Below are 144,179 nucleotides of genomic sequence, written 5' to 3'. Positions count from 1 at the left end.
TGAAGCACATTCCTCGTGTCCCTCCTCTCCTTTTGATCCCTAGTGTCACAGCTGGGACTGCTGCCTCGCATCTCATCTCTGCATTTAGTTGTCATGTCTCTTTAATCTACTCCTTTATGGAACAGTTCCTTGGTCTTTTGTTGACTTTTATGACCCTGTGGCTTTTGAAGATTTCAGGTCAGTTATTTTGTAGAATGTCCTTCAATTTGGGTTTTCTTGATGTTTCCTTGTGATTAGAGTCACATTGTACATCTTTGGCAGAAGTATCACAAAAGTAATGTGTTCTTCTCATTATACTGTATATCAGATGGTGACAATTTCAATTTGCCCCATTAAAGGTACCCCTGTAAAGGTACTCTCCTCTCCTTCATAATGAATAGCTATGGCAATATCCCATTCCTCTTTAAACTCTCTACTTACTCATTTACTTATTTACATCTGTATGGGCTCATGATTTCTATTTTATTAAATAGGTTATAATTTGCTACTGTTGCTATTTAATTTTATGTTCACATCCTGTCTGTATTGGCCAATGGGAGCGCCTCAAGCTCACCTTTGTGTCCTTTGACAGGTGCTCATCAGTCCATTGACAGGTGCTCATCATTGTTTGAGCACTTTCTTGGTGTCTGGCATAAGGTGTTTCAAGCTGCTCTTGTACTTCCTTAGTCCTAGCTCTAGACTCAGCCAATCCTCCAAGGAGCCCTCATTTCTTTTGGTGGAGAATAGTATTTAGAAGTCAATATTTGAGCAGTAAGTTTGTTCAGTAGGGGACAGAGCTAGGGAATATACAAAGACATACATTTACCTCAATATTTCTTTTTTGTTGACATATATATATGGAAAACCATACATTTTTACCTACACGAATTCCAGTCTAACACCACAGAATTTATTCTAGTTCTCTCCCTTTCCATAAAAACCTGATTCCTATGATCCTTATTATATTTTTAATTTGATCAATTGTGGAAACATAGTTAATCTCTCATTTCTTCCATCACCTTTTCCCCTACAAAGAAGCCTTCCTCTTCTGTTTGGGCTCTGACTCCCGATGCCAGAGGCTGCCCATCTGCATGGACACCCTCCTCTCCCCTCCTGGGCTTTGACATCCCATACCCTCCCCTTCACGTGGATGTCCCATGTCTCCATTGTGCTCCAGCTTTGCCTCCCCAAGCTGGGCCACCGTGGCTCCCTCTCCCCCTAGTCATGGAGGCCTACCGTGCTCCATCTACCTAAAAGGGAAGAAGAGGGGAATGGTGGGGAGGGACGGAAAGAAAAATACAGGAGAGGGGAAAGGAGGAGCAATGTGTAATGTTTTTGTTTCTAAAAAAAGACGAAGGTAAATATGGTGAAATGTTCAGATTTAATGAATCTTGGGTAATGAATAGGTATATGAGTGTTTTTTATAGTATCCTCTGTGGTTTGCTTTTCAAACTCTACACTGTTCTTTCTGGGACCCCTGTAAACAAGCTCCCTGTGGAAAAGGAGAGATAAGGACCAGATGTGATCACCACAGATGTGGCAAAGCTTTTTCTTTTTAAGTTTCCAGTCTATTACAGCCTAATACCTTTGTAAATACAAGAAAAATGAATATCTAGAACACACACACACAGATCTATAAAAGAGACCCTCTAATACAGGGGTCCTCAAACTTTTTAAACAGGGGGCCAGTTCACTGTCCCTCAGACCGTTGGAGGGCCGGACTATAGTTTAAAAAAAACTATGAACAAATTCCTATGCACAGTGCACATATCTTATTTTGAAGTAAAAAAACAAAATGGCAAAAACACCCGCATGTGGCCCGCGGGCCGTAGTTTGAGGACGCCTGCTCTAATATTTAAATCACATTCAACAGACACAGGTGGCCCTGTGAAACTGCTATCAAGGTGCCTACGTGCCTTCTACCCTCCTCTCCCGGTTGGCCAGAACAACATTGTGTGGACCAGCAGCTTCCTGGCCCGCAGTTGGAGTACCACTGCATTCTAGGCTTTTTCATGTTTGAACCGTGACATTAAAGAGTAAAATTGAAAAATAAAATGAAACCAAGAACCCCACTTCTACTGTGAAAAGTCACGGGTGTGCTCTCGCAAATGTCGGTGTGTAGCCCAGCAGGAGCGGCTCAGGTGGTTGGATGTGGCCCCTGCACCGAAAGGTTGCCGGTTGGATTGCCGGTCAGGGCACATACCTGGGATGTGGGTTCCAACCCTGATTGGAGAGTTTATAGAAGGCAACCAATCTCTCTCTCTCTCTCTCTCTCTCTCTCTCTCTCTCTCTCAGCATGTCCTTGGGTGAACATTTAAAAAATGTGGGTGTCTGGGTGAAGCCTCCAGATCACCTTTTGCAGGCCTTCATTCCACTGTCAAAATATCCTGCCAAAATAATGATGTCTGGAGACTGGCAGGGCTTCTGGGAATCTAGAGAGGGAAAGAGGGAAAGAGGAGTCCAGAGAATGAAATGGCAGCAGACAGAGCCACCAGAAAGCCTCTTAGAAAACAAGAGAACTTCTGTGAGGGGAGGAGGTGGGCAAGCCCTTGTGAAGAGATGACATGGGAGAAACTGCATCTGCGTTTCTGGAGCTTCCCTAGACAAGGCCCTATTCTTTCCAGTCTCCTTCCCAGTTCCCGAGCCTGAGTCACTTGGAGAGGCCTGGCGGCCACGCTGAAAACCCCGCCTTTGGCTCCGGGATCCGCAGACAGGCCAAATCCTTGGGCGTCTTGCCTTTTGTCATCTCTGTGGAGATCTGACAGACACTGTTGTTTCTGGGACCCCTGTAAACAAAATCCCTGTGGAAAAGGAGAGATAAGGAACAGATGTGATCACCACAATCTGAAAAACAAAACAAAGCAGAGCAGAAAGCCAAGGGCACTGCACCATTTTCTCCACCGGCCAGTAAGGACAGGGCTGAAGCCAAGTTCCTATAGAGTTTGACCTCTTGGCACGGGCGCTCTGAGTGGGCAGTGGGTGTCCCACAGCAGGAGGAACTGGGCTCTCGCCTGTGTTTCCTAGGAAGGTCTGTGTGTATAGGGAAGCCATTTTGATGTGAAAAATGTGTCAGGTTAGTGCCCTCTCCCCGGGGGCCTCAAAGATAGTTTCTGTAAGTGTCAATTTCCCAGCAAAATATTGACTAGATTTTTAAAAATATATATTTTTATTGATTTCAGAGAGGAAGGAAGAGGGAGAGAGAGATAGAAACATCAATGATGAGAGAGAATCATTGATCGGCTGCCTCCTCCAAGCCCCCCACTGGGGATCGAGCCCACAACCCGGGCATGTGCCCTTGACTGGAATCGAAGCTGGGACCCTTCAGTTCGCTGGCCGTCACTCCATCCACTGAGCCAAATTGGTTAGGGCTAGATTTTTTTTTTTTTTTAAGTACATTTAACCTGGAATTTTCCATAACAGTTGCAAGTGGTTGTTGTTGTTTTCAATGAACTCTTTAGCGCTGCCATGTGGAAAATAATTGTTTTTCATATTTCCTGTTTGAAGGCTTCAGATTGATTATCCTTCATGCTCATGGTGGCACTATCCATGGCTGACACCCTGAGAGGGGGCGCTGAGGACTTTCTAGACTCCAAGCATTCTGGGTCTGGCGTCCTTTCTCAACCCATTCCTCAGGGCATTGCTGCTTGTTCCACAGGATTGTTTTCCTTCCAGTGTATAAACTGGGGGTTTTGGCTGCATGTGCTCATTAAGAAAACCCTTGTCACTTGCCACAAGTGTAGAAAGAATGTTCCAAATGTTCCTGGAAAACTTTCAGCCGGTTTACATCCATGCTTAGGTTCTTCCTACAATTTTCTCTCTCCCCCCCCCCCTGCCCCCCCCTCAAGACTTCGGGCAGAGTTACTTATGAGGCAGAGCGATTGCACTCTTTCAGCCAGGCAGACTGGCTGGGCGTAGGTAACAGATGAAGTCATTGCTGTGGATGACTAACTGACATTGTAAAGTTCTTTGGGGATGGGCGAGGGGGGTTCCTGGGCTAGGCTCTGTGAGTGCGGCCAAGAAATAAGATTTATAACAACCCATCAAGGATTTAATACCCTTTTGCGGACATGCTCCCAAATGGAGGTTATTAAATACAGACAGGCTTATTCTAAAGCAAAGAAACTCACTGTGTGTAAAAGTAGAGCCTTTATTTCCAAACTTTTATTCAGGACAGGATATTTCCATTTACATGTAATTTTTCTGATGCTGGTTGAGCCTATTTATTCTAATTTCTAATTACAACAAAAAATATCCAACATTGAATTCCCTGGCTATGAATTCCCCGCAGTTGAGGACTTGAAATTGTTCCATGGTTTTTAAGATATTTTAATCTGTTTTTGTCTCTTCCTTCTACATTTATTTTGTGAAAGAAGCTAGCACAGGTACTAAAGTAATGGAACAGTGGAAAACTAACCCTAGTGGATCAAGGAGGATTAACTTGCATTCAAAATAATGACTCAAGAGAATGAAAAGACAAGCCACAGACTGGGAAAAATGCTTTGCAAAACACATATTTAATAAGGGACTTGTATCCAAAATATACAAAGAAATACTAAGACTCAGCAATAAAAAAGCAATCCAATAAAAAAAAATGGGCAAAAGATCTGAACAGACATGCATCTAAGAAGATAGGCAGATGGAATAAGCATATGAAAAGGTAATCAACAACTATGCCATTAGGGAATTGCAAAAGAAAACAATAATGAGATACCACTGTACACTCAGAATAGTGAAAATCCAAAACAACTGACAACATTGAATACTGACAAGGATGTAGAGTAAAAGGAACTCTCATTCATTGCTGGTGGGAATGCAAAATGGTACAGATACTTTGGGAGGTAGTTTGGCAGTTTCTTACAAAGCTAACCATAGTCATACAAAATGATCAGCAATCATGCTCCTGGGTATTTACCCAAATGGAACCTTATGGCCACCCAAATACCTGCACACAAATGTTTATAGCAGCTTTATTCATAATTATCCCAAACTGGAAACAGCCAAGATGTCTTTTGATAGGTGGATGTGATAAACTGTGGTATATCAGACAACAGACAAAAAAAATGAGCTATCAATTCATAAAAAGACATGGAGGAAATTTAATGTGTATTTCTAAGTTCAAGTCAGTCTATAAATTAGGCTACATACTTTATGATTTCAACTACATGACATTCTGGAAAAAGCAAAAGTATAGAGACAGTAAAAAGATCAGGTGTTGCCAGGCCTGGAGGTGGGGAAGGGAGAAAAGGACGAATAGGTGAAGCACAGAAGGTTTATAGGGTAGCAAAATTCTTTGATACTGTAATGGTGGATACACAATAGTGTGCATTTGTCAAAACTCATAGAGCTGTACAATAGAAAGAGTGAATCCTAACATAAATTATAACCATCCTATATAATAAAAGGCTAATATGCAAATTGTCCCCTTGACCAGGAGTTCAACCAGGGGGCGGAGCTGGCCAGCCAACTGCCCACGGCCCCTCCCTCCCACTGGCCCAGCCCAATCTGTCCTATTGGGGCAGGCAGGCCAGACCCCACCCATGCACAAATTCGTACACTGGGCCTCTAGTTGTTAATAATAACATGTCAAAACTAGTGGCCCAGTGCGTGAAATTCATGCACATTAAAAGGGAATTAATTAGAGGAAATATTTTAATATTGCTATTTGCCCTTTCTCTATAATATTGCTATTTGCCCTTTCTCTATAATAGAAGAATTGATTTGTCCCCATCTGACACTGGCCTCCCATTTAAAGTCAAGTCCTGGGTGAAGGTATCTGGCTCCTTCCTCCCTCCTGTCAGAGTCTGGGCTGGTGCAGCGTCAAGTCCCACTGGTGCTGTGAGACCCAGAGTCAAGTCCCCGCCCACCCTCACGTCTGTTGCGCATGCAGCCTCCTGGCGTAAGGGCATCACGACCACAGGCTTTTTATAATATAGGATTGGTTCATCAATTATAACAAATATACCACACTAATGCGAAATGTTAATGGCTAATGAAAGGGGAGGCTGTGTGTGTGTGTGTGTGTGTGTGTGTGTGTGTGTGTGAGAGAGAGAGAGAGAGAGAGAGAGAGAAGTGGGTACATAGGAACTTTTTATGCTATTTGCTCAGTTTTTCTGTAAACCTGAAAATATTTTAAAATATAAAGCCTATTAAGTAAAAATACCCAATATGGCCCTGGTCAGGTGGCTCAGTTGGTTAGAGTGTCGTCCCATACACCAAAAGGTTGTAGGCACATATCTAGATTGCAGGTTTGATCCCTGGTCAGGGCACATATGGGAGGCAACTGATCTCTCTCTCTCTCTCTCTCTCTCTCTCTCTCTCTCTCTCTCTCTCTCTCAAAAATCAATAAAAACATATCCTTGGGTGAGGATTTAAAAAACAAACAAACAACATGACTCAAAATGGTCACTTTTCATCATAAAGACAAACTCTGCCTTCTACAGCATCTCATTTCTGTGCTGGTTCCTTGAGGGCCCTTGTCTATCTTGTTCATTACCACATACCCATCACACGTAGTAGGTTCTCATAAAGACTACTGAATGAATATGCTCAAAAAGGTTTTACCATTAAAAGTCTGCCCTAATGTTAGTTGCACAGATAGACCTTGACCAAATGCAACCATTGTAATAGCAGTTAATACATATAGAATATTTAATGTGTGTCGGGCATTTTTCTAGACCCTTGACATGTAGTAATTAATCTCCTCCTCATAATAATCCTATGCAACAGGTGCTTATGCACAGATGAGGGAACTGGGCCATGGAGAGTTTAAGCACTTTGTCCAAGGTTATAGTACCAATAGCGATGCAGCCAGGATTTGAACCCAGAAAGTCTAGCTCCAGAGGCCACGCTCTTATGACAACTCTATGTTTAAATAGGATCGGAGAGAATAAAGAGATGTGTCAACAAATAATCTCCTCCCTTAAGGAGATTTTGAATTAGGACAGCTAGGCATGAAGACTACAAACAATAATAGAGGGCTGAGCTCTTTCCTTTGGAATGCTTGCTCAGGCCCAGCCCTAACTGACAGGTCAAGTTGGTGGTTTGTTTCTCTATGTGTCCTGGGCTGTTTTCCCACTACACACCTCACAGTCAACATTCAAGAGCTAGTAACATTACTTATTAATTGCTCCTCTGTCTCCCCACAATTAGACTCAAAATGTTTAAGGTCAGGGTTAACTTTTTATACTTCAGTCTACCAGCATGGTGGATGGTTAATAAGTATTTTTGGACTGGGTAACTGTTGGAAGGCTGACTGCTCAGTCAGAGGACAACTTTAAGTCAATATTTCAATAAAAATCAAGCTCAAAAGTTATGTGTTTGCTTTTATTAAAAAGTGTTTCGTGGCAAATTTTCACTTTATTTAGATTTTAAAAAATATATATTTTATTGATCTTTTTACAGAGAGGAAGGGAGAGGGATAGAGAGTTAGAAACATCGATGAGAAAGAAACATCAATCAGCCGCCTCCTGCACACGCCCTACTAGGGATGTGCTCACAACCAAGGTACATGCCCTTGACTGGAATCAAACCTGGAACCCTTCAGTCTGCAGGCTGACGCTCAATCCACTAAGCCAAATCTGTTAGGGCTATTTATATTTTTTAATATTTATTTTTAATTTATTTATTTGAGAGAGGAAGAGAAAGAGAGAAAAAGAGAAACATTGATTTTTTGTTCCACTAATTTATGCATTCATTGATTGAATGTGGCCTGACCAGGGATTGAACCCACAACCTTGGGGCATCGGGAAGATGTTCTATCCAACTGAGCTGCAGGGCCAGTCACTTTCTTTAGATTTGATTAACTGTGATAGTCATAGTGCTTGGTATTAGCCATATCTTTGATGGTTCATTAGAGGGCAAAGTACTTGAGTAAACAATTAACATACAGGTAGAGAAGAGCTGACCTTTGGATCCCAGAGTTCAGAGGTCAAGGGTCAGAAATCATCAGACCTAGAGAAAGTGGTCAATCTTTGGGAAATTGGAGATCTGCATTTAGCCTGATGCTGTCAGAGTCTGTGTGACTGAGACAGATCATTTAACTTCTCTGAGCCTCAGTTTTCCCATCTATTACATGAAGCTAATTCTACCTGCCCTGCCTCCTACCCAAGGTTTATGCATCAACTGAGACTTTGGTGAGTGAAAGGTTAGGATATTATAGAACTTAAAGAGAGAAGGTGGTGGGAAAGGATAGTGATGAAATACTCTGTGATTCATCCTATCTAATAAAGAGGGAATAAGCTAATTGACCCTCACACCATTGCAAAGATGGCAGTGTCCACAGCCAATAAGGAGGGAATACACTAATTGACAGTGGTGGCCATAGCCACAAGATGGCAGCACCCAATCCCCTCAGCCCCACTGGGGTGGCAGGCTTGTGGCAAGGCTGGGCCTGCCCCACGCCTGTCTCCGGAGTTCCCCAGTTCCCCAGCCCCCCAGCCACCCAGAACCGGCCCGAGGCACAGGCAAGCCTTGAATGTTGGCTGCCCAGCCGCCCAGGGCTACCCAAGGCTGAGGTAACCAGGGCTGGCCGAGGCTTGCATTGCCAGCAGTGGCAGCAGCAGAGGTGTGATGGGGCATCACCTTCCCCTGATTGCTGGGTTGCCTCCCACCCCTGAGGGCTCCTGTGCCGTGAGAGGGGCAGGCCGGCCTGAGGGACCTCCCCTCCAGTGCATGAATTTTCATGCACCGGGCCTCTAGTTTTCTTATATTCTGCACCAGAGGGTTATTGTTTCAAACAGGGCAGCATAAAACCACTCTGGTTTGCTGTTTTAGGAGATATAAGAACCTCTACAAGGGAGTTTTGATCATCTGGGTGAAGGACTGCAAAAGAATACCAAGTGAATGCCTTCTTTTCTGTAATAAATCTCTAAATAAATTTCCCTTTAATGGGTTTGAAATATTCATAATCATTCTACTGACGTGGAACTGAACCATCACAGTGAGAACTCAGTGCACGCTTGCTGCTAATGGCAGTGATTTTAATAGTAGGTCTCCTACTGGGGGAAGATGTTTAAACAAGGACTGGACCATTTTTCCACAACTCTCCTACCAGTTGATCAAATAAAGACCAACAGCTAATCAGTGCTGTCACCCATTCTGTTTCATACTTGCTGAGAGCCCTGAGAGCACTTCAGTCATTGGCAGGCAGCAGAAACAATGACCAGATCACCCAAAAAGAGGTTTTCCAAGGAAGCTCAAAGTATCTCTTACAGAATTTTAAAGGTACACTGTTGTGGCATCCTGACTGTGCTTATCTTTGGAGCCAGACATCAGCTTATAAGCGAAGGCTTTGAGAGCTAGAATTAGGATAAATTAGGAAGTGAGTGTGTGGTTGGAACAAGGATATAAACGCTGTGTCAACTCCCGTGGATGCTGCACTGGGTCCTGGCAGAGAGCCTGTCCACTGTCCAACCACCTCCATTCCTGCTTCCCATCCCCACGAGTAAGGAAGCAGCCTTGGCAGATGTGCCATAGGCGCAATCCACCAGCGTGTAGATCGCCGAGAACTGTCGGGCTCCGGGGAGACGTGACCAGCCACTTTCCCCACTGTCTCCTCAGCAAAGAGAGGTGGCACCAAAGGTCATCAGAGAAGAAAGCCTCGTTCTTAGAAACCATTTCTATGTTCAAATGTGCTCATTGTCATGAAATTCTCTGGAGCAGAAGCCCAGGTGGAGATTGAGCTTGTGTGTGTGTGTGTGTGTGTGTGTGTGTGTGTGTGTGTGTGTGTGTCCCGGCTAAGGAAACCATTTTCCAGTTTGGGGAGACAGTTTGGCCGTTAATTAAACATGAGAGTGTGGACTTAAAGCGAGATATAGGAGATAAAAGAATAAGAAGTGGGAAGAGCCTGGCCAGCTCAATGGTTAGCATTGACCTATGAACCAGGAGGCCAAGGTTTGATTCCCGATCATGGCACATGCCCGTGTTGTGGGCTCCATCTCCAGTGTGGGGCATTCAGGAGGCAGCTGATCAATGATTCTCTCTCATCATTGATGTTTCTATCTTTCTCTCCCTCTCCCTTCCTCTCTCTGAAATTAATAAAAAAATATTTTTAAAAAAAGTGGGAAGAAAATGTTTGGGGGCAAGGGTACGTCTCTGCAAGGTTTCAACTACCTGAACCCACACTGACATTGAGCTCCAGGATTGTGCCGCAGCCAGGACCAGACAGAGAGGAAACACTGTAGTGGGGACAGTGCCCAGGGTAGTAGCTGGAATAGAACCAAGGTTTGGGGTCCCTCGCTCCAAGATGCCATTATAGATTGAGAACCCATCTATTTTTGAGCCTTTGGTTAGTTTCTTCAAGGCATCCCAGATGCACCCGTGGACACTTACAGCCTCAGGAGACATTTAATGACAAGGGAAAGAGGGCTGGGAAGGGTGGAGGCTGTTTGAAACTAGTTTACCTAATCTTTCCAGGCCTCACTGTCATCATCTACAAAACAGGATAATAATAATAATTTCTACCTAATAATCTGTGGGGGGAAGGGTTAAATAAAAGAACATATCTAAAGCATCTAGCAGTGTCTCACATGTAGTAAGAGTTCCATCAATGACAGTTATTGTTTCACATGATACTTATCCTAGAATTGTTTGCAGATAGGAAGTCACTGCCATTTAGTTACAAGTAGCTTGGGAGCAGACCCTGAGTGCAGTCATCTTTGTCTGTTTTCAGGAACTGAGGGCTCCTTGAAGATAGAGACCTTTTCTTATTCTTCTAGACATTGTTCCTAGCAAAGAGCCTGGCTCCTTGGTAAACAATGTAGATGGTTACTATAGTAAATGGTAATCTATGTTTGCTGAATGAATGAGTGAGTGAGTGAGTGAATGAATGAATGAATGAATGAAAACCACACTAAAGTGAAGAGAATAGAAATCTAAGAAAGAAGAGCGATACATGTGCCTGATTTGGTGTTTTATTTTGTTTTGTTTTGCTTAAAATTAATTCTCAAATCTTCTCTGTTGGGATCTTGGCTGACATACACTTGCTGGGGTTGACTGGATTATTTAATTGCTATTTTCTGTCTCTAACTACTGTGATTATGACTCAAGTAGTGGATACATTTATGGTGCTATGTAAATAACAATTATTTTAATTACGGTTTGACCTGTACAGTATATTCTGACAACATAGCTGACTGAGCATTTGTGTATGTGCACTCTGGAGGGGGTAGGGGGGGGTCTATTATGAAGATACAAAGGAATCTCCCCTCTATGCACATGGCAATTTCAGAATTATAACATGGAGAAGTAAAATACCACTGTAATTACAGCAAGTTTGTGGAAAGAAATTGTTTTGAAGTAGTATATAATCTAAGGGCATTGTATTTAGATGATATAAAGTCTAATTCTGTTGACAATATATTGTTTTTGGTGCCAGGAAAAAATGGTAACGGCAAATTTTCAGGCTTCCTATAAGAGTATGAAAGTGCCTTGGAGATTTAAGTGTGATTAAAGCAACAACAATTAGTGTAACATGCACAGCCAAGTGCTTGGCATGTAGTAAATGCTCAGTAAGTATTAGGTATCATCACTTGGCAATAGCAAATGTCTAAGTAAGCATTCGACGTAAATGATGTGCTGTGTGCATTTAAAATGACCTCCACAAGGAACTCAAATTTAATTCTTATGGCATCTGGTAGACCCTTATGAATCACCGCAAATGTTATTATTATTATTATTTTTGCACTTTAAATGCACAAGGGATCATTTTAGACACTGGAGGGAGTGGAGAATAGACGGTTGGGGTCCATGGGTAGGACACAGAGATGAATACCATAGTGCCTGCTTTTACAATAAATAAAAGAGACAAGACACTTGTGGAATAAAAAGAGAACTCTTACTGAGCCGTACTTCATGCCAGGCTGTTCTAAGTGCTTACTCATACTAACTCATTTAATCTCCATACAGATAAGGAAAATGTAAGTAAGGTATCACAGCTAGCAAGCAGCAGACAAGATTCCAATGTAGGCTAATTGACCCAAGGGCCCACCTCCTGACCCCAACATTAAATTGCCCCCTGAAATGTGTGCAAATAGCAGTAATACAAGTATAGTCTTCAATGAGTGGTAAGAAAACCACCATGGGTACATTCCAGCCCAGGGATCGGGGAAGGCTTCTCCGAGTACTGACATTTGAGATGAGTTTGGAAAAACCAGGGGAAAGAAATGTCAAGCAAGAGAGAACAGATTCCTAGAGCCTTTGGCAGCCCCTCCCCGCCCCAATTCTGGGGTAAGCCCCTCCTCTGGACTTCTACATCAACCGCAGTCCCCTGTTGCACCCTTAGGACGTTTCCTGCCATTGTCTGTTTTGTTTTGTTTTTGTCTCTTCCCAGGTAAATATAAGCTCTTCGGGAACAGAGACCTGCCTGGACTTCTCTGTATCCTGAGCAACTGGATACTCAGTAGCCGTCAACAGGAGAGTGGGAAGTAAATTGTGGGGAATTCATACAATGGAATACTTCCCAGAAATGAGGATAAACAAACTACAACTTACAAGGGTTTACTGATATGATCTACCACCATGATTCTTTTTCTGAAATTAAATCTTTTACAAAACAAAATGACTACATTTAACTTAAAATACCATATGCCCTACAGAAATGTACATTTCTATAGTGCTAAGATATGTCGAACATGCAGCTCATTACTTGAAACATACTTTTGTGGCTAAATCAGTAGGACTATTGGGCCAAAGTAAACCTTTTAAATGCATATGCCATGGAGGATGAGTGCCTTTCAATTATCTGAGAAGTTAATATGGCATTTTAAATGAAAATGACAATAACTCCTGCTCTTGTTCTCATTTGAATATGCTGTATTTTTCTACTCTACTCACACACTGAGGATGCTTACTCTAGTCTGGAAGGAAATCTATAGCAGTGGTTGCTGGAGGGGTGCTATTTGAGGGCATAGACAACAGAGGGAAATCAGGTTACACAAGAGAGGCTGAACAAATTTAAGAAATTCACAAAATTCCCAACTTATAATAATAAATGGATTCCCCAAATTCTTGCCAGGAACACTGTTTTTCATGTTATCAAATTCTGTCCCTATTGTTATTGAAATGGTAAAATATTTGAAGCATTATTTTTTTATACAAATGTTACTGGCCTTAGGATCTGAGCCAGCTGATCCCTAATGCCTACACCACTCCCTAGGAATAACTTGAGCCCTTAGAAAAGGCCATTCCTTCTTAGAAGACTAATGTGCTTCCTGGAGATATGGAGGACTATTGGATTTTTTGAAAAGATTCATTCCTGGAGTACCCAAACCGCTCCCTCTAGGGACTAAGTCATTTCCCCCTTCTTCAGGATTAACCCTAACTCTGTCCTTTTTCAGTCAAGCTCTGCGCTGCTTGTCTAAGTGTTGCTAGTTCATCCCCCAGGCCCTCTCCATGTCCACTTCTGACCATGCTTATTCTTTTTTTTTTTTTTTAATTTTATTCCTTGATCCTTGAGAGAGGAAGGGAGAGAGAAACATCAGCTTATTGTTCTATCTTTCCATGCATTCATTGGTTGATTCCTGTATGTGCCCTGACCAGGGATCAAACCCACAACATTGGTGTATTGGGGCAATGCTGTAACCAACTGAACTAACCAGTTAGGGTCTGGTCATGTTTTTTCCATGCACCCAGGCAGAGATTCCTTCCTTCAGTGAATGTCAAAACTCCACTTTCAAAGATGATGTTAAACATTATTTTACTCATCATTTGAAATAGACTGGATTCATTCACTTTTTCCTTCAATACACATTTGATGATTACCTGGTATATGCCAAGCTCTATCTGCCAGGCACAGGACACAGAGTGGTTTATGAAGCAGACAGGCTCCCAGCCTGCAAGAACTTAACAGTCTAATAGGAGAGACGAAAAGAAGATGAAGAAGAAGACAAAGAAAACAATGAAGAAGGAGGAGGATGAGGAGAAGGAGGACAAGGACAAGAACTAGGAGAAGGAGGACAAAGAGGAGAAGTAACTTATCTCAGAACTGTGTGATTGTTTCTATGAAAGGAAGAATAGGAGGGAGCACTCACAAAGAACAAACTTTAAATCTGAGATATGAAGGGTAGGAAGGAAGGCTTGTGTAGGGGGTGGAGAGAGGATGGGATGGAGTGAAGTTTTCCATGTGAGGGAACTGTGTGCAGGTCCAGAGGTGGGAAAGACCTTGATAGGTTTTAAGAAGGAAAAGACCAGTGTAGAATGAGTGTAAGAAAAGAAAGTGATATGGGTGACATTGGAGGGGTATGCAAGGCCACATATAGGAGTTTGGGTTTTGTTTTAAATTAGATGAGAAGCCATTGAAGGATGTTAAGTAGGAAGTGACATTGGCCAGATTAATGAACAAGCATACTGACCATGAGAATGTCTGAAATGAAAAAGAAAGATAAACATCAAGAGTTGGCAAGGGCACAAAGCAAATGGAAGGCTCATACACTGCTAGTGAGAGCATAGATGGGTACAACTACTTGGAGTATGCACCCCCTACGACCCAGCAATTCCACTCCTAGCTATATTCCCAACAGAAATGCATGCATAGGCTCACCAAATGAGATTATGAATGTCAGGCATGAGAATGTTCACAACAGTATTATGCTTGATAGCTAAGAACTGGATACTCAGTAGCTATCAACAGTAGAGTGGGTAAGTAAATTGAGGGGAATTCATGCAATGGAATACTTCCCAGAAATGAGAATAAACAAACTACAACTTACAAGCAAGAACATGAATGAATTTCAATAACAAAGTGTTGAGTAAAAGGAGCCGGATACAGAAGCATGCACACTGTATGATTCTATTTCCAGAAAGCTTTAAAGCAGGCAAAACCAGTCTATGGTGTTGGACGTTAAGATAGTTGGGGCCCTTGCCAGTTTGGCTCAGTGGATAGAGCGTCGGCCTGTGGACTGAAGGGTCCCTGGCTCGATTCCAGTCAAGGGCACATGCCTGGGTTGTGGGCTCGATTCCCAGTAGGGGGCGTGCAATAGGCAGCCGATCAATGATTTTCTCTCATCATTGATGTTTCTATCTCTTTCTCCTTCTCCCTCTCTGAAATCAACTTGGTCATATAGTCATTGGGGGACCACAGTCAGATTTGCATTCTGGATGGATCCCTCTGGCGGTATTGTGAAGATTAGAGTGGGACAAGCAGTTAGGGGGCTGTGATCAGTCTGGAGGAGAGATGCTGAGGACTTCAAATAAGGCCCTGGAGGCAAGAGGGGAGGAAAGGAAAATATGGTGCAAAGAAAGATTTGGGAGATAAATCTTGAGGCCTTAGAGACTGAACAGATTCAGAGGGGGAGGAAAAAGAACGAGTCAAAGATAATGCTCCGCTTGGAGGGACCCTTGGGGTTGTGATAGCAACAATTGAGAGAATTTAGGGGAAGAAGCAAGTTTAGAGGAGTCATTTGAATTGGACCAGTTGAATCCTGACCTGGTCAGAGCCTAAATCCTGCTTCCAGGAAAATCCTCATTGTTCAAACTACATCCCTACCCTACAGGCAGGCACTTACTGTCTGATTTTGTTCTTATGCTAATGAGCTGTTTCTTAAAGACCAGATTGTAAACTTTTGGGAAATAGCTTTCTATTTCTTGTAACTTCTATGGTGTCCCTTCCTGGTCACCTAGCAAGCTCCCAGCCTTGCTCAGAAAGGTATTCCATAAGCTTTTGACTTTCGTGGCACTTATATGGTGTGAATCATAAGATTAGAAAAAGACACAGGAACAGGAAAACCTACCCTGCTCAGATTAAAGGAGGAAAAAAACATTTTACCTCCGAGCTTCTTGATTAGCAACTCTATTCTCATTCTGTTTACATGAATTATTTCTAACTGCAAACAGCATGAAGATGGCTGTGGGAGACCACTGCTGGAAGCCAAGAGGGCCCCCGTTCTTACCTTACCCGATAATGACAGCTTGGATGAGTCACCAACCTCTCCCCCTCAGTTTGCTTGGGCAAGTGGCCGAAATTGTGGCCCTTTCAGCCCTTGGCTGTGAGGGGCATTGAAGAAGCTAGCTATTCAGAAACTTTTGGAAAATGGCATGGGAATATGGGGTCATCTAAAATGAAGTGACCTGTACTTCCAGTAGTCCGTCTGGATTTTAAAGTATCAGGGTAATTGAAATATGTACATGCTGCTGGCATTTAAGCTCTGGAAGGTACTAGTATGTGCAATTATGATGTAAGGATGTGATTGTCACACAGCTTTAGAATGAAACTTGTAACACTCATGGAGAGGGCTGTGCATTTTCACCAGTCATCTTGGCAAGCCACTGTTTTAAGTAGCACCCATCAGACCCACTCTTCCTCTGTCATCCAGGTGGGGTGGGGGCAGGGAACTCTTGAGTGGCCAATTCCACTTTCTCAGGTTTTATGGGTGGCTTGAGGGAAAGCAAACAGTGCTCAGACAGGCAGATAAGATAACCACTATCTGAAGTGTGAGCCTGGAGTTTTCAGTTGTTTTTGATTAGAAATATATCTAGTCTCATTTACATGTCAGGCCAAAATTAAGTATTCAAGCACATAGCTATAGACAATTAATGTATTAAGTATGTAATGTGAATTTCTACCTGGAATAATAGACTAGTTAATACGTTAGGTATTATGTTAAACCCTATGAAGTGCTGATGTTTAGCTGGTTTTAGACTTAGAGAAACAGCAGCTACATATGCCAGAGTTGTCAAATGTCATACAGATTCTGTCACTGGGAAATTCAGGTGACCCACAGAAATCTTTGATAGAATTTAGTCACTCCTTACTTTTTGCATACATGATAGTTTGGTGTGTTTCTAATGATCCATGCCTTAGGGGTATTGAATAACATTTACATTCATGTATGTGTTTTACAGATAAAATCATGTCGTTGCACTTTACTTTGTAGAAGATGGGTTAGTGGTAGAGAATTAAATGCAAAGATTGGAAGTCATCACTGTCAAGCCTGAAATCAACCAGAATGGAAATAGGTATTGGATCTGAACAATCAAAATTCTTCTTAAAGGGGTATGCATGTATCCATCAAATGATATTTGTTTCTGTAGTAACATGACTTAACCATAAAAACATGTCTTTTAGTTGGATAAATCACTATGGTTCACTTGGCCTTAATGTTCCCAAGTAGACATAATGAGGATAACCTATAGTACTTATATCAGGTTTTTCATAGGGCCAATCTCCAATAATGCCTGCTGACTTAAGACAGCTTTTTCCATGGGGGAGCCTCAGAAAGCTAACTCTTTTAGCTCCACAATGCAGGACAGTCTGTCAACATATTGTTGTTGTTTTTTTTTTTTTTTGTGTGTGTGTGTGTGTGTGTGTGTGTGTAATAAGTGCAAATCTTACTACAACATTCTTTACCAGCAGCTAAGATTTTTGTTTAAATGTTTGAGAATTCCAGCAACCAATGCAGATTGAACATTATGAGGACTGAGTCAGGAGCCAATTTTGGACATTTTAATTTGAGTTGAACTTAAGTTCAGGTCCTGAGTTATCTCTTTGAAGTCCCTGCGGGCCTGTTGGATTTCAGATCTGCTCTGGAGTTGCATACAGACTGCCAGTCCCTGCCTCTCCTCTCCCCACTCTGGCCTCTGTGCCTTGGCTCAAGCTGTTCCCTCTAAAGGAAGACCTTTCTTCCATTTCATCCCTAGTTATTTCTACTTATTCTTCAAGTCTTGGTTTAGACACTGCTCTAGGAAGCCTTCCCCAACCTCTGAAGTGCGGTAAAGCACCCAATTCTGTGTGTTCACGGCTTTCTATTTGTACCTCTGTTATCACCAACCTTTTTATGTTGAAATTGCCTGTCGACCTAGCACAGAGCCTGGCATTTGGTAGGGGATGGAAACTGGCTTTAGTTTTCAATACATCAAATGCCCTCCTCCCCTCCCCCTTGCACTGAAACCCCCCTCCCAACCCCCCCACCCCCCCTCATTACACACACACCTTAGTGTTCTGAGATGACTCTGGAGAAGTGCAATTTCAGGCTTCTGGAACGGAACCAGTTTTTAGGGGTGACTGGGGAGTCTGAGGGAAGGGAGAGGCCCTGACCTGGTTCCTCTCCAGAACATTGGGGGAACACTTGGTGGCTTCCTTTCAGGTACTATTGTGGACTTTCCTAGAATGGACCTAGCTGGAACCTGAGCTGGCCTCGCACGCCCTCTAGTGGTTTTAAATCAGAGCCAGAACTCAACAGGTCTGGTTTTCTCCCAGGAGGAATCCGCATTAACTACTGAGACATCTACTAAGCAGTGAAGTCATTTTATAAACACACTTAGGGGACAATAAAATAATTAACTGAAGGCACACACAATATGAAATCCTTGAAGGTTCTTGGGTTCTTTATTTTGCAGTGCATACTCTACTAGTCTGTATGTACCCAGTGGATAATTGAAAATGTTGTTAATCAAAGGCAATCACTCTGTCATTGTCAACTTGTGAAACATTAGCTCAGGGAGTTGGGTGACAGCACGTGTTCCTCTTATCTCCCCAAGACAATGTCACCCCTGGATGACAAAGGAAGAGATTTGGGGATGTCTGGAGTCTCGGTTGCAATCAAATTTCAATCCCAGGGGAACCCAAAATGTCTCTTTTGAACAGGATAGTTTCTTAGTTGAGTGCATTCAATCATTTTGTAATTCAAGAATCAGAAAATTACAGTTCAGTTGGGACAATAAAAACTATCATTTCAAAACCAGGAGAGGACACTCTGAAACTATCCCAACCATATACGTCTTATGGGACCTAACCTTCTGAATCACTTAAAAACAACAGCAGAATAGAACTACTTTCCCCAGAATGGCTCACAGTTGTAAATATCACTTCCTTGGGGAATATTCCTTGAGGTATGGGACCAGCTCTGGCTTCCCACAGAGCCTCCCACAGCAGCAGATGACATCAGAGCACTTGTCACGCCTGCCATGTGATCAGGGCCCGGTTTGTTTTCCGTCTGTTTTCCCCACCAGAAGCTGAGCCCCACAGTGCAGAGTTCTTGTTTGTTTCTCTACCACAGCACCCCAGAGTCTAGCACAATGCCTGGCACCAGAGATGCTGAATAAACATTTGTCAGCTGCCTGATAAAACCCAGCAATCCAGCAGGTCACATGCTGAGGAGATAGGTAACGTGAGGTCACCAGGAGAGCTGATTTTGTTTCTTTAGGGGTATGAGGCACCCCTTCACTCAAAATGAGCAGAAAGAACATATGATTAAAGACTCAGTGGTAGCTGGGCGAGATGGTTGAGATTAGCACCCAGAGGACAATGTGCATCTGTAGCCACGTTAGCGCAGGGAAAAGAGAAACTCAGAGTTCTCTGCTTAAATTCCTGATTCCAGCCAAAATCATCGTCTCCATGCCTCCTGGGGCTGCATTTCTCTGCCAAGGGCCTGGTGGAAGTTGGCCTAGACTCTATGGACGGTTGACCTACCGATCATTTTATTACCTCAAAATGTGGGCACGCAGTTTACCTTTCTGAAGGCGTTTAAAAAAAACTTTTAATTGATTTTTTTAGAGAGAGAGATAAGAGGAGAGAGAGAGAGAGAGAGAGAGAGAGAGAGAGAGAGAGAGAGACATCAATGTGAGAAAAACATGGATTGACTGCCTTCTCCTGCACATTCCCCCAAACCGGGGCATGTGCCCTGACCCAGAATTGAGCCAGCCACCTCCTGGTGCACGGGACAACATCCAAACAACTGAGCCACTCTGGCCAGGGCTGATGGTATATTTTTAAAGCACTAAAAAAATCAAGTGAGAATGTAGATACATTGAAGAGCTGGAAGTGACAAAGAGAGAAGGCCCGAAGTGTATAGACAAAAAAATAGAATAATGGGTAAGAACAAGCATATGATGAAGGATGTAAACATGAGACCAGGAGAAGAGAACTACCATGTTCTTTTTTTTGTCTCCTTCAGATTTCTGTTTATGTCACTGACTATGCAGAGCCAGATCGAGTTGAACAAGCAGCATGTCTGAATAGAGTGTTGTAAACACACACACACTGAGAATCCCACAGGAACCCTGTAAATGTGAGCACGTCAGCAGGGAGACATCCAAGTTTTGGTAGGCTTAAGGGAGATATCACGCAGCTGTGTATGTGTTTTCAGCTCTTCTATCCCCAGACACTTCATTTTTGAGTGAGGGTGGTTGTGTTTGTAGTTAGAATGAGCAAACCCTTTCTAACTTTATTAGTTAAGATTGTCAACAAAAGAATGCCCAGCCTAAGAAAGTCTTTTTTAAAACACACACACACACACACACACACACACGCACACACACACACACACATATATATATTTAAAGAGAGAGAAAAAGATTTGTTGTTCTACTTATTTTTGCATTCATTGGTTATTTCTTGTATGTGTCCTGAACAGGGATCAAACCCGAAACCTTGGTGTATTGGTACGGTACGGTGCTCGAACCAATTGAGCTTTCCTGCCAGGGCAAGAAAAAGTCTTATAAGAGTTTATTTGAGCTAAAATGACAACAATTGCCAGGACACAAAATCTCAATGGATTGAAAAAATGCCCCGGAGAATGGCAGTTTTGCAGCTTATTTAAGGAGGGTTACACAAAATCCATTGGTGGTAAATGAAGGGGGCAGGAGAAAGCAAAGCAAGAAAATCTCGGTTCGATAAAAAGTAAAAGGGGAAGACACATTGGTGGGTACGGTGTAGTTAATAATTAACATGTAGAGCACATAGAGGTGGTATGCTGGCCACAAGATAACTGTAAGGGGTTCTTTGGTCTCGTGCTCTGTTGCAGTGGCTGTGCCCTGAGAGCCGCGAAGAGAATGTCATTTTGACATTTCAAAGGTATGTTATCTTAGATCCAAAAAGACAGTACACAGACTCAGATAAGGTAAAGGTTCATCTTTGTCAAGGAAGCTACAGGCCTAGGATACCACTACCTGTCATGGCCCACTTTCAGTTAGGAATTTTTCTGTCCAGACCATCCTATGTTATTTCTTTTGGCCTCTGAGCGTGTAGGGCCCACTGTGCAGGCCTCCCCTGAGCTTGTGAGGTTTAGTAGGTGGCCCCCTTTTGGTCCACAATCCCTCCTCTTGGTCATACATCAATAGGAAGAATGCATTGATGGCCAACCGCTTGGGAGAATAATGTGGTCCCATGGGGCTAGGAAGGCTCATTCCTAGGATGTCTTAGTATCAGTGTTCGTCTTGTGAAATGATGGACTGTTGGAGATGCAGTAAGACTCCAACCTTGGAGGCAAGTCAAGGCCACATTTTTTTTTCTCAAAAAGGAAAGGCAGATAAATGGGAGGCAGTCAGGTCTTATGGGCCTTCATTAAGAAAAAAAAAAAAATCTGGATTATTTCTAACCTGCAAGCTATCATGATCCAAGTTTTGCTGTCTGCTCACTTTTCTGTGTTTTGAATCTAGAATTGTCGTAGGTGGCGGGAACAGCACCAGGTGTTAGACTGGTGGGGTCAGACCGGACCTGTGTTCAGCAACCTCAGTACTTGAGTTGTGGCTAAGAAATAATTCAGAGCCAAGACTCAAACTGTAAGCATCCTCTATAATAAAGAGCTAGTATGCTAATTAGACCAGATGGGCAGTGGAACAACCTTCCGTAACTACTAGTGGGCGGGGCCGTGAGGCAGCTGGGGCTGCGAGGGCCGAGCCCCTTGCACAAATTTCATGCATCGGGCCTCTAGTTGGGAGTGCTTTGGGAGTGAGGAAGCTAATGGTAATGTGCCTGGGGTGGGGGGCGGGGGGGGGGGCGGGATGGGAAAGGCACTGCCATGCTCCTGGGAGGGAGAACACTCTGGGTTCCTCTGTCCTAAGGGTTTTAAGGGTAGAGATTTTAGGGGAGGTCCCAGGAGAACTTCTTAATAGAATATTCAGGGTTATGGTCTCATAACCCTGATTGATTGGCTGATGCCAGGGCAGGGGAGTCATTATTCAATGCAGCTAGTCCTGAGGGCAGCCTTGGTGTCACTTGTCTGGTTTTGTTGCTTTTCTAGGCCTGGAGCTAAAATACAACTGAGATCTAAATGTTATCACTAGGAAGGAAAGGTCAGGGGGTCCAAACCATGACCAGTGATATGCTAGGGGGGAAAGGTCACTCTGGGGGCAAGGTCCCACCCTACAATTGTCCTTTGGTAGGCACGGGGGCGGGGGGGGGGGGAGGGCGCTTTCCAACCTGGTGGCCTTCTACACCTGACCCATCGTCCTTGCTCTGCTCTTGTCCGTCTACCACAGTATAACATTTACTCACAGTTTGAGGCACCCCATATACTTCTTCAGTTTTCACAATGTAACCATGAGATGGGTTCCCATTTACTGGTGGTATTATTATTATTACTATCATCATCATCATCATCATTATTTTAATATGACTCATCTACTTCACATTGGAAACACTCAAGTACCATTTATTATTAATCTGATTCCTGCTAGTTGTGCAATTAGAAACTAACTTTAAGGTTTAATTGGGGCCAAGGCTGTGAGGATGCAATGGCACAAATTACAATTACCATCAAAAAATTTCCAGAGGTCAGAGGATAGTAAGGGTTTCATAAGTATATGGCCTGTGCCTCAGCAGCAGTTATAGAGGGCTGTTTTCTAAAATAGCCACTTCGGCTTCCATCTGAATGAACATAGTTAGTAGTTGTTGGGTTAAGGGGTAAACATGTTCCCATAATTGGGTTCTAGCACTTATATATAAAATTCCTTTCTCAAGATTCCTTTTCTACTAACCTTCTATAATGCCCCTTGTCCTTCTTAGTTTGTCTCTTTTTACTCATTCAGAAATAACCAACTTATTAGGATAAACTACTTCCTTTTAACTTCTCTCAAAAACACATTCCTCTCTTTCCCTTCTTCTGTAATAATAGTCCTTCTAAATTTCAAGAGAAACCATAAAGAGTATTATTATTAATATAAAAGTCATCTTATATACCTTTAGCAATTATTAATAGTTGGGCTATATAAGAACAAAGTTTGAGAAAAATCCAAAGAACAAGTATTATAATGACTAATATTATTAGTAGATGGGTAAAGACGATCAAACAAAGTTCAACATCAGTTTGTAGGTATACAGGCCTTCTTGAGGTCTTGGGATATCTGTCTACCTCTGATGTCGGTGGCTTCTTGTCTTCCAGGAGCATTTGATGTCCGCTGTAGGCAGAGGTGAGTGTCAGAGACAGGGGCAGATGTCCATTTGCAATGAGGCACCTTAAACATTTTTTTTAAATGAGAAACATAAATTCTTGAATTAACACCTTTAAGTTTAGCTGCACATGGATTAGTTAGTAATACCCTATAAGGTCCCTTTCAACAAGGTTGGAGAGAGTCTTTATTTATTTATTTTTAATATTTTTATTGATTTTAGAGAGAGGGAAAAGGAGAGGGAGAAAGAGAAACACTGATGTGAGAGACATCGATTGGTTGCCTCCAGTATGTACTCCAACCAGGGCTTGAACTTGCAACCTGGGTAAATGCCTTGACTGGGAATTGAACCAGTGACCTTTCGTAGCATGGGACAATGCTCAACCAACTGAACCACACTAGCTAGGGCTGGAGAGAATCTTTAATTGATGTATTTTCCAATGGACAATATTTCCTGGTTGTAAGTCATGGTCTTTGAAATCTTCATCTCTCAGGGCACATTGTGAAATGAATCAGTTACTAGTTTATCATTTTCTTTAAGCTGGTTAATAAGTCCTTGATAATAATTCAGGATGTCTCCTTTTAGTAAGGTTGGTTCATATGCCCCTTTATCCAGATGCATAAGGTGACAAGTGACTATTTAACAAGGAGAAAGACTGTGTTTACAAAAAGGAGTAGATCTCAGGTTGACAATCACTATAGGGAGAGCTTTTGGCCAAGAGAGATTAAAAGCTTTTAAAATTTTACCTGGTTGAGTTTTAATTGTACCATTTGTACATTCCACTAATCCAGAGGACTGGGGTAATGAATCCAATAAAAATGCTGTAGCATAGGCCAAATGTTACAGATGGATTGCATTATTTGCCCAGTGAAATGAATTCCTTGGTCACTATGTAACTCAGAGAAAACTCTGCAATTGGGAATTCCCCCCCCCCCCCCCCCAGTAAAAAATTACCTACCATTAAGGCTGTTGCTTTTCTGCAAGGTAATGCCTTAACCCAGTGAGAAGACATACAGATCATAACTAACAACTGTTTGTATCCTTGAGATGGTGGCATTTGAATAAAATCCAATTACCATACTTCAGATTAACCTAAAGGAAATAGGAAATGCTCTTGGGACCCATGGAGTGATTTTCTAGGGTTATATTTGGGACATAGAACATCTATTATACACTTTATAAGCTATAGTAGGAGTTTCCAGTAATACAGGGGTGGGCAAATTTAAGTTTACATTTGGACGATAAACAGAGTTTATCTTGTATTATTATTTATTAACTATTGTATTATTTCCCACCCTATATTGTTTACTCCATGAAATCATCTTCTAAGGGCCTCAATGTGTTAGCTCATGTACCTGTTGAAGTTTAGGTAATTGAGCCCCTATAGGTAAGATTGGTTTCCCGTTGGGTCCAAACCATATCTGCTTGTCTGGGCCAAAGTTCCCCCTTTGTTGCCATATCCTCCTTTCTTCTTCTGTAGCTATCAGTTGGAACTGTAAAAGAAAATCTTTTATGGATTTAGTAGGGAGCAAGGAGAATTCTCAGGTCTGGATAATTTGGCTGTTTAATGTTACCTGTCTAGCTGTAGCATCAGTTAAATGATTTCCTTTTGCTTCCATGATGGCAGCATTAGAATGTCCTGAAATGTTGGTAATTGCCAACTGTCTCAGTTGCTGTTTGGCATCTAACACTTTCGCAACCTGTTTTTCATTCTTTATGGGCTGCCCTGAGGATGTTAAGAAGCCTCACTGCTTCCATAACATTCCAAAGTTGTGAGCTACACCAAAGGCACAGGAAACCTGTAAGAGAACATTTACTTGTAAAATCACAGAGGTAGAAGGAGTAATTAGTAGAATTAATAAGTGATTAGTAATAAGTAATTAGTAATTAATAAGAATTCTTTCTTAGCCAGAATTCAAATTTAAATTCCAAATTTAACTATCAATGTAAATACTAGATTTTGTTCTTTGGCCAATTGACAAGTTCAAGTTACAGTTAGAGCAATTAATGTAGCCTGTTAGGCAGATCTTATTCAGGTAAAGAACAACCTTCAATGATGTCCATCGTGGAAGTTATTACATATCCAGCTGGGCAATGTTCCTGTTCATCTTTCAGATATGATCCATCTGTAAACCAAATTAAGCAGCATTATCCTATATAATAAAAACATAGTATGCAAATTGTTCCCTCGACCGGGAGTTCATCTGGGAGTTCGACCAGAGGGCGGGGCCGGCAGCAGGGTGAGAGGGAGGCCCTGGCTGGTGGTGGCGGTGGTGGCGGCACCAGGTGACCGGGGAAAGGGAGGGAGGTCCCAGCCGGCAGCTGGCCGCTGCTAGGAACCCTACCAGTGTATGAATTTCATGCACTGGGCCTCTAGTCAATAAGAGTTTTCTATAAATCATTCCTAGGAACAAGAAAGTGGTCAGTAAGCAAAACACACTTGTTGGATGTCTCCATCCTGCAAGGAAGGTAGCAAAGTTGCTGGGTTAAGATTGTTATATCCTTCTTCTTAGAGAAAACACCAAACGGCGGATGACTGCAGGAAGGCCTGAAGGCCCCAGGACCCTGGAATGAGATGCTACAGCGGCTTCCTTGGAGGATTTGGCAGTGGCATCCAGGAAAAGGTTGTGGCCGGGTCAGGTTAGGGCCAAGAATGTGGAGTTCACAGAGGTAAGGCCAAGGACAAGAAGGGGATTTACATCACCAAGCTGGGCCATGTGGTCAAGGATATGAAGAGGTCTTAAAGATTATGTCTACACAAAAGCAGACACATCCTGGCCAGAGGACCTGGTTCAAAGCATTTATCATCATTGGAGACTACACCGGACATGTTGGTCTGGCTGTTAAGCGCTCTAAGGAGGTAGCCACTGCCATCTGGGGGGGTCATTATTTTGGCCAAGCTCTCTATTGTCCCTGTGTGGCAAGGCTACAGAAGAAACAAGATTAGCAAGCCCCACACCATGCCTTGAAAGGTGACCAACCCCTAAGGCTCTGTGCTGGTGTGCCTCATCCCCACCCTCCGGGGACACAAGCATCATCTCAGCCCTGTGCCCAAGAAGCTGCTGCTGATGGCCAGTATTGACAACTGCTACACCTTAGCCACAGACTGCTCTGCCACCCTGGGAAACTTCTCCAAGGCCACCTTTGCTGCCTTCTCCAAGACCTAAAACTACCTCACTCCAACGTCTGAAAACAGACTGTATTCACCAAGTCTCCCTATCAGGAATCACTAACCATCTGTAAGACCTTCCCCAGAGTTTTTGTGCAGAGGACTCAGGCTCCAGCTGTGGCCACCACATCCTAACTAATAAAGAGGGAATATGCTAATTGACCATCACACCCTCAGAAGATGGTGGCACCCACAGCCACAAGATGGCGGCACCCAGTCCCCTCAGCCCTGCCTCATCCAGATGGAGTCCCCCAGTCCCCTCAGCCCTGCAGGGGAAGGCAGTTGGGGGTGTTTGGGATGGCAGGGGAGGGCAGTTGGAGGCGATTGGGCTGGCAGGGGAGGGCAGTTGGAGGCGATTGGGCCGGCAGGGGAGGGCAGTTGAGGACGATCATGACGGCAGGGGAGCAGTTAGACGTCAACCAGGCCAGCAGGGGAGCAGTTAAGGGCTATCAGGCTGGCAGGCAAAGTGGTTAGGGGCAATCAGGCAGGCAGGCAAGCAAGTGATTAGGAGCCAGCAGTCCCGGATTGTGAGAGGGATGTCCGAATGCCGAACATCTGGCAATCAGACATCCCCTGAAGGGTCCCAGATTGGAGAGGGTGCAGGCTAGGCATGAATTTAATGCACCGGACCTCTAGTAATTTTATAAAATAAAATGAATTAAGTCTGTTTTTTTTTTTTTAATACAGTTCCATCAAGTGAAAGGAATATTAGGTGCAGAAAGCAAGAATAGACCATTAGAAGCCAATCAACTGACAGAAGTGTTGAGGGTGATTAAAGTTCAGTAGAGATTCAACAGAATGAGGAACATAACTAAAGGAGAGCCCATAATTATTTCTCTTGTTTGTTTGTATAACATGGCTATAGCAGAGATGGCTGTCATGCAGGGAGGGAGCCTTTGGCTCTAAGTCTAATTGCTGACTATAATATCCTATGATGATTTCTATGGTTTTGAGTTAAAAAATCCTAAAGTATTTTCTTTATCTTCATGTATAAAAATGAAAAATGTTTATATGTAAGGTGTCCCAAGAAAAAGCTTTAAATAATTCTTTCTTTAGAGCTTTTATAGCTTGTTTTCCTTCTGGGTCCCACTGAATTGGATCAGATTTTAATAAGACATATAGAGGATGGACCATTAACCTTTTGCACTCAGATGTCGAGTGTGACTCAACACAGTTAGCATTAAAATAAAGGAATCGAGAAAAAAGCAAGCGAGTGCAAAGGGTTAATGAAAAAATTGCAATCAAATTGTGACAATATCCAGTCAGACCTAGGAACACTTTGTTTTTTGTTTATTTGTTTTTAGAAACGGAAAGGATATTGAGTCTTTCATGGTTAATTAGTAGCCTATATTTAGACTAGAGGCCCAGTGCATGAAATTCGTGCATGGGGAGGGGTCCCCTCAGCCCAGCCTGCACCCTCTCCAATCCGGGACCTCTCAGGGGATGTCCGACTGCTGGTTTTCAGACATCCCTCTCACAATCGGGACTGCTGGCTCCTAACCGCTCACTTGCCTGCCTGCCTGATCACCCCTAACTGCCCCCCTGCCTGCCTGATCACCCCAAACTGCCCCCACTGCTGGCCTGGTCGCCCCCAACTGCCCCCCCGCCGCCAGCCTGGTCACCCTCAACTGCCCCCCCTGCTGTCCTAGTCACCCCTCACTGCCCCCACCCCACCCCCCACCAGCCTGGTCGCTTCTTGCAGCCTGCTGTTCAGTCATTTGGTCATCCTTCACTAACCCCTGTGCCGGTCTTGTTGCCCCATGCAGCCTGCTGTTCCGTTGTTACTGTGAGGATGTCCTGACTAATTTGCATATTACCCTTTTATTAGTATAGATATTCGACAACCTAGGAGTTTTACTAGGGGTAAAGAGAAAGCTTATCCATGGAGACCATGCTGACCCTTAAAACTCTTAGGATGGAGGACCCAGCAAGTCTCCCTTTCTCTCCAGAAAGCATGCCTGCACCTTTCCCTCCCTCTCCCCATCTTCCCCCAGGTGAGTTACCATTACTTTCATCACTTACAAGCTCCAAGGACACTTCTTTTATCTCTATAACTTGTGTCCTAAGCCCATTTTTCTAAGCCCACCCCCCCCTTTTTTTTTTTTTTTACTAATTACTCCTTCTACCTCTGTGATTTTATAAATAAATGTTCTCTTACAGGTTGAATCTTGGCTCTGAATTCTTTCTTAACCAGAATTCAAGCACTGAGGTTGCTGAACACAGGTCCAGTCTGACCCCACGGGTCTAACACCTGGTGCTGTTCCTCCACCTACAACACCACCCTGAGATTTTTTTTTTTTTAAAGAACAACTCAAATAATGTCAGAGCCTCTTACTTTGATACAGGGAGGCCCAGAATTCCAAGAATAACTCATCCAAGTTCACCCAATACAAAGTGGGGAGCTGGGCACAATGGGCCGCTGCTGGTACCTAACACTGGGTCCAGGCCTGCAGGGTGGTCCTTGGTGGGCTTCTTTGGAACCTGTCCACTATGCCAAGTAAATGTCCATGAAAGAACATCCAGCCTCAGAAAAAGTAATAAAGAGTTTATGTGAGCCAAAATGACAACAATTGCCAGGAAGCAGCATCTCAGTGGATTGCAGTTTGATCCCGGTGTGGGGCCTGCAGAAGACGGCTGATAAATGATTTTCTCTTATCATTGATGTTTCTGTATCTCTCTCTCTATCTCTTCCTCTCTGAAACCAATAAAACTTTTTTTTTTTTAAAGAAAAAATCTCAATGGATTGAGAAAATGCTCAGGAGAATGGCAGTTTTGCAGTTTATTTTATGCATTAGAATCAAAGGAGGAGAAACCTAAAGAGAGTCACAGGAAACTGTGGGGGAGGAACAAACTTTCCTCTAACTTCAAGGTTCCTCTGGGCTGGCCCAATAATCAAATAGACACAAGACAGATTAGTAAGAGAACATGATCAAATTTAATGCATACATATCTATGGGAACCCTGTATACGTGAGAGTCAGAGACCCCACAGGAGTGAAAGATTCAGAGTTAGAATGGGGGCTCGATATATAAGACATTCTGAGTTAGGGATGAAGTAAGGTGCCTTAGGAGCTTCAAAGACTCATTGTAGGAGATAAGAAATGCAGCTAGGTTTGCCCCACCCTATCGATAGAACAAAAGGGGTAATCTCTGATAATCTCCCATTATGAGCAAGGCCCCTAATTCAAGTTCTTCCCGGTAGTCAAGGGAAGGGAAGAAGTTTCTCTTGATCCAGCTGACAGTTGCCTTTAGTGCAAAACAATCTGCCTACCACAGAGACATATCTTGGGGTGACTCCTTCTGAATCCCCCCCCCCCCCCCCACAAAATCCATTGGTAGTAGATTAAGGGGGTGGGAGATAGCAAAGTGGAGAAATCTCTGGGATTGGATAAAAATGGAGATACTTCTTTTATATTGGTGGGTATAGTTTAGTTAAAAGTTAACATTTACAGCACACAAAGACGGTCTTCAGGGAACAAGATAACCTGAGGGTTCTGTGGTCTCTTGCTCTGGTGGGGTAGGTGTGACCTGTATGGTCTGGAAAAGCAGATCACTCTGACATCCCAAGGGTATGTTACCTTAGATGCAAAAAGGTAACAGTTGACCTTTGTCAAGGAAGCTACAGGCCTAGAGCATGTCTATCACTATTATCCATTTTTTAGTTAGGAATCTTTATGTTCAGACCATCCTCTGTGGTTATTTTGGTGTTTGAATTTGTAAGACCCATCATGCAGGCCTCCCCTGAGCTAGTCAAGTGTGTAGTATGTGGCACCTTTTTTGTCCAACAGGATCAAGCTTGGTTACATCTAACAGAAAAGTTCAAAATAAAAGGATTAAGCTCTGGCTGGTTTGGCTCAATGGATAGAGCGTCAGCCTGCAGACTGAAGGGTCCTGGGTTTGATTCCCATCAGGGGCACATGCCCAGTTTTCGGGCTCTATCCCTATTTGGGGGCGTGCAAGAGGCAGCCAATCAATGATTCTCATCATTGATGTTTCTCTCTCTCTCTCTCTCTCTCTCTCCCCCCCCCCGCCTTCCTCTCTAAAATCAATAAAAATATATATTTTTAAAAAGGGTTAACAAGATATAATTTTATTTATCCTTTATTTCAAGAAGACAGTTGGTTATCAGGGTTTGTTTGGAGGTTCATGGATCAGGGACTTTCCATTTTATTACACCACTAGAGGCCTGGTGCACAAAATTCGTGCACTGGGGGGTGGGGAGGCTCAGTCCGGCCTGCGCCCTCTCGCAATCTGGGAACCCTTGGGGGATGTCCCAGGGGGAGCAGGCCTAAGCCGTCAGTCGGACATCTTTAGTGCTGCCATGGAGGCAGGAGAGGCTCCCGCTACGGCCTGCATTGAGCATCTGCCCCCTGGTGGTCAGTGCACGTCATAGCGACCGGTCATTCTGCTGCTCGGTCAATTTGCATGTTAGCCTTTTATTATATAGGATTGTGCACAATTTCCTTTTTTGTTTGTTTGTTAATCCTCACCCAAGGATATTTTTCCATTGATTTTTAGAGAGATTGGAAGGGAAGGGGAGAGACAAAGAGAGAGAGAGAAAGTGAGAGAGAGAGAGAGAGAGAGAGAGAGAGAGAGAGAGAGAAACACTGATGTGAGAGAAACACATTGATTGATTGCCTCCTGCACTCGCCCTGACCAAGGCCCAGAACCAAGCCTGCAAGTCAGGTATGTGCCCTTGACCGGAATCAAACCTGGAACCCTTCAGTCAGGGGGCTGAAGCTCTTTCCACTGAGCCAAACCAGCTAGGACTACACAATTTTCTTTTTTAAAGGTTGCCTCATAGTATAAGATGGCTGCTGAAGATACAGTCAGACATCTGCTTTCCATGCAGCAAAAAGACTGATTGAGAGGGATGTGCCCTTTACTATTAAGGATGCTTCTTGGCAGTTGCACCCACAATTTCTGCTTATATCTCAGTGGCCAGAAGTTTTCTTCATCACTGCATCTAGTTGCAAGAGAGACTGTGAAATATTTTGTTCCAGGAACAAAAACAAACGAACAAACAAACCTCCCAAAACCAGAAGCTCAATTACTAAGAAAGAAAGGAGAATGATTACTGGAGGATAATGTGCAATCTTTGTCACTGCAATTATATATATTCACTAGAGGCCCGGTGCAAAAAATTCGTGCACTGGGGGGGGGGGGGGGTGTCCCTCAGCCCAGCTTGCACTCTCTCCAATCTGGGCCCCTTGGGGGATGTTTGACTGCTGGGGATTTTTGGCAGTTGGACATCCCTCTCACAATCCAGGACTGCTGGCTTCTAACCACTTGCCTGCCTGCTTGCCTGAGTGCCCCTAACTGCTTCTGCCTGTCAGCCTGATTGCCCCCTAACTGCTCCCCTGCTGGCCCGATTGATGCCTAACTGCTCCCCTGTTGGCCCAATTGCCCCCAACTGCCCTCCCCTGCTGACCCGATTGCACCCAACTGCCCTCCCCTGCTCTCCCCTGTCAGCCTGATCTCGCCCACAACTGCCCTCCACTGCTGGCCTGATGGCCCTCAACTGCCCTCCCCTGCTGGCCTGGTCTCCCCCAACTGCCTTCCCCTGCAGGCCTGGTTGCCCCCAACTGCTTCCCCTGTAGGCCCGGTCCCCCACAACTTCCCTCCCCTGCAGGCCTGGTCCCCTCCCAACTGCCCTCCCCTGCTGGCCTGGTCGCCCCCAACTGCCCTCACCTGCCAGGCCAATTGCCCCCAACTGCCCTCCCCTGCTGGCTCGTTCGCCCCCAACTGTCCTCCCCTGCCGGCCATCTTGTGGTGGCCATCTTGTGACGACATGGGGGTGGCCATCTTGTGATGACATGGGGCAGCCATCTTGTGGCGGCTGTCTTGTGACAGTGTGGGGGTGGCCATCTTGAGATGACCCAAGGGTGAAACGCCACCTAGGCTTTTATTAGTACTGATTCCCTAAAAGTGAGACCTGCCTCAATCTCTCCAGTGCAAGGTGAAGGTTGGGGATAGTGACCTAGTAAAGTATCCTCAGGACAAGGATCTGGCTTCCACCTTGCTTGGGTCTTTGGGTGATCTGAAATCCAAATGTGGATACAAATGTATACTTAAGAGTATAAATGAGGGAAAAATAATCTAGTATTACCAGTCACATAATAATTAAAGCTCTCATGTTTTCATAGAATGTTTGTAATCACTCACACATACAAAATCGCCAGATATGTCTGGTCGAGATTTATAATGTTGTACTTAGATTTTACTGTAGACAGCTCTTTAAATGTAACTAACTCCCATTGTATGAATTCAGAGACAACAGCTGAGGATTTGGGAGATAAAGATTCTTGGTTGTTTCTTCTCAGCATCTTTTCTGACCACCAGAAAATGCTGGGGTTACTTAGATTCTGTTCTGGATTTTCTCCTCATTGTAATTCTTCTTTTCTGAGCTTTTCCAAACCTATCATGTATAAGAATAGACTCTTCCTTTGCCTTCCCAAATTTGTGTTCCTTTTGTCCCCCAACTGAGTTAAAAGCACCAACTTTGGCCTAAACTACAGACCCCTCCTCACAGCTCACATTCAATCAAAGAGCGCCATGCATTCTACTTCCTTCTCTCTGTTTCATTTTCTCTAAACCCCCTGCCATCAGTCCCAGGGCCAGAAAATCACCCTACCTTGCTGGATTGCAGTGGGAACCTCCATGCCTCCTGGCATCATCCATACTGATCTTGCCTAAAATTCATCTCTGCCCCAGTCCTTCCCCTCCTTAAATTAAGTCTGGTAGTTTCAGAGAATTAAATCTAAACTCAACATGGCCTGAAAGGCTCCATGACCTGGCCTTTCTCTGGCCCCTCCTCATCTGGACCTTTACAAATTCCAAATTCCAGCCATTCCACACTTCTTTTACGACTGCTGACCTCGCGTTCTCTTTCACCTTTAAGCCCATGCACATGAGATTCCTCCCCAACTAGATTCGTATTTCTCTTGGGTTCACAGAGATGGCTCTTCCCTCTAAGAAGTCCTCTCTGCCTCACAAGTTGGAGTTAGGCTCCTCCTCGAACACTTGCTCACAGCACTATATTGCAACTTCATGTTTAACTGATGACTTGCTCAGCTAGTCTATAAACCCTATGCAGGCAGGGCTGTATCCTTAGCACTTGGCACGGAGTCTTGGGCATCTTTGGCTCAGGAAGTATGTATTATATTTCATTGGATTAAGACAAGCTCCTCTCAGCCCACACTGGAGATCCCAGTTGTACACATTCTGCAGAGTTTGGGGAGGTTCTTTGGCCCGTGATTCAAGACTTTGCCTGGTCTACCTTCTCTAGCAATCTTCTTCATAAGAGTCTCACAAAGAAATGAGTGTTGTTCCTTTGGACCCTCTCTCAATACTCAGCAGTGACACTGCAATGGGGGAAACCCCGGTGGCTAGAGTATTCCAGCAAATTCCTTGAAGGTAAGACCATAGCCATTCTGCTTACTCCTATATCCCTAATGCCTAATATAGAACCAGACACAAGGCAGATGCTCCATGAACATTTCTTGAATCAATGAAGCAACTCTCCAAAGCTGAGAAGAAATTCGGATTGGCACATGCTATGTGTTTTTTTTTTTTTAATTTAAATTCTTTGTTGTTTAATGTATTACATAAGTCTCCTTTTCCTCCATTGACTTCTCCCCAGCCACCCCCAACCCCTAGCACATGCCCTCATCCCCTACACCCCCCGACCCCATCTGTGTCCATTGGTTATGCTTATAAGCATGCATACAAGTCCTTTGGTTGATCTCTTACCAACTCACCCCCTACTTTTCCTCATAGGTTGGACAGTCTATTAGATGCTTCTATGACTCTGTTTCTGTTTTTGTTCATCAGTTTATGTTGTTCATTATATTCCACAAATGGGTGAGATGATGTGATATTTATCTTTCTCTGACTGGCTTATTTCACTTAGCATAATGCTTTCCAGTTCCTTTCATGCTGTTGAAAATGGTAAGAATTCCTTCTTTTTTACAGCAGGGTAGTATTCCATTGTGTAGATGTACCACCTTTTTTTAATCCGCTCACCTGCTGCTGGGCACTTAGGCTGTTTTCAAATCTTAGCTACTGTAAATTGTGCTGCTATGAACATAGGGGTGCACATGTTCTTTTTGATTGGTGTTTCTGTTTTCTTGGGATATATTCCTAGAAATGAGATTACTGGGTCAAATGGAAGTTCCATTTTTAATTTTTTGAGAAAATGCCATACTGTTTTCCACAGTGGCTGCACCAGTCTGCATTCCCACCAGCAGTGCAGGAGGGTTCCTTTTTCTGCACATTCTCTCCAACACTTGTCATTTGTTGATTTGTTCATGATAGCCATTGAGATGGTACCGTATTGTTGTTTTGATTTGCATCTCTTGGATGATTAGTGACTTTGAGCATGTTTTCATATGTCTCTTGGCCTTCTGTATGTCCTCTTTCTAAAAGTTTCTATTTAGGTCCTTTGCCCATTTTTTGATAAGTTGTAGGAGTTCCCTATAAATGTTGGAGATTAAACCCTTATCAGAGATAACATTGGCAAATATGTTCTCCCATGCAGTGGACCTTTTTGTTGTTCTGTTGATGCTTTCTTGTGCTGTGCAGAAGCTTTTTATTTTGATGTAGTCCCGTTTGTTTATTTTCTTCTTAGTCTCCATTGCTGTATGGAGACTAGGAGCTTTATAGGTAAAGATACTGCTATGACAAATGTCTGCTATTTGCTGCCAATGGCTTCTTCTAAGATTTTTATGGTTTCCCGTCTTTTATTTCCGTCCTTTATCCATTTTGAGTTTATTTTTGTGTATGGTGTAAGTTGGTGGTCTAGTTTCATTTTTTTGCATGTCTCCATCCAATTTTCCCAACACCATTTATTGAAAAAACTGTCTTGACTCCATTGTATGCTCTTGCCTCCTTTGTCAAATATTAATTGAGCATAATGACTTGGGTCGATTTCTGGGTTCTCTATTCTGTTCCATTGGTCTATATGTCTGTTTTGTGCCAGTGCCAGACAGTTTTGAGAACAGTGGCTTTGTAATATAGCTTGATATCTGGTATTGTGATCCCTCCAACTTTGTTCTTCTTTATCAAGATTGCTGCAGGTATTTGGGGTCTTTTTTTGTTCCAGATGAATTTTTGGAGAGTTTGTTCTAGATCTTTGAAGTATGCCATTGGTATTTTAACAGAGATTGCATTGAATCTATAGATTGCTTTGGGTAGGATGGACACTTTAATGATGTTGATTCTACCAACCCATGAACGTGGAATATTATTCCATTTGTTTATGTCTTCCTCTATCTCTTTTTTCAGTGTTCTGTAGTTTTCTGAGTACAGGTCCTTTACCTCCTTGGTTAAATTTATTCCTAGGTACCTTAATTTTTGTGTTACAATGGTAAATGGGATTTTTTTTTTTCATTTATCTTTCTGTGAGTTCATTATTGGTGTATAAAAAAGCCATAGATTTCTAGGTGTTAATTTTGTATCCTGCTGCATTGCCGAATTCATTTATTTTTTATTTATTTTTTTGAATCATATATAAACGTTTATTCCAATAATGCCTGCATATGGGAGAGCAGCAGGTCATCCACAAAAATCTGCTCTCCCATCTCCTACTAGCTGGCTGAGTATAGAGGGATAAGGAAGAGAGGCTGCATGCAAGGGGGAAGGAGTAGGGAATGGCTACAGGGTCAGTGGTCCGACTGTCTCCTTCCAGGATCTTTAAATCCAATAAGAAGGCAGTTAATTTTCAATGGTGTTAAGACCCAGCTCCTCCAGTTCCTGGGACTGGAGAATTGTCAGCATTCCTGAGGCAAAGTCCTGGAGAGGGTCAGGGTACAGGCACAGCAGCCAAATCAAAGCCTGTCCTGTCCTTTATCGAATTCATTTATTAAGTCTAGTAGTTTTATGATGGAGTCTTTAGGGTTTTCTAAGTACAATATCACGTCATCTGTGAATAATGACAATTTTACTTCTTCTTTTCCAATTTGGATGCCTTTTATTTCTTCTTGTCTGATCGCTATGGCTAGCACTTCCAGTACTATGTCAAACAAGAGGGGTGAAAGTAGGCATCCCTGTCTCATTCCTGTTCTTAGGAGAAATGGTTTTAGTTTTTGCCCATTGAGTGTGATGTTGGCTGTAGGTTTGTCATATAAGGTTTTTATTATGTTGAGGTATGATCCCTCTATTCCCACTTTGCTGAGAGTTTTTATCAGGAAAGGGTGTTAGGTTTTGTCAAATGCCTTTTCTGCATCAATTGATATGATTATGTGATTTATGTCTTTCAATTTGTTTATGTGATGTATCATGTTTGTTGATTTGCAGATATTGTACCAGCCTTGCATCCCTGGAATAAATCCCACTTGGTCATGGTGTATGATCTTTTTAATTTAATTCTGGATCAGATTTGCTAGGATTTTGTTGAGGATTTTAGCATCTATGCTCATCAGGGATATTGGTCTGTAATTTTCTTTCTTTGTAGTGTCTTTATCAGGTTTTTGGATTAGGGTAATGCTGGCTTCATAGAAAGAACTAGGAAGTGTTCCTTCCTCTTGAATATTTTGGAATAGTCTGAGAAGGATAGGTTTTAGTTCTTCTTTGAATGTTTGGCAAAACTCCCCTGTGAAGTCGGCTGGCCCTGGGCTTTTGTTTGCTGGAAGCTTTTTGATGACTGCTTCAATTTCCTCCTTAGTTATCACCTGTTGAGATTTTTTTATTCTTCTTGATTGAGTTTTGGAAGGTCGTATTTTTCTAGAAATATGTCCATTTCCTCTAGGTTATTAAGTTTGTTGGAATAGAGTTGTTCATAATATTTTTTTACAATCCTTTGTGTTTCTGTAGGGTTTGTTGTTATTTTGCCTCTTTCATTTCTGATTTTGTTTGTTTGGGTCCTCTCTCTTTGCTTCTTGGTGAGCCTGGCTAGAGGTTCATCAATCTTGTTTATCCTTTCAAAGAACCAGCTCTTGGTTTAATTGATCTTTTGTATTGTTTTTCTGTTCTCTATGTTATTTATTTCTACACTGATCTTTATTATCTCCTTCCTTCTGCTCACTCTAGGCTTTTCTTGTTGTTCTCTTTCTAATTCTTTAAGTTGTATAGTTAGATAATTTATTGCCATTTTTTCTTGTTTTCTGAGGTAGACCTGCAATGCTATGAACTTCCCTCTCAGGGCTGCTTTCACTGTGTCCCAAAGGTTTTGGATTGTTATGTTATCATTGTCATTAGTTTCCAGGATGTTTTTAATTTCTTCTTTGATCTCTTTGGTAACCCAATCATTGTTTAATAGCATGCTATTCAGCCTCCAAGTGTTTGAGTTTTTTTTTATTGTAGTTGAGTTCTAATATTATGCCATTGTGATCTGAGAAGATGCTTGATGTGATTTCAATCTTCTTGAATTTAAAGAGACTTTACCTGTTACCTAATATGTGATCTATCTTTGAAAATGTCCCATGTGCACTTAAAAAGAATGTATATTCTGTGGCTTTGGGATGAAATGTTCTGAAGATGTCAATTAAGTCCATCTGATCTAGTAAGTCATTTAGGATAGCTGTTTCTTTGCTGATTTTTTGTCTAGAGGATTTATCCAGTGATGTCAGTGGGATATTAAAGTCCCCTACTATGATCGTATCACTGTTTATCTCTCCCTTGATATCTTCCAGAAGTTTTTTAATGTATTGGGTGCTCCTGCATTGGGAGTGTATAGGTTTACCAGAGTTATATCCTCTTATTGTATTAATCCCTTTAGTATTATGAAGTGGCCTTCCTCTTCTCTTGTTATGGCCTTCACTTTGAGGTCAATTTTGTCAGATATAACTATTGCTACCCCAGCTTTTTTTCATTTCCATTTGCCTGAAAGATATTTTTCCATCCCTTCACTTTCAGTCTGTGTGACTCTCTTTTTCTGAGATGGGTCTCTTGTAGACACCATATATATGGGTCATATTTTCTTATCCATTCAGCCACTCGCTGTCTTTTGATTGGAGCATTTAGTTCATTTACATTTAAAGTTATTATTGCTTGGAAACCAAGATGGCGGCATAGGTTAAACACCTAACCTACAGCCGGGCACAACAATATCAAAAACACAACTAAAAGTCAAAACGGACATCATCCAGAACCACAGGAAAGCTGGCTGACTGAAATGCCCACAATTAGAAGGAAAAAGAAAACCACAAGGAAAATCAGAGAAGCCGTAAAAGCTTGAGGTATGGAGACACGGGCGGAGACACGAGCCCGCGAGCGTGCGGGGAAGACGGAGCCGGAGAGGAAGGGGCGGCTGACGGACTGGCTGGCGTTCTCTGGCGGGAAGGAGATAAAAGCGCCAAATTGTGCTGAACCCCAGCTCCGACTGCACTGAACCCCATTTCCCGGCGAAACCCTGGGAAGCCGGGCTCATGCTGGGGGAGTCTGAGCTGTGGGACGGAGACACAGAGGAGCTGCGCCGGAGCCGCGCATGGGAATGCGCGCAGAGGAGGGTCTGTTGCCTGTGCCGCTGGATTGCCCTAGCGGGAAGGAGACAAAAGCTCCGGACTGTGCTGAATCCCTAGTTCCAACTGCACTGAACCCCAGTTCCGGGAAAGACCCGGGGAAACCAGGCTCATACTGGGGAAAACTGGACTGTGGGGCAGAGATGCAGAGAGGCGGCGAAGAACAGAGCACCGGAGGCGCGCAGGGGATTGTGCGCGGAGGATGGGCTGTTGACTGTGCCGCTGAGTCGCCCTGGAGGGAAGGAGACAAAAGCGCCAGACTGAGGTGAGCCCCAATTCTGACTACACGGAAACCCAGTTCCGGGAGAGAATCTGGGAATCCAGATTCATTGGGGGAGAGACTAGACTGTTTGGCAGCGCGCGAAACTCCAGGGCACTTTTCTCTCAGAGGTGTTTGCTGGGAGTACGGAGGGACACAGGAACCTCATAGGGCGGGGCTGACAGGAAGCCAAGGCGGTAGGCTCCGCCCTGTAACTCCGCCCCATCAAAGCTGAACACAGAGGCTTTTACAATTTTGCAAGTCTAGTTGAATGGGGCTGTCTCCCGGCATAGACACAGCTGATCCTCACAGCCAATTGGGCCGGAGGTCACATCCTCCCAGTGTACCAACAGCAACCAAGGCTTAACAACACCAAGACTTTGCACTCAGCCCACAAAGGGGGATATCAAGAGCGACCACCTAGGGAGATTGGGGAAGCTGAGCGATAGGGAGGCAGCCAAAAGGGGAAGGCACCGAAACAGGTCACGAATATAAGGGATGCTGTAATTCCTGCTGAGGGGCCACAGGCAGTAGCTGACCTACACTACATTGGAGACCCAGAAATGAGGGCATCTAGTGGTCGGTGTGAGATGACACCAGACTTCGACCACTCCCATAAGGGACACATTCAAGAGGCAGACGCAGTGAGCGCCGAAGCCTTGCTGCACCAAGACCCGGCACATAGGCGTGTCTTCCGCACAGCAACTCTTCCTTTATAGACACAGAGGGTCCGCACGGCCAATAGGCCTGGAGGACAATTCCTCCCAGTGACACCAACAACAATCAAGACTTAACTATACAAACAAGGACCAAGATGGAGGCATAGGGCAGAAGCCTGATTGCTGCCTACCACAACGGTTTTGAGACTACAACGGGAGAGCAGAGCAGACACCATCCAGAACCACCGGAGGGCTAACTGAGCGGATGCTATACAACTAGAATAAAAGAGAGGGGTACGCGGGATGAAGCTGATGCCGGTGACCCAAAGACCAAACTTTAAAAACTACGGCTCAGGCGACACAATGGTGGCCTGGAACGTGCTCGGTGCAGTTCCCCCAGCGGTCTCCGGCTGAGGGGAAGGCTTCACTCGCTGCCGAGCACGGACAGACGAGCCCCTGGGAGACATGGGGCGGGAGACTACGCGCTTGCTGACCTCCGAGTCCTTCAAGAATCTCAACACCCCGGAAGCGGCCAGGTGCGCACGCTCGGCGACCGGCCACCGCTGCAGACCCAAGGGCCGACGCAGCCACCCCGGACCAGCCCGCCGCCGCGCACCGGGCACACCGGAGCTTCGCCGAGCCCGCCGCCCAACGAGTTCTGCGGTGGCTGCCCTGGAACTCTGAGAAAATGGCCGAAGGAATTGCTGAGAGGGAATTGACCAACAGGAATTGGGATCAAGAAGACGAAACCCCGCTGGGTCCCGGATCCGGGTGAAGCCGCGTGCCCCTGGGTATGGGTGAGGCTGGGAACTGGGTCAGGGTGAGGCTGGGCCCCGGGTCCGGGTGAGGCCACGTGCCCCTGGGTCCGGGCGAGGCCATGCGCCCCTGGGTCCGGGTGAAGCTGAATCCTGGGTCCGGGCGAGGCCGTGCGCCCCTGGGTCCGGGTGAGGCTGAATCCTGGGTCCGGGCGAGGCCGCGGGCCCCTGGAGCCGGGTGAGCCCTGGGCCCCGGGTCCGGGCGAGGCCGCGGGCCCCTGGAGCCGGGTGAGCCCTGGGCCCCGGGTCGGGGCGAGGCCGCGGGCCCCTGGAGCCGGGTGAGCCCTGGGCCCCGGGTCGGGGCGAGGCCGCGGGCCCCTGGAGCCGGGTGAGCCCTGGGCCCCGGGTCGGGGCGAGGCCGCGGGCCCCTGGAGCCGGGTGAGCCCTGGGCCCCGGGTCGGGGCGAGGCCGCGGGCCCCTGGAGCCGGGTGAGCCCTGGGCCCCGGGTCGGGGCGAGGCCGCGGGCCCCTGGAGCCGGGTGAGCCCTGGGCCCCGGGTCGGGGCGAGGCCGCGGGCCCCTGGAGCCGGGTGAGCCCTGGGCCCCGGGTCGGGGCGAGGCCGCGGGCCCCTGGAGCCGGGTGAGCCCTGGGCCCCGGGTCGGGGCGAGGCCGCGGGCCCCTGGAGCCGGGTGAGCCCTGGGCCCCGGGTCGGGGCGAGGCCGCGGGCCCCTGGAGCCGGGTGAGCCCTGGGCCCCGGGTCGGGGCGAGGCCGCGGGCCCCTGGAGCCGGGTGAGCCCTGGGCCCCGGGTCGGGGCGAGGCCGCGGGCCCCTGGAGCCGGGTGAGCCCTGGGCCCCGGGTCGGGGCGAGGCCGCGGGCCCCTGGAGCTGGGTGAGCCCTGGGCCCCGGGTCGGGGCGAGGCCGCGGGCCCCTGGAGCCGGGTGAGCCCTGGGCCCCGGGTCGGGGCGAGGCCGCGGGCCCCTGGAGCCGGGTGAGCCCTGGGCCCCGGGTCGGGGCGAGGCCGCGGGCCCCTGGAGCCGGGTGAGCCCTGGGCCCCGGGTCCGGGCGAGGCCGCGGGCCCCTGGAGCCGGGTGAGCCCTGGGCCCCGGGTCCGGGCGAGGCCGCGGGCCCCTGGAGCCGGGTGAGCCCTGGGCCCCGGGTCCGGGCGAGGCCGCGGGCCCCTGGAGCCGGGTGAGCCTGGCCCCGGGTCCGGGCGAGGCCGTGGGCCCCTGGATCCGGGTGAAGCAGTGCCCCTGGGTCCAGCCGAGACCAAACCAGAGGGAGTCGGACCTGCATTACCACCATTTGTCCACCATCCAGAGCTGAGGGGTCAGTGCCGACATGTACTCATAGGGAACCGGTGGACATTGATATTGAGTCTCAAAAGAACTGTTGGTCCAGAAAGAAACTCACTACAGACTGATTCATTTGCCTGTCAGCATAACTATTTTTGCTCGTCGCACATTCAATTCTTATAAGTATATCTATAGTGACACATGATTTCGCTCATCTAGGGGAAATGATGAACAACATAGACTGATGAACAAGAACAGAACCAGAAACAAGGAGGCATCGATCGGACTATCGGGCCTCAGAGGGAGGATAGGGGAGGGTGGGGGGAGGGGGGAGAGATCAACCAAAGGTCTTGTGTGCATGCATATGAGCCTAACCAATGCTTAAGTTCAACAGAGGGTTGGGGCATCCAAGGGGAGGGGTGTGGGATGGGAATGGGGGGATGAGGACAAATATGTGACACCTTAATCAATAAAGAAATTAAAAAAAAAAAAAAAAAAAAAAAAAAAAAATAAAGTTATTATTGATAGGTACTTGTTTGTAGCCATTTTTGTATTTTTTGCCTGTGTTCCTTCTTCTCCCCTTTTTATTTTTTTTTCTTCTTTTTACACCAGTCCCTTTAGCATTTCTTGCATTGCTGGCTTGGTAGTGATAAACTCCCTTAGCTTTTCTTTGTCTATGAAGCTCCTGATTTTGTCTTCAATTTTGAATGATAGCCTTGCTGGATAGAGTATTCTTAAATTCAGTCCCTTACTTTGCATCACTTTGTATACTTCCTTCCATTTCTTTCTGGCCTGCTATGTTTCTGTTGAGAAATCATTGATAATTTAATGGGAGATCCCTTGTAGGTAACTTTCTGTGTCTCTCTTGCAGCCTTTAAGATTCTCTCTTTGATGTTAACGATTGCCATTGTAATTATGACATGTCTTGGTGTGGATCATTTTTGGTTCATCTTTTTTGGGACTCTCTGTGCTTGTGTGACTTTTTCTTCCCCAAATCAGAGAAGTTTTCTGTCATTATTTCTTCGAATAGGTTGTCTAGTCCTTGCTCTTCTTCTTGTCATTCTGGCACCCTTATTATATGTATGTTGCTTCATTTCATGTTGTCCCAAAGCTCCCTGAGGCTCTCCTCCTATCTTTTGATTTTTTTCTCTAATTGCAGTTCAGATTGGGTGTGTTTTGCTTCCCTATCTTCTAATTTTGTCCTCCCCTTCTCCTAGTCTGCTTTAGACTTCTCCTAGTCTAAAGCTTCCATAGTGTTTTTATTGTAGCTATATCACTATTTATTCTAGGTTCTTACATAGGTTGTTGATTTTCTCATCCATCCAGTTTATGAACTGTATGACCCTTATTCTCAATTCTTTTTCTGACATATTGCATGCCTCCATTTCATTTAGTTCCTTTTCTGGTGATTCCTCCTTTTCTTTCCTTTGGGGGTTGTTCTGTCTCCCCATTTTTGCTCTCACTGAAGGATCTAGGTATTGAATCATGCAGGGCCTGAGGCTGCGGCAGAGGGCCTGGTGGCAGGTCGCGTGGTTGCCAGTGGCAGCTGCTCCTCTTGTGGTCACAGAGCAGTGGCTGCTCCTCAGGTGATCATGGGCTTTGGCTGCTCTCCAGGCAGTTTCCAGCTGTTCCCCGGGGTCACAGGGTAGCTGCTAGCTCCCCACATGGTCTCAGGCAGTGGCAGATGACTCCCCTCATGCGCACAGTCTTGGATGATGGGTGCTGGCTCTCCCCTTCAGGATGGTGCGGCAGAGCTGGTGCTCCAGGAGAGATTACAGGAGTAGCAGAGGCTGCCCAGCTATGCGAGCCCAGTTTGCCAGCCCATGAAGGTCCTGCAAGGTCTAGCTTTCCCTCCCTCAGACACACACACACACACACCACATCCACACACTCCCCTATCGCTCCCTACTCACTCACACTCTCCCTCACTGCCATCCTCCCGGCTGCCATCTTCTCTCTCTTCGACATGTTTTTGATGAATTAAAATGTGGAAAAAGAAACTCTTCCAAAACAAGATTAGGGAGGTCAGGTTGGGAAGAGTGACTGTGTGTGAGATGCATGCATGGAACACCTTGCTCTACTAAGTGAATTCTCTAAAAGTCAGCATGTCTGGCACACAAACCTGCAAGACACCTAAAGGGTTCTCTCACTGATCCTCACCTCAAGTTCCCCCAGGTTGAGGCCTTAGCTTTCCTTCTTCCTGGTTTTCTTACAGAGTCTCTGGGTGATATTTCCAGTCCTGTCTTCTCTTTTTCAGTTGCTTTTCTGATCCTTCCTGGCATCATGTCTTTCTTTCTGCCCTTTTTCCTGGGGTCCATTTAAAAATATATATGTTTTGTGTGTGTTTTTTTTTAATAGAGAGAGAGAGAGAGAGAGAGAGAGAGAGAGAGAGAGAGAGATACCATTTAGAGAGAACCACTGATCGGCTGCCTCCTGCACACCCCCAACCAGGGATCTAGCCTGAAACATGGGCATGTGCCCTTGTGGAACTGGTGACCTCTCAGTGAGTTTGAGGACATTCAACCAACTGAGTCACACCAGCCAGGGTGTGGGGCCCATTTTTTGAGAGGGTTTGAGACATTGGGCGGTAATAACTGGGAAGTAAGGTGGTCCCCACCTCACCCTTATGAGATAGAAAATGAAATAGAATATGAAATAGAAAATTAGACAGACCTTCACTCAGCTCTTGAGGCCAATCCAAGAGAACTAGAGATAAATGTGACAGTGACTATGCCTGTGGAAAACCCTGGAGAAGAAAGAGAAAGAAAATTTATTAGCTTCCTTCTGGGCTTCATATATATCATCTCATTTAATCTTCATAACAATCCAGACATTATGCCCATTTATATAGATGAGGATACTTAAGCTCAGAGAAATGAGTTGTCTTGACCAGATCACACAGTAACTGGAACCAGGACAAGGTTAGGCAGATCCTGCACTGCTATATGCAAATTGCTTAATCCCCTGATTTTGTTTGTGTTAGGGTCTCCAAAGGAGAAGGGGGAACATAGGAGGCCAAAAGGGGTAAAGAATTATAAATTTACTCGGACTATGCCCTCAGTTCCTGCTATCTCCCTCAGGGGTAGGATGTGCGTGGGAATAGAAGTAGCTGTTGAGCAAGGCAGTCTTTGGGTGGCCTGAGAGTGAGTGTTAGGTGGGGAAATGACTCTATTGGAGCTTGCGTTCTGGGGATTTGGGCTTTTGGGGGCCGAGGGAAGAAGGTGGTTGCTGGTTCAAAAGTAGATTCAGAATCAGAAGTGTTAGGGGTATTTGTTTTGTGTGAAGGAGAAGCATCTGATAGGTAGAGCAGGACTGACAGAGAGAGGGTCAAGACCTAAGAGTGAAAAAGGCCTGGACGTAGGGAGTCTCTGACCTTTTGCCATTTTGGTGACAGCAATTATCTAAATCGCGCAATGTGTTAAAATCCAAAGTGCTGTTTTCAGGCCATTGAGACTTATTATCTAGTTTATATTGTGGTCAAACAGTGTTACAAAAGAAAATGAAGCACTTGGGCCTGATCTCCCCCCTGAGTCCAAAGTGGTAGGGATTTTTAAGGAGATAGCCAAGAGGGGTCATTTAAGGGGGTGTGGAGAGAGTGTTCCCCATGGTAAGGAGAATAAGTGTAGCCAATGAGGGGAAGGGTGAGTGACAGACCACAAAGTGGCTGTTTAGGGCGGGCTCCCCACTGCTAAACAAATCACCATGAGAAACAAGGGGTAAACCTTCAGACTCTGTCCCCAGTCCAGAAAGGCCGGGAACCGAATGGCTGAGGAGTCTTCTGACCTTGCGCTAGGACTTTTGAGACAAGAGGACTTGCTTGAAGTCAGTGAGAGTAAGTGGGCCGAGGACTTGAGCTGCTGGATGGAGGGTCAGCAATGGAGAAGGAGAGGTCCTCCTTGGCTGGCTTGGGAGGGCCCATAAGGGAGGGAGGCCTAATTGAGGCCATGGGTCATGTCACCTGAGTAGGATTCAGAGGTAAGCCCGGGATGAGCTGCCACTGCCTACTGCTCTCCAAGTAGCAAACTTGGGGCGACTGAAGCCAGGGCGATGGCCCCCCTTCCCCATGGAACCCTCCTGGGTGTCAGCACCAAATGTTAGGGTCACAGAAGTAGGAACGCACGAGGCCAAAAGCAGTGAGGGATTATAAATGTATTAGATCATCTGCAAACCAGAGGGGCTGAGCCCCCAAATGGTGCCAGGGATGGGGAGTCAGTGATTTTAAAGGACTCTAGGCGGGCTTTTCCTGGCTGGAAACTCTCTGGGTGGTCCAGATCCAGGGTAAGTCTGGAGGGGAAAGATAATGGTCTTAGCAAATGGAATGTGATCTAAGGCAGCGGTCGCCAACCTTTCGGACTTCACGGACCACCGGCTGGCGACCACTGGTCTAAGGGAAAGGGATTGTGGGTTGAGAAGTGAGCTAAAGGTCAGGTGGGGGGGGGGTGGAGAGGATCGATTTGATCAGACCTAACAGTTTGCTCTTCCTTTAAATGGGGATAATCATGTACAACCCAGAGGGTTTGTTTGGGGGATTAAATAAAATAATACACTGATTAAATAATGTGGCGCATATTCAAACTTATGTACTATAATTAATGCAGTTGTGGAACCCAGGTTCCACTGGCTGACTTTCCACTTCACGAGGCCTCTCTGGGGGAAGCTTTTCTTTTCTTTTTATTTTTTGACCCCACAGAGCCCTGCTGTTCTTGTACTCCAGGGACTTCTAGAGGACAAGGCCCTTTCTTCAGTGAGGCTGACCGAAACAGAGCCAGCCCTCCTTCCCCTCCCCAGCCACAGCTGTGTCTTGGAAAGCTGGAGGCTGAGGCTCCTAATAGAGAGCAGACCTCCCCATCTCCTCATTTCCCCCCTCCCCTCACAGTGGTTTTCAAATTAAAAGTAACTAAGAGCTACAGAGGAGAGGGGAGGAGGAGACGCAAAGATGTTAAGGAAATGGGGCTCTCTCCCTAGGAAAAGGGTATTAAAAAGCTGGATCCAGATCCACATCTTTCCCACCTCTGAGGAGTGCAGGCCCTCCTGAGCTGGGTGGGCCACAAACAGCGCTTGCAATCTCTGGTCCTCATTGAGGTCTCTAGGCACCTGTGGTGGTAGGAACCCTAGGAGAGGGTGCAGCTGCTCACTTTGCTCACCTGCCCCGCGAAAATGCTTTCTCCTCCCCCCTGGAGGAGAGAGAGAGAGAGAGAGAGAGAGAGAGAGAGAGAGAGAGAGAGAGACCCAAGGAACCCAGAGAGACGCTGCACCCTTGGGTCCAGCCAGCTTGAGGAAGAAGAGGAGGTGTGCGAGGAAGTCTGGAGAGAGAACTGTCACCTCAAGTTACACAGGCCCGTGGGGACCTTTTGGGAGAATGAACTCTTCCTCCTCCTTTCCCAAGACGTGGGCTCCTCTGAATTCCGAGTGTGTAAAGAGGCTTAGAACAAACTCCCCCCGGTTCAGATCCGAGGCAAGGGCTGGGTGCCCACAGGTCTGCCCGCGGGGACCCCACATCTGGGTGCCACATCCACAAGCCTCCTCGGAGTCTTTCCCACGAAGAATCCCTTCGCGGGACCCAGGGGTGGGGGCAGCTCCCACTCAGGAATGGAAGCGGGTGGGGGCATGGGCAGTCGGCGCGCCGTTTTCTTCGACAAATCACCAAAGGGCCCTTGATTTTCAAGTCAGGAAGCCAGACGTGTGCCCCCACCCCACCCAAAAGCACAGGTTTGTTTCCGTGTGATTTTCACAACCAACAGCTTCGATAACTGCTACAATCCTAGGTCTTCTAAGGCAAAAGGACCTGCGGAATTCTGCGAGGAAAGGGGAGTTGGGGGTGGAGCTGACGGCCGGCGAGAAGGGGGGTGGAAATAAAAAGCCTAACGCAGCGGGGAACGCCCACGAACGCCCCAGGTGGGACGCCCGGGGCTGCCGCCGCGGGTACCGCCGGGCGGGGGACCAAGAGGGAGTCCGGGAGGCGGGGCCGGGGAGGTTGGGTTTTTGTTTTCAGTGACCATTTTAATTTGGTTGTAAAAGTTTTGCGGGGGCCCCTCTTTTAGATGGCTGGCTCCACGACATCTCTCGATGCCCTCGCATCCAATTTCACGTCGCCTGCGGGCCTAGACGTGCGAGGCCGCGCCAGCCCCGCCGCGCTCGCTCCCCGAATTCCCGGCCCGGCTCAGCCCCGGAGCTGGGCCTCCGTCCCCGAGGGTCGCAGCAGCCCAGACTCCCGGTTTGGGGAGGAAACCTTCATTCTTAACCCCATGATGATTTCTCAAGGGAAAAAAACAACACAAGAATGCGGGCTGGGGCCTCCGAACAGCTGCGCGGGCCGGCAAAGGTCACCCCTCCCGGCGCACGGGGCGGCCTCGCACCCAGCGGTGGCCCGGGCAGCAGCCGACGGAGAGGAGAGCGGACCTCGCAGTCCGCGCTGGCCAGGCGCCGCTGCTTGCCCCACCCCTGGGGCTCCGGGACCCCCGGCGTCGGGGACACAATCTGGAAGGATCTTAACACAACCCCCGCCCCGCCCGGGCCCCTGCCCCGCGCACACCCGAAGCTGGGGAGCCGCCGCGGAGCGCAGACGGCGGGATTCAAACCCGCCTATGAGCAGTGGGAGGGGCGGGCGAGCGGGGGCTGCGGGCTGGGCTGGTTGTAAGGAACGGACCGCCTCCCTCCAGCCCGGAGGTGGCTCCTGACCACCGGGTTTATTTTGATTTTGCAGGGACGGCAGATGTTGACCTCTCTCCTTCTTTCCTCGGCCGAGACTCGGCCACAGCGTCCCCCCCCCCCCCCCCCCCCGCCACAACCATTTGTTGCCCTGCGCCACCCCCCACCGGTGCGCCATCCCAGGAGCCAGCTCCCCAGGCCTTTCAACCTTCTGGAATGTCACACATGGAAACCTTTAGCAAATGTTTGTTAATGATCTTCACAAAGGCATCATTCAAATTAGGCAGGTAATTACTACCAGAAGGGCAACTGGGTGCTCCCTGGCTCATCCAGGCTCTCTGCTTTCAACTCGCGAGGAGTTAGGGCCCCAAGACACCCCGGGCGAGCCCCCTTTTCGGGGGGCCCCCTTTAAGCGACTCCGAAATGGACGGTGAAGTTACTATTTGTAGGCGGGAGCCTTGGGGCCCTGCGTTCAGGTGACTCTGGTGCTCTGGGCAGCAAGAGCAGGCCTTCCTGGGTGGCTCCTAGCTTCGTCTTCTCCCCTCCGGAGTCCTCGCTGTAAAACCCACATCTCAACTTGTCTTCAGAGCACGAAAGCTAGCACCCGCTTTCCCCTAGGATTCCGCACTCTGATTTCTACGGGGGCCGTTCGTCCCCGTTCGTAATCTACAGACATTACGGTATCCTGTTAGCATTCCGAACAAGGGGGCTGTTCATATATTTGCCTTCAATGATTTCCTGAAGGAACATGTGGAAGTAATAGTGAGCAGTGCAGTCACCCGAACTGAAGATGCACGAGAGGCTGGCGCGCAGGAGGGCTGCAGAGCGGGGCCCTGGCCCAGCCCCAGGCGCTTCCCGAGCCTGACACCCTGGGAGCCCACCCCACTTAAACGGCACCCCTTGGGGTACTTCTTTGCGACCCTCCTCTCTGCCTGTGTCCCGGGTCCACCCCCCCGATGAGAGAGAAGGGGATGGCTGGCCGGCGTCCCAGTGTCAAACTGGCCCGGGGAATTCGGAGAGTGTGTGGTGGGATGGGGGTAACGGGTGCCTCCCCCTCCGCCGAACCAGAGAATTCAAAATTGGAGTAGGCGGGGAGACGAATGCGCTCCCCTCCCCCGCCGTCGCTCGGGAGCCCCACTCCACCCAGGCCCAGTTCCTGGAGCGTCAGCGCCCCCTTTCCTTCGCGAGCAGGATCGTCCTCTTGCCTCGCGCCTTGGGAATAAGGGTTTGGGGCTCCGCTCTGAACCCCCAGGCTTTGGAAGGATCGGAACCAACACCGCGGGAGGGAGTTCGGGGAGGGTAAAAGCGCCCCCGCCCCCGGAACGCGGAGGTGGCGGGCCGTCGAGGACGACTCCGCAGCGCCAAGCCCGGGCCTTTTTAATGTACGTGATGGAAGCCAGGGCCACCTCGCACAGATAACCCCGAAAACAAAGGCGCGACAAGATAAGTGGCTCCAGGGGGGTAAAGGTCGTCCTTTCGGAGAACGACCCAAACCCGCGCAGACCCGGGGTTCTTTGTACCCGCTTTCGAACCAGTTTCCAAAACAACAACAAAGGACAACAAACAAAAACCCCACCATCTTCATATTGGGCTCAACAGTTTGTCTAATCCCATTAAAGGATTAGCAACTACAGGGCACTTTCCCTCAAAGACCGGGTTCAAAACGCGCAACCGCTCGGAGACCTCTCCCAAACCGCCCAGTTTCTAGACGGGCCGGGAGCGTCTACCGAAGGGACACTTCTCCGTTCCAGATTTATATTCTCTCTGCGCATTACGTGCGATTTTTTAACTTATCGTTTGTCTTCCTTTCGAAGAGAATACTAAGCGTAGGGTGATGCCCCCCAAACCAGGAGGCAAACTTATTCTGGACATGATGGGCAGTTTGTATTTTCACGAACATCTTTCCCGGCAGAGCGTCAACACCTCCTCCCTTCCACCACCCCCACCCCATCTGGTCTGCTTCTCCCCGCCCCCCCCCCCCCCCAGTTGTTGTCGAAGTCTGGGGGTTGGGGCAGGACCCCCTGGTCGCGTAAGAGCTAAGGGCGAACACAATCTGAAGGTTGGGAGATTTGGAGGAAACTTTTATTTTGAAGAAGCCAAGGGGGGTGGGGCTTCATTTCCTGACAGCTATTTACTTAGAGCAAATGATTAGTTTTAGAAGGATGGACTATAACATTGAATCAATTACAAAACGCGGTTTCTGAGCCCATTACAGTTGGAGCTAGAGGGAGAGAAACAGAGGAGGGGACTGCAAGGGAGGCCTGGAGGCCGCGGACACACTTTTTACTGCAGATGTAGGATATTCATTGCGAATTGACATAAGAGGAGAAGGTAAGGGAGAAGGGAAAAAAAAATGATTTTTGTTTCTAAGAGACGTCCCTGTCAGGCCTTCTGGGCTAGAAGTGAAGTAATTTCACTCAAGCTTTGGGCAATGAGGAAAAACCCCAAAAACAAAATTGGAGTGGAATTCCAGTGGAGTGTCCAGACAGTAATTTATTTTGAATAAACTGCACTTGGAGGGAAGATAACCATAGAGTGAGAAAGTCTAGGGATTAAAAAAAAAAACAACAACACATTTTCCAGACCTATTTTTAAAAGCAGTGTTTTTCTAACAACTCTATGGCCTCCCAAAGAAATTGTTTAGGCTCACATTTTTGAGGTTTCTTTTGGGGCTGGGGTGGAATTAGTGTATGCTGGGACGAGCACCAAGTAATGCTGGGAGTGGGGGCAGAGCTGTTGGCCCTCTTTTTGGCAGTGGGTGCTGGAAGGCGACAGGTTTTTAATGAGTATTTTCATTCTTTGCTCGCGGTTTGGCGGGACACCGTTGCAGCCGGTGGCACAGAGCTCGGCTGGGACGCCGGGGGAGGTGGGGAGAGAAGAGTGTCGAGGGAGGCGCGGGAGGAGTTGCGGGGAGGATAGGAGTGAAGGGCTCGGCTGGAGGAGGCCGGACCTGGAGTGCCCGCCTGGTGCCACCGGCGCCGTCCCAGGGCGCACAATTACTGGACGGTGCAGCGCGGGCCGCGAGCTGGGGCCAGACTTAGCGCAGCCGTGGCGGCTGCAAGACCAGCAGAGGGGGCGCGGACTTGGGCGAGGGTTTGGGGAGCTCCCCAGCGGTTTGTGGGATCCGCGAAGTGCGAGGAGAGCGGGCGCCAGCCCCGCAGTGCGCTGGAGTGGAGCGCCTTGACGCGGGGGCGACGGCGGCGCGGGCGGGAGGTCTGGAGTAATGACAAACACATTTGGCCCCGAGTGAAGAAGTCGTCGCCTGGCATTCCAGCAGCTGGGATTTGAGGAATTTCGACTGCGCTCCAAGGGGGGCCCTCGTGTGCGCTGTGCTCCCCACCGCTATCGGCCTCTGCACGCCCCCCTTCCTCCGTGGACCCGCTTCTGCAAAGCGCCGAGCCCTGCTGCTGCCCAGTCCCGGCCACAGGAAGGAAAGAAGTAGGTCGCCGGAAAAGCGCCCAACTTTTTGTAGGAAAGTTAGGGATGACTCGGAATGGAGGAGCTTGGTTCCAGGTAAGACAGACGGAGGGAGGCAAGCCGCCTTCACCACCCGCCTCTGGGCACCGGAGCCCTGGATCTCCCTCGCCTGCCCCTTCCCGCGCGGGGATGCGTGGCACTCGCCCCTGCGCCGCTGCGTCCTCTCCAGTGTCCCGTCCGTATTGCGCTCTCTGCGCGGGCCTTCTGCCTCCTTCTCGTCTGCGGAAGGGTCTCCTCGCTCCCCTTCTTCCTCTGCCGCCTATCCCCGTGGAAATCGGCCTTTTCACGAGAGATTACGTTTCCCCCGCAGCGCAAGGGGAGCGGGTGACGTCCAGTTGGCTCGCGGTTCCGTTAGAAAAGGGTGGTCGCGGCCAGTTCAGAGCGAGAGGGAGTGTGGCCGGACCGCGTAGGGCTGCTCGAGGGGCCGGGGCCCCGGCTGCCCGGCCAGGTGTGCAGGAGCTGCCAGTCGCCTAGCCTAACGTCTCAGACGGCCGGGAGGGAGGTTCTGGGCTGTCTGTCGCCTGTCCGTCCTCCCGCAGCCAGAGCGCCCGTCGAGCGCTTTGCTTCTCCCAGCCCCGCCAAGACATTAGGCTGCACATAGAGAGTGCCTGGAAGAACTTGCCACTCATCTCCGAGGGTGAGAGGCAAGCCCGGCTGGAGAGGGAGCATGAATGGCCCTTATCAGGTCCGGGCTGCCCCGCGCCTGGCCGGGCTGCCTGGAAAAGCTTGGGGCTGGGCGGTGTGGGAAACGGTTTGTTGGCTCCACAGCCTAATTGCTCAACGTTTTGGACCGCCTCGCCTCGCCTCGCCGCGGTCGCTCCCGACCAGAAAGAACCAGGCAGCTTTTTAGAACAGGAAGAGACATTCAGGGCAAATGGGCGCGACAATGAGCCGCACGGCTCCTGGGACTAACACCCTGGAGCCCAGCGAGCCCACGGGCCGCTGGAGGGGAGGGGGTGGCGCCGCGGGCGTGCGCAGCCGTCTGCTGCCTCCTAGGCTCTGGTTTTTACACGCCTCCCCCCCCCCCCATCTGACCCTTCGGTCTGTGGTGCTGCTGCTTTGCATCTCTTCCCTCTCCTCCCTCCCCTGTTCTGCTTCCTCTTTTCCACAATCCTCACGATAAACGGGGCCCTTCCAACAGGCGAGGGCCCGACCAGCCTCTCATGGACGCCCTGGTCAATCCCTGCTTCGGGCTCTTGCTGTCTTGCTTTTGGTTTGATCCAAGTGTAGGATCAGAGTCCTGAGATCGAGGAGGGAAGCAGAAGAGGGAGGTGGGGTGGGGGCAGGAGACACCAGGAAGGAACCCGTTAGCTGACCCTCTGCTCTTGCGCCAGCCTTCTCCAGACCGAGAAGGACCCCAAGCAGAGCCCCAGCTCCCGGCTCTCGGCCCCAGGTCCGCGGTCCTCCCAGGGCGCGGACTGGGGAAGGGTGGAAGGGGAGGGGCTTCGGGCTTGGCTTTCCAGCTGCAAACGCGTCTGGCGCCGAGGCGGGCCGGTTTTGTGCCTCCTGGGGACCAGCCGTGGGCGGCGCGCAGCGTTTGGGACGCGTCCTGGGGACCCGGTGGCCAGCGCCTTCCCGCAGACTCCCGCGGTGGGGGACTCATCTGGCCTCCGTGGACCGGCGAGACGGTTACATGTTGCTGATGGAAAAGTAGCAATTCTGAAGAGTTACAAGCCTGCTCGGTGATCGAAAGGTGCGGATCTCGGCGTCTCTCGGGTCCGGTTTCGCGGGGTCCGCGAGCAGCATCAGCTGTCGGGGGGTGACGCTAAGAGGTCTTGCGGGCCCTGGCCCCGCACGGGGCGCAGGGTAGGGGACAAATTGCTTTTGCCCACTGCGTTCCAGTCCGGGCTCAGCCAGGGCTGGTCTTTTTGCTGATTTGCTCGGCGGCATTTCCTTTTGTTTAAAACTGAACCGTGAGCCAGGGATCGGCTAGAAGTGGAATGGAGGGGATAAAGAAGACCTCCGCCTTGGGGGAGCTTCCTTCTCTTCTCGGTACCATCTCCCTTCCCCACGAAAGCGTAGCGAGAGGCGCAGGCGGGCGCGAGTGTGGCTGGACGGCCGCGGCAAAGGCGAGCGTCGGGCGAGGAGGTTGCCGGGGGAGGTTCAGCTCCTAAAAGCCGAGGGGGCGCCGTGTAGACCGACCGCCCGGGCCTTCTCGGCGAGCAGCGGCGCGCGGCAGTGTCGCTGTCGGGCCCATAGGAGGCGCTGACGCGCGACTTGTAACCCTAAACCCCCGGTTCCTCCACTTCCACCCCTCCCGGCCCCACTCCCTCCACCCAGCCCGGCCCCTTCTCAGGTCTCGAGCGAAAACAATGCAAACGCCCAGCATCTTGCCTGGAGCCCAGCGGCTGCAGCCGCTCTGAGGCTGGGAGCGCGGGCGGGCCGGGGCGCAGAACCCCAGCGCTGGCGGTCGTGGCCACCATCCCCCCCAGGTGACCGAGCCGCGGAGGGCGTGGAGGCGGCGGGAGGGGGAGCGGCTCGCTCCCTGTTCTGGTGGATGTGGTGGGGTAGGGGCCGGACGGTGTTCTTAAGACGGAATCCCCCGGGCGAAGGTGAGCGAGCCGCGGCCGGGGCCGCGCTGTCGAGACCCGCAGCCTGAGCAGCCGACGGGGAACGGCCGGCCAGCGGGTAAGATTTGCGGGGCCGCTGCGCCCTCTAGCGGTCCCCCGGAGCGCGGCCCTGCTTTCCGCCAGCCGCAGGCGCTGCCGCAGCTGCGTCCGAACGCCCCGCTGAGACCCAGGGGGCCCCTCGAAAAACAATTCGGGTTCCCTTCCCTCCTTCTGGGGGCTTCGAATAGACGTTTCGCAGGCATTGGTGGGGAGAGGAGGTCCTCGAGTTCGGGGATGAGAATGGGGCGTCATCATAATTAAATGTGGGAGAAGCGGAGGACCGCGGAGGTTGGAGGGTCCCCGGGCGCTCATGGGGGGCAGGGAGGAAGGGGAGCTGGTCTCCGACGTCTGTTTTCCAACTACAACCCCTCGCAAGTCCCCCAGCCAAGTAGGCGGCCTGTTGCTGTTTGTGTTTACGACCCCGCGTTATTGTGTAACGGGAACAGTCGTGTCCAATCAGCCGGCGATTCCCGCCTGCGCCGCGGCGGCCCCCCGACAGGAGGGTTTACGAGGGTGACGCTGGCCTGAGAACAGATTGGGCAGCTCAGGGCCGGCGCGACCCAGGTGTCCTCCCTCCTCGAGGTGGGGAGAACGCTGGCTAAACAAAATCCTGAACCACTCAGCCTTCTCTCCAGTGGCTTTTCCTGCTGAACTTTGGCGGCCCGGGATGGCGGTGTCGTTTCCTGGGTCCCGAGGCCCTGGCTGCGGCCCCTCTTCCCGGCGATGATGGGGACGGTGCCTGTCCCCTGAATTCTCCCAGCCCCCCGCGGAGAGTTTCAGAAGCAGTTTCCCCATTCCTGCTTCCATTCTGCGGGCTTTGAACTGCCGTCACTGCGAAAGCTAAAAGTACAATTCATGAAAGGAAAAGACTAGAAATGAAGATTTGGGACATTTTAGCACAGAATTTGCAAAGGCGTCAGCTTCGCCTGGGAACTCCTGGACGCACGTCCTTGGACCAACACTGCCATCTGCTGCCGCACTAGAGAACTGCAGGGACCCTCGGCAGGCAGGGGCTTCGCCGAGATTCTGAGCAAGTCCTGGCATCAGGAAGATGCACATATATATTTTTTTGCCCGGTGGGACCAAGTGAAAGATGACTGATGATCTTTTCCTATAAAGCTTCCAGAATCAATGGGCGGTCAGGATTTATTTTGGAGATCTTGGTGATGTTATTTTGCGTTAGTTGTTATTTCTTGGCGTATCAGAGCAGAATTTGCATTTCCCTTTGTGAGGGAAGCCCTACTGTCTTGGGCTTGGTAATCTCCAGCTCAAGGGTCATCCCATTCAGAGGCACACCAGTTTGGTGAAATCGAAAGGAGGTATCATGTTAGTTTCCATGGTTAAATATCTGGTGCAGGGAGAGCAGAAAGATTTATGAATTCATATTGTCCCATAAAATTCTTCCATGCAAAAATACTCCAGCTTCCACCCATCACTGGAATGTCTACTGGAGCACAGGGAGATCAAAACAACAAAACACACTCTCGGGGTGCAGATCCTGGTCAACACACCCTCCCTGAAGTTACCACCAATGTAGACAGGCACTCGGATTGCCTGGACTGAAGTTATGAGACTGGGTAGAACATTTGTCACAGTGAAAAAAAACAACACAGGATATACAATTTTCACAGTTAGAATTAACTTAGGAGAGCTGACATTAACTAAACCTCGAAAATCTGAATCTTGAAGTCATCGGTGGCTTTTGGGACTGTGAGAGCGTCTCCCGTGGTCTTTAATCATGCCAGGGTGGGGTGACATTCAATACTCATGGGCTCTGCAGTGGGTGCCCGGTGCAGTTGGTGACCGGGAAGCCAGCTCTGTGGCTTCATGGGAATAACAGTGCACTCTCACTTCTGGAAATAGGGTCCGTGCATTGCTTGCTCTGTTTACTCTGTAGCTTAGCATGTTGCCTTTGGTTATGGAGTCACACTCCATGGCTCTGCACTTCCGTTTGCGGGATGAGAGGCCAACCTGTTAAAGAGAAAGACTCATGACTGCAAACAGATTTGTTTCTCTGCTTATGTGACTGTATATTGGCTCAACTTAAAATAGTCGGGAGGGCCACACCAGGCCTGGGCAGAGTCTGAGTTCAGATCAGCTCCTCCACTAGGCAGTGATGCAGGGCAAGTGACTTGGCCTCTGGGGACTGACTTTGAGGACTCTGCAGAGAAAAGAGTCAATATGAAAACCAATTGCTGTAGTTTCCAAAGCAATTAAACGATGTAATTTAATCTTTACAATCAGGTAGTAAGGCCGGCTAGCAAGTCAGGTGTGACTGATATTCCCTGGGATACAGAAGAAGAGACTTAGAGATGAACCAAGTGTAAGATACGGGATCAGAGCCTAGTCCAATGTGATTTCTAAGAGAAGGAATGAGAAAGACAAGAAAATGGTGTGTGTGGGGGGTGGGGGGCGGGGGGCATTGTGGGAGGATCCCAAGTCCTTGCTTGAAATTGAATGCGGCAGGATCTCTTTTAATCAGTTGTTTCTCTAACTTGTGGCAAATATTTTTGAGTTGTGATTCTAGAGGTTTGAGATCAAGGTCCAACATATAGTTGGCATGAGAGAAATGATTATGATTTTTTAAAAAAAGCTTTGGGTGAAATTTTATTTTATTTTTTAGATACATTTTTATTGATTTCAGAGGAGAGGGAGAGAGAGAGAAAAACATCAACGATAAGCGAGAATCACTGATCAGCTGCCTCCTGCACGCCCCCTACTGGGGATTGAGCCTGCAACCTGGGCATGTGCCTTGACCAGGAATCGAACTACCTGGTTCATAGGTCGACACTCAACCACTGAGCCACACTGGCTGGGCTGGGTGAAATTTATCGTTCCTCCTCGCAAAGTGATTTGTTCTTGCTGACTCATAACGTGCCGTGTTTCTCTGAATCTGTGATGTCAATTACTTATATTTGCACAACTGGCTTTTGGATGAGCTTCAGGAGAGGGATTGCTGATTAAGGATGAACTTCTACTCCCAGAGTAGAAAAGTGCCCAAGAGAGCAAGACTCCTAGAGATTGTCACTCCAGGGCCACCAGGCCGGGGAGCCCTTCCGTACTCTCTGGTTGTGTTCCATTACCTCCCGGCAGGGCAAATACTGCTATTTTCACCAGTAAATTGATGAGTAATGACATGAAACTTCACAAATCCGCTTTGATTTCCAGCCAGGCAACCACTCTTATCAGAGAAGGGAGTTTGAAATCTTAAGCAAACACATGTTGATTTTCAGTATTGGCATCATTATCGCTCGCTCCCTGGCCTTGTTTTCATTGCCCACTTTGTAAGTCAGTAAGTATCCCACCTGGCAGAGGGTCCACTGCAATCTGGATGCACAGAAGGAAATCTGGTGGGGCCTGGCCAGGGCAGAACGGTGCTCGGAGCCTGCCCTGTAAAAGCGGCAAACCCCTCTCTTAAGCCAGGGAATGCTTTAAAGATGCGTTGTTGGCAAGCCCTGCTAAAGAAATACAGGATATAAATGTGATAAAACCCAAGGCAGCAAACTGGCTCTGGAGAGCTCCTTTGAAGTTGGCTAAGTGGATTATCAGTGGGAGGCTGATATATATATGAACAAACACACAAGCCCTTACTGCTAATTGGAGGTAAATCAGGCTGGCCGTCCTGGCGCTGGGGCCCGCTGTGCCCATCACAGCAGCCGTGTGGAAACCCTGCACCCAGGGCACATGCCAGCATCCTCGACGCCCTCAGCCAGCCAGCACTGTGCAAATTGCATTAGGGTTCACAGCACTGCGTCTCTCACTGTGGTGAGCAGAGAGGAAAAGCAGGGCCCCCATCTGCATGAGGAAGTAGTTGGAAGCGGAGGAGGGGAACACACTGGCTGAGACACTGACCTTCCCCCCCCCCCCCCCCCCCGAGAGAGACCATATGGTGGATCAGAGAGAGCGTGGCTTTTGCATCACACAGACTTTGTGTTAGAAACCTGGCTTTCTCACCAGCTAGCTGTGTGACTTCTGGTCCTTTGCTAACCCTCTCTGAGCCTCAACTGCCGCTTCTTAAAATCAAACAGGTCACAGGGCTATTATTAACAAACACAGCATACACACAAAAACTTTGGCTTAGTGAATACTGGTTTCTCATTCCTGCCTTGGGAAAAAACAGTGATCATTTTTCCAGGCCACCCCCATCCCCTTCCCTGTTACCAACATTTCATCTTTCTTCCTCCTTCCTTCATTTTCTTGGTAGAATTCAATGAAGCAGAAATATGATTTCTTGCCACTTTAAACCAAGCCCATTTAGAGTTTCTTTTCATTGCCTTCCGTAAGACCCCTTTATCATGTGGGAAGTGCAGGGGGAGATAAAATAGAGTGGGAGTGCGCATGAGAAGACAAAGATCAAGAAAAGGGGCCTTTTCAGAGAGTTGACCAGGTCAACTCTCTTTTTATGGAAAGGCAACATGGGTCTCTCTTTAATTTTTCAGTTCCTTAATTTTATTTATCATGCTTTCCTTCCTTCTTGCCCAATGCTTTCCCTGTTTGTATCTTGTGGACGTTTAATTTCAATATCTCTCTTCATTTCTCTTCCATTCCCCAGATTTTGTTGCAAGAATCAGAGTCCAGAATTTGGTTTCTGTAGCTACTATTACAACCTTCACATGAAAATGAATCACCAGTCTCCATCAAATTTTATCCAGTGCTCGACTGCATCCCCTGAGACACAGGGATTTAGTCACACTCTCCTCTCCCATTTCCTCTCCCTTCTTCACTTTCTTTACTGACCCTCCTTCCATGCCTGTGCCCCGGGCTGCCAGCCCTCTGTTTAGCTAGACTGTGAGGGCAGCAGGTCCTCGGAGAACTTGGGCTGGGAGTCCAGGTCTGAGCCTGGACTGGCCTCTGCATCACAAAGTGGCATCATCCTGTAAGTGACATTGATTAGTGGGACTTTCAAAACCTCTAGATCTGAATGGCTCTTAGAGAATGAGCTATTTTTCCAGCCAAGCATTTTTCCCCCCCCCCAAAGTTGGTAGAGGATGTGACAACCTTCATGTACTTTCTGTAGTGAAACAGCAACTCACAATCCATCTTGAGTGAAAACAACTCAAGTTTGGAAAGTTGAGTAAATACTGTTAGGGTCACCGAAGGAGGAACACATGAGGCCAAAAGTGGCAGGGATCATAAATTTATTAGGTTATCTGGATACCAGATGGGCTGAGCCCCAAAATGGCGCCAGCACCCAAAGACAGGGAGTCAGAGGTTTTTAAAGACTCTAGTCGGGCTTATTCCTGGGCAGAGAATTCTCTGTGCAGGTCGGATCCTGGGAAGGTCCGGAGGGGAAGGATAATGGTCTTAGCAAGTGGAATGGGGTCTAAGTGAAAGGGAATGTCCGTTGTGAAGAGGCCAGGAGAGGGGTATCGATTTAATTATTTGATCAGATCTAACAAATACGTGTTTACATCTTTGTTTTTCATGTTCTTGATTGAAATGGCATAAAAGGAACAGTTCTCCTGTACGCTTGGACACATTCCAAGGCCATAAAACGAGACATTTCCAGAGTTTGAAAACTGCATGCAATCAAAAAGGGTTCCAGCGTCAGACGGCTCCTGTCGTGATCCGGGGGCCCCACCTGGCTATTTGAGTCTTTCTTCTTAGGCATCTTATTATTTTAACCGTGACTCTTACTCTGGGATTTTTTTACTAAAATGATGCTGTTGACATTTTCTGTAGCTCAGAGCACAAAGAGAACGGGGCCCCAGGTTGTTTCTATTGGCTAACACTGTTGCCGTTTGACTTTGCACTTTTTCAGTTATCCGGAGCTATGGGGACTTCCCATCTGGCACTCCTGGTCCTAGGCTGTCTCCTCGCAGGTATGGATCTTGGTCTTCTCTGTTTGTTACCCTGGGGGAAGCTTGCTTTCTAAGTTCTGTGCTCTGGGGCATAGTACCTGTATAGCCCAAAGGAATGAAGAGAAGTAGAAAATTATAAGACATTATCTAGAGTGACCACAAACCTTCAGTTCCCTATTTCAGAAAGAATGTTCTCCAGGGGCAGTTTTAGTATACACTGAGTGGCCAGATTATTATGATCTCTGAACGCATAATAATCTGGCCACTCAGTGTATCTATGTATATATATTAGAGGCCCAGTGCATGAATTCGTACATGGGTGGGGTCCAGCCAGCCTGGCCAGGGGGAGGGGACATGGGCAGTTGCCCGGCCTGCCTGCTGGTCGAACTCCTGGTCGAGGGGACAATTTGCATATTAGCCTTTTATTATATAGGATATACACTGAGTGGCCAGATTATTATGCGTTCAGAGAGCGTAATAATCTGGCCACTCAGTGTATGTCAACCCTAGCATTGAAATATTGTTAGGAATAATCGTCTAAATTCACCCACTGGCCTCTTCCTTTTCCTGGGACATGGGTTTCCAGTCGAGGTGGATCAGAGAAATTAAAAAATATTTTTTAATAAAAGAAAAGTTCTTGTCCAGGAAATTACCTGTCTTAAGTCATACCTGTCTTAACTGGAAGAGGCTTAAATTGCTGGAAAATCTTAAAACCATCTTTTCCAGCCATTTCTTTCTAAAGAATCTAATAGAATATTTGACTCTTGGGATTCTTACAACTCTTTTTCAAGGGAAGATGCCACTGGAGCCATTTGTTGAAATATTTATTGGATGTTTCTTACCTGTCATCTAGATATTTGTGCATTGCAGATGTTCACGATGAAACCAATGTTTTTTTCTAGTCTGAAGAGTTAGCGTAAGCCTGTTAATGTCTTTAGGTCTAATCTATATGGATACGATAGAATTGAGCAAGATCAGTGATTTAGTTCTAAAATCCACTAATTAAATGCCATCTATAGGGTCTTAGGTGACTCATATGTGCTTACAACTTCCATCTTAACCAGCTGCAGGAGTCATAGTGGGCACATATTAAAGGTGGGTGGGATTCCCCACATCGGGCTCTGAGGGAGATCAGAGGCCATTAATTAATAATTAACGCATAGGATCTCTTCTGTCAGTTTTATGGAGAGGAGAAGCTAGACTGAAATTTCAGGTTCTAAGATAGACTTTTCACTCTTGGGCTTTACTTACTCTTATTTTTAAAAAATATATTTGTATTGATTTCAGAGAGGAAGGGAGAGGGAGCGAGAGATAGAAACATCAATGATGAGAGAGAATCGTTGATCAGCTGCCTCCTGCACACTCCACAGTGGGAATTGAGCCCACAACCCGGGCATATGCCCTGACCCGGAATCGAACCATGACCTCCTGGTTCATAGGTCGACACTCAACTACTGAGCCACACTGGCCGGACCTTACTCTTATTTTTGAATGAAAATTCACACGGTTCCGCTATGGTTTCTGGAAGCCGTTAGAGTGAAGGCGTGTCTGAGTGTTGTACGAAACAGAAGACGTTAATTCTTCTGCACAAATCTGCTTTGTGCTTGGTTCAGTGCCCCTGCCCCTGTCCTCATCTCCTTTCTTACTCAGGGAAACCTCTGCAGAGAATGTGGGCAATAAAGAACCATATGTGCTAGAGCCTATGCCATCTTGGGATATTTTATGGCCACACATAAGAGTCTGAAATATGGAATCGGAATCAGACGTCCTTTATCCATTTGAGTGTTTGGGGGGTGAATCTGAGGGGCTTGGTGCAGCTATTGAGGCCTTTGGAGCAATTGCTGCTCTCAGCAGATGCAGTGGCTGTTATAATGGGGGGCCTTTCATGGGCATCCAGGCTGACGGATTTTTGTGTAGAAATGGTCATTGTTCATATAAGCGGCCACTGTTGCTTCTGGGTGCATCCTATTCAGAGCCTGTTTCCTTTTACAGGGCCGAGCCTAATCCTCTGCCAGCTCTCATTACCCTCTATCCTCCCAAACGAAAATGAAAAGGTTGTGCAGCTGAATTCATCCTTTTCTCTGAGATGCTTTGGGGAGAGTGAAGTGACCTGGCAGTACCCCATGTCTGACGAGGACCCCAATGTGAAAATCAGAAACGAGGAGAACAACAGTGGCCTTTTTGTGACGGTGCTGGAAGTGGCCAACGCCTCGGCGGCTCACACGGGATTGTACACTTGCTATTACAACCACACGCAGACCGAAGAAAACGAGATTGAAGGCAGTCACATTTACATCTACGTGCCAGGTGAGCTGGACGGGTTCCCTGGACCAACCTTGTTGTCCTGTCTCTCCAGTGTTCTGTATAAGAGATTTTGTTTTGTTAATTATCACGGGAGGATATTTTTCCATTGACTTTTAGAGATAGTGGAAGGGAAGGGGAAGGACACAGAGAGAGACATCAATATGAGAGAGACACATGGATAGTTTGTTTCCCGCTCGCAACCTGACCAGGGCCAGGGATCGAGCTTGTAACCGAGGTATGTGCCCTTGACCGGAATCAAACCTGGGACCCTTCAGTTCACGGGCTGATGATCTAGCCTCTGAGCTAAACAGGCTAGAGCTGTATACAAGATTTTTAAAAATATAAAAGTAATAAATATTTATTGGGGAAAATTAGGAAAAAAACAGGCGAACACACAATATTAAGTTGATCATTATCACGTCATTATCAAGAAATAATTCATTGTTAACATTTTGAAACTGTAGTAAGTTTAAAAAATCATTTTTATTGTGGCATAACCTTTATTGGTCTTATACACAAAGAATCTGAAATGTACTCATTCCTATTCAGTTCAATCAAGTCCCACAAATACTTACTGTGCATTTCCTGTGTGTCAGGCATTGTGCTGCGTGTTGGGGACACACATTAATTAGGCAGGCCCTCCCTATCGGGGAGTTGCTCATCGTTCATTATTATAGTTTACAAACAAACAAACTTTTCCTCAAATTCACTAAAGCATGTATCTACTCTTGATGAATTGGAAGGGATATTTTTTTGTTTTTAACTAAAATTTAGGGGCAAGGCCTGGCTGGTGGGGCTCAGTTGGTTGAGCCATATCCCATGCACCTGAGAGGTCACCAGTTCAATTCTCGGTCAGGGCACATGCCCAGGTCACAGGCTGATCACCAGTAGGGGGCGTGCAGGAGGCAGCTGATGGATGTTTCTGTCTCGTGGATGTTTCTCTCTTTCCCTCTCCCTTCCTCTCTCTAAAAGCAATAAAAACATTTAAAAAAATAAAATAAAATACAATTTAGGGGCAAATCGCATAGTATGATCTTATCTCCTGTCCTTTGAGAAGCAGATGCCAAGGTAGGAGTAAGGTGGGATTAAGCATGCCAGGGTTTTATCAGGGGAGAGGCTGATGTGAGAAAATGGGGTGTGGGGGGAATCCCACAGAGGCTGGGAGAGTTGTTTGACTGAATGGTAAGTGGGACCCTGAATGAAGGCAAGGTGGGGTAGATGAGTCCTAGACCTCTAAGGAAGGCCCTGGAGTCCTCCAGCCTAAGGAACCCCAGGTCCACCTGGTCATTGGCTGAAAGCAGCCCCAGAGGGCGTGGCCTTGGGTTGTGATGGATTTCAGACCTGGCTCCTGCGGTTGGAGGAAGGTGTGTGGTGCTCTCTCACAGCACCACTCTGATTGGCTAGGCTTAGCCGTGAGATTTAAAAGAAGCATTTCCTAATTTAACAATCATGACTATTTTCTTTAGCTTTTCAACAGAGTTAGTTATTTTATTGTCCATTTTTTTGTTGTTGGTTTTTTGTAGTTTAAGTTTTGATTTCAATTCCTGGCTACTGTATGTATCATCCGTATTTTTCATTAAGGTACATGCAATTTGGCATTGTTCATACTTTAAAATCATCTTCTAGCTATTATGATGGCTAATATTAGTGGGGTGACAGCTCGTGGACATACGTGTGAAGGTAAATTCATAAGATTACTGCCAGCGGGATCCATTTTTCTTGCATATATATGTAAAGGTGAATTTAATACCTAATGTGCTTTTTTTCTTTTCCTTTTGTTAACCACAGACCCAGATGTAGTCTTCGTCCCTCTGGGAATGACAGACTATTTAGTCATTGTGGAGAACGACGATTTTGCCATCATACCCTGTCGCACGACTGATCCTCAGACGCCGGTGACCTTGCTCAGCAGTGACGGGGTGGTCCTCGCCGACTATGACAGCCGGCAGGGCTTCAACGGGACCTTCTCCGGTGGGCCCTACATCTGTGAGGCCATCGTCAGGGGGAAGAAGTTCCACTCCATCCCATTTAACATTTATTCTGTCAAAGGTAACTGCTCTCTCCCTCCTTTAAGTGAGAGTTACAGGCCTATGGTGTACACCTGAAACTGATATAATATTGTACATCAACGTTTAAATTAAAAACAAAAAGATTACAGGCAAAATAATCGCATGCTTATAGTATTAAAAAATTTATAGTGCCTGGTGATGGAGATCCTGAATTCTGACTTGAGCATTTGGGGGCCTTACCTGTTTTAGACAATGTTAGGCTGACCTCTGTGGCTATAGTCATATGAAGCTTAGCCTTCCTGAAGGTAAAAGCTTTCTTACCCCTGTAAGATTTCAGGTTTCATAAGCTGACTTCAAAATGCTATAAGGAATTCGTTTATTGTATAAGCCTCTTACTGTTTTATTCACATTCCTGACTACAGAGGCCCTAAAAACAAACACACACCAAGGGGCTTTGGGCGCCTAGATTAACTTCAGTAACTAAAGAAAAGAGATTTTGATTTTGAGGAAAGCTTGTAGTTGTAGACTTCATCCCTTTGATGTGAGGTTTAATGAGAATGGGAAAGTGCAATACATGTTCGTGTCAGCGATGGATTGAACTCTTCCATGTAGGTATGGCAGCAGCGAGAGTATGCCATTTTGCTCTTTTTTTTTATTTTATATTTTATTGATTTTTTACAGAGAGGAAGGGAGAAGGATAGAGAGCTAGAAACATCGATGAGAGAGAAACATCGATCAGCTGCCTCCTGCACACTCCCCATTGGGGATGTGCCCGCAACCAAGGTACATGCCCTTGACCAGAATCAAACCCGGGACCTTTTAGTCCGCAGGCTGACGCTCTATCCACTGAGCCAAACCGGTTTCGGCCCATTTTGCTCTTACTACAGGCTTGTTTTATGCCAGGCACTGTGCCAGTCTCTGGAAAAGTGCTGGGAATAACTGGGAGCAGAGGAGGAGAGACGAGGAGAATGGTTGGTGGGATAGGAGCTAAGTGCCTAGAGCAGTGCTGGTCAGTAAAGGTTGGTTGGTTAAATGAATACATATGCCAGTAAAGGGGACTGCAAACAAGGACGGCCACAGTTAACACAAATGCTTGGGAATGTGATGTTCTGTTTAGTTGGAATTTATTTTTTGCTGTTGTTATTATTTATGTGTGTGTATTTGTATTATAACTGCATGCCAAGTTATGTATGCCAACTCAAAATCAAGGCTTCTGAGATTTTTAACATTTTATCTAGAACTAACTGGTTTGCAAATTATTTTTCGTAGTTTCTTTAAAAAACAAAAAACTCCCCAAACCTTCTAAGAGCCTAACTGTACTATGGATATTTAGGTCCTTTTGTTTGTTCTTCTTTTTAAAAAAATAGCCACATCGGAACTTGATCTAGAATTGGAAGCTCCGAAAACTGTCTACATGGCAGGGGAAACCATTGTGCTCACCTGCATCGTCTTTAACAACGAGGTGGTTGACTTTCAGTGGACTTACCCTGGAGAAGTGGTAGGTGCCCCCCGAGGTTCCTGGTGGCATGGCGAGGAGCAGGGCTCACTGATCAGGCACGCCGCTGAGCTTCTCTGGACCTCAGCTTCCCATCTCTGCAGTGGGCACCTTTGACTGGATGACTCTATGGTGCTTTGAGCAGTGGGAGAGTTTGAAAGGACATTCAGTATGTAGCAAGGTTGTACACCGAGCCTTCTTATTCTTAAGTCAGAAAGAAAAAGGAAGGTTCAATATAGCAACCAAACATACTAGAAAAAGCAAAAAAAGAATGGATTTTAAAATTCGCTAATTGTTGAAACAGTCATTAGTTCTTTCCTTCTTTGCTCCCATGCCTTGGGGGTTTATAAATGTTGGTTTCCTGAACCCCTTCCATTTCTGCCTTGTTGTCTGTCTCCTCCTGCCTGGCCTTTCTTCACATGGCTCACCTTTAGTGAACAGGCATCACTTGCATCACGCAGCAAAGATTCAGTGATGTTTGCTAAACCCCAAGCAGTCTGCTGGAAGCCCGCCCATGCAGAGAAGGAGGAAGAAGGGAGGAGGGGAGATGCAAGTGGGGAAGGGGGGCCGCTGTGCCATCTCTGGTCACCTGGACTTGCACGCAGGGTCTAATGCATTGTGGTACGCGCACGAGAGAACTCAGGGCAAAAGGCAGTGACAGTCCAATGCAGAAATGATTAGCTGCTTAATACGGCAGCCTCAGAGAACAAAAGCCACATATATGTATATTTTCCCCTTCATTCCTGATATGCAAATTTCTGCTTTTATACATCTTCCCTGAAATACGAAGTTATTCAATTTTTCTGTTTAGATTTGATTGCCTTTAATCCTTAAAACATAATTGAAAAATTATTAGAGATAGATATTCTCCTCCTCCCCCCAAACCAAAGTACATGCTATTTGGCTCTCAAATATACAAGTATATAATTAATTCTTTTGTCCGATAATAAAAGTAATGTAGGTTTATTGTTGAAACTTCATAAAATATAGAGAAACAGGAAAAATGACTTCTCAGAGCATCACCATTAATATTTTAGGGAGATAAATCCTTTAAATACTTTGTATATATGTGAAATGTTTAATAATTAATAGACATTATACTTTAGTACTTCATTATATCCCTTTGGCAATATACCATGTCATTAACTATCCTTTTAAAACATGATTTTCTAAGGAGCTAGCTTAAAAACAATTTTCTAAAATCAGGCTTTATGTTTCAGAGCAGTTTAAGGTTCACAGGAAAATGGAGTGAAAGTTACAGAAATCCCCCCTCCCCCTACATACACATGTATAACCTGCCCTCTTATCACCATCCCCACAGGGTGGTGCATTTGTTAGAACCTACATTGTCATGTCATTGTCATCACCGTCCATAGTTTACAAGAGGGGTCATTCCTGGGAGCTAGCTTCTTAAAGTCGGTTTTCCTTCTTCTGCTGCAGAAAAACAAAGGCGTTGTAATGCTGGAGGAAATCAAGGACCCATCCATCAAATTGGTGCACACCCTGATGGTCCCCCAGGCCACGGTGAAAGACAGTGGAGATTACGAATGTATTGCCCGCCTGGCCACCAGGGAAGTCAAAGAGATGAAGAAAGTCACCATTGCTGTCCACGGTACATTCTGCTTTCTAAACTGTCAGCGTCCACCCTGCTCGGGATCCGCTGTGCGGTAATCGTTGTTTAACGGAAACTCTTCCCTGTACAGAGAAAGGGTTCATTGAAATCCAACCCGGCTTCAGCCAGTTGGAAGCTGTCAACCTGCATGAAGTCAAACATTTTGTGGTGGATGTACAGGCCTACCCCCCGCCCAGGATATCCTGGCTGAAGGACAACCTGACTCTAATCGAAAACCTCACCGAGATCACCACCGACATAGAAAAGATCCAGGAGATAAGGTAAAGAAACACCCTCCCCACGAATTCCTTTTCCTTTTATTGTGTGTCTCAAGATAGACAGGGGCCTGTGTGTGTCCTACAACCCACACCAGGAGTCGGTCTAGAAAATTTAGCAATCTGAGTTAGGGGGTACTGGAAATCAAGTACCTTTAATGGTAACATTGCAGTGTGGTAATAGGATGTTGGTAAGTATTTAATGACAAAATAAGAAGAAAGAAGAACTGAAAAGCTCTGTCCCCCAGTGAAAAACAGTTTCCAGGATCCAGTGAGGGTTGGAAGAAAGAAAGTAAAATTGGACCAACTTGGATTGAATATATTCCTTGATGTGTGTCATTCATATTGCAAGTAATATGTACGGTGGTTATAGTTGCCAGGCAATTATCACATAAACTGACATTAAACAAGTCATCATTGACTTAGTTTGAGACACATTTGCCCCAAGGAGATCTCCACGGGGACTAAGAGTGGAGTCTGGTTAGGAGAACAAGTAAAATGAAGAGTTTGGATCCCTGTCCTCTGATGAGAGTGGTAGAACGCTCCCATCTCCTAACGGGTGGTGGAGTTTTGGGTGAGTCACACCTCAGCCTCAGTTTCCTCATCTATAATGTAGGGTTAATAATACCTTCTGTCCATCAAGGCAAGAAACTGGATCGTGATATTTGAGGTCTCTTGCAGTTTTAAGCTCTGATTAGAATCCAGGAGCAGAAGGTACCCAGCTAATCCAGCCCCGGGCCCTTGTCAGCAACCATCCACAGAGACAAAAGTCTGAAGCCACCAGGGAGGAGGAGATGAAACCTCTCTCATCAGCTCACTTAACCTCAGGATTTGCTTTTATCTTTCTGAACTAAATTCCATGTGTAATTGAGAAGCAGTGTCTGAGAAAAGGAAATTTTATGACCTTGGTATAGAGGATGATGGAAAAAGAAATGGAAAACTGAATCTGGGAGGCTTTCCACAGATATTCTTCTGGTTCCCACTATTGGCCAGAGATGAACCCGATGGATGAAGTGTCTGGCTTCCTGGCTCTCAGAACCAGTGGGTCCACTAGCCTTCTTGGCTGAACAGTATAGAAAATGAAGGACAGAAGATCCTTTGGCAATCAGCAGCCAGATGTGCCTAAGGATTCTTTCTAAGGAAATCCAGTTCTGGATCGTGGATCATGTCCAGTAGGGTGCAGCTGAGGAAAAGCCAACCCCATATGCTCTCATCAAGGTCCTAGTGCCCGGCATCTTGGGTTAGAAGACTCTAATTTGCAGGGCACTTTTGAGTCTATGAAATGCTTCTACGCATATAATTGTATTTAATTAACTCTCTGAAGGACCATATGCTATGCATACAATGTTTCTATGCTATACAGAAGGAAACTGAGCCATTTCAATAATGAGAATTTCAATAATGCCTAAGGTCTGCTCACCATGAGAATGTCAAGAGGAGCCGAGGCTGCTCACCTTGACCAGTGCTCTTCTCCACTCTACTTGCTTTTCCATCCTGTGATGTTTCATAAAGAAGGATAAATGGGCAAATGCTATGTTGATGCGCGCACACACACACACACACACATGCATGGCCAAATTTAATAATACACATGTGTAAGAATCTTTTGAGGAAACTTCGCTTTAATAAAGTATGAAGAAATATATTTTTCTAGTTGACTTTTTTGAATAGGTGATGGAGTCCTGTGCTTTAAAGCCATGCACATAAAGAGGGTGCACTGTAAGAAGTCCCCTTCCATTCCTGTCCCCACCTGCCCAGTACCGCTCCTCCCACCCACAGGAAACATTTTTGCTAGGTTCTTATGAAACCTTCCAGAGTTTTTTGTTTGTTTGTTTGTTTTTTAAGCAAATGCAAGCAAGAAGAACATTATATCCTGACAAGCTCTCCATATCAATATGTAGAGAGCCTCATTCTTTTTTTTCATTGGTATTTCATTGTTTGGCTAAACCACCTAAATGGCTACAAAAAGGTAAAAATCAAGGGTTGTTTTTTTCTTTAAAGGAAAGTTGGTGGGACATGTTTATTCCCACTCAGAAGTCAGGCCTTGCCAGGACTAATTTACTCTTGGAGCCACACAAACCATTGCTCATCTCAAAATGTTTGATCTTCTGCTTAGGGATTAAGCGTCTAGAACTCAGACCTTTAATAGGTACAAAGTGTGTTGGAAATCCAAATGATTCAGATAAGAAAAAAAAGATATTTCAATTGAACATGGTAATTGCTGAAGCAATTGGTCAAACAAAGTCCTTTCTTTTTAAGGTACCGAAGTAGATTAAAGCTGATCCGTGCTAAGGAGGAAGACAGTGGCCATTATACTATCGTAGTTCAAAATGAAGATGACATGAAGAGCTACACTTTTGAACTCTTAACTCAAGGTATGTTAAGGGCAGACTGGAGATACTGCTTGTGAGGAGAGCCTGGTGCTTTTCTCCCAGGTCGGGAAGGGAAAAGCTCATTTAGGGGAGAAGCAGGGGCTGTCGATGTCACATAGCTTTGTTGGACTTAAGGATTCAGTAATTCTGGGAGGGTTCAGACTGCTCTGGGACAGTCTGATTGGAAATTCCTAAGCTCCAGCAGCTTCCTTACCACCGGCTTCTCAATCTGGCACCTATAGTTCTGGGAAGAGTGAAATGATACTTTTTGGTCTAGATGACCTTAGATTGTTCCAAAGCCTTTGGGCATTTTTACTTAGCTTCCCTGTAGACATGGTCCAGTGGCCCTTACCAGAAAGGAGTGCCCGAGTCCTTCTATATTCAGGGTTAGCACCTGTTCATTGAGTTCCTACCATATGCCATGTACTGTCGTAGGTGGGCTCATTTTACCCTCACAGTAAAGCTGTGGTGCAAGCAGTGGCATATTTATTTTTCAATTGTTTGATCACAGATTAAAAAAATCTTTAAAACCTAATACTATTCTGCTGGTGTACTTTGGTAAATGCGGCTTTAGATTCCACTTGAGCTGAATCCGTTGGTTGAATCCCAGGCTACATTAATTTTAAGAACCTCTTTGCCTTTCAAACCAAATAACCACAGGGGCTTTTTGCTTTCTTCACTCTTAGATTTAAAAACACGACGGGGCACAAATCCCAAAACACAGCAACTATGGAAGTGCTCTTAACCAAGTGGGTCTGTGCAAACTGGAGTATTATTATGCACACAACCTCCTCTCGGGTGGTTTCCTGATTTGTAGGTTCGAATGCCCCATGAGCAAGTTCTGAGCTCATATTCCATGTGGTAATTTTCCAGAAGTTTGGGGTCAGGAATCATTCAATTCTGATTTCTTTCCACCGCTTGCAGTTCCCGCATCTATTCTGGACTTGATCGACGACCACCATGGCTCCACGGGGGGACAGACCGTGAGATGCACAGCTGCAGGGACACCTCTTCCTGAAATTGAGTGGATGGTTTGCAAGGATATTAAGAAGTATGGAGACCAGATGTTCCTTTTTCATGTGTGGGCTGAATGTTTCTTCCTTGATGCAAAGGACCTCAAGGGCATTTTATTTCTTTTGTATTTGCGATTCTTATTTGGCCCAAGTCTCATAAACTACAAGATTCTAAATGTGGTCTTTATGTGTGCATGTACGCGTGCGCGCGCACACAGTCTATGGCTTTCATCACATTCTCCAAGGATCTCTCATTTAAAAAGAAAACTAATTTAAAGAGCTCCTGTTACAAGAGGATTTTTGCTACCCTGGGCCACATTTTCACCTCACATTTCTTACATGGTGAACTTTATTTGGCAGCTAGACTGGCATGTGAACATAAACGAAAATACTGCCCATGTAACTGCTCACTACCTCATTTGCCTACCTGCTATTTGATGGGATTTAACTCACCCATTCTTCCTTCATCAACCTTCTCCAATGGGCACATGAACAACATGTTCACACTTCCACCTGTGGCGACTGGCTGTGTGTAGAAGCCTCAATTGCTTCTCCTAAAGGCTGAGACCTACCCTCTTCTAAGGGCTAAGGGACCAGATTTGGATCTTGACTGGAGCTATAATCTAGGTCTCAAAACTCAGGCAGGTGATGCTCCAACCCTGTGACACCTTCACAGTGTAGATAGAGAGAAGGAAGGGCCCTGGGCGTTTTTGAAGGGGTAGGAAATTGGGATAGTTAAACATTCTTGAAGTAAAAAATTGTTCTGTTGCTCCTGTTCAAGGCTTGGAATTGGTAGTTATATTTGATTGTATTTGTCTCTATAAGTTATATTTGATTGTATTTGTATGTGTCCCTTTTCTTTCCAGATGTAATAATGAGACTTCATGGGCGATTTTGGCCAACAACATCTCAAACATCATCACGGAGGTCTACCGCCAGGGCCGGAGCACAGTGGAGGGCCGGGTAACGTTCGCCAAAGTGGAGGAGACCATTGCGGTTCGATGTCTGGCTAAGAATCTCCTTGGCGTTGAGAACCGAGAGCTGAAGCTGGTGGCTCCCAGTGAGTTGCTCGTCAGTGGGGACAAGTCTAAGTCATCAGCCAAGCCCTTTCTCCCTGAGGCGGAACCCTGAGTCCAAGATGGGGTCCCCAGGCAGAAAGTCAGCTCTGATTGCTCGTACAGGGCCTTCTCCTGGCATCTGTAGGGAGTCCTTTCTTCTAAAACTGCACCTTTCAGAGGCCCCTTGCTTGTCTAACAGTGTAGCTACCCAGTCTGTCTCGTCTGAGTGTGGGAATGGAGGGGGCAGGAAGGAGCTCTGCCCTGTGCTCCTTACAACAGTTGAGACAGGTTGAATTCCTTAAGAAAAAAATTAATGAAGCCAAAAGCAATATACACAAAATGCAACCTTTCCAAACAAACTGAACCTAAGTTTCTTTTTTTTCCTTTTTTTTGTTTTTAATATATTTTATTGATTTTTTACAGAGAGGAAGGGAGAGGGATAGAGAGTTAGAAACACCAATGAGAGAGAGACATTGATCAGCTGCCTCCTGCACACCCCCGACTGGTGTCAAGGTGCATGTCCTTGACTGGAATCGAATCTGGGACCCTTCAGTCCACAGGCCGACGCTCTATCCATTGAGCCAAACCGGTTAGGGCCTGAACCTAAGTTTCTGAGCTTATAGCTCTCAAGCTCATTTATCAGTGTTTAGATTCCAGTTCACATTCTGTCCAGAAGGCTAATGTTGAAGCACCTTTAGAGGAAGTTTTGCATTCCCCTGATGGAATTTTGCCCCCTTTTTTTTCCTAAGGGAAGAGTTGGAGTAGTGTCCTATTGCCCATCCTGAAAAGGAGCTGGCAGCCCTCATGCTTCTCCACCAGAGTCAGGGATTCTGTCCCAGTCACAACTGCACCGCCTTTCTGCCGTCCTGTGTGTTCGTGCACATTTCCCATCATGCCTCTCCCTCTCTCCTCTAGCTCTGCGTTCTGAGCTCACGGTGGCAGCCGCAGTCCTGGTGCTATTGGTGATTGTGATCATCTCACTGATTGTCCTGGTTGTCATTTGGAAACAGGTAGATATTTTTCTCAATGAACTGAACATCTTTGAAGTCAGTAAGAATAATAAGAAGAGCAACCCACTTTAGCACTTGGCACAGAGAAGGAGCTCAGTAGTTGTGTGTTGAGTTACTGTTTCTGGCCACTTGGCTGCTGTCGTTAAGCTTTGGTGCATTCGGACTTTGGTAATTCAACAGTTACCTGTCCTGGTCGTTTATAGAAACCAAGGTATGAAATTCGCTGGAGGGTCATTGAATCAATCAGCCCCGATGGACACGAATACATTTATGTGGACCCGATGCAGCTGCCTTATGACTCGAGATGGGAGTTTCCAAGAGACGGACTTGTGCTGGGTAAGCTCCCACCGGGGTGATCTCCCAGGTCTCCCTTTTGATTTGTCCATAGTTTTGTTCTTTACAGGCCCATGAGGAATGAGGGATATGAGCTGTGCTTAATAACAGTGAGGCAATAGAAATTGGCTTTCAGAAGTACTTTTTGTCTTAAAAATGAGTTACTTGGGTCACTACAGTGATTTTTTTAAAAAATCTCATTTTATAGCAAATTATGGTTAAAGAACATTTTTAAAAATATATTTTTTAATTGATTTCAGAGAGGAAGGGAGAGGGAGAGAGAGAGATAGAAATATCAATGATGAGAGAGAATCATTGAGTGGCTGCCTCCTGCATTCCCCCTACTGGGGATTGAGCCCACAACCCAAGCATGTGCCCTTGACGTGAATGGAACCTGTGCCGACGCACTATCCACTGAGCCAAACTGTCTAGGGTTAAAGACCATTTTATAAAAATAAATGAATATGAGGAGACCTGCCCAAGATACCCATCAAAATGGTTTTTCTTTAGAAATGACACAAATTGCAAATCAGATGAGTTTCTGTGACTAAAAAGGAACAGATGAAAAATGAATGAGGACAACCACAAAATATATTTTGATCCATTACATCCTTAGGATGTATTAGATAGTCCCTTAGAATATATATTTAGAGTATCTATAATAATAAAAGCGTTATATGCGTCATTCCGGATGTCCTTCTGGACGAAGCCACGGCGGCGGGGCCAAGGCAGAGGTGGTTAGGGGTGATCAGGCAGACAGGCGAGCAGTTAGGAGTGATCAGGCAGGCAGGCAGAGTGGTTAGGGGCAATCTGGCAGGCAGGAGAGCAGTTAGGGGCAATGAGGCAGGCAGGCAGAGTGGTTAGGGGCGATCAGGCAGGCAAGTAGTTAAGCGGTTAGGAGCCAGCAATCCCAGATTGTGAGACGGCAGTCGGACATCTCCCAAGGGGTCCCGAATTGCAAGAGGGTGCAGGCTGGGCTGAGGGACCCCCTCCCATGCACAAATTTCAAGCTCCGGGCCTCTAGTAGAATATAAAACTATTGGTACATCTTAAAGGGAAACATGTAAGAATAATCAAGCTAACTTGTCACAGGCTTTTAACTTACCACATATTTTAATCTTGGGCTGTGACTAAATACAGTTAAGCTTTGGTGCATTCAGACTTTGGTAATTCACCAGTTACCTGTCCTTATATTCTAATTCACATTTTGTGCTCTCACCTGGGAGGGTTGCACCCTCCCTTCTCCCATCTGTGTTTTTCTTTCCCTTGCAAATGTTATACTAATTTCCTCCCCTGTGGGTCTAAATACATGAAGCTCTAGTCCAGGGGATTTTTAAAAAAAAATCGCATTCTGAATGAATGAAAACAGGACAAATAAATGAAAGTTGGACCTAGAGTTGTGTCACCAGGAATATTCTAATGTACTTTGGAGGATGTCAAAGGTAGTTCTAATTATCCACTTGTCTGATCCCAAAATACAGCAAGGTTAGGTCTTCTTAGAGAATTATTCAACTTGAAATCAAACGAGACATCCTAGCTACTCCCAATCCAAGCACTTCACCTGGGAACTAAGATTTTTAAACTTATATTTCCCCTTGTTTTATAAAAAGGGACAAGGAGCTGAGGGAATTTAAAGAGCAATAACATAATAGGGCAGAAGGCAACACCGCTAATGCGCCAAGGGGCACTTCTGCACCCCTCTGCTCCCGTGGGTCCCCACGCTGCTGGTGCGCAGCGCTCTCCCGAGGTCTCCAGCAGCGCAGACCCGCAGTCACGGGCAGTGTCGGCTGCCAGTGTCCTTCTAGAGCCGAGTCTGAACCAGGCTTGGCTGTCTGTGCGGAGACCACCCACTCGGGGAAGCATCCCTTTCAGACTGTGAGCTCTTTAAGAGTGGGGGCGACAGCTTGCATTTCTTTTCGTGTCTCCCGACGTGCAGCAACGTGTTGGGCTCCCAGGCAGGTTTACTAACCTGTGCGGTTCCTGGTCCCCCTGACAAACAGGCAGCCAAGGGGACAGCCTGTAGTTCCCTTCGCCACTCACAGTAGCCAGGGGCATCTTTAATACTGAAGTATTTCCAGTGGGTAAGGACTTATTGCTGCAAAAGACGCCTCGGTTTGCATGTGGAAAATAGAAGGGCAGAGAACCCGGGGGTTTGGGTAAGAGCCACGGAAAGCTAGTGCAATGGAGCCCACGGTCTCACACAGGAGCTGGTAGACATAGTGCTCCCCCCTGGGAGGGCTGCACCCTCCTTTCTCCCGTCTGTGCTTTCCTTTCCCTTGCAAATGTTATTTGACAAAAGCAATTATACTAATTTCCTTCCCTGTGGGCTGAATTCTGGCCTTGACATGAGGACTTGAAGGAATCTTATGCTTACTCTGTGCAGGGAAAACACCACCCAGCTCTGCACCCACGGGTGCAACTGGGTGTTGTACAGCTGGGTGTTGTAAATAAAGCTGATGAGCCGCCTGACATCTGCGTGTGTTAATGGTTCTGGTTGCCCACAGGTCGTATACTGGGATCTGGTGCGTTTGGGAAGGTGGTTGAAGGAACTGCCTATGGATTAAGTCGGTCCCAACCGGTCATGAAAGTAGCAGTGAAGATGCTTAAACGTAAGTGTCCCTTCCTGGGGATTGTTTTGAACATGGAGATATTAAGTGACCTGCTCCAAATCACAGAACTAGTAAATGCCAAATTTAGGACTAGATCTTGTTTCTTTGGACTCTAGGCTTTACGTGTATTTAGACTCCTTTGTCAATTAGATTTATGTGCATTTTTTTTTTTTTGTCTGTGTGTTGGAAAATCAAGAGTTGTTACTTTTAATGACTTCTTTTTACCCTAAAGCAGGGGTGGGGAATGTCTGGCTCTCTGGCTGCATAAGGCCCGCAAAATCATTTGGTCTGGCCCTGCCGAGGCATTAGGCTGAGTTAATTAAATGTTTGGTCAAATATAGCAGGCTAATTTTTAAGTTGATAATATTTTGTATGGCCCACACATTATGTTTAAAAATATCCAGATGGCCCTTGGCAGAAAAACGGTTCCCCACCCCTGCCCTAAAGCCTGGGGATCAGCTATTAGAATCTAGACCAAGGCACTCTCTCTCTCTCTCTCTCCTTTAGACTCTTGGTCAACAAAGTAATATCCAAGCACAGGATGAGCCACATTTTTGGCTTTTTCAGGGAAGTAGGCTCCTCAGATCTGATATGCGATTTTTTTTTTCTTCAACAGCCACAGCCAGATCCAGTGAAAAACAAGCTCTCATGTCTGAACTGAAGATAATGACCCACCTAGGGCCGCATTTAAATATTGTCAACCTGCTGGGCGCCTGTACCAAGTCAGGTAGGCGCCCTGGCCTGGGAGGGAGGGTTTTCATAGAACACCTCTGGTTGTGAAAACCACCCAGCTTTCTAAACCCACACTCTGTACCTCCAGCCATGCCAGCGAATATAAATCTCTGGAATGGAGTGGAGTGGGTTCCACTGAATTGATGAAAGCTCATTGTTTTTGAGAAGCATCTCTTGCCAGTGCAAGCATAGCCATTCATGGCTTATCTGTCCTTCATTTTCATACCGGATCTCCTAACCATTTTTGGTCCCCACAGGCCCCATTTACATCATCACTGAGTACTGCTTCTATGGGGATTTGGTCAACTACTTGCATAAGAATAGGGACAGCTTCCTGAGCCACCACCCAGAGAAGCCAAAGAAAGAGCTGGACATCTTTGGATTAAATCCTACTGATGAAAGCACACGGAGGTGAGTTGCTGTGGATCATTGTTTTAGAAGCCTCACCCATGGAGAGAACCCATGTCCTGACAGACTCCATGTCTGCGGGCTCTGTGCCAGGAGGTAGCAAGACTTAGAGCCCAGCCACCCTGCCCCATCGTCCCGTGACGCAGTGCCAATAGACACAGGATATCTGCAGGTGTTTCGGATCAGGATGTCATATGGGGAGCTTTGCTGATAGGTTTAAATGAAAGCAAGAGTTGGAATTGTTCTGGGAGCCATTTTCCTGTTTGTATGCGGTCTACTGAACACCTATCAAATGCAGCACTTGCCAGGGATGCCTCGGGGCTCGCATTTTGAGAGAAACTGAGGATTTCAAAGCTTAAGATACTGGTCCCTGCTGAACCTGGGCCTATAAATCAAACCAATGACAGTGATCCCCACTGCAGAAACCCACAAGTGGCTATAAAGATCTCTGTAGATACGAAGTTTTGTAACATCAGGAAGTACAATGAGTTCACTTCATATTAAATTACTCGACGGACACCGAATTGGTGCTAAATTTATTGAGTAGTGGGAATTGTCTGCCCAAGCCACATGGTCACGTGGCATAGATCTGTGACCTGTGGAGTGAAAAACAGCATATAAAGACAGGCACACCTGAGTTGAGATGGTTTGTGTATTGGTGTGATTATTGATTAATGCTCCTGTCCCCAACTAGACTACCCCACGTGGAGGGTGCAGATGGGTTTGCTTTTACCCACCCCTGCTGCTCCCATGCCCACCACACTGCCTTGCAGACTGTAGGCACCTGCACATCGATGACTGAATGTTGAATGTTCACTCTCGAGGGCCATCTGGATAAAGTTCCTTTTCTGTTTTGACAGTTATGTTGTTCTATCTTTTGAAAACAATGGTGACTACATGGACATGAAGCAAGCTGACACCACACAGTACGTCCCCATGCTGGAAAGGAAAGAGGTTTCTAGATACTCGGACATCCAGAGATCACTGTATGACCGCCCAGCCTCATACAAGAAGAAGTCTATGTTAGGTAACAGTGTCTGTGCTGACTCTTTGGTGTTGTGCTCTTCCAGGGGTTTAATGTGATATTTAAACTACTCGGAAGAAGGTGAGCAGCCCTGGGAAGTAGAACTGCCAGGCCACGTGGTCCCTAAATGTAGGTCTGCACAGCCTGGCCTGTGACATTGAAAAGAAGAAAAGGAATAGACAAACTTAATGTAATGACTTTTCTAGACTTTAAATATAATCATTTTAAAGACTTTGCTTATTCTGATATAATCATCTTTCTTAGTGTTAACATGTCTCTGTCTCTCTCTCTTTTAACAAAAGTATGGTGATATTGATCTCCCCCCCCCCCCCCCCGGCAATGCCCCTACTTGGCAAAATTAAAAGCTAGCAATCTTATATTGGTTCCTAATATTATTTTAAAATTTTAATTATATAAGTCTCTGATATCCATGGGTTCAATAGCCCTTGCTTTTCGCTTTGCTAATATCCAACTTGTGATAGAAACTGGAAAGTGGACAATTTGAGGTTATATTTTTCTGACAAGGCCGTTGGGTATTTCTGCTAAATGTTTCAAGGAAGATCTGTCTGTTTCAAAGCAGATGGGCACGTGGCTGGGTTGAATTGATTTATAAACTCCAGGGAGCCTAGCCATGCCCAGACCAGATGGACCACCTCACATCTGCTGGGGTGGCCCCTCCAGGGTTCTGGTCTAATCACAGGCCTGCAGTGCGGAGGAGGCTATGAGATGGGTCTGATGTTGACTTGTCCTGTGATCTTGTATTATTGAGTCTGAGCCCTCCCATTGGTCAGTGCAAAAACAAAACAAAACATTGAGCTGCTATGGAAATTGTTTTGAAAATCACTACCATGCTCTGAATGCTTTCAGAGTTCTTAAGTGAAAGGTACAATCCATTATGAAAAGAATGTGCTCATTTTGCAAAGCGCACTCAGTACACAATGATATTTTCCATTGCTGCAGTTCCAAGTTCCATTCATTCCCCCATTGCCAAATGGGTAAACTTCCAAGCCCTTTTTAAAGATGAGCCAGTGAGGGCTGTCGGAATCAGTGCTTCCTCTCCACTCCTGCATTGTTAAAAATAGTTTACATTGCTTCCCAGGCTGGACCTGGCTCCAGATGTCAGGGGAACCTGATTCATGCTCAGCCCAGGCCCTGTTGGCAGGCAGGCCGCTGCTTCCTGGCCTGCCCCTAGCTGGCTGGAAAAATGTGAATGGCTGCAGCTACTCTTCACTTGCCTGAACATTTTCAGAGAGAACTGAGAACTGTTGGCCTAGATTGCCTCCTTCCTCGAAAACCCTGGGGCCTGTCCAGATGGGACTAACCAGGGAAAGTGGACAAGTTACAAAGGGAACTAGATGCGAAGTCATTGGCACTGATCTTTAAGATTGCTACCTCTAGCCAGACTGGTTGGCTTTATTCACCAAATAAACCAAGTACTATGTAGGTGGCTTTAAAAAAGAAAGAAAAAAAAAAAGCAATTTCTAGAAGATACTTTGTCAAAAGGCCCACATGTATATTCATCGTGGAAGATTTTAGTGTGTGTGTTTGTTTTATTGGTGCCTGAGGTTATAAAAAGTTTGGGAGGCAAACAACAAAATATGTGTGAGAACCTTTAGATTGGTTCTCATATATATATATATATATATATATATATATAATCTAATATATTATACAAATTATCTCACATATAATATTTTTAACCAGATACGTGTTGCTGTTGATATATTTGATTTTAAAGATAGAGCCTTTGCATAGTATTTATTTTTTGTTTCAAACTTACAGTTATATCATTTTAGTCATTAGCCTTAAATATGTAACATATATTTCAATCATGTCTGACTGTATTCATATCTTTAGTTTAGTCCTGTTAGTCAAGTTACTTACAGATGTTCACTTCCATCGAAAAGCTCATTCCTAAATTCCAAGGTATTTTGTCTAGAATTTGCATAATTTAGATACCCACCTGTAAGGTCTAGAAACTCTGTAAGAAAATCCTTTTATGAAGATATAAAGGACAGCGTAGGAAATATAGTCAATAATACTGTAATAACTGTGTAAGTGTCAGATGGGTACTGGAAATATCAGGAGGAACACTTTGTAAAGTACACGATTGTCTAACCACTATGCTGTACATCTGAAATTAATACAAAATAATACTGGATGTAAACTGTCATTGAAATGTTTAAAAAAAAGCAGAAGAAAAAGAAAATCATTTTAGATGTTCTTTGGACAAGCCTGTGGGAGCAACTGAGGGTGAAGTTTTGTGCCATCTGCCAGCACCAACACTCTCAATTCCTTTCTGCAGACTCAGAAGTCAAAAACCTCCTTTCAGATGATAACTCGGAAGGCCTGACTTTGTTGGATTTGTTGAGCTTCACCTATCAAGTTGCTCGAGGAATGGAGTTTTTGGCTTCAAAGAATGTAAGTGTGTTCAAGGGACAGGGCCTTTTTGGACCCAGGCCGCAGATCTGAATGAGGTGAACAGGGAAGATAGGTCTTGGAGAGGCCTGTAGCAATGGCTGCTGCTCTCTTCTCTTCCCCAGAGCAGAGTGGGGAGTCCGACATCACCATGTGTCTGCTTTGCTCCAGAGCTTTCTTGCTTTTGGAGGTGGTTGGGATGGGAGCCTGGATGAGCTCTTTATGCCAGTACAGCCTCTCCGAGGTGCACCAGGCAGCTCCACGCGCCACCCGGGAACGGCCAGTCTTGCAGGGGTGCTGCTGTCTAGGGGCGGATGAGTTGACACCGATACCATTTCTCTCTGTGCAGTGTGTCCACCGGGACCTGGCCGCTCGCAACGTCCTCCTGGCACAAGGGAAAATCGTGAAGATCTGTGACTTTGGCCTGGCCAGAGACATCATGCATGACTCGAACTACGTATCGAAAGGCAGCGTAAGTGTCTCCTCATTGCCCCCATTTGGCATGCTCACCCTCCCTCACTTGCATCTCTGTAATCGGGGGTTACTTCCAGCCATTTGGGTGCCCACAATTTCAACATGGAGTCTACAAGTCCCATGAATGGGCTCAGGATGGCCTGGGTATGAGCCCCAACTCCAGCACTTCCTAGCATGGCATTTGGGGCAAGTTACTTGACCGTTCTGTGCCTTGGTTTCCCTGTCTGTAGCAGCGAAGTGACAATAATACCTATCTCCTTGGTTGCTGAGGGGGATTGAAAGAGTGAATTCATGTAAAATGCTTAGGACAGTGTCTGGCACATACAAGCACCCAGTAAGTGTGAGCTATTAATGTGTACATTGTGCACATGTGTGTCCATGCATGCAGTTCTAACAAGAGCATCTCTAACTTTTCTCAAATTTTCAAGTGGCATCTATGACTCCTAAACTGTTAAAACCCTTTGAGTTGATATCTTAGAGGCACAATTTCCTCAAAGAGAGTCCTTCTATCTTACACTTGAACCTTTCTGCCCATCCCTTGCACCTCTAAGTGGATAGAGTAGCTGGGGATACGTCTGCCACCTGTCGGTACAAATCCAAATCACCCCACCACACTGGTTGTGAGGCGGCTCACAGGGCTGCTGCATCCACTGGGAGGACACAGCTATGTCCGGCTCTGCGTGTATGTGTGCTCTGTGATCATGAACTATAGCTTCAGGCCCCTGGAAAGAAACCAGTGGACTTTGGTGGAGTCAAGGTCTGTTCAAGAAGGTTATGAGTCCATTATCTCCCCAGCGATTTCAGAGGGCTGAAGGATGCTAGTGTGCCTACTTGATAGATACATCTGCCCGGCTTGGTATTTACACAGAAGGTTGGACAACCTCACAAAAGAGGCTGCAAAAGTATCATACTGTCAGACTCTTTCTAGTGTTCCTTCAAGTTCAAAAATGTAATTGGCTCTCAGATCCCTGGGTCTGTTCTTAATTTTGTTCCTAGGAACACTTGAGAATAGGGGACAGGTCCATTCAGGGCTCATACTTTTGGTGTAAAAATTCAGGATTATGTATTTTTGGATGTTATTCTTTGGAAGGACATAAGAGGCAAAACTGACCATCCATCATTCGTCAATTTTTTATTGAGCACCCACCAGGTGCCAGGCACTCTTCTGAGTGCCGGGAGTGCAGCAGTGTATAGCACACACAGAAGACGCTCATGTGGGCCAGCGTTATTCTTAGCCCAATAGAAAGAGAACCTTTTCCTATTTCTGCTGCTGTAGATATCAGTGCATATGCTGGGTTTAATATCCTGTCTCCTTCCCGGCAGACCTTCCTCCCTGTGAAGTGGATGGCTCCTGAGAGCATCTTCGACAACCTCTACACCACACTGAGCGACGTCTGGTCTTACGGCATTCTGCTCTGGGAGATCTTTTCCCTCGGTATGTGCCTGACATCTCTATTTGCTTGGGCTGTTTAGAACAACCCTGGAGGGGAAACGCTGTGTTTCTCCAGGCTCTGGGACGTAATCACTGTTAAGACACCTGGTGTGAGCCAAGCGCGCTGCAGCCGATTTATATGGCACATTGTGCACGTATGACGTCTGGCGTGTGCCCGTGCAGGATGAGATGGTGGTCTTGGGAAGCTGTGCCCTCACCCCTGGCCTTTCCCCCTCCTCTTCTTTGGGCTACCGCAGAGCGACTTTCTCCCAGTGGAAACGCTCCTGACGACACCCACTCATCAGCTGCTTTTCCACTTGGGACTTTGGGTAAAGGGGGTTCACCACTGGAGATTGGCCACTCCCTCACATCATGGTGCTAGATGCTCAGGTGAAAGGTGGTGTGGCAAGGAAAAGGGCGTGGCTCCCCTTCCTGGTCATCATTGTGGAGGGAAACCTAGTTGCTTGGTCAGTCAGTCAGTTACCAGCTGCTGAACAACACTGGTGCCCACTGCTGCCAGGTGAGGGCTCTAAGAGAGGGATGATTCACGACCTTGACCTCCAGACAGTTCATCCAGGGAGCTAAGACTCACACACTTAGTGATAAACTGTTGGGTCCCGATTTAAAATCCTACGGGAAGTCCAGAGAAAGGAGCAAGGAGCCCTAGAGTCGTTTTGGAAGGCTTTAGAGAGAAGACTAAACTTGACCTGGCCTTGGCCATAAACATGTGAATGTTTCAGAATTTACTGTTACTCTGCTATGATAGTACTGGCCCCCTTTTTCTTAGTTCTCCCTCCTTGGATGCGATGCCACTGTGGATCATCCCAGTGTGCGTAGTCCGTTAACAGCAGAGAGTTATCTCAGTATTTCAAGGCCCAATTTTGACTTTTGCTTTCATTTTTTTGAACATTTCTGGTGAAAATGACTTTTTTGTGGCCTTCGTGATTCTTTTGCTTTTCTATTTTGCTTTGTATAGATAGATCCTGTAGTCAGAACCATTGGAAAGCACTTTTGAGCTTTTTCTAGAGACGTAGAATTTTTGCCTAGGAGTTCTGGACTTGACCAACCTAGAAGTCTTGCTAAAATTTAAGATTTGGGCAGGGAGATAACACTTCAATTTCTTGGTAGAACCAGCACTTAACGGTGGGGATCCTCAAATGTTTTCTAAAGCTGCTGTGTCACCCCAAGTGTTTCAAAAACATACCACACACTTGTTAATCCTGGCTGCTTCCTTTTTTGGCTTTCAGGTGGCACCCCCTACCCTGGAATGATGGTGGATTCTACTTTCTACAATAAGATCAAGAGTGGGTACCGGATGGCCAAGCCTGACCACGCCACCAGTGAAATGTGAGCCTCTCCCCATCCCGTGGGCCTTGTGTTCATGCCCAGTGGGCCTGTGTGTGGGTGTGTGTGTGGGGGGAGGGGTACCTGCTGCTCCTCCCTTTGCTCATGATGTGTTCTGTGCTCCTCCAGCTACGAGATCATGGTGAAGTGCTGGAACAGTGAGCCGGAGAAGAGACCCTCCTTTTACCATCTGAGAGAGATTGTGGAGAACCTGCTGCCTGGACAGTATAAAAAGGTTTGTCTGTGGGACACCATGGATGCACCTAGAGGGTACTGTGCTAAGTGAAAGAAGTCAGACAGAGAAAGACAAATAGCATATGTTCCACTTGTATGTGGAATTAAAAACAAAACCCACACAAAAACGAACAAACAAACAAAAACAGAAGTAAACTCATAGATTCAGAAAACATTTTGATGGTTGCCAGTGGAAGGACTGGATACAAAAGGGGAAAGGATTAAGATGTGCAAATTACCAGGTATAAAAACAGTCACAGGGATGTCGAGTACAGGATAGGGAATATTGTAATAATGATGTATGGTGTCACATGGGTGCTAGCCTTATTGGGTTGATCACTTTATAAGTTATATAAATGTCTAATCACTATGTTGCATACCTGAAGCTAATGTACTATTGTATGTCAACTGTAATTGAAAAAGAAGATATTATTTAAAAAATGAAAGGTTTGTCTTTGAAATGAGCAAAGGGAAAAGACAAAAGCTGGTAGTGAGTGAGCGAGCAGCACTGTTCAACACTGTTTTAAAGGAACATTTTCAAAGGAGGAGAAAGATTATGTGATCCAGTGGCCGGGGTTTTATGGAGTGCTCCCCAGGGCCTGGTTGCCATGGTGAATGAAAACCCTCCTCTTCCCGCAGGGCTCCCCTTTCATCTAAAGGGTGCAACACCTGTAAGCACTTTACTCTCCAGATGTTTGGATATCTGAAGCTACTGTGCAGTTAGTCTCAGGGCATCCACAGCCGTTACATTGCTAATTTGAATGCACTGAAATCCATGCAAAATTGGCTTTTGCCAGCTGACTGGAAGGAGCAACCTCAGCTGTTATCTGTGGCTCCAGCTGGTTTTTGTGTGGAATAGGAAACATTGTTCAAAGGAACAAATGCGATTTCATGGAACCAAGCAGGATATGCTAATGAACGAAACAACTTTCTGCTGAGAGGCAGAGAAGGAAACCCAGACACACGTGTATAACAAACTGGATTTCTTAGGTTCAGATTAGTCGCCATATCGACTTCCCATACTTTTTTGCTTCTCTTCCTCCTTCTCAAGGAGGAGGCAGTGGTAGAAGGCTGCATACTGACCTGGAAGTGAAATACTTTTGTCTATTGATTTTTCTCACTGCCCATGGCAAGTCCCCTAAGTGAGGCACTGGGGAACAGACGCTCTGGTTGGTAAAGATAGGTTGGTGGGACTAGTGTTGAAATAAGGGTGTTTTTAGATCAAAGTTCCTAAGTTTTGAGTTAGATTTCTTCAATGATTAGGGATGGCTTCAGGTTGGCACTCCCTGTGGAAGTCTTTGTCACCTCTTATCAGGACCCACTCAAGCTGTGGAGAGAGTGTGGATGTGATGAGGCCAGAGTGCCCATGCTAGTCCCAGAGAGGGGGTGTTTGCGGGGATGGACACAGTCATAGCTACTGACTCAGAGAAGGGGATTTCAGACCTGCCAGCGGCAGATTTCTGCCATTGGTGGCCCTTTATTTTCTCTTAAAATTTTTTTTTTCAATTACAGTTGACATTCAGTATTATTTTATATTAGTTCCAGGTATATATCATAGTGGTTAGACATTTATATAATTTATGAAATGATCCCTCCGTAAGTCTAGTACCCACCTGGCACCATACATAGTTATTACGTTGACTGTTTTCCCTATACTGTACTTTACATCCCCAGAACTATTTTGTAATTGCCAATTGTACTTCACCTTTTGTTCTCTGTATCTTTGAGTCTGTTTTGCTTGTTCATTTATTTGTTCTTTAGATTCCACATATAAGTGAAATCATATGGCATTTGTCTTTTTCTGTTTGACTTATTTCACTTAACATAGTACCCTGTAGGTTCACCCATACTGTCACAAATGGAAAGATTTCATTCTTTTTTTTATAGCCAAGTAATATTCCCATATATATATATATATATCACGTTTATCCAATTGTTGAGGGGCACTTAGGTTGCTTCCGTATCTTGGCTATTGAAAAATAATGCTGGTTCCATAGCCCTGAAACTAAGTCTGTGTTAGTGTGTGGGCCCTTTAAGAGGACATCTGGGTTTCTAGCAGCCTTCCATTTCTTCCAGATAAATGGAATCCCTGCTGATTTTTATGCTAGATGTTATGGGGGCTCCTCTTCCCAGCACTGGTGATCTGGGCTGGGGAGCCCAGTGTCGGGCTGGGACCCCTTGCTTCTCAGGGGGGTCCTCCACAGCTGAGATATCCCTCCTGCTTTTTAACCACCACACATGGGTGTGAGGCCAGCCTGTTTGATATCTGTGCCCTTCCTACACGGCTTCTTTATATCCTTAGTTATAGGACCTTTTTCAGCTAGTCTTCAGATGTTTCTCCAGGTTGATTGTTCTATAATTTAGTTGTAATTTTGATGTGGTCATGGGAGGTGGTGGCCCTTTTTTTCATGTCCCTCATCTCTGGGGACAGTTGACATCTGACTCTCCTTCAGTTGTCTAAATCCCACATCTGTAAGGTAATTTGGAAACACGGACAGTTAAAATGAATAAATACACATCTGCAGTTTGGTCAGTAACACTTGAGTAACGATGTGCAATGAATGTTTGCAGAGCTATGAAAAGATTCACCTGGATTTCCTGAAGAGCGACCATCCTGCTGTGGCGCGCATGCGAGTGGATGCTGACAATGCCTACATTGGCGTCACCTACAAAAACGAGGAGGACAAGCTGAAGGACTGGGAGGGTGGCCTGGACGAGCAGAGGCTGAGTGCTGACAGCGGCTACATCATCCCTCTGCCTGACATCGACCCCATTCCTGAGGAGGAAGACCTGGGCAAGAGGAACAGACACAGGTAGATATGGGTGTGGTCTCAGCTTCCAGCAGCGCTCCCCTGCCCCTGCCCCTGCCCCTGCCCCTGCCCCAGCCCTGCCCCAGCACACCTGAAGACAGGAGCTGTTGCCCAGATGACCAGGATCCCAGCGGTGAATCTGTTTTAGGGGATCAAGGGGTAGAACCCCCAGTTTTGAAAACACTTCCATTTGATCCTAATATGTTCCCCTGGGGCTGGGCAAAGAAGGATGTGCTTCTCTGGTGGAGAATATTTGACCTGAATCCTCAGGTAATTTGATCAAACTTACATAGCAACTGAGATTATTGAGATGCTATAAGCCTCTTTTTGCTGTTTCTTTAATTAGTCATCCAGAAAGGTGAGAGAGAGGCTAGACTGGGCTATTTGATGCCACATCAGTGCTTTATAACTCTAGCTGCAAGTTGGAATCACCTGGGGAGATTTTAAAAGTACTGATATACAAGCCTCACCCAGACCAAAAACTTAGAATCTCTGGGAGTGGGGCTCAAGCGTGCTGTGGCTGATTTGTGATTTCTTTTTAACTTTGTATTATGGAAGAGTTCTAACATGCACAATTCAAACTGTATTGTGAACTGTCAGGTATCCATCACTTCCCTTCAATGTTTACGACCTCGTGGCCAGTCTGCATGCCTAGCTGTATCTATTCCTCCACCTCTGCCCCCTCTGGAGTATTTTGAAGCACATCCAAACATCATATCATTTCATCCACAAATATTCCAGTATGGATTTCTAAATGATAAAGGCTCTATCTCTAAAAATAACTACAGTTATTAAAATAACTATAATGTCATTATCTCACCGCCCCCCAAATTGACAATCTATACCAATAAAAGGATAATATGCAAATTGGTAGGACGCCCTCACAGTAACAACCGAACAGCAGGCTGCGTGGGCGACAAGGCCGGCAGGGGGTTAGTGAGGGGCAACCAAACGACTGAACAGCAGGCTGCGTGGGGCAACCAGGCCAGCAGGGGGGGCAGTGAGGGGCGACCAGGCCAGCAGGGGGGGGGGGCAGTTGGGGGCAAGCAGGCCGGCAGGGGGTCAGTTAGGGGCCATCAGGCAGGCAGGCAGGTGAGCAGTTAGGAGCCAGTGGTCCCGTATTGTGAGAGGGATGTCCAGCTGCCGGTTTAGGCCTGATCTTGGGGATCGGGCCTAAATCGGCAGTCGGACATCCCCTGAGGGGTCCCGGATTGGAGAGTGTGCAGGCTGGGCTGAGGGGACCTCCCCCATGCACAAATTTTGTGCACTGGGCCTCTAGTAAATTAATATCAAGTTAGTATTCCCATTTCTTTGATCCCCTCACAAATATTATTTTACATTTGGTTTGTTTTATTCAAGACCCAAATAAGAGTCACACAGTGGATAAGTCTCTAAGTTTGTTGACATGTCTCTAAGTTTGTCCTCCCTCTCTTTGCCCCCTGGCATGTTATTTGTGAAGAAACCAGAGCATTTATTTGCCTGTAGAGTTCTCACATTCAAAATTTTGCTGATTGCATCCTGAGGTGTATTTTACCATGTGCTTCTGCCTCATATTTTTGTTGTAAATTGGTAGCTCACCTTGAGACTTGATCTAACTCAGGTTAGATTTTGAAGCACGTATGCTTCAGAGAAGGTACTGTGTACTTCCATCTGGAGGTGCCTACTGTCCAGATGTGTCTCTTTTTGTGACACTAGCAGCCATTGGTGCTCCTTCCCTAGACCCATTACTTTACTACCAAGATGATGCAAATGCACAGCCCGGACTAGAACTGTTGGTTGACACGGTCCAGGTGGAATGCCCCAATTCACGCTCTCTCTGCACAGCCTTTGAGCAGAGGCAGGCGAAGGTGATAGTGGCCCCTTGTTCAAGGTCCAAGTTGCTATGAGTCTCCTTCCCCCCCCCCCCTTTCTTCGCAATATTGTTGTCCCTTCTTCCTCATTCAGTTGACTACATACAATTATTTAAGCACAGGCATTATTATTTGGGAGGCTTATGATTGTGACCGCTCTCAGCCAACTGAGGTATAAGGTTTAGACAACCCTTGTTTATTTGCGTGCACCAGGTAATTTTAAAAGAACGTTTCCTGCCTGTCAGCCATCTGTGTGTTTTTTTGTTTTTGTTTTTTGGAATGTGTGCTTTATATGAGATTTGGAGATGGGGCAAAGTAGTCTGTCTGACTTACTGTTCTAATTGTCCTTTGCTCAGGACATGTGTTTACATTCCTTTAGCAAGCAGTGTTTGTCCCAGTTTTGGGGATCTGTGGTAGAACTTTCAGGCGTGGGGGAAGGCTGAGCAGTGGGCCTTGGCACACTCCCAGCTCTGACATCTATTTGGTTCTTTTGTGTTTGGGGACTCTGAATAATATTCCCGTTGTAAAAAGGATTCTGCATCTAAATAAAGTTAGAAAGTCACATTGATATAAAGAACATAAGAAAGGTGTCCCCAGAATTTTTCTAGGGATAGAGGAGGCTAGACTGCAGAACTTGACACATATCCGACATGGAGAACAATTCTAGTTGCTAGGTAGCGGGCGCGTTGGATAATGAGAACTTCTGCTAGGGTGGGACATTTGATCTCCTTTGAATCACTTAAATTGAGTCCCAAATGACTGCACGAGGTCCGATGAGACTCTGGTCCTGACAGGCGGGCTGAGCATGGTGTCAGCTCCGGTGGCCATAACACAATACCACAGACTGGGGGCTGAAACAACAGAAATTTACTTTCTAGCTGTTCTGGAGGCTGGAAGTTTAAGACCAAAGTGTTGACAGGCTTGGTTCCTCCTGAGGCCTCTCACCTTGGATCGCACATGGCCACCTTCTTCTTGTGTCTTTTTCTTCCTTTTTTTCTTTTTTTTTTTTTTTATTCTCAACTGAGGATATTTTTTGCCATTGCTTTTCAGAGAGAGTGGAAGGGGAGGGAGAGAGAAAGAGAGAAACATCGATGCGAGAGAGACTCACGGACAGGTTGCCTCCCACATACACCCTGACTGGGGGCAAGGAGAGAACCCACAACCCAGGTATGTGCTCTTGACCAGAAATTGAACCCGAGACCCTTCAGTGCGAGCCAACGCTCCAACCACTGAGCAACACCGGCCAGGGCTTCTTGTGGCTTTTTCTGGGTGCAAGTACGACTGGTGTCTTGTCCTCTTCTTATAAGAACACTAGTTCTATTGGAGTAAGGCCTTACTTTCATAACCTCATTTAACTTTAATTACCTCTTTAAATGTTCTATCTCCCAGTACAGTAGTATTAAGATTTCAAATTCAACATATGAATTGGGGCGGCGGGGGGTGGGGGCGCGAATAATTCAGCCCATAAAAGAGAGGGAATCCCTGAGCTGGGATGCTCTGGGTTTAGGCAGGCAGAGTCAGCGTGGTGGTCCTGAGGAACCTTCTCCTCGGGCTCAGGATGCTTGGCCTCAGGAGGGGAGAGGGCAGGAGGAAGACAGGGCCTTGCTGTATAGATTTTAGGAATTCTGGTCAGAGCCTATGGGGAGCCAGGTCCTGGGCTGTAAGACGGGCACTGTGGCTTGGGAACCAGCTGTAATCCCAGTCATCAGCTCTAGGACCCACCATGAAGCCTGGGAGCAGCAGGGATGGTCTGGTGCTGAGTTTCTGTGGGAGTTAGCTTCTGTGCCCACACTTCTGCCTTCTCTCTGGGAGATGGCCTGTCAGGGAGAGGGGCATGCCAGGCCCAGGAGGGCCAGTTCCAGGGAGATAGACTCTCTGTGGAACTTGCCCCCAAAGAGGGGGCCAGCAGTCCAAATCACAGCATCTAAGAAAGTGTCATAAATGCACGCCCCAGCTGAGCTGGGTCAATAGCCAAGGGGTGATTCAGGCCCCTAGTCATTGGCAAGTCCCAGGAACACTCTGGCCTGCCAGGGAAGAGGGGATGTCAGGACTGGATGGTTATCAAGATCAGCCAAGTGGACTGGGGTTCCCAATGAGGTTCCAGGACCAGGGTGTAAGTGGGGGCGTAGGGTGGAATTTAAAATAGTAACCGAGGCAAAAGCTCACCATAGGAAAGGGCCCAATCTGTGGGGCTGTGAAGGGAAACATCAGTCCAGTAGCCTCATTGATTTTAAGTGCTCGCCAGGCCACAGGGGCCTTGGGGTGGAGGGCAGCAAACTGTTCCCCAGAGGTTTCTACTGGGCCAGGCTCAGTTCTCTGCTTGGAAGTGCTATGGAGAGGAGGGGACAGAGCTGAGGAATCAGGCTGGGCTGGCAGGCAGGAAACAGCTGACTGGTTGAGCCCCTCTGGTGTGTGTGAGAGCCTCCTCCTTCTGGCTGGCTAGCCTATAGTGTGCTTTAGATGCTGTGTATATAGCATGGTGCTGCTGCCACACAATGAGGAGAAGAGACCATTCCTGCCTGTCAGCAGGTGGTAGTCTGCTTAGAGCTAAAGGACATACATACAAATTTAGCAATACAAGGCAGGAGAACCACAAAATGCTAAGAGTTCAGAGAAGGAAAGACAGACAGGGAATCGTGACAGGCTGATTTAGGGAAGATTATTTTCCAAAAATTTTGTGAAAAATTTTAAATGTCCAGAAAAATTGAGAGACTACATTTCCCACTTAGATTTAGCAGTTGTCAACATTTTGCCACATTGCTCTATCTATCTATCTATCTATCTATCTATCTATCTATCTATCTATCTATCTATCATCTATCTATCTAATAGGTGTTGTGTGTTTCGCATGCATACATGCTAAACTTTTTTATTCTTGCAAAATCATTTAAAACCAAATCGTTTGAAACTCCAGCACACATCCCTTCAGAATAAGGATTCTCTCCTAACCACAATAGCATGGTTACGCATAAGAAAATTAAACTATTTCCTGATATCATCTAATATCTAGGCCCTATTCAAATTCAGGTGAGGGTTTGAATACTAGCAATAATAATAACAGCTAACATTTATTGAGCACCTTTTATGTTCTAGGCACTGTGCTCAGTGCTTTATGGTTATCACCTCATTTAATCACCCTAACAAACAGGAATATTGTCCGGCACCATTGTCATCCCATTTTATAGACAAGGGAACAAGTTCATGGGGTTAAGTGACTAATGTCAAGTCCCCTAGCTACTAAGGGACCATTCCAGACCTAAGACTTTCTGGCTCTAGAATGTCCCCTCTATGCCACTACTCTAGTAAGTAAAGAGCCTTCGCCTGGGCCTTCAAGAGGAGGGGAAGGAGGGCATTCCAGGCCAGTGGGGTGACAGCCTGAGAACACAGTTTGGACATTCAGGAGGTTTCAGGGAGAGCAAGGGACTGGCCTGGCTGTAGTTTGTTTGCCCCTGATTCCATCCCTCTGCTTTTCCTTCCCCGTGCCTTTTGACCAGGCATTGCTTATTTTCTCTTCCAGGAGTATTGAGTTAGGAAAGTAGACATTGTCTCAGCTTCTTAGCAACTTTGATGAAAGGTTTAGCAGAAGAGAAGGAAAGCTGAAGTGTGGAGATGACCTGCGGACCTTGGTTTTCCAGGTGGCCCACTGCAGTGTGATGGGTGATGAGGAGCTGCCTGGCTTGGTGGTAGAATCTTGCCCAACTGGGTAGCCCAAGTTTGAATGCAAAGGGTCTTGCCAGAAGAGCTCCTTTGCCTTTGGGGGCCACCCTAGAAACGCTACCGCGGTCAGGTTGGGCTGTACGTGACCGTAACCTTTCCTCTTCTTTCCCTCCCCAGCTCGCAGACCTCTGAAGAGAGTGCCATTGAGACAGGTTCCAGCAGTTCCACCTTCATCAAGAGAGAGGACGAGACCATTGAGGACATCGACATGATGGACGACATTGGCATAGACTCCTCAGACCTGGTGGAGGACAGCTTCCTTTAACTTGCGGATTCGAGGGGTACCTTCCACTCCTGGAGCCACCGTGGATCCTTTTGAGAAAACCACTTTATTGCAATGCAAAGTTTGAGAGGAGGACTTGGATGATGTGTAAAGAGAAGGTCCCAGCCCAGGGCCTCAGGGAGCCTTCTACATGTGAGTGAATGGGACATTTTGAAATGAACTTTTTCAGCGTTGCCTCTTGCAATGCTTCAGTAGCATCTCAGCGTGTGAAGTTTGGAGGTAGTTGGACAAGGAAATAATGGACCACACAAGACGAACTTTGTGTTTCAAGGCATTGGTGAGATTCCAACAGACACATGTTTTGTTGCAACAAAACTCCAGCATTGTAATTATGTAAATAACTCTAACCAAGGATGTGTTTAGTTTTGTATTAACTATCTGCTCTGGACCTCTGAAGAGACCGACCACTCAACCCATCCATGTACTTCCTGCTTGAAACCTGGTATCAGCTGCTGTTGAACTTTCTAATGAAGTACATGCAAAACCACTTTTGAACCTTAAAAGGTACCGGTACTATAGCATTTTACTTTTTTTTTAGTGTTAAAGAGATAAAAGCTAATGATTAACCAACCTTGTTTAATAGATTTGGGTCATTTAGAAGCCCAACATCTCATTTTTATATTGTAATCTATGTTTATAATAATACTACTGTTATCAGTAATGCTAAATGTGTAATATGTAACACGTTTTTCCTACAAAGAAAGCACAATTTTTTAAAAAAATCCTTACTAAGTAGGTTGACAGTTTTTGACATTTATATTAAATAACGTATGTTTCTCTATAAAATACGGTAATAGCTTTAGTGGATTAAATTTAGTTGAACATAGAGAACCAAGTAAAAGTAGTGTCTTCCAGGAAGTCAGAGTTTTTACCTATGTACTGAATAGGTTCCCTAACCCCGTTGTACTAAAAACAACTAACTACCCTCGGAAGTGATGGAATTGGAAACAAACAAGCAAAAACCCTTTAATCCTAAATATTCTCAATATAAATGCATAAGCCTATGACTAACATGACTTCTTACGGAAAATACAATCATCAGCAAAAAGATGGCATTTGCAGAGATTTTATTCATGCCTGGTGATAACTTTAGTGGATCCCAACATATATGTTTTTAAAATTCTACAAACCCTAAAAGAGTCAGAAGAATATCCTGAATATGAGCCCTTTTTCTCTTCTCTTACCCCAATGAGAAATAGTGTGAAACTCTGAGCCCGTAAAGGCATTGCCTAGTGAAGGCTGTGTGTGCCTTCGCCTGGATCTTTGGTTCCCAAACGGAACTGGCAACCAGAATCCCCCGATGCTAATTCCTGTCCCAGAGATTCTGAATGATTAAATCTGGGCCGGGGGGGGGGGGGGGGGGGGGGGCGGGGAGAGCAGAAACCTGTATTTTTATAAACACCCTGGCTGTTCTGATCAGGCGGGTCTGGAAAATACCAGGGTGAGTTACAGGAAACGCCATGGGAAAAAATTTTTTGAAAATAGGAACTGGGCTACTCTTGAAATCTTTGGCTTCTGGTCAATGCCACTTTAATGCCACATATCTAGCAATTGCTATCCTTAATTTAACTTTTCACTCTTCGCTGAGGCTCAGCATGCTAAATCTTGGTTGGCAGGTCTTCTAAAAGTAAAGGCACTGCTTCCTGAACTCCCTCTTCCCCCAGGCCCCAAAATGCATGCACAAAAATGATGCAATTTAGTGTGCTACGTCTCTAGAACCAGGCCAATATTTTGGTGAAAAAAAAAAAAGTTTTTCTGATATTTTGGGGTTAGATGGGAGGACAAATTGTCACATCAATCCAAACTGTCAAACTGGTTGGCGCGGGTTCATTGGTATTCTTTGCAATACCGCTTAATCTCTGACACCATATGAATGAAACATGGGCTGTGATTACTGCAATCACTGTATACGCGCCTGACAGGTGATGCTTTGAAAGATGTAAAAGCAATAACAAGGTACTTGACTACCTACTGGTGTAATCTCAATGCAAGCTCCAACTTTCTTATCCACCTTTTTCATAGCGTAAAGACTGAGCCAGATTGGCCAATTAAAAAAGCAAACCTAACTAGGTTCTGTAGAGCCAATTAGACTTGAAATACATTTGTATTTCTAGAATCACAGCTCAAGCATTCTGTTTATCACTCGCTATCCTGTGTGTAGCCTTCTTTTGTTGGTGCTTTGCATTTTGATGTTCCTTTGAGTCTTGAGTGACATCATCAGGCTGGAGAAGATTTTCAGACCAGCAGGTTCCAGTCCTAACAAATGCTCTCACCTGAGTTTGTGTGTAATTGCGTTTTGTTTTTGTTTTGTAAAAAACAGCGTTTTCAGTGTATCACAGATTTGTTTCCTTTATGGCCTACTGCAAAGTCCCCAGATGAAAATTTGCCAATCATTCCTGCTTTCTGTGTTTATGAAGACAATCAAAGCTGGCCTGAGAAACAAAACTTGTGGCTTTTAAAATGATCTATGATGTCCTTAAAATGTGGTCTGCCAACCTGTAACAAAATGGTCCTATTTTTGTGAAGAGGGACGTAAGATACAATGATGTTATACATCAATATGTATATATGTATTTCTATATAGACTTGGAGAATACTGCCAAAACATTTATGACAAGCTGTATCACTGCCTTTGTTTATATTTTTTTAACTGTGATATTCCCCACAGGCACATTAACTGTTGCACTTTTGAATGTCCAAAATTTATATTTTAGAAATAATAAAGAGAAAAATACGTAAGTGTTCCCGAAACAGTGGTGTGGTGAATGTGTGAGAAGAACTAACTCGATAGGAAGGGTCTACAGATGCAAAATGTATTGCAAATCCCCATTCATGTTTTTGTTTTTAAACATGTAAATGAAGATCTTTATATTTCAATAAATGAGATATATATATAATTTAAAGTATTCCTAAGGTTCCAACATTTTTGTCTTTAGTTTAACCATATAAATTAAAGCAATCTTATTCAATTTATTTTCTTAGCAACATTCCAGTAGGACTCTGTATTATGGTTTTGATGAAACCAATAGAAAATTTAAGATGTAAACATTATGTAAGCTAGTCAGTTCTCAGGCTCAGCATTTGACTTAAAGATGATTGCACTTGGCTAATCTTTGAGCCTATTTTTTAAAAATATATTTTTATTGATTTCAGAGAGGATGGGAGAGGGAAAGGAGAGACCATTAATGATGAGAGAGAATCATTGATTGGCTGCCTCCTGCACATCCACTACTAGGGATCAAGCCTTCAACCTGGGCATGTGCCTTTGCCCGGAATCAAACCCGGGACCCTTCAGTCTGCAGGCCAAGGCTCTATCCACTGAGCCAAACCGGCTGGGGCCTTTGAGTCTATTTTTGTTTATTTGTTATAATAGCATATTATTGTTTTTAAATTTTTTATTTTTATTTTTCAATTACAGTTTACTGTCAATATTATTTTGTATTGATTTCAGGTCTACAGCATAGTAGTTAGACAATCATAATCCTTTTTAAAAATATATATATTTTTTTTATTGATTTCAGAGAGAAAGGGAGAGGGAGAGAAAGATATCAGTGATAAGAGGGAATCATTGATCCGCTGCCTCCTCATGCCCCGCACTGGGGATCAAGCCCGCAACCTGGGCATGTGCCCTGATGGGGAATCGAACCGTGACCTCCAGGTTCATAGGTTGGCACCCAATCACTAAGCCATGCCGGCCAGGTGACAATCATATACTCTAAAAGTGTCCCCCCCTGATATTTCCAGTACCCATCTGGCACCATGCATACTTATTATGATATTATTGACTATATTTTCTACTGACTATATTTTCTACATCCCATGACTGTTTTGTGACTACCAATTTGTACTTCTCAATCCCCTCACCTCTTTCACCCAGTCCCCCAGTCCCCTCCCCTCTGGCAATCACCAGTCTGCTCTGTGTGTATTATAGCATATTATTGTGTGATGTTTTCCTGTACAATATAAAGAGTACAGGACTGCATTTACTCTGGACAGCATTTAAACATGACAAATGCATAAAGTACAGAGTTAAAGTTTTTTAACACCACATCTTCCCTGTCGCATTTCCCAGAGGCAGGACTGCGTCACTTGGGGAGTGTTTTTGTATCCTTGCAGCGCCCTTTTTGTGCATCTGCTGATACACATACCCACGCCTACCTCAGAGATATTGTGGGTTCGGTCCCAGATCACCACAATAAAGTGAGTTATAATTTTTTTTTACTTTTTTTTTTTTTTTTTGCTGGTGTAATGTTTTTCCTTTAATTTGTAAAACACGCAACAGCTGGGAAGTGTAATAAAGCTATTTTTGCTTTATATTTAACCTAGATGGGATTGTACTTTAGATAATGCTTTGTGATATGCTTTTCTCTTTTTCTTTTCTTTTTGAAGATACTATAGACTATTTTTTAGAGCAGTTTTAGGTTCACAGCAAAATTGAGAGGAAGGCACAGCCCCTGCCCTCCACACATGCACAGCCTCCCCCTTCTCACTATCCCCCACAGAGGGGCACATTTGCTACAATTGATAACACATCATTATCCCCAGAGTCCACAGTGCTTTGTATTGTAAATGCTATATTCAAAGGTCTCTGTGAAAAAAAAAAATTTTTATCCACTGCATAGTAGCCCACTGCATAGTATTCCACTATGTAAATATGCTATAATTTATGCCCTCATGTTTCTATTAAATGCATTTATATTTTCCAGTTCTTTGCTATTAAAGTGCACATGGAGTAGTGCTTTTTAAAAATATATTTTTATTGATTTTAGAGAGGAAGGGAGAGGTTGAGGGAGATAGAAACATCAATGATGAGAGAGAATCATTGATCGGTCACCTCCTACATGCCTCCCACTGGGGATCAAGCCTGCAACCCGGAATTAAACTGAATCCTGGCTCATAGGTTGACACTCAACCACTGAGCCATGCTGGCTGGGCTGGAGTAGTATTTTGTTAGGGTAGATTCCTAGAAATAAAATCACGAGGCCCAAGGGTGTGCAGACATAAACTATTATTGAGCCCAAGTCTTCAGATGCGACTGGTGCAGTAAATTCTTGACGGTCTGCACGGGAATCACCTGCTCTGCAGCTCACCGGCAGCTCTAGGCTTCCCTGCCTCACACTGCTCACCCTGATGTGGTGTGTGCCGGAGCATGCGGGTTTTTGCATTCTGAAGCATGCCAAATCAAAGGACTTCAGGATTTTTTAAAAAAATATATTTTATTGATTTTTTACAGAGAGGAAGGGAGAGGGATAGTCAGAAACATCAATGAGAGAGAAACATCGATCAGCTGCCTCCTGCACACCTCCCACTGGGGATGTGCCTGCAACCAAGGCACATGCCCTTGACAGGAATCGAACCTGGGACCATTCAGTCCCCAGGCCGATGCTCTACCAAACGGGCCAGGGCGGATTCTTTTTTTAAATAAAACAACTCACCCTTTTCAACACCTGGATAATGGACACTGGTTATCTATAATAATAAAAGCATAATGTGCAAATCAACCGAACAGCCGAACAGCGGAACTACCTTCCAGACGACCTTCTGGACGAAGCCGGGGCTGCAAAGGCCTACTCTTGCACGAATTTCATGCATCGGGCCTCTAGTGTTGTTAATAATCGGAATGTAACACCCAATTCCAACCTAACTCCTGTTACCCAAGTTCAAGTAGCCTGTGGATTCAAGCGCACCTCCTTGGAGTTAAAGCTGGAAGGAGCTGCAGAAGGCGGGGTGCTGGCTTGGTCTCATTATTATTATCAAAGATTGGCCGCATTATCCCAGGAAGGAGACAGATCACCCTGCTGCTTAAACAATAGCGGCCTAATCTAGCATCAAATCTGTGCTCCAAGCCTTGGGAGAGATCTTTTTGTTCTTCTTTTTAAAGTATAATTTTACCACTTAATATAATATGGATGATCCTGCCTCCTTTATCTCATCATGATAATAAAAAGTGACTTTTACCACGGGAGGGTTTTAAAGCTTTTTCGAAGATACTTTTCCCATGGACTTATTTTGATTTTTACAATAGTGCTTTGAAGCTGGGAAGATATTTATAGATGAAACCAAGTGATGTCTGAAAAGCATGCGACTGACTAATGAGGGCAGTGGGATCAGAAACTCCAAACAGTGCTCTTTATGTGCCAGGCTTAGCCATGCAGAAGCAAGAGCTCGTGGGAGATGTCAGCGCTCAGAAATAGGTTGTTTTGCTTCTTGAGATATTTCAAGAGACAAGTGATGGACTAGTTGGCTTGTAGGACTATTTTATGCATTTGTTATAAGAACAATTTCTTTGCAGGTTATACCACAACAGTTCTAATAATGGACATTATGATTTTAATAGTTGTGTGCTTCGTAAAATGCAGTTCAGGAAAATGGCTTGAATCCTGGAATCCATCATAAGCCAGGCAATTTTCCCCGGGATAACAGAGCGATAGAAATGCTTCATTATCTCTGACTCCAAATACATATCAGAATGAAAAGGAACCACATTGTTACAGTGAAATTAATATACTGTGTTTATAACAGACACATTTTTTTCACCCCCCGCAATTAAAATATATATGAAAATACATATGTGGCCTTAATTAGCAGACTGTAACATTCTGTTCCACCCGGTTACATAACCAGCACCCGTGTCCTAAAGAATAATGAATGCATCCTCCAAAATATATGCACACATGGGTAATGTTTCCATCACTCACATTTTCGTCTCCGTATGAAGCGATGGAGACATCAAGGACACATTGTCTCGCATGGCAGGGGGAGCATGGTTGCTCGCTGTTCCTGGTTTATAGGCTAATTGGAATTTTAAAAAGATTTGCCACATTATCCTGGCAGATGGCATTTTGCTTTATCATTATTCATGGGTATTAATGACTTCCCTCTGGAGCATGTGTATCCTGTCTATTTTGAATTGCATTACATTTCATGCCGACTGCTCCACGCAGAACCGGAGCCGGTATTCTCTGCGCGGTGCTGAAGCCGCACAACGTCTGGTTGGTCAAAGCTGGAGACTTGATTAGGAATTAAGTAACTCTTCGCAATGAAGAAAACCGTTTTCTTCCCCGTCCTGAATATCCCATTACATGTCTCATTTTCTTCAGCTTGCTATCCCGCGAGGCGGCAGGTAATATCTGCTGCCTGAAGACAACTGCAGGGTGGATGCATCTTTCATTAGCCTGAGATGATTAGACATCCTCTCTTTCTCCCTTGGAAGGCTGGGGTTTGGTTTCCTAAGTGGAGAAAATGCATGAGAACACGATGCAGTGATCCCGCCACAGAAAGTCATTTTTTTAAAAAATGAATTCCTTCAACAAATATTTATTAGAGAACAGCCTCTTCTTTGTGTACTTGATCTCTAAAATGCTTGAGCCTAAATGAGGCAGCTGGCAGAGTTGATTCCAACCAGCTAATCACCCGAGGGGAGCATTACGTCACAGAGCAGAGCAGCATAGAGCAAAAATTGTGGTAGGTGGAGGATGCCACGGTCCTTACTTGGGAGCAACGAAAGTCAAAAGGGTGGGACATGGAGTATAACTTATGGGAGCCTCCCCTCCTGATAACACTAATGCTTTTCTGCAACCAGAGGACACATTTGAGAATGAGGAGCTAAGGCTGGGGTAGTCCGACCCGGTAGTCTTGCTTCCTGGGCTCTCTGTCCTTACTTGATTCTAGGCACTTCCATGGCCACCTTCATATACATTCTCCCCAACTTCCATCCTTCTATATTTCTTTTTTTTAAAATTTCTTTATTGATTAAGGTATCACATATTTGTCCTCATCCCCCCATTCTCATCCCACACCCCTCCCCACGCATGCCCCCACCCCCCTGTTGTCCTTAACCACTGGTTAGGCTCATATGCATGCACACAAGTCCTTTGGTTGATCTCTCCCCTTTATCCCCCATCCTTCTATATTTCAACGTTTTTTAGTGAGACACTGTTTTAGATTCTGATATTCAGAAATTAAAACAATAGGCAAGATTTCTACATTATGGAGGATAGAGACAGTCTCTCTCTAGAGCAGGGGGCATATTTGGTTGATGGCCAGTGTAACAAAGACAATGTCTCCTTCTGAGACAAAGGTTGGTCAGATTTGCTTGTAGGCTATTATAAAAAACTAGAGGCCCAGTGCACCAAATTCATGCACCGATAGGGTTCCTAGCAGCTGCTGGCTGCCTGCGGGGGGCCTTCCTTCGTTCTGTGCCACCCCCTGGTGGTCAGCGCATGTCATAGCTAGCAATCGAACTCCTGGTCTGTCAAACTCCCGAGGGGACACTTTGCATATTAGGCTTTTATATATATATAGATAGATGGGGGCTCCTTACTTAGGTTTCTTCAGCTGTGACACAGACCCAGAGTATGTGTAGCTCCCACCCAGGCCACTTTGCATGGCCCGCACAGAGCTTAGGGGACAGAGAGAACTGACATAAATATAACATTCATGCTTTCACTGTACCATGAGTAGTAAAGTCTTTCTTTCTGACTCAGGAGATTTTGTCTTCTGACAGCATCCACGAACCTGTGGCAGGCTAACTCATTACCTTACAAGTAGGAAAAATCCTCAGTTCCTTCACAGTTCTTGACATTAACTCAAGAGAGTACCAGTCAAGTCTTTTATCTTTTTACTTCTTCCTCATATCACAGTCCCCTTAACCCTGGAGGGACCAATGGCAACAAACTAAGTGGAAAGTAGTAGGGGGAAAAAGCTATAGTTGCGGAAAATAGGGAAGACATTGACCATATTTACAACTGCAGGCTTTTCTTCTTCAATAGGTCAAAGGTGGGGAAATAGAAATTAAAATTTCACATGAAGTTCAGAGTTTATAGTTACTATACTGGAGGAAATAGCGAACATTTTATTATTGATGCAAAGCAAGAAATGTCAGTGAGTATATTCTAAATTTCATCCAAAAGGGCAGGAAGAATGAACTCTACAGAATAGGTATATAACGGAAGTTATGAGACAATAATTAATTAAGGTTATTTCCTACTGTTTATATGTTCAATCTCACATTACACCTCAACTCTACAACAAAATAGAAAGAAAAAAATGGCAATTTTCCACTTCTAGCAAGAATGATGTACTGGTAAGTATTTTGGTGCTGTCCTTGAACTCCTATCATAGCTCCTTTTGTTCCCAGCATGAGACTGTAATTATTGTAGAATCTCAGGGATGTGGATAGTGAGGTAACATCATCATCATAGGGTAAGATTGTGACACTCCAGTTATTATTTTTGAAACAAAGATCCTTCCAAATTGAAATATGAGGAGATGTTTGGACATACTTTTTTTTTTAAATCCTCACCCAAGGATATTTTTCCATTGACTTTCAGAGAGTAGAAGAGAGAGGGAAACACAGAGAGAAATATCAATGTGAGAGAAACACATTGATTGGTTGCCTTATCTGTGAGCCCTGAACAGGGCCCAGGCTAGGGAGGAGCCTGCAATTGAGGTACATGCCTTTGACCAGAATCAAACCTGGGACCCTTCAGTCTGCAGGTCTGAGCCAAAAAGGCTACGACTGGACATACTTTTTAAAAAGACTTTTATTTAGTCATCATTCAACAACCATTTGCATGTATTATGTTAATTCTAGGGATACTAATATAACTAATGTTCAATGAACCTTGTGAGAAATTGAATTATATTTCAGAAATATATTCCTCTCCCTCATTTTTATATGATAAGCAGACATTCTCACTCATTGATATTGGATTTGGCCAGGTGATTCCCTTTGACTAATGGATGTTAATAAGACATGATACAGTAGATACTTGAAATTTTCTTATGTTGCAGGACTTACGCTCTGGACATCTTAACAATATTGAGTCTTCCAATCCATGGACATGGTATGTCTCTTCATTTACTTAGGTCTTCTTTATTTTATCTCAGTAATATTTTGTAGATTTTAGTGTACTTACATACATTTTTAAAATTTATTTCTAAATATTTCACTTTTTATGCTATTGTAAATGGCATCCTTTCATTTATATTTATTGTTAGTATATGGAAATGCAATTGGCCTTATATTTTGCAACCCTGTTGATTCCTTATGATTTTTTTTTACATAAACAATGATGTTATCTGAACATAAAAGGCAATTTTACTATTCCCTTCCCAATTTGGTTGCCTTTTATTTTTTTAAGTTACCTTATTGCACTGACTAGGAATTCTAGTACAAAGCTAAATATAAATGGTATAAGTCACATCTTTGCTTTGTTCCTGATCCTAGGGACATATTCAATCTTTCATCATGAAGTATGATGTTAGCTGTAGGTTTTTCATGGATACCCTTTATCAGATTAGGCAAGTTTCCTTCTATTCCTACTTTGGTGAGAGTTTTTATCTGAAATAGATGTTAGGCTTTGTAAAAAGCTTTTCCTGCATCTATTGAGATTATCACATAGCTTTTTTGTTAATATGGTGAAATATATTGACTTATTTTTAAAAACTAGGTAATCTTGCATCTCCTTCTTCCATTCTCCCCTTCGCTCATTCTCTTCCTATTTTACTGGCCTCATTGCCATTTCTGGACAATGATATATCCCTAGTGCCTAGAACAGTGCCTGGATAAGAGTAAGTTCTCAGTAAATATTTGTTGCAGAATTGTATGAATCACCCATACACAGAAGGAGTTGGGGCGGGGGGTGGTTTGGGGACAGCAGACTAATTGAGAAAGCAACATCTGAGGCCAGACTCAATGTTGACCCCAAGCTCCTGCCTACGTATGTCAATCTAAAATGCCTATGACATAAAAGCTATGCTCTTCTCTAGTGAAAAAAAGGACAACTATCATAATAGTGAATTTACAGGAGTTTTTATTTTTTATTTATTTTTTATTTTTTTAGCAGGGACATGTATGAAAACTGCTGAAAAGTATTTTAATGGAGCTCTCATGAATCTAGAAAAAGCAAACACTGTTGAATGTACTCATTTGCCATCATAACATCTCTTTTAGACTTATGGGAAACATTTCACTCCTTATTTTAAATAAAACACAGAGTTTTGCTAGCAAACTGTCCAAGCCTGGCGTGAGGCAAAGGGAAGAAGAGCCAGAGGAAAAGGAATGTCTGATCCTGAGCACTATTGGAATTAAGAACATGGGTGGTCTTGTGTGGTGGCTATTTTTGTATGAAATACACGTGTGTATTTGTCGAACTTGAGGTGAACTTCTCAGAAATACTTTTACCTCACTAAGAGTGAGCATTTGTTCCACTTCTGGTATGAATAAGCAAACATTGTTTAATCTCAATTCCTCTTCAAATTCAGAACTCTGGTTAGGTTTTGATGGAGGCTACTTGGCAAAGAACCCAGTGCGTCCATAGAGGCATGCTTCAGCGCGGAGAACAGTTCACAATAGTCTGCATTATGATTATGCTGCAGCTGAGGGCGAGCCACTTGACAGCGCTTCTCTGTGTTAATGATGCTAGAATGGAAATGCTTTTTTTTTTTTTTAAATCATTGCTGTGACGTTTTATTTTGAATTTGTATTTATTTTCCAGTTACAGTTTACAGTCAATATTATTCTGTATTAGTTTGAGGTGAACAGCATAGAGGTTAGACAATCATGTACTTTACAGAGTGCTCCCCTCGATATTTCAAGTACCCACCTGGCCACATACATCGTTATGACAATATTACTGACCGTATTTCCTATGCTGTATTTTACATCTCTGACTACTCTGTAACTACCCATTCTTTATCCCTGTAGCTGTACTGTAGGGTGGGGACCAGGGGATGTGCATAGAGTTGAGAATCCTGAATGTCACCTTAAATTTTATTTTTATTCTTTATTAATTTTTTTCTTTATTGATTAAGGTATTACATATGTGTCCTTATCTCCCCATTGCCCCTCCACCCCCCCATGCCCTCACCCCCCTGGTGTCTGTGTCCATTGGTTAGGTTATATGCATGCATACAAGTCCTTTGGTTGATCTCTCCCCCTTACCCCCACCCTCCCCTACCTTCCCTCTGAGGTTTGATGGTCTGATCTATGCTTCTCTGTCTCTGTCACCTTAAATTTTATACCCTAGGCACCTCACTTGCCTCACCCTGATCATGGTCTTGCTGTCACCTGCTCTTACTCCGAACCAAGTGAAGTTAGCATTAAATGCTCCAGGAAATCTTTCCACAGGAGTTCCTTTAAAGAGTCACCATCTTGATTCTGACACTCTGACTGGCTTTGGACAAGCCTTTTCTTGTTAGCATCTTGAATCTATGGAGGGCTCTCTGTGGCAACTGTTATTTCTTGGAATAACAATAATACCATTTTGCTGCTGGAAAAAGCCATTTGTCTTCTATCCCCTCCCACCCCAGATTGTCTTCTTTTCCTTCCCCAAACATCATTTATTCCATTTTTATTGCCAGAACATTGTGTTTAGAACAATAAACAAGAATCTGGTGGGAAATTTTTATAAACTAGCAACTGGACTTAACTTAATGGTCAAGCCCTAGCCAGTTTGGCTCAGTGGATAGAGCATCAGCCCATGGACCGAAGGGTCTCGGGTTCAATTCTGGTCAAGGGCACATACTGATTGCAGCTTGATCCCCAGCCCTGGTCAATACACATGCAAGAGGCAGCCAATCAATGTTTCTCTGTCTCACCCCTTCCTTTCCACTCTCTCTAAAAATCAATGGGAAAATATCCTCTGGTGAGGACTAACAAAAACACAAAAACCCACAAAAAAACTTAATGATCAAGTTTTGTTTAGTTGAACTCCTGAAAAGTTCTAGCTAGAATGATCATAAATGCAGGTTATTTTTAAATACTGTAGGAGAGTCCTTTTTACTGATTTTTCTTTTTCAAATGCAGATTTTTAAAAATATGATATTGCATTAGATAAGACCAACCAACCCAGCTCCTTGTAGCTCTATATCTCTTGCTTTGGTCAGATCACATGAATTTACCTGCACTATGAACAGGGATGATGCTCAGTGTATATGATTCATTGACCATATTGTCAGAAAAAAAAGTTAGAAGTTGATTTTGTTGGCAAATTAGATTCTTCAGGGCTAATGATAATAACAAACATGCTTATAATGTGCAAAGGCTGTTATATTAAATAAGCCTCATACAATCACATAAAGTAACTCTGATTCTTTTTTTTCCTTATTATTATTCTTATAATTTAGATGAGTAACATAAAGCAATAACATGTTCAGAATTATAAAGGAGGAGGTATGACTGGTGCTCTTAATTTATAAAGGTGACTGAGTGACAGCATGAAGAGGTCAATGCCAATGAAAGGAGATTTTTGTTACTTACATTTCCTGAGAAGAGGGGGGGCACACCATGGCATTCAGGGTCACATGGGGAGTTTGTAATATGATTTTTGCACACCTGAGAAAGCTGATTGCAGGGAAGATGCAAGCAACTTTGGACATTAGTTGGGCCCTGTGATTAATGAATACAAATAGACGAATATCCTATCTAATAAAGAGGGAATATGCTAATTGACCATCACACCCTCACAAAGATGACAGCGCCCATAGCCAATAAGGAGGGAATATGCTAATTGACTGCCACGCCCTCAAAGATGGCAGTGCCCACAGCCACAAGACGGCAGTGCTGAGCCCCCTCAGCCTCGCCGGGGCGGCAGGTGCACAGCACAGCGGGGCCCGACCCCAGGCGGATCTGGCCACTCCACGCCTGCCTCTGGAGTCCCCCAGTCCCCTCAGCACCCCCAACCCCCCAGCTGCCCCGGGCTGGCCCGAGGCACAGGCAAGCCTCGGATGGCAGCTGCACAGCCGCCCAGGGCTGGCCTGAGGTGCAAGCAAGCCTCGGATGGTAACCAGGTAACCAGGACCAGCCAAGGCTTGCACTGCTGGCAGGAGCAGCAGCAGAGGTGTGATGGGGGTGTCGCCTTCCCCTGATCGCCGGGTCACCTCCTGCCCCTGAGGTCTCCCGGAATGTGAGAGGGGGCAGACCGGGCTGAGGGACCCCCCCTCCAGTGCATGAATTTAGACTACCGGGCCTCTAGTAGTCTAATAAAATTCAGTTAGAACAAAGTGGCATCAGGGCAGGAGCCTGACTCCAGATGAAAAGCTCTTTTCCACAAGACCATTTAAATTTCTAATCAAATCCTCCCTCTTCCAGTCCTCACACCCCTCACCTTACTTACTCCAAGCCTTCTGTGTTTGCCACACCAGCTATTGACACTACCAGCCACTTGGCTGCTTTAGGTAGAAACCTAACCCATGCACTGTCTTTCAAATCTACTCCCAAATTTCTCTTCAGTTTGCACTCTTTTTCTTTTATGCCTACTTGCCTTGGGTCAGCCTGTCTTAACCTGAATTCTCGGTCTCCTAATCCATCATTCTACCATATGCCCACACCCATCCCACCTTTACCCTGTTTCCAGAATCACTTTTTGTAAGTGACAGATTTGATTACATCACTTCCTTGCTTATATGTTTCATGCATCCCTAACTCCTTCAAATTTTTCAACAGAATATAAAGATATTTAATGATTTGACCCCTGCCTATCTCCTAGTTGTCTGTCATCCTACAAAACTATGATACTATGTCCATCTATTTACCTGAGCCACAATCATAGGGCTGGCACATAGCATAATCTTATTAAATGATAGATGAATGGAGAGAGAGAGAGAGAGAGAGAGAGAGAGAGAGAGAGAGAGAGAGAGAGAGAGATTATATATATATTAAACCAAATTGGTTGTCTTAAAGAATTGAGTTTCACTGGTGTGCAGGAAATGAACTCATTGTTATATTTATTTTGGTAAAAAGTTTTTGCAAGGTCTATAAGAGTCTTGTGCTTAGCACAGGGTTTCTAATAGATTCAAGGTATCAGTTTTTTCTAGTTCAAATCTGTTGCAACTAAGAGGGGGCCTGGTATAGCAGCACCAGACTGCAGATTGTTTCAAGTACCACAAGGGGTTGCTAGAGAGCAACAGAAGCACTAAAGAAACTTCTTAAAATTTCTCCTTTTGGCCACATCATTTTCTTAGGTTTGGTAGGAAGTAAGGTGTTTTTTACCGTTTGGGGTTATAGTTACTTAGTGGCTATGGCTCTGCTGTGGGTTACCCCATATTTGTCGGCTGGTAATAATTTTCTGTATACCAGTCCCTCAAAGTGCTTCATGGGTCTTCTCCGCTGATTGGAGGGACTCCTAATATGCTTTCTTATTCCTCAACTTCTTGAATGCAATATAAATCAATATGGTTTTCAAAGGAAAGGAATAAGGTGGGCCCCACCAGGGAACCACCTAGCAGATCAAGCATCTCTGTGTCAAGTGCTGAAGGATGCCTCTTATAGGTGAACACATTTGCAAAATGTGCCACTGCTTCCAAGCTGACCCGGCCTGCTTTGGGGTAGTGTTTGGGAGCTAAACTCGGGCTGGGTCTCAGCCCTCATTTATGCCCTTGGTCAGGCAACCTGGAGACAGAATTCTAGAACTAGTAGCAGCTGAGAATAACATGATATATATATATATATATATATATATATATATATATATATATATATATATATCTCATGTTATATGTATATAATTATATGTATATAATTATTTTTCTGGGAACTTTGTAGAGAATGGGTGTGCACCTCATGTAGCTGAGACACTTGTGCTTTCTTAATTGCCTGAACTATTTTAAACTTTGCAATTATTCAATTATAGTTGTTAGATCTTAATCACAATGAGCACTATTTTTGTACATGAGATTAACGTTCCCTTGCGATTCAAAGATGCTCAGTTGCTAATAGAGTCCCAAGGGGAGGCACTTGAGATGATGTACTTTGGCTGCTGCACTGCTAGTTCAAGACATTGCAAGAAACATGGACATTTCCCCTGGGGATGTATGAAAGAATATTTTGCTCCTTTATGCATCAGCCGAACTTGCCTTCTTCATTCCGTGCCCCCCTACAGTCTCTTTCTTGGATTCACTGTCATGTCTGATTATCACACACATGATCTATCAGTTAGATTACGTTTGACAGCATAAATCACAAAATCCAAATATCAGTAGCTTATACAATATTGAGGTTCATTTTTATTTCACTTTAAAGAAGCCTACAAGTTCCCTAAGCAGTAGCTCCAACAATCAACAGAGACCCAGAAACTACCTTGTTTCTATGTTCAAGATTACCTTGTGGTCTGAGATGGCCACTGGAGCCCAAGCTGTCAGGCCCAAGTTCCAGGGAGAAAATAGAGGAAGATAGAAAAGCAGGCGGCGTCGGACCCGTTAGTAGCCCGTGGTCTTGAGGGGCGGGCGGCCCCGGTGGTGCCATGAAGCTGTTCAGCCTGAGCGTCCTCTACAAAGGTGGCCCCAAGGCGGTGCTGCTCAGCGCTGCCTACGACGTGTCGTCCCGCAGCTTCTTCCAGAGGACCAGTGTTCCGGAATTCAGGACCTTCCCCAGCCAGCCGACTGGGGAGCGCTCGGCCAAAGGCAGCAGAGCTTCCGTCAAGGAACAAGACAAGGAACAACAGTCTTGCCCGGGGGGTCATTGCTGACAGCGAGTACCGTCCCGGGTGGCTTTCACCTGCTGGAGAAGGTGCTGGACGATTTCTCCAAGCAGGTGGACAGGATCGACGGGCCAGTCAGATCCCCTGCTACCATCCACGACACAGCCCTGGATGCCTACCTTAGTACCTACCCTAGTCCCCGAGAAGCTGACCCCGTGAGTAAAGTGCAGGCTGAACTTGATGAGACCAAGATCATTCCGCACAACACCGTGGAGTCCCTGTTAGGACGAGGCGAGAAGATAGACGACCGGGTGTCCAAATCCGAAGTGCTGGGAATTCACTCTAAAGCCTTCTACAGAACAGCCTGGAAGCAAGATTCGTGCTGTGCAGTCATGTGACCTAGTCCACAGAGGCCCCCTTGCTGCTGTCCCTGTTGTTCCATCAGAACCTCCGCTTCCAGAGCCGCCTGGGTCCCGGCAAGACCAGAGCGTGGTCACCGATCACTGGAGCTCCTGGAAGCACCGAGGCAGCGAGGCAGCAGGAGGGACCTGGGGTGGGGAATGTTCAAATTCATGTTTCTGGTCATTTTTGAAAAGATAATTTGAGGCCCTCAGAGGTATTTTTGGGCCAGATGAAACCGTAAACACTCCATGACTCCTGCAGATGCCAAACGGCTCTTGTCTAACCTGAGACGCGCCGGGTTAGACCCAGCTTTGTGTTGGTCCTCAGCAGCCTTTGGGTTTTACTTGTACATTAACTGTGTTAACGCTTCAGTGAGGGAGTTCTCAATCCATAGGGCTAGGGGTGGCAGAGCACACACTGGGTTCTCCTGGGAAAGCCACCCAGGGTCATGGGGGGGGGGGTGGATAAGGGGCAAGCAGGGCCATGAGGAGACAGCCCCTGAGATTCACAAGTTCTGAGACACGCTTTGCATTTCTGCTGAGGCTGACTTCCACTAAGATGCCTTAGAGGTGTTGGAGGGGGCGGGGCACCTGCCTGACCTGCAGTTTGGCCTTGAACCTGGATCCCAGGCATGGGCCTCTGGCAGCAAAACCGTTTTGGCAACCACCTGGGCTGGTGTGTCTTAGCAAGTGGCCTTCCCGTGGCCACTGTTATTGGGCATCAAGAGCAGGTGCCAGCCAACCAAGGACCCAGCACCCCACTTTTCTGAATGTGGCAGCTCCCCATCCCTCCTAACCCTCAGTCCCCCCCATCCCACCTGACCCTTAGGCTCCCCCTCCCCCATCCCTCCTGACCCTCAGTCCCCCCATCCCTCCTGACCCTTAGGCCCGCCCTGCCCCCATCCCTCCTGACCCTCAGCAGCAGGAAACCAGGCCGCACAGCAGCCCAGGCGATGGCCCAGTAGGCCCCGGCCCCTCGGCCTGCCTGGCCCTGGGTCGTGCTGCCCTGTCCACCCTGCCTCCTTGCTCTGCGTGCCACCTGCGGACGAGGTGCCCTTGCTGGGGTGGTTTCAGCCAGTGTGGTCTCACCGGGGGTCCTTCCTTGGGTGCTGGTCCTTGCCCAGCCCGAAGGTCCCACTCACCCAGCAGGAAGAGCCAGCAGCCCCAAATCTCGCTTGGGCCAGAGGATGGGATCTGTGTGGCTTCTGAGCACCTGCCCCAACAGGTGCACCTGCCGGCTGCCTTTTTCCCTGGGCACTGCTGGCCTCCCTGAGGTAGCTGCCTGCCCGTGTGACTCCTCCTGCTGGACCCCGCCTTGGGGCGCAGGCCCATTCTATCCATGGCGCCTGAGGTGGCTGTGACCCCACTTAGGACAGTTGGGTCATGGATGATGGGGAGGACCTGGGCGTAGGTGGGTTTGGGAAGAGGGGGGTGGCTGGCGGAGGCCCTGTGCCCGTGTGCTCCCTCTTCATGTCATTCTGATGTCATCCGGCTAAGAGTGTATTTTAATAATCGCTGCCTAACTTTTCTTGTGTTGTTTGAGAGCTTCCTATCTGGATAAAGTTGTCTTTTGAAATTAAAAAAAGAAAAAGAAAAGCAAAAGGGTACGTGATGCCTTGCCGAAGCAGCCCCTTTAGGAGGGTTTTTATTTAGATGTCTCAGTCAACAACTTCCATTTGTATCCCATTAGCCATTCTTATCTACAAAGAATGCTGCGAAATGTAGTTTTGTTAAGCTGGGCACACTGAGACTCTTAACAATATAGGAGTCTGTCGTTAAGGCAGAAGGGAAGATGAAAATGGGGTAGACACTTATTAGTTTCTACCCTATAAGATAATCCAATTGTCTGATGCCCAGGAGAATACAGAGATTAAAAAACAAAATGCAGCCAAAACCGGTTTGGCTCAGTGGATAGAACGTCGGCCTGCGGACTCGGGGGTCCCGGGTTCGATTCCGGTCGGGGGCATATGCCTTGGTTGCGGGCACATCCCCGGTGGGGGGTGTGCAGGAGGCAGCTGATCGGTGTTTCTCTCTCATCGATGTTTCTAGCTCTCTATCCCTCTCTCTTCCTCTCTGTAAGAAATCAATAAAATATATTAAAAAAAAACACAAACAAACAACAAAATGCAGAAGGAGCTGCCGCACAGAGTTGCTGCATTGTCTTCTTACAGTCCCTGAATGCCCATCTACTCAGTGGTTGCAAGGTGGAGTCCCTCTGCCTCTCTTATCTTGAACTCACCTAACTTCATTTGCCATCTATATGCTGTCTAGGTCCAGTGCTGTCCTCTCTCCCGGGCTCCAGACTCACATAGACAATTACTGACTTGATAGCTCCTCGTGGAGGATACACAGGACGTCAAATTCAAGAGGCCGCCCCCTGAGCCCAGAAACCTGTTCCTCCTCAGTGTCCACGCTCCAGCTGCTTAAGCCCCAGACCTGGATGTCATCCCTGACTCCTTCTGGCTCTTTGTATCACCTCTCACCTAGACAGCTGTCTCCATTTCTACCTCCTTCCAACACATGCTTCACACAGCAGCCAGAGAAATTATTATTTAAAAATATATAAACCAGGCTAGGGCACTCCATAGCTTCCTACTAACCAATGGCTTCTTACTGCCCTTAGAGAAAAGTCCAACTCCATAACAAGGACTAAAAGGCCCCCAGTGATCGCTCTCCCTTTCACTCTGGCCCAGCCACAGTGGTCTCGCTAATGAACTAAGTTCTTTTTCATTTCAGGCCTTGGCACATGCAGTTCTTGCTGCCAGGAATGCTCTTTCCTCAAATCCCACCTCTTCATTGAGTGACTCTGCATGCATTCTTTGAGGTATCAGATCCATGCACCCCAAACCACGCCAGATTCATGTCGGCACCCAGAGCTCACTGTATTTGTCCTTTGAAGTGTTCATCAGCCTTCGAATTATTTGTTCATTTGTAAGTTCCTTGAAGGAAACCCCCCTCTGTCTTTCTCCTTTCTGTATCCCCTCTGCCTGGCACAGAGCTCAGCACATATTCATATACGCAATCCTTCATTCATTTACTCATTAACTTAAAACATTTGTTCACATCCCTGTCTTCATTTGTGGTTCAATGGTGAGGACTTAGTAAAATAAGTACCCCAAAACTTACTTCATAAGAGCTTTGATCAAGGCTATAAGTAAAAAGATAGGGCATTTCAAATGTATGCACAAGAGGGATCTGACCTTGTGTTGAAAAGATGAGGAGAAGAATGGAAAGTGAGTTTTCTATCAAGGACACAAGTGAGAATGTTTTTGCCATCTCAATTCTAACCCTCCTCTGCACCCCCACCCCTAGCCTTACACTGGACCAACAAATATAAACCTAGTGTGAGACAAGTTCAGTTGAAACATTTTTAACCCAATAGTTAGCATAACGCTGCCTTCTTGGAGCTTCTGATTGTGGAAATGCGATCCAGGAATTTGTCTGCTGCCAGTTACCCTGCCTCTCCCTCCACCATTTTTTTCCTGCCCATTTTTCTACCCTCAGACTCTCTGGCCACCTTAGTCTGGTTCTGCTCTTGTTGAAACCTGGGTCGAACAAGGCTCCATATACCAAGTGAAACCTGCTCCCTATTCACCATCCCCATGGCTCCAAAATTGGGTCAACATGGATGAGTGAGGTTGTGGTCCTTATGAGCTTGTAGCCTGTGATGGCCTTAGGTTAATGAATAGGGACTTAGAGATGGCAAGGGACCTGGCAGAGGCTCCTAGGGGACTACTCTTAAAACTCTCTTTGCTTGCTAAGATAAATAACAAAAGCAATTTCTAAAAGTGCTTTGATTCAAGTTTATATATAAAATGGAAGGACTGTATATAATGAAAGAATAAGAACACCAAGGAGGGCTTCAGAGCAGCTCTGATGAAGATGATGGGGTGGTTAACCACCACCTAACTCTCCTCCCCACCAGCCATCCTTTGACCTCAGCTATTGCTTACCACCTACTGGCATCCTAAGACTGAGCATTTGTTGGCAGCCACGCACTGCAGTGTCTTAGAGAGCCCATGAACAATGATAACGTTCCCAGCTGCAATTTGGAAGTCAGAGATTCATCTTGTCGTCCTTAATCTTTGGACGCCCAGATTTCTTGAGGGCAAACCTCCACCTCACTTATCCACAAGGTAAGGATTTCATGTGAAATCTTTGGCTAGGGGTCTGGGGGAGTCCATTCAGACCCAGGCCCAGGCTTTTTACCTGAGTAGATGGGTAATCCCTAAGCAAGGAAGACCTTTGAGAATTCTTTACTTCCTGTCCAAAGCAGCAAGTTGGCCACAAGGGGGAAGCATCATACAGAGCTAGTGCTCTGGCCCAACCTGCTCTTTGTTCTGGCTTTTCTATTGTCACCCACTAAAGGAAGATAGGTGAGACCCAGTGCAGGCAGCTGTTGTTCAGCTGTGACCATGCCTGCCCGTGGTTTTAACATGACCATGCAGCCAAGGGACACTCAGTGAATAGTAATTGACACTGATGACTACTTAGCATTTAATTTACTAGTGAAATTAAGAAAAAAAAAAAAGGTAAGTTTAGGTAGCAAATTCTTAGATTCAGAAGGATAGTCATATGCTGAACACCGGGAGTTAAAAAATCTGGTTCCAAGGCTGGTCTTGCAACACACTCATTAGTCATGTGCTTTTTGGCCAGCTTCTTAGCCTCATCTTTTATATGGTCCCCGTAAGCTCTCCTGTCAATATGACAGGGCTGGTAGGAGCATGAAGCCATGGAATCTGGGCAAAAGTCCTTAGAAAAATGACCAAGTAGGATTGGAGATTTACTGGCATTGCAACTGTGTGAGCAAAGGGAATGCAGCCCGTATTTCTCTGTACTAATGGGATCTTTCTGAGGTGAGCAGTGTGTAGGGGTGTGTGTGTGTGTGTGTGTGTGTGTGTGTGTGTGTGTGTAGTGCTACTTAATTTAAACCATAGTTCACTTTAATGATTTAAACCGTCATCTCTTCAGGCTAGGTGTCAACTATCTTGGTTAGCCAGGACTTTTCCAGTTTTAAAACTGAAGGTCACGTGCCCAGAATGCCCCTCAGTCTCTTTGGGATCATTGTTCAGGCTTTCCCCTGCTCTCGTCTGTTCTCCACAAAGTCCCTAGTGAATGGAGGAAAGGTGTGCTCACCTGACTCAGCAGTGAAAAGAAACTCTGGTCTTCAAATCCCTGTGGAATTCTCTGGATCCTATCTGCCCCCCTTAAGGGTAGCTTTGGAGACTGAGCAAGGAGGACAGGGTAGCTTCAGAGACTGGGACCGATGGCTGGAGCCTCTGGTTCTTGTTTAACACTTTGATCTTAGAGTCTCTACCCACTCCATCCCTTTAGCTTTGCCCTCAGGACCTCTCCCCAGGCTTGGGCACTTCTGAGTCTCCTGCTCCCCATGAGAAGGACTTGGGGAATGGGCAGTGCTGCCTTGGACTCATTTGATGACCCACCTCTACCACAACATCGATCACTGCACTTGTCATTTTACAAGTGGCAGCATCAGGTGTGGGATTTTCCTTCCCCCCTCTCCCCGAGGATGCCAGGGGAAGTGTGTACCAGCCCAGGCATTTCCATTCACACCTGACTATTTATGACTGCCTGAGGTAGGCAGAACTCTAAGATGATCCTAGGATACCCAGCCCTTGTGTACTCACACCTTTTCTTGGTATTAAATGAAACACGAATCCAGGTGCTGCTGGAGAGGGGTTTTGCAGATCAGTTGACCTTAAGAGAGGGAGAATGCCTATTGTAATAATGATGCATGGTGTTGGATGGCTACTCGACTTATCAGGGTGATCACTTCACAAGTTATATAAATATCTAATTGATATGTTATATATCTGAAACTTATATGTCAACTGTAATTGAAAATTATTTTTTAAAAACAAGAGAAGGGAGATTACCCAAGCGAGCCAGACTTAATCACACGAGCCCTTCAATCAGGTCCGGAGGTCAGTCAGAGAAGTCAGAGACTGGAGCCTGAGCCTGTGGAGGGGACACAAGAAAAGGAGCTGAGGGCAGCCTTTAGTTGCTGAGAGTCATCTGTGTGACAGCTAGCAGGACAATGGTACCCCAGTTCTACAACTGCAAGGAAAAAATTCTGTTAACAAGAAGCAGATCTTTTCCTAGTTGATCATCCAGATAGAAATACAGTCAGCCTTGGCTTCTGCCTCGTGAGGGGCAGAGCTGAGGACCCAGCTAACACACGAAAATTGTAAGATAATAAATTTGTGTTGTTTTAAGCCACGGAGTTTGTGGTAGTTTGTTACACGGTATAGAACACAAATACATGGCCTTTCCTTAGAGGAAGGGCCCTAAGATAGGGAGGGAAACCACCTTTAGTCTCCCGTCCTTCTCAAGCCTTCCTCGTTCTCCTCTCTACAGTTCTTCCGTAGGCGGAGGCAGGCTTTTCCTCCCCTGGCCAGACCTGTGGCCTTACTTTGCTTGGGAAGGCCTGTCTTCTCCACAGTTCTGAGGAAACCTATGATCTGGAACCTCCACATATGAAATGACTCCTGCTCTGGATGTTCAAAACCAATTTGGAACTGCAGACAACCAAGGATTAATATGGTGGTTTGCCATTGCCCAAATATTATCCTCATTATATGCTGCAAAAATACAAATATTATATATGACTACAGTAAATGCTGAAATGCTGGTGGTTTTTCTGAACAACGAGAAAAACTATTTTAAATAGGTCTTAACATTTTCTGAATGGGTAGTCAACCATGCTTAAATTGTCTGGTTCTTTATTTTCTCCTCCAAATTAATTTATTTCACAGGTATTGTTTCAACTCCCTGCTCTGGTCAGTGCTATGGCTTGAAATACCTGGTGACAACACGGATTCGGTATTGGCAAATCACCTACCCACATTTTTGAAAGTTGTGCCTATCACTAGAGGCCCTCAGCAATGTGTTAAGGTTTATGAGAAGTCACAGGATTAAAACAGTGCTTTATACTGGAGGGTCAATTTTATTCAGAGATTGAGAGAATAAGCTAAGTGCTTTTGATATGTAATTTAAAACTTATTTGTAATATTTAAAGAAGCAGTGCTCAGTTTTGGAGGATAATGGAACATATGCATGAATCTTCAAGATAAAAACAAGTGATTTCAAGTAATTTATAGGCTTGATTTAGTCTGTGAGGCAGAACCCAGGGGCCATGTGACCATTTTCTTCTACCAATGGCAGCATGTTGAGAGATGGTTTTAAAAGACCACTGCCCGACCACATGGAGTTAATGGGAAGGGGAAGGAGAAAGGAGGAGGCGGTGCTTATGGGAAGAATGATTGGTGATGGTGGGGTCCACTGCCATGGGGAGAGAATTGAAGAGCCAGGGCTGCTTCGGTTAAAGTTAAAGAATCGTAGAACATTTAAATAGAAAGCTTTGGTTATCAGCTAGTTTTTAGATATGTAAATGGTACTATGCTTTTTTAAATTTTTTTTGTGTGTGTGGTGGGGTGACATTATTTCAAATATTCAACCAGACACACAGCTCCCTCAGGGAGAATCTGGATTTTTATAGTTGGAATGTAAAGAGAAGTAAGGAGTCCAAGTTGAGCGTTTGACAGCCCAAATGGACTCTCAATACTTGTTTCAGCAATAGTAGTTGGGAAAACCACCCATTGAACTGTAAGAGCCAGGCACTTGAGAGAAAAAAACCCAAGATTCACATCTTTCCAAATTCCAGAAGCTTTTCTTTAAATATTCAGTACCAGAGCTTGGAAGACTGAGCATAAATTTTTTTTTATAAACTAAAGAAGAATGTAGGCTGTAACAAATTCAATTTCCTTCACACAGGAAGGCAACTGCAGACTTTCTAAACTAAGTGGAGGAATTTGGAGGAAAGGAGAGAAGAGAGCAAGACAAAGCAAAGGAGCCCGGGGGACGGTGGGCAATGAACACTCTATAGGCAGTTTTGGGGGTGAGAGGACAAAGAAAGTTTCTAGCCCCTATTCTGTGGGAAGGGAGCTCATCAAATATCCATTGTCTATACAATAAAAATTAAATCTTTAAATTGTGTGAGATATTCCAGGTCTGAAATTCTATAATTGTAAATCTTCTTATGCACATTGTATAGATATTTTAAAAATCCAGATTATCAGCTTTGCTGGGATTTTCTGACTTTCTCCTGATTGTAAAATATTTGTCATATTGAGGTTATAGGAACTACAGAGAGGTGTGAGGTAGGGATCAGGATTCCTCTGCTCAAACTCCCTTCTCTATCATGAATGGAGGTATGGGTTATCAGCTTCAGCAGATAACTTCTGTGGACATCTATGAGAACTCTGAGTCTCATGAGCTTTCAGATTTTCTCCTTTGTACATAGAGAGTAATTAAAGGAAGCAAAACAGTGACCAGTGTGTGTGTGTGTGTGTGTGTGTGTGTGTGTGTGTGTGTGGTCGGGGGTGGGGTCCCAATGAGGAGACTCACAGGAATTGTTGATGAACTCCTCATATGATAAATTCGTTTTTTAAAAAGAGCTGAGATATTATTTAAAAAGAGCTGAGATATACCATATAACTCACCCATTTCAAGTGTACAATTCAATGGTTATCAGTATATTCATAGTTATGTGCAGCCATCACCACAGTTAATTTTAGAACATTTTTCATCACCCATAAAAGAAGCCCCATATGCTTCAGTTATCATCCCTCTTCCTTTCAGAACCTTTCTTCCTCATCCCTGGTTACCACTGATCCCCTTTCTGTCTCTATTGATTTCCCTGTTCTGGATATTTTATATTTATGGAATCTTATAATATGTGGTCTTTTGTGACTGGCTTTTTTCTCTTGTCATAATGTTTTCAAGGTTCATCCATGTTGTGGCATGTATTAGAATTTCATTTCTCTTTATGATCAAATAATATTCCATTGTATTGACATGCCACATCTTGTTTATCCATTTGTCAGGCGAAGGATATTTTAACTGTTTACCCATATACTTCCTTTTGTGTGTTCTGTAGTGTGTGGAGTTCTATTAGGCACCTAACAATGAGACCTACTTCTCTTTCCTGAAAACATAGGTGGACTAAGCAGACCTGGTCATTCTGCGATTCAGACAAGTTAAGTTCTAGATGTGTTGAGGTGATGCCGGAGAGAGAGGCCAGTGGCTTGGAGAGGTCCTTTAGTGGTGGGTCAAGATGGTGTCTGGGACAGAACTTCAGAGATGTCTCACATTCTCCCAGAGGTGATCAGCCTCAGGAGACCTAACTCACATTTACCCAACTTATTAGAATTCCTAACCAAGACCACCAAACTGCCTGAGAAATCAGGAAGTTAATTTATGATTTTATAATGTCTAAACAGACCTGGAGTCAGGAGTTGGTTGGTTTAGACATGATCTCATGAAGGAGAATCTACATCAGAAGGTTGCCTCGTGAGGCCTTCTTAAGGCATTGGGATGGGGGGCAGGCTGGATAGCTTTAAGGAATTCACATTTAAGCCATAATAGCTGAACACACTTTGATATGTGTTGGATAAGTATTCCTCCGGTCAGGACACCTGTTTTTTCAATATATAGTTCTGGATAAACACTGACCAACTCTTGCTGTTTTCACCATTTCTTCTTCATTTCAGGTTGACCACTGGCTTTCTATATACACGGAAACTTTTATTTTACAGGGTGGGAGAAAAATAGGTTTACAGTTGTTTGTATGGAAAATAATATAATAATTAATAAATAATAATACAATAAACTCTGGGTTTCATGTACTCACAATTGTAAACCTACTTTTGTTCCACCCTGTAATTACTTAGAATAGAAATATCCAAACTTTTTAAAATTATGCACTCTATGATTAAAACTTTTGAGTCTTAACCACACATATATCTATTTATAAATTATATACATGCACTATTATCAATTTGTACATTAAAATTAAGATTTATTTATTTATTTAAATTAAATTGATTCTAAATTGAAATGTTAAGATTTTTTCTTATACCTCAAATTATCTTGTCCTCCCCGCTTAAAGGATATTGTTTTAGAATTTTTTGTTTGTTTTTACATTAATTCCATACCAGTTCTAAAGTTACACTTTAATCATCTAATCTTTTAGTTGGGTTTACATCAATTTGGGTTTACCAGCCTTACAAACCCATTTCTTTTTTTTTTCTCTTTACAAACCCATTTCTTAATGTAGTTTATTTAGATGACAAGAGAAGGGCTACCTCATCTGTTTTATATTGATTCTATTACTTTCAATTTTAGCTAAGGTGACATCTTCTGTTCACTTCCCAAGATTCCAGGGGGCAGCTTACTGCAGCCTTTTAAGTATAGTCTAAAATCTTGCAGGGGAGCTAATGTTCTGCACTTAGGCTTCTCTGAGAAGACAAATGGTGGGAGATGAGTGTCTGGGGGAGTCACTCCTAGCAGGAATGTGGATTAATGGCACCAAGATGGTGAAATTGGGCTTGGTAATAGAACTTGGGAATTGGTGAGAATCACTGAGAGGCAATGATTAGCCTTTTGGAATCAGGCACTTTGCTTTGCCTGCCTAACTGTGCTCCCTGATGTATTGATTGGACTGTAGAGCTGCTCAGAGGAACTGAAGTGAAGCTCAATCCCCAGAGCAGAGAACATGATGGTTCCAGAAAATTCTTTGGCCCTAATTGAGAGACACCAGTAAATTAGAATTTTAGTATCCTAGAGAGAACACTTTAAGCTCAAAAAAAGGATGGGCTGGGCTTCAGATGGAAAGGAACCTGCTTCCACGCAGACCAGGCTTGCTAAAAGAGAGGATTCTGTCCTTGAACTATGTCAGTGGTTCTTAACATTGTATGCAAAGTGGAATCACCAAGGAGCTTTTAAAATGACCACACACACACACACACACACACACACACACATATATATATATATATATAGACGAGTGGCCAGATTATTATGACCACCTGACGTTTGTAGGCAAATCAGCCGTACACTACATCGTATGGGATATGGAAGCCGAAGGCCTGTTCGAACACCTTTGCTGTCTGCAGTTACCAAGATAAAACGTCTCCAATTCGCACTGGAACACAAGGATTGGACAGTCGAGCATTGGAAAAAAGTCATGTGGTCCGATGAATCACGTTTCCAGTTGCATCATGCAGATGGCAGAGTGAGAATTTGGCGGAAACAGCATGAAAGCATGCACCCCACATGCATGAGCACAACCCTTCAAGCTGGTGGGGGCAGTGTTATGGTTTGGGGCATGTTTTCCTGGCATGATTTGGGCCCTTTAATTCGTGTGGAACAACGTCTGAATAGCACAGCATACCTAAGTATCGTTGGTTGATCAAGTTCATTGTATCATGTTGATGGCGTATCCCAATGGAGATGGCTTCTTCCAACAAGACAATGCGCCATGCCACGGTGCTTGTATTGTGCAGGAGTGGTTTCAAGAACATGAGGGAGACTTTACCTTGCTTAGGTGGCCCCCACAATCACCAGATCTCAATCCCATTTAGCATTTGTGGGACGAAGTTAAAAAAGCCATCAGGCAGCTGGTTCCACACCATCAAATCTCACAGAACTGGACAGTGTTATTCATCAGGCATGGTGTCAGATTCCTCGCATCACCTTTCAACAGCTCATGGAGTCAATGCCAAGAAGAATCGCTGCAGTATTGAAGGCAAAAGGTGGCCCAACGAAGTACTGATGGGGTGGTCATAATAACCTGGCCACTCAGTGTGTGTGTGTGTGTGTGTGTGTGTGTGTGTGTGTGTGTGTGTATGTGTGTATACATATGTGTATATATATATAACTTCAGATGATTCTAATGTGCAGCCAAAGTTGGGAACTGTTAGACTAGAGGGTAGAAGAATGGAGTGACCCATGGAGTTTCAGGAGGAGCGTTAGAAGAAGGAGGAGGGACCTGGAATAGCCTAAGTAGTTATAGAAGGTTGAACTGCAGGACCTCCCAGGATGTCATTCACCAGGCTACCATAGACACCGTGAAGAGAATATTCAGAAAGAGAAGGAAATGGGAAAAGGCTGGTATTTCTATAGCACCTCAGGAAGGTGGCCAGGGATCTGCGTTGTGGAACCTTCTGTTTGCGCTGCCATCATCTTGGTTACAACAGTAGCTGTGTCAGTAACCCCTTTGCAGGTACAGTGAAGGAAGCAGAGAAGGTGCTCTGCACATGATATCACTTGCTGTATTCTTTTCCTTCTCACTCTCCTCTTGCCTCTATGCACAAAGCTTGTTTATCCACTAGTACTTGAGTCTACCATCCATTTTCCTTCTTTTCTAGGCATGGGAAGGAAGGCAAGGGGGTGGCTTTCTCTGACCCAGAAATATCTGGGAGAATCTGGTATATGGTCTCAGGGTAGGCAGGAGCGTGAATATGCTGGAGCTGCATTTTTCAAAGTGCGCTTCTGAGATGCTCGTTCCTCAAGATGTTCTTCTCTGTGTCCACGCAAGCTTGGGAAATGCCGCAAGCTCAGCGCCCTTGTTGGATTCCACACCGCCCCTTATAGAAAACGCTCTGAGACCTCCCACAGAAACCTGTCTGGTTTTTTTTTTTGTTTGTTTGTTTTTTGTAGCCTTCATGTCCCAACTCATCTGGCCATGGAATTGTTTCTTTCTGCTTAGCATATTAACATCTTGCCTCTTTCTCATGACACACTTTTGGGAAACTGCCCCAGAAACTACAATCAGTGGCTTCATTCACAAAGGACAAAGAAGGCAGCTGCATCCTGCACACACCAAACGGGGCAAGAACCCCAGTTGGGCCCTGGCCTCTCACTGTAATTGGGCCCTTTTTCCACCCCCTCTGTTGCCATGGCAATGCCCCTTGGGAGTTAGGGCCAGGCCTTCTATTTCTTTCCTACACCCCTCCTTCCCACCCCGCTTTGTGTCTAGAAGAGCATCGAACACGCAGTAGGTGATGCTTTGAAACATTGATTGATTGAGAGTTTGGGGGCTTCATGTGGGCCATCTGCAGGTGGGCTGGGCGGAGGAGAGGGCGTCCCACGGTTTGCTTCTATATATTTGAGTAGAAGAGCCAGGCAAGAGGGTGGGAGAGTGCAGGTCTGGGAGCTCACACAGCCTTGGCATTGCCGGGTGTTTTTTTTAATGTTATGATCACAAATATTTCACAAATTAGGAATGGCGAAGGGCACATCAAAAAAGAAAGCATTTTGATTTCCTGGTATGTTTGGTTCAGGGGTGAATTTTTCTTTCAGTAAAATTTCTGGTCATGTTGCTTGCTACGATGTTGTTTTTGTTATAAATAATTTTCTTTTAAGTTTGAGAAGAAAAGGATGTCCTACTTTCTCCTCTGTCTCTAACTGGTAATCATAATTTCAAAGCTCCAAACCAGGACACATACCCTGATACATGGCCTGACAGGATATTTGAAATAGGGGCGGGGGGGGGGGCTGATGGGAAAGAGTATGAGAAATGGAGGTGCCGGTCCCAGACAACTGGGCCTCCTAGCTGCCCTGCCCACATGCCCCACAAGTGGTGTCTTTTGTAAATTACAGAGGCCAATTTTGTATCCATTGGTGAAACCTGGGTACCCCGATATTTTCTAAATTGAAAACTACCTTTAAAAAAAGTTTGCTTATTGCTGCAACGTCAAAAGCAGCCTTCCCAGAGGGAGGGAAAACAAACAGAAATCCTATTCAGTGTTTAAGTGCATGAAAGACCTGGTTATTTCCAGTCTGCTCTGCTACCCCAGCCCAGGGCTCAGGCGCTTCATGAATGAAAGGTTTGTGGGCATCTGCTTGGGAAAGCCTCACACTACTGGTTCTGTCCCCAAGGGGCTGGGAGGGCTTCCCAGCGACTGAAAGTGCCAATTCTCTAGGCGTGAGCATGGGTGGATTATAGCGGAATCAGCTGGTTCTTATTTTCTCAAGTGTGAAAAGGCTGGTCATGAGAGTACGATGGCCCCTAACATTTGTAGAGTGTCTGCTATGTGGTGAGATCTTTCTGTCTATAATATATAAAAATCCTATCTAATAAAGAGGGAATATGCTAATTGACCATCACTCCGTCACAAAGATGGCTGCACCCACAGCTAAGGCCAAGTTCCCATAAGGAGCCTTAACGAGCAATCAGCAGGGACCTGAGGCTACATCCTCCCCCACCTGGCAGGGCTTGACAGGGGACCTCAAGCCACACCCCCCACCTGGCAGGGCTTGACAGGGTATCTCAGGCAGTGTCCCCCATCTGGCGGGACTTGACAGAGGACCTAAAGGCATGCCCCTGGCCCCGGTCTGGGCTGGGGGACCTCAGGCCATGCCCCCCGTCTTGGCAGCAGGCCAGGGGACCTGAGGCTACGCCCCCTGCCTGGTAGGGTTTGACAAGGGTGGGACTGGCCGGGTCTGGATCTAGCCCAATGCGGGGGGTGGGGGGGGGGCGCTGGGTCTGGGTCTCACGCGATTTTGAGGTGCATGTGGGTGGGCGGGGACTTGACTCTGGGTCCTGTGGTGAGCCCCAGACTTTGACAGGAGGAAGGTTTTCATATACATTTTACTAATTTTCTTTCATCTCCTGACACTTCTATTATAGAGAAAGGGCAAATAGCAATATTAAATTATTTCCTTTAATTAATCCCCTTTTAATGTGCATGGATTTCGTGCACCGGGTCACTAGTTGATATATATTTGTATATAGGTATTAGTTATATCTGGTATTTATTTTTGTTTAGTATATATAAGATGGCTATATACAAATTGATATATATTGATATATAAGTGGATATCTATAAATATCAATATATATAGATATAGATATATATCTATATAGATATATCAATGTACTATAAATATAAACATATCTATATAAAGATGTATATCAATTTTATATATCCATTTAATATATACCAAATATATTTGATATATAACTATATATATTTCAGATATATATCTGAATGTACACCAATATGTATCAAAATATATCATTAGACCTCTATCTATATATGTGACTTTATTTTATTTTGATGGCTTTGTTTTAATACTCACGGGAGAAAAGGAATTGGAGGCTGAGAGTGGGTAAGTGAAAAAGCTCGTCTAGGGCACACAGTGGCGGGCAGTGGGGCCCTACTCCCAGCTCAGGGCTGTCTGACTCCGAAGGGTCCTCTCCACTGCTCCATGTTTTCTACATGTCAACCTTTAGAATCACCGGAAATGTATGGATTAAGGCTGAAATGAGGCTGCAAACCTGAGCTAGTGGATATTGCAGCGATTCCTCCCCCCTTAGATTCTCTATTTCAAATCCCACTCTCCCGCCACAACCTCCTGTCTTTCTGCCGCCTTCTTTAGCCTCGTGCATCGTGCATTGAAGCTGTTCTTTGACCCCAGCTGCACCTCCAATCCATCAACCCCCCTCCCATCCCATCAGACTTCCCCCTGTCTTTCCCTTAATCCATCTTTCCAGCTCTTCTCTTGCAAATACGGCCAACTCTTTCCATCACCCCTCTGTCCTTCCTGTCTCACAATTCTGGAAAAACCCAGCCCTCACCACCTGCCTTCTCTGTGCCTGCTTCCTAACTGCGGAGGGACTCAGGAGAAAATCTCACAGATTGGTATCACTTCAAATATGTTCACTTTGATAATGTTCAATAATCTCAATGCTGCCCAGTAATCTTATTGTGTCTTTTTAATCAGCTTACTCTCCCCAACTCCACAAATATCTTACCTCCCCATTCCTCCAACCCTCCCCCCACCCCCCAACCCCTACCTCTGGGCTAATAACCTAGCTTCTCAGAGAAAACAGATAGTATCCAAGAGAATGCCAGCCTCCTCCCTCCAGCAAATCCACACCCCTCCCTGCACCGGCATTTCCCTCACACGCTGGCAACCTGCTGCTGTCCACTCTGTCAGGGCTGAGGACTGGGGGCCTCAGTTCTCCACGGTGGCCTCCCCCATGTGTGGGGGCCTCCCCCCTGTCTACCTTCCAAGGCCAGGTCCCAAGAAAAGAGTAGTTGGAGCTGCATTGCCTTTTATGACCTACCTCAGAGGTTACACAACATGTGTCTAATGTGCTCGATTGTTGAAGGTGGTCACAAAGCCCTGCCCAGGGGCAAAGGGAGGGGACAGGGTCTTAACTGCTTGACGGAGGAGTGGCAGGTTCTGGAAGAGCATTTGGCATAGACATACCATCCTGACCATTTTAGGAAAATAAAATCGACTGCAATTTACTTGTTCTTTTTTTAACTAGTCATCATTTAGGGCCTGGTTTCAATTTCACCCCCCTCCCTAGATTGGGTGCCCTGATAACACTCAAGGTGCCACCTCTCCTCCTAAGTGGCTCTTATCATAATTTTACATTACACAATGATTTCTGTGGCATTTTTGTTCCCCATCTATTGTGCATTGCCTGTGCCTGGCATAGACTGTAAGCTTCTTGAGGACAGGTCTATGTTCTTATTCACCTCTGGTCTGCAGCACCTATCTCAGTACCTGATGTGCAGTAAGTGTTGAAGGAACACTTGTCAAACGGATAATCTAATTCTGAATAAAATCCGCCTCCCCAAATAACCCATGAATTCAAATGGTGTTGGTCATGAGTTTATCTTGAATGCTTACATTAAATGGCTGCAAATGGAAAGCAATAGAACACACACCGCAGTGATGACTTTGTAAATGGCTAAAACCTTCCTGGCACTGATTCTACGGTTGTTGAGAGATATTCAACACAGAAAACCAGAGTCGGGTAGGCTTTTTTCCAAGGGAGGCTCTTTTTAAACCAGAGGGAAGTTTCATTTGCGAGGCTGTTGGCCCAAACAGCTTGGTTATCGCTCAGAGGGCTAGTGTAGTCACAGTCAGCCAGAGGGGAGCTGGCAATAATACCACAGAAAGAACTCTTCCTGGTTTTTAAAAACTGCTCACCTGCAACCAGAGACTTTAGACATTAAATCAAACAAAACAAGTATAAGTAATTCACCTAAACTCTGAATCCTAAACTGTTAGAGAACCAACCGGTGCAGTTTTTTTTTTTTTGGGGGGGGAGGGGTGAGATGAAGGACTGGGGGGATGGGGAACCTGGAGAAGGGGAATCTGGTGGGGTCGTTGATAGTGGACTAACATTGATTAAGGACAAGCTTCTTGTCAGGTGCTTTACACACATTATGTCAGCTAAACCTTACTACAGACCTGTGAAGTAGGTGGTGGCATCTCCATGTGAAAGATGAGGAGACCAAGAAGTTCAATTCCTTGACCAAGGTGATGCAGCTCATGAGTGGAATTGCTAGGATTCCTTCCCCACTTGCAGTATTCCCCAAGCCTGCACATTTTCTCCTGTACAGGTGTGCAGGTCAATCAGGAGAGCTCAATGAGCTTTTATTGTGTGGTCTCATTTACACTAAGCACTGAGCCAATGGTGGCCCAACAGGGACCACACATTCTTCCTTCACTTGTTGATATAGATGTGATATGGGCACAAATCTTCAAAATCTTAAAATTACTGGAATCTAGGGATAACAGTGGCTGAATAAACTGGTATTTATGAATGTCAATTTTCCAAAGTATAGCAAAAATCTCAATAATATTCTTCTCCTATGACTGTATAATTCTGTAAGGAAACAGAGACAACCATAATTATGCATGAGGAGGATCACTGTAGTGTTGTCCACAAGAAAAGAAAGGAAGGAAAGAAGGAAGGAAGGAAGGAAAGAGGAAGAAATTATTCAGTTACATGATTAATTTCACCATCCATTTGTTTAATTTATGTCTACCCTAGAAGACAGAAAATCTATTGCATGTAAAACATAATTCTAGGCCCTAGGTATAAAAAAGTACTGACCCAAAATTTAAAACATGTCCCTGCTTGTCTGAGGCTTAATTTTCACTGAAGAGAGACTAAACATAAACAAACGAATGACCAGATCTGCCATATTATATGTCACATCCTTCCATATTCTACCATCTCAAAAATCATTTATGAGAAAAGCAATCAATGCAAAAAAACAAAAACAGAATAGGTAAGGGAAGAGAGAACAATAGGATAGAGGTGGGGTCTCCTGTTTAAGTAGGGTGCTGAGGAAGGAGGTCTCTGCTGATGCTTGAACAGAGATTTGAATGAAGGAACAAGCCACACAGGTATCTGGGAGAAGAGAATTCCAGGCAGAGGAAACAGAAAACACATTGACATTTACTAAAAATGGAGAAGTACTTGAGAGAACCAAGTACTAGGAGGAAGGAATCAAGAGTTCAGATTGGCCACTTGAAAGTTGAGATGCCTACATAGTAGGTATAATATTAAAAGGTGTCAACTGGTATCCAACAGGCACTGGCCAATTAGAAAGGTTTCTCAACTATTCATATCTGATGTCATTTGTAAACAAACTAGAGGCCCAATGCACAAAGTTCTTGTGTGGGGGGTGGTGCCCTCTCGCAATCTGGGACCCCTTGGGGGATGTCTGACTGCCGGTTTAGGCCCAATTGGACATCCCAATTGCAATCTGGGACCCCTCACTTCTAACTGCCCACCTGCTCGCTCCTTATGGCTTGGCTTGCCACTCCTTAGCACTGCCACGGAGGTGGGAGAGGCTCCTGCCACAGCTGCTGTGCTCACCAGCAGTGAGCCCAGCTTCTGGCTGAGCGGTGCTCCAGCTGTGGGAGCACACTGACTACCAGGGGGCAGCTCCTGCGTTGAGTGTATGCCCCTTGGTGGTCAGTGTGCATCATAGTGACGTTATTGTGGTCGTTCTGCCGTAGCGGTCGCTGGGCTTTTATTATATAGATGGTAAGACCATATTAGAGCATGCTAGTGAGTGTCTACTAGACGTCCAAGTGGAGATACGTGATTCTGGAGTTCAGGAGTGGATCAAGGCTAGTATTAGGATGTGGGAATTACCCACATACAGATAGTAATTTGGAGTTGTGGGCTTGATGAGATTACTAAGTGAGAGTGTGTAGAGATTAACATTAAGGTTGGGGGGATGAAGAACCTGCAAAGGTGAGAAGAGGCCATTGAAGTAGGAGTAAAACCAAGAGTGTGTCCTAGAAGCCAAAGAAAGAAAGTATTTCAAGGAGCAGTCGATGGTGTCAAGTGCTGCAGGGTTAAAAAGAGCCATGAGGACTGACCTTGGATTAGAAATGTAAAGGTCATTGGCCTTGACAAGAACAGTTTTAGTGGGGTGGAAGGGATGCAAGCCTGCTTGGAATGTATTGAAAAGACAGCAGAGAGTCTAAACAACTCCTTTAAGACAGTGTGATATAAAGGGGAGCAGAGAAATGGAGCTGGAAGGGGAGAAAGATGTGGCGGGCAGCTGCACAGGTTTGTTCATTATTCGCCTTTTTGTTCTGGGTGGGAGAAATTATAGTATGTTTACTTATTGGTGAATGTGATCTTGCTTGGGGGAAACACTTGACAAGAAGCTAATTGCAGGGCAAATCTTTGCGCAGGTGAAAGAAAGTTGGATGGAGTGCAGAATGAAGGCACTGGTGGCAGGGACACAGATGATCTTCATTTGCACCAGAGAAAGCAGCCCATGAGAGCACAGGTGTGGGATTGGTGGACTTGGTAGGGGAGAATGTAGAGATTCTCTTCTTATTGCTTCAACTTGCTTAGTGAAATATAAAGGAAGATCATTATATTTGGGAGGAGCTACTCCAAGATGCTACAAGGGTTTCTCTTTGATATGGGCATTAAATTTCTTTTCTTTTCTCTTGCTTTTGCAGTTTTGATTTCTCTCTAACAAATGTGTAATAATATATATTTTTTCTTAGTAATAGATGTCATCTCCAAGTGTCCTCCTTTTCTGCTCTGTATAAAGGACATACACTTATCAGTTGTATGTCCTTGAGCTAGCTACTTACATTTCTTTGTGCCTTGGTTTCTTTATTAGTAAAACTAGAGGCCCAGTGCATGAATCTGTGCACATTTGGGGTTCGTCTGGCCCACCCCAGGGGGGACCCATCGGGCTGGGCCAACAGGGGTGAGGGGCCATGGGCAGTTGGCCACCAGCCCCACCCCCAATCAGGGTGTTGGGGGCTGATCTGGGGCCGGGCGGGCCAGGGGGTTGGGCCAATCAGGGTCTGGATCAGGCTGGGTGGCTGCCGCAGCGCACATCATAACCACTGGTCATTCTGGTCATTCGCCATTCTGTTTGCTGGGCTTTTATATATATAGAAGGGGATGATAATGTCTGTGTTAATTAGTGCATTGGGTTGGAAAAGTATTAAATGTATTAAATGAGAAAATGTGTGCAAAAATAATTTGAAAAGAATCAGCGTGACATAAATATAAAATTCATAGATTGTGGGTTTTTTTGTTTTGTTTTGTGTTTTGTGTTTTTGTTTTTGTTTTTTTAGTAGGGAAGTATGAGGCAGAGGTGGGATCTAAGAATAGGCTAAAATCATCAACACACCTCTCATAAGCTACTAAATAGTCTTAAGAGTAAAAACTACTTTTCTGATTCAAATAGTACTGCATCCTTTTATCAAGCTTCTGATTAAGATTACAAGCGTTGTGCTCAACTCTGGAAAACAAGGTATGAAACACGTTTCCTTTGCTGTTATATGAAGTTAAATTTACTATTTGATAATCTAAGTTAAAATGTTTCCTACGAGCCAGTTTTCTTGGCTTCGTAGATATTAATTGTGACATTTACCCCAAATTTTAAATTTGTATTCAAAACCACTCAGAGAATATATAGTCATAATTACTCTTTTGTTATTTTTTCCAGTTACTTGATTGTATTGTTAGATATGCTTCAGCACATGGGCACTGCTGGCTCATCATCATTAGATACCTACATAGAAATCTACTAAATAAAAGAAATCACAAGATAAAGATAAAACCACTTAATGCACTTTGTATGAATTAAGTAATGATAGTGGAATCGCATAACTTTTCCTCAAGTATGATTCTGAACTGCTTTTGTGTTTCTTGGCATTTGAATATTTCATTGTCAGCCTTGAAGATTATACAATGAAAAGACAATACTGAGTTTTTGCTGTTGGACAATATATATACTATTGAAGATAAATGCTCATTAATCTTTGCTTTCAACTTATTTACATCCCTTCCTTTTTTTATTGTATGACAGCATAACCCCAGCACTGAAGAACATTTTGAGAAATGAGAAAACACAAACATATTATCTTACTATAACCACTTTCCTTCCTGTAAATTCTCGACTCATCTTTGTCCTTTGCCTGGATGTAATTATAATATGTATACAATTTTGAATATGGATTTTTGGAATGCATTTAACAGAGAGTGTTTTCAAGATGCATAATAATTGCCCCAGTTATATTTCTACCTTTTGCTAACACTTGATTGTGTTAGAAAAAAAACCCCAAATTGGAAGATCTTTGGGGGTCAGGGGAAGCCCTCTTCATTGGGGGGGGGAGGGTCAGGAGCAAGATCTGATGTGGTGATGGCTGATGTCTTCTCAGATAGTCCTTGATTAAAATTTTGAGGATTTTTTGGCTTCTATTTTGATAAAAACCCTTATTTACGACTGTCTCAGGGCAATTTTGACAATGAAATGTAACTCACAATTGCTGTTACTTATTTCACATGTCATCATGTTTCAAGTTTGTGGTAGATGAATTGCAAATGTGGTCCCAATTTTTCATACCTCCTGTATCCATACCCTTTGCAACATGACTGCAGGTATTCCCATCAATAGGTTGGATCTATCTCTCATCTCCAGGGTCTGGGCTGGACTCCTGTTATGCTTTGGCCAATGGAATGCAGCAGATTTGATGGTGTGTCAGTTCTGAGTTTGGGACTCAGAAATTGTGTGCACATCCACACTTGCCTGGGCTAGCCTGCTGGAGGATACTAAATGAGCCAAACAGAGGCCCAGTTCTGAGCCAACCACGAGTTGACCACAGGTCCACAAGTTACCATATTTTTCTGTGTATAAGACACTATTTTTTTTCTAAAATTGTTAGACTGAAAATCGAGGGGCGTGTCATACACGGAAGTCAGGAAGTCAGCTGAGTAGGGAGCTGCGCAGGTGTGTAGCTGCCCATACCTTGTCAAACAGGCTTCCTCCAATCACAAGCCTTATTGTTCCTGATGTCAGCTGATGCCGTAATTAGAGGTGGAGGTGGAGAGTGCACAGATGCAACAGGGACCAGAGTGTTTTGAGCCCATAAAGATGTCAAAAAATAAAAAGATAAATACTGGTAAGTGATTGTCTTACTCTGCAAAATTCAAACGGAATGTAATCAGCTATGCAAAAGAGCATGGAAATAGAGCTGCAGAGAGATAATTTGGACCTCCTCCCACTGAGCATATGACCAGGCAGTGGAGAAAACAGGAAGAACAATTCCTTAAGATGCCAAAAAAGAAGAAGGCCTTAAGAGGAAAACCAGCCAAATGTTTAAAATATTGATTTCTTAATTTTGGGTTGGAAAAGTAGGGGGTGTCTTATACATGGGGGTAATTTATACACGGAAAAATATGGTAGTCCAGTCAAAATGAGCTGAGCCAGCCCTGGTGAGCAGAACCACCCAGCTGAGAAATCCTGCAAATAGCAGCCAGTAAATTGTGGGGATTTCTTGTACAGCATTATTTTGGTAGTTTTTAACTGATATAAAGTTTTATCACATTTTGACATTTTGGATAATTCTAATTTTTTGCCCTTGGGTTTTCTGTAATAATATTAAATTGCACATCTGGAGTGTGTATGTGTGTATATGGGGACATATGCTTTGTTCCAGGATCATTACCCATCATTCATGAAAGGCCAAAGACTTGTGGAGACTAAGACTGACTGAGGAGCACTTGGGGTCCCCATTCATGCTTGAGCTCAGACAATCTACCTTAGGGCTTTCATGCTGCTTTCTTTAATGGGATGAATGTGAGCTGGGACTGCCTTTATTTAATTTTTCCCTTTTTAATCCAATCTATCAATTCTATAATCTCTTCTCAACAGATTTTCAAGTATGCAGAGACTGGAAAAAAAATAAATGAAAGTTCAAGTGGTATTGTTAAAGGAGAAATTGTTTCTATAACTGCAAGGTAACATGTAATTAACCTCAGAATTCAGCCAGCACCCTGATAATGGAAGTGCGCAATTCACAAGGAACTAACAAAACCACCGGAAATTTAAGCAGTTCATTGTCTTGTGTGTGTGTGTGTGGGGGGGGGGGGGGGGGAGGGGGGAGATGCTGCTGTTATTTATTTTCATTTGAATTTTAAATGATTTAGGATATATATACACACCTTTACTTTAGATGTAGTATTTCTCAGTAAAGCATTGTGTAACGAATTTCTCATATGAAAATATGTTGTTGTATGGGCTCAGGTATCTCACAGGTCAAGTGAGTTCCCAGACAGAGCGACAGCCCTTCAGCAAACAGCAAGAATGCCATCAGCCATCCTGTCCTCTATGGCCTCAAGTTCCTGATTTCTTATTACTAATATGCTCTGACAAGAAGGTGGATTAAGTTATTTGAGGAAGAGGGAGAATGGACTAAATCTACGTTTCCTCCATTTTTACCCATTCATTTTATATGGTCCACTGTAAAAATGCACACCATTATTTTTTTTATTGCAAAATACAGATAAATAGAAGAAAGAAAAGCAGATCCTCATCATCCTATCATGTAAAGATAACCACTCTGAACAGTTTGGAGTATTTATTTCTAGGTAAAACAATTGGTAATGCAAATGAATAAACAAATGTAAGACACTCATATAAAACCTAAATGAGAAGGGCAAAGTCAGACATTCAAATGCATTTAGGAGACAAATGCATGGACATTCCCTCCTCTAAAGAATGAGGGCCATCTTGGTGTCATTGCATGGGTGGTGGTGAGAGGAGACAGACGTAGGCAGAGAGAAAAATTCATTATTAATCACAATAAACAGGGCAGACATCAATCTAGAACTTCATAAGTGCCAGGCACTGTTCTAATCACTTTCTCTGTATTAACTCATTTAAACTTCCCAATAACTCTGAGAGTAAGGTGTTACTATTATCCTCCTTTGCACAGGGAGAAAGGCTAAGTAACTTGCCCAAGGATGGAGCTGGGATTCAGATTCATGCCCTCTTGCTCTTAAACACTATGTGATCAATTTATTATTTCCTTTATTATAATTATTAATTGGGGCTCCTCACAGGACTTCAACAGGCACCGTGGCCAATTAGAAGGAGCCCTCTTGGCACAGCTGTGGAGAATTTCACCTCACCCTTGCAAGCCTTTATTGGCTTAAAAGCGTGCTCCTTTGAAACTGAAGTCTGACTGTCATCTGTCACCATTCATTTGTGTTATCACCTCAGTACCTTTTCTTCTTCCCATTTTTCTTTCAGAAGGCAATGAATTATATTCAAATGGCAGTCATAGAGGAAACTTTCCTTTCTTCCCTCATCAGCAAAGCTGATCGATGGGCGCGAAAGCCCCGGGGATGGAGCATCTGCTCTAACTCAAGGATCCCCGCTTGGGTTGAGGATGAAATTAACAGACACTGAACAGTTTATCCCTCAACATTTGTTCAAGTCTGGCACATGCACACATCATTAGTGACTATGTTTGAGAAGCAAGATCAAGGAGGTGAGGAGGAGCGGGGATCTGATTAAAGGGATATTCAAGACAGAGCAAACCCAGAGCATTTAGGTAAAGCTTCACAGCTAAAATAAACGAAGTAGAGAGCAGAGCAACTAGCCAGGTGCAGGTGGGGGGTGTCGACAAACAATTTGGATAATTTTGCCTCTGCAACTTCCCAAACAGAGTCATTTCATGCTGGGAATTCCCCAGAGTGGCTGACTCTTCTCTTTAGCTGGCTCCACCACTAAAATGAAACCTTTCTGAGGGCAAAGATTTTGCTGTCCTGTTCACTGCTGTGATCTGGGCTCATAATAGGTTAAATTAAATATTCATGGGATAAGTTAATGTATACTTGTTCAAAGCTTGCCTTGACCTGACCCAGGCAGAGAAAGTCTGAGATGTTCAGCAGGAATCAGAAACAATAAGCACGCCAGAAGAATGGTATCTTCTAACGAGTTCTGATTGTTAATTACAGTGTATGGAATCAGTGATAAAATGTTATTGTAATGCCTTTGTGCGCCACCATGACTCTAGGCCCGTGGTCGGCAAACTGCGGCTCGCGAGCCACATGTGGCTCTTTGGCCCCTTGAGTGTGGCTCTTCCACAAAATACCACGGCCTGGGCGAGTCTATTTTGAAGAAGTAGCGTTAGAAGAAGTTTAAGTTTAAAAAATTTGGCTCTCAAAAGAAATTTCAATCGCTGTACTGTTGATATTTGGCTCTGTTGACTAATGAGTTTGCCGACCACTGCTCTAGGCAATTCAGGGGATACAATGGAAGAGGCAGTTAGCAATGGCACCACACAACAGTGTTCTTTGGGTAACTTCTCACATTTGCTGGCCACTCTCTAGTTTATAAAGCAAGTTCACACATATCAATAGGCCTGTAAGCTGACCAAGGATGGAGCATGATTCTTATTTCCCTTCCTGGTCACTGCAGTGCCTTGCACACAGTAGGTGCCTTCTGAACTTCTATGGATAAGTGTTATTTGATCCTCAGAACACCTCACGAGGGTAAGTCAGAACTGTGTGAAGGCACAGTTCAAGCCTTCAGTCTCTTGCTACATCTCCCATTGGGCAAACACATTCACAAGCCAGATCAGTCTTCTCCTGCCCTGGGACTGGGATTTACACGGTGTGTTTCCCGGTTCTCAGCCCTCTGACTTGGACTGGAATTACACCACTGACTTCCTTGGGTCTGCAGCTTGCTGTTGGCAGATTGTGGAACTTCTCAGTCTCCATAATCATGTAAGCCAATTTCTCTGAATAAATAAATCTATATCTATATCTATATCTATATCTATATCTATATCTATATCTATATCTATATCTATATCTATATCTATATCTATATCTATGTCTATAATCTATATCTATGAGACCTTGCATTGGTGACTTGGTCTCAGTGCCTATGTTGATTCAACCACCTCCTTTTTGTCTTAAAAGCAAGGACTTTGGTTTATTTACCTTTTTATCCCCAGGGTCCAGCACAAATAGAACCTCAGTAAAGATATATTTCAATGAGGTGTCCTTTGCTACCCAGGAAATTGGATTCTTCTCAAAGCAGACCTTGAGACAAGACTTGGGTACAGGTGTTTTATTTGGGCAGTGATTCTAAGAAGCAGAAGCGAGGGTGTAGAGAAAGTAAGAGAAGCAAGAGCAAAAGGCATGAGTTACTGCTGTGGGCAAGTCAGCTCAGTCCAGCTGAGGGCCCCTGATCAGTACATGGAGCCATCACAGGGAGACTGGGACAAATCCACCAACTCCTGTTTCCTGTTCGGTGAAGGTTGCCTTCCAGGGGAGTTCATTTACCCACACTCTTGGGTTGATTCTGGCATCATTTCAAGCTGCATAGTGTGAGAAAGCCCACAGGTGGAACAGCAGAGCGTGGCAGGCACCCGAGGTAAGAAGCTATCTACCCAGCTGCAGGTGTGGGAAATAGGGGTGGGCCAGTGGTGGAAGCTTCTACATCCAGCTTCCCGGATTGGGAGAGGAAGGTGGCACGGAATATTGTTTTCCATTTATAAACATCTGTTCCTGGGGTCAGTCTGATTCTTTGAGGCAGGCTTGGCAAATATTTTTAGATTATAAGAAGGGTCAGTATTTTTAGTTATTAGTTTTAGTAAATGTTAATGACACGTTTACTTCAAAAAGAGTTCTACTTTGGATAATAAGTTGATTGGTCATACTACCCTTAGAAAATAGCTGTGACCATCCTTATCCCCACACCAACATTAAGAACACGTGGGTTCGGTGTCTGCCTCTGTCCTGAGCCAATGTCCAGGATGTGGAATGTTGGGAGCGCCTCCTTCCCGTTAGCACAGGAGAGATGGGCATCGGGGGGCTGGGGAGGGACAGCCTCTCCTGCTCAATAGCCTGCAGCTTGTCTCCTTTCCTGCCCTTGAAGTTATTTGGTTTGTCCACGTATCTAGCCTTCAGCCCACCTTCACTTCCTAGGTCCCATTCCAAGTTTCTCTGGGATTAGAGGCTTCCCCAGATCTCCAGTCAGCTGGGATCTTGTCTTTCCCATCTTTATCCAGCCCCCTTTTCCTAGGGCTGGACCCAGCTTCCTATCCTTCTCTGACCTACGCCAGACATGACACACTCAAATGTCTATGAAGAAGCCCACTCCATGCCCCTCATGCTTGGCTCAGACCCTGGAGTCCTAGCACTGCCCTGGACTGGAGTTCACCATGGCCCTGGCCCTGGAGCTGGGCTGCTGAGCCTTCTCTGGAAAGGTTTGCCCTCTACTCTCTCAGCTATTTTTTTCTCATTTCCATCTTGAGCAGGTCCTGGAATTCTCAACACATTCTGTGGCCAAGACTGTCTGGATTATAACAAGATTTGTCACAGAATGTGCTGAAATAAATGAGAAAAAACTGAGGGGATGGAAATGATGCATTCCATTAGATTTATTTATCTGTTCATTCATTCATTCATAAATTTACTCACATAATCCTAAAATGTCTAGCAGCACAATTCCAGACTCACAGTAGGTATTTAGTGTTTGTGGATTGCACAGTTTGGGGACAGGCACACAGTTTGTCTCCCTGGGCTTCTGACAACTAGGTGGGTGGGAGTGGGGGTGCAGCAACTCTAGCTCCTCTCTCACTCAGCTCATGGTGAGACTCCCCTCATGGCTCAGGAAGAAGAGAGTGCATTGTATTTAGTGTATCAGATACATGATCCTAGGAATAATAATAATGTTGAGGTCTTTTTTGCTCTGGCTTCTAGTTTCCATGAAGGAGGTAATCCAGCCTCTTTCTACCCCCGATTGCTTCCCCGCCCCCCCCGGCCTCTCCCTCCTCCGGCCTCTCCCTCCCCCGCCACCTTCTCCCCCGGCCTCTCCCTCCCCCGCCACCTTCTCCATATCTGGCTGTTCACGGTCAGCGCTGCTCTGAGTTTGATGTGGCCAGGCCTCCTGATGTGATTCTATAATGATTGGTGCTGCTTGGGGCAGGGTGGTGAGTTTAATTCCAATGCAGCATTAGGAAGCCTGAGCCCTAAGCCTTGTTCTCCCTTGTCAGCTATATTATAACAAAGAACATTTTGATCTCCATTTTCCAGATACCCATGTATCTATCAATTAGTTCTCAACTCCAATGGGAAGCTGGGATGTTGGTTTATTGGGCCTCCTCAAACCCCACCACAGAGTTCCAATCTCATAGGGCTGGTGTAAGGATTAAGTGAATCTTTATTTTTAGGGTAGTGCCTGGCCCTTAGTGAGAGCTCAAAGATGTTAGCTATTGTTATTACTAGAGGTCCAGTGCATGATTAAATCATGCACGTGTAGGGTCCCCTACACGCTTTCGCTTTCGATCGCGGGGGAGCTGGGTGCCTGTCCACTGGTGCACCAGGCCTTTCAGAAGCCTCCGGAGTGGGGGAGGCTTCTGAAAGGCCTGGTGCCGGAGCGGACAGGCACCCAGCTCCCCCGCTTTGGATGGTCCGCGGTGGGACGTGAGCTCGCTGCCCCAGAGGCCCCTTCTGTGCCGCAACACAGCCATGGCACAGACGCTGAGCTCGCGCTGCCGCTGGCGACGCGAGCTCAGCGTCCCACCGGCCCAATCGGCCACCCCGGCCACCCCGAGTCCCGCCCCCCCGCGCCTCCTGGCCAATCATGGGCATAGCGAAGGTATGGTCAATTTGCATATTTGTCTATTATTAGGTAGGATGAGCAATAATATTAATAGTAACAGTAACCTGATTCCTCACTACACCTGTTTGAGAAAAAAAATACTATTAAGTATGTATGTCAATATTTTGGACAAGGGAAGAAGTGGGACCTGGGAGAAAAGAAGTGGGCCCTCTGGGATCAGTCAGTCACCCCAAAATCTAGAGAGGCCCAGGCAGCTTCCCTGAGAGAAGGCTCAGAACTTGCCCCCAAGGGGAGTCCTATGCAGCCTCAGAAAACTGGTTGGTTGCCCTTCAGGTAGCAAATCCTGAGAAGAAACATTTCACCACTGTGATCTGAAAAACCAGAGGCAGGGCGGAGTTCAGTTTCTTGCCCTTTTTCCATTTCTTGCTCCTGGAGGAGGATTCAGGCCAGAGACTGGGCTGCCTGAGTCTGAGGGGAGGGCCAGCAATGCAGATGCCTTCTTCATTTGTTCACTCAAACTGCCGCTGATGAGCAGGTTAATCTAGTCTCATTATTTATAATTAAATGATTGATTGAAATGCTACTGTGTATCTACCTCAGCTCACTCTGTTTTATTTGGTTGTTAACTGGTCCAGGGAATATCTCTAAGGAAGATGTCAATAACTGCCTAGCAGCGTGTACAGTATAGGGTCCTTTTCTTCCTAGTTATTTAGTGCAATAGTGGGAGGGTTATCAAGCATTTAAAGTTATTATTGGGTGTTCCATACAACTTGCCCGAGGATGGCCACATTTATAGGGATCTTTCTAATTTCCCAGCGGCTCCCCACATGCACACTAGGACCTTTAGTGCCATTTTGAAGGAACTCAAAGAAATGTAATGATCCTAAGAGGGAATGCAAATGGTGGAGAGATAGGTATTAAGAAAATGTAAATTTTCATTTTACATTATTGATGGAGACAGCTAAAGAGCCATGCTGGTAGCACACACACCTTTTGGAGTGTCTTAACCGTGTCTGAGCCAAGAGCAGTGGGCGAAGGGGGGGTGGGCACCCCTGCCCTTGTAGTTGTCCATTTCCAGGGCATCCAGCTTCACACATGGTCCCTAGTGATCTACAATGGAAGAAGAGTATTAAAGGGGGTCCCTTCTCCATTCCCCTTTGTTTCTCGCACCATTTGACTTTTATCTCTCCTGTGCCAGATGGTTGAGGCAGGGTGAGTGGGTGACTCCAACAGCCAAATGATGGGGTCCTGGAACTAGGGCTCTAGGAGTATGATGGGGTGGGTTGGATGGGGGAGACTAACAAGTCTGATAGTGTGTAACATTGAACCCTGAGCACCTCTGCACTGTGTCATAGGTGGGGATTTCTGCCGCTGACCTAAATTAGCATCTTCTATTATAATGAAGCTCCCAGGTGGTCACCATTGGTGTCCTTCATGAGATGATTTACTCCAAGTGGAGGTTTACATTCTCAAATGCCAAAACTTTAAAGCTCATGTCATTTCTTAACTGCCTTCCATTGGGGCATCATAAAAGTATCATCGTAAGTAAATAGAAAAAGCCTTAAATATTTGAACCAGTATTTCTACCCTGAGGACATAAGTAAGGATCTGGGAAAAGATTATAACTAGAGTATTTATCTCAATATTGATAGAGAAAAAAATCAGGATCAAGCTAGTTATCCATCAATAGGGAGTTGGCTAAATAAGTTATGATGGATCTGTATGATGGAATATTGTGGAGCTATTAAAAACATCATAGGTCCTAGCTGATTTGGCTCAGTGGATAAAGTGTTGGCCTGCAGACTAAAGGGTCCCAGGTCCCAGCTTCAATTCCAGTCAAGGGCACAAGCCTGGGTTGTGGGCTCAATCCCCAGAGGGGGGTGTGTAGGAGGCGGCCAATCAATGATCCTCTCTCATCATTGATGTTTCTATTTCTCTCTCCCCTCTCCTTTCCTCTCTGAAATCAATAAAAATATATTTAAAAAAACATCATAGGATTATCTTTATGGACATAGAGATATGCTCAGAAATACTAAGTGAAAAAAAAGGAAGATGCAGAACAGCACTCACAGTATAATAATAATGAAAGCCACCATCTATCAAGGGCTCCCTGTGTGCCAGGCAATGTGCTAGGTGCTTTTCTGGCATTACCCTAAAGAATCCTTATAGTACACCAGTGAGGTCAGAGCTATATTTCTCACTTTTGAGACAAGAACATTGAGGCTTGAGGAAATTAAGTTACTTGCTGCTACAGACTGAATATTTGTATCCCCCCAAATTCACATGTTGAAACCTAATCCTCAATGTGACGGTATTTGGAGATAGGGCTTTTGCAGGGGTGGGAAGGACGGGGGGTGGGGGGAGGCGATTAGATCATGAGGGCAGAGCCCTTCTAAAAGAGAGCATCTAGTGTCCTTATAAGAGACCCCAGAGAACTCCCTCGACCCTCCCACCAGGTGAGAACATAGCAAAAGACATCTCGGAACCAAGAAGGGGGCTCTCACCAGACACTGAATTTGCCAGAGCCTTGATCTTGAGCTTTCCTGCCTCAGAACTGTGAGAAATAAATGCCTGTTGTTCAAGCCTCCCAGTCTGTGGTGTTCTGTCATCAAAGCCTGAATGGACTAAGTTGCTTGCTCAAGGTCACATGCAAACCTGGGATTCAAGCTCTGATTCCCACAGTCTGTGGTTTTTGGCTTAAAATGCACACGTGCTCAAAGAGACAGAGGGACATCTGAAAAGATACACACCACCATGTTCATGGTAGTTAATTCAAGATGGTGGGATCACAGATGATTTTAATTTTCTTATTTTGCCTATTTGTATATTCTAATTTATCCTAGTGAACAGGTGTTCCCTCCCTCCATCCCTCTCTCCCACCCTCCCTCCCTCCCTCCCTTCTTTCCTTCCTTCCTTCCTTCCTTCCTTCCTTCCTTCCTTCCTTCCTTCCTTCCTTCCTTCCTTCCTTCCTTCCTTTCGATCCTTCCTTCCTCCTAGTTATTTATGCAACAGTGGAAGGGATCTTCCTAATTAACAGTAACCTAATTCCTCACTACACCTGTTTGAGAAAAAAAAATACTATTAAGTATGTATGTCAATATTTTGGACAAGGGAAGAAGTGGGACCTGGGAGGAAAGAAGTGGGCCCTCCTTTCTCTCTTTTTCTCTTTCTGTCCTTTATTTATTGATTCAACAAATCTTTATGGAAAGCTTTCTGCATTCCAGGGACTGTTCTAGTCCTGGGAATAGAGTGGGAGCAAAACAAACAAAAACCCTTGCTCTCATGGAGCTTACATACTAATAGAGGGAGGCAGACAATTAACCAAGTAAATTAGTAAAGTACAAAGCAAATTAGAATGTGATAAATGTAATGGGAAATAGAAAACAGGAAGGAACGCAGGGAGCGCCAGGAGGGGGTGTGACTGTGATATGGCAGTGGCTGGGTCAGTGTTGGCCTCCCGGAGGATGTAACGTTTCAGCAAACACTGGAGAAGTGAAGAAGTTGGCCATGCAGACAGGTGGGGAGAGTTGTCAGAGGAGCTCATTGAGAGGACGTGACCCCTGGTTGACCCGAGAGCTGGTTGGGGCAATATGACGTTCCCCACCTCCTCCCGTCCTTGGAATAAACATCGGCACAATCACAGCCGGAGCCATTGCCAAGGACACAGCCCTGCGAGAACAGGTGCTGTTGAGACCCTCTAGACTGAATGCGTGACTGAACCCCGCTCAGGCCTCTACACAAACCTTTAAGATTTTGGAGGGCAGGTGCGGAGCTCTACTCCTCTCGAAGCCGGCGGCCTCCAAGGTGAGTTCCCTCGCTCATTGACTCCTGCCAATCTCTGAGCAGTTGCTGGTTCCGGAGCTTGGCTATGGTAAGTAACACTGCAGTGAACATAGGGGTGCATATATTCTTTACAGTTAGGGCTTTGGGTTTCTTTGGATATATTCCCAGAAGTGGAATTGCTGGGTCATAAGGCAGTTCCATTTTTAATTTTTTGAGGTAACTCCATACGGTTTTCCACAGTGGCTGCACCAGTCTGCCTTCCCACCTTGAGTGCATGAGGGTTCCCTTTTCTCTGCAACCTCGCCAGCACTTGTTTGTTGCTTTATTTTTTATTTGTTTATTTATTTTTAATTGATTAAGGTATTACATATGTGTCCATATCCTCCATTGCCCCCCCCCCCCACTCCCGTACATGCCCACTTAAATATATTTTTATTGAGTTCAGAGAGGAAGGGAGAGGAAGAGAGAGACAGAAACACTAATGATGAGAGAGAATCATTGATTGGCTGCCTCCTGCATACTCCCCACTGGGGATCAAGCCTGCAACCTGAGCATGTGCCCAGACCGGGAATCGAACAAGACTTCTTGGCTCATAGGTGGATGCTCAACCACTGAGCAACACTGGCTGGGTTGTTGCTTTATTGCGGAGAGCCATTCTGGCAGGTGTGAGGTGGTATCTCATTGTGGTTTTAATTTGCATTTCGCTGATGATTAGTGATGTTGAGCACCTTTTTATATATCTGTTGGCCACTTGTATGTCCTTTAGAGAAATGTCTATTCAAGTCCTTTGCCATTTTTACTTTATATTTTTGGGGAACTAAAGAAGATTTTTATTTTATTTTATATTGAGGGCAAGAGGATGCAAGCAATATAAAAACCAAAGGCTTATCTGGCTTTAATTGGCTTTTCTTTCTTTTGTCAAATGGGGGCAGGATTTTGTTTTTTGTTTGTACATTTTCTAAGGTTCCCAATCTGCTCATGAAATTCTTATATAGGAGTAAGCTGTGGCCTTTGCCCATGTTTAAATTGGGTTGTTTGGTTTTTGGGTGTTAAGTTGTATAAGTTCCTTATATATTTTGTGTATTAACCCCTTATGATACATCATTTGTGAATATCTTTTCCTATTCAATAGGTTGTCTTTTCATTTTATTGATGGTTTCTTTCACTGTGCAAAAAAAAATTTAGTTTGATGTAGTCCCATTATGACTCCAAGGTGTTTGAACTGAGCAGCGGGAAGGATGGAGCTGCTATTGACTGAGATGGGAAGAACATTGGTGAAACAAGTTTGAGGGCAGGGCCATCTGGGGTTCACATGAGAGGTCTGGACTGGAGTGAAGTATATGTGTCACTAATTGCTTATTTAATTCTAGAAAAGGCAGAAAGGTGGTAATGATTAAGATCATTAAGTTATTAATGGTGTTATAGTGACCATAGGGAAAGGAAGCATTGTCAAGGGGTCAGAGGACCTTGAGGTCATAGATTTATTCTAGGAAGTCATGTGTTCTTAGGTTTGAGACTTAGGGTTAATGGTATCTTATGTCAATGAGGGTTAGTGGTTACTTTTTATTCTTTCTGTTAGGTGAGGTCACCAGGCTATCTCTGAATATTTGGAACCAAAGCAATGGGCTAAAGTTGAGCCTCTGATCTTCACAGCTTTGATTCAATATTGAATAATTGACTATTGTACATTGGCTTTAATTATTGAATGTTTGGTTTTACCCCCTCCAAAGACATGGCATTGTTTGAAGAAGAACCTGGCACTTGAATATCTTGCATATCTGATATATAAAACTAAAAAAAAAATTCTCTGTGGTTGCAAACATACCATTGTGCTTTACCTATAATTCTTGGCTATAACCCGAGCTGAAAAGTATTTTGCTAAAGCACCGCTATATATAGAAACTTCTCGTCTGTCTGAAGATATAAACAACCTCAGGAAGTTTGGAATATGTTCTCTTGAATTCCTCGTCACAGATTTTCTTGCCATGCTGCAGGGGATGTGTTTGTTGCTTTATATTTG

The 144,179-nt window shown here is 45.3% G+C and overlaps 1 protein-coding gene and 1 pseudogene across 5 annotated transcripts; both read left to right on the top strand.

Annotated features, from left to right (window-relative positions):
- Positions 1 to 50,491: 50,491 nt before the first annotated feature.
- Positions 50,492 to 93,628, top strand: PDGFRA (platelet derived growth factor receptor alpha). Of its 4 annotated transcripts, none has more exons than XM_079778390.1 (23): positions 50,492 to 50,650; positions 60,167 to 60,227; positions 62,199 to 62,513; positions 64,299 to 64,559; positions 65,887 to 66,017; positions 67,455 to 67,626; positions 67,718 to 67,907; positions 70,161 to 70,276; positions 71,198 to 71,324; positions 72,153 to 72,346; positions 73,260 to 73,354; positions 73,558 to 73,690; positions 76,192 to 76,296; positions 76,913 to 77,023; positions 77,286 to 77,439; positions 78,297 to 78,463; positions 80,766 to 80,881; positions 81,228 to 81,350; positions 82,676 to 82,787; positions 84,032 to 84,131; positions 84,258 to 84,363; positions 86,934 to 87,175; positions 92,857 to 93,628. In XM_079778390.1, the coding sequence occupies exons 2-23, from the start codon at positions 60,179 to 60,181 to the stop codon at positions 93,002 to 93,004; spliced, it is 3,267 nt and encodes a 1,088-aa protein (XP_079634516.1). In that variant the 5' UTR covers positions 50,492 to 50,650; positions 60,167 to 60,178; the 3' UTR covers positions 93,005 to 93,628. The 4 variants fall into 4 exon arrangements, with proteins under 4 accessions (XP_079634516.1, XP_079634515.1, XP_079634517.1 ...); XM_079778389.1 differs by lacking the exon at positions 50,492 to 50,650 and adding an exon at positions 51,747 to 51,832; XM_079778391.1 differs by lacking the exon at positions 50,492 to 50,650 and adding an exon at positions 53,277 to 53,489.
- Positions 93,629 to 109,266: 15,638 nt separating this feature from the next.
- On the top strand, positions 109,267 to 109,841 carry LOC307103887 (synaptobrevin homolog YKT6-like; annotated as a pseudogene). The gene has a single exon. The product of its transcript is annotated as a synaptobrevin homolog YKT6-like (transcript).
- Positions 109,842 to 144,179: the final 34,338 nt, after the last annotated feature.

This window comes from Cnephaeus nilssonii (assembly GCF_951640355.1).
Source record: "Cnephaeus nilssonii genome assembly, chromosome: 1".
Taxonomy (NCBI): domain Eukaryota; kingdom Metazoa; phylum Chordata; class Mammalia; order Chiroptera; family Vespertilionidae; genus Cnephaeus; species Cnephaeus nilssonii.
The sequence above is the reverse complement of the archived record's forward strand: the minus strand, read 5'-3'. Positions and strand labels throughout refer to the sequence as shown.

Bases quoted from the DNA above. Each gene is read 5' to 3' on its own strand.
- PDGFRA (XM_079778389.1), top strand. From the start codon at position 51,803: ATGACTCGGAATGGAGGAGCTTGGTTCCAG. The intron at 67,908-70,160 runs GTAAAGAAACAC...TTTCTTTTTAAG, and splicing joins GAAAAGATCCAGGAGATAAG to GTACCGAAGTAGATTAAAGC. The intron at 73,691-76,191 runs GTAAGCTCCCAC...GGTTGCCCACAG, and splicing joins AAGAGACGGACTTGTGCTGG to GTCGTATACTGGGATCTGGT.